The sequence below is a fragment of the Chiloscyllium punctatum genome, chromosome 45 (genome assembly GCF_047496795.1).
Source record: "Chiloscyllium punctatum isolate Juve2018m chromosome 45, sChiPun1.3, whole genome shotgun sequence".
NCBI lineage: Eukaryota > Metazoa > Chordata > Chondrichthyes > Orectolobiformes > Hemiscylliidae > Chiloscyllium > Chiloscyllium punctatum.
Window position 1 is genome coordinate 6,905,502 of NC_092783.1, and position 144,179 is coordinate 7,049,680.

At 40.0% G+C, this 144,179-nt stretch overlaps 3 protein-coding genes across 3 annotated transcripts in view; all 3 read left to right on the top strand.

The window, feature by feature from the left end:
* Window positions 1–1,599, top strand: part of LOC140467057 (immunoglobulin-like and fibronectin type III domain-containing protein 1) — an 80,821-nt gene extending 79,222 nt beyond the window's left edge. The window contains exon 24 of the mRNA XM_072563119.1: window positions 1–1,599. This exon is cut by the window's left edge and continues 2,192 nt beyond it. The gene's annotated coding sequence lies outside the window, so the exon portion shown is untranslated.
* A 7,391-nt stretch (window positions 1,600–8,990) lies between these two features.
* Window positions 8,991–24,420, top strand: LOC140467138 (uncharacterized). The gene is made up of 5 exons (XM_072563209.1): window positions 8,991–9,348; window positions 11,332–11,945; window positions 12,128–12,281; window positions 19,129–19,249; window positions 21,158–24,420. Exons 1-5 carry the CDS (start codon window positions 9,073–9,075, stop codon window positions 21,415–21,417), a joined length of 1,425 nt encoding a protein of 474 aa, XP_072419310.1. The 5' UTR covers window positions 8,991–9,072; the 3' UTR covers window positions 21,418–24,420.
* A 23,239-nt stretch (window positions 24,421–47,659) lies between these two features.
* LOC140467140 (plakophilin-1-like) lies at window positions 47,660–113,474 on the top strand. Its single transcript, XM_072563210.1, has 14 exons — window positions 47,660–47,971; window positions 48,741–48,844; window positions 69,946–70,394; window positions 78,200–78,329; window positions 82,450–82,657; window positions 84,243–84,408; window positions 87,298–87,415; window positions 90,316–90,486; window positions 91,111–91,287; window positions 101,629–101,782; window positions 102,740–102,926; window positions 105,156–105,240; window positions 107,417–107,541; window positions 110,195–113,474. The coding sequence occupies exons 1-13, from the start codon at window positions 47,788–47,790 to the stop codon at window positions 107,516–107,518; spliced, it is 2,235 nt and encodes a 744-aa protein (XP_072419311.1). The 5' UTR covers window positions 47,660–47,787; the 3' UTR covers window positions 107,519–107,541; window positions 110,195–113,474.
* Window positions 113,475–144,179: the final 30,705 nt, after the last annotated feature.

Sequence of the window (144,179 nt, forward strand, 5' to 3'; positions counted from 1 at the left end):
TCATAGACTCTCTACAGCCCATTTGGCCCATCGAGTCCACACCGACCATCTGAGGAGCATCCCACCCTATCCCCGTAGCCCTGCATTTCCCATGGTACATCTTTGGACAGTGGGAAGAAGCCAGAACACCCAGAAAAATCCACGCAGACACAGGGTCAATATGCAAATTCCATACAGATAGTCTTCTGAGGCTGGAACCGAACCCAGGTCCCTGACGCTGTGAGGCAGTGCGACTAACCACTGAGCTACCGTGCCTTTTCCAAATGTTGCAATTAGTGGTGTACCACTGTGGAAGGGCTCTTGGTCAGGCAAAGATATCTACAAGACAGTCAATAGAGAATGAACAAGCATAATTACTTGACATTAACCTGGAAAGTTGGATTATTTGTTTGATAAAGTAGATTTTCAATATTTGTTTTGTGAGTATCTTTACTTCATCCTTATGGCCAAGCAGATGGAGGGCTACTCATTGACAGACAGCAACTAAGTATTACGATTATTGTTGATCAAGGAATCAAGGTCATGTTCACTGAGTCCATAGTCAGAGGAGACAATCGCAGACTGTCTAGTAGGAATAGAAATGTGTTGACTGTCTCCTCCCTTCCTCCTCCTCATTGCTTTAGCCACTACATTGGCCATAGCTAGTTGTGATAGTGCTGAATTTAATGTACTGACAGTCTGTTGATTGAACAGCCTACCATGTTAATTGACCATTGCCAACAAAATGTTGCCCTTGAGTTCCAATGTCCCACCAGAGCATAGTTGCCTCCTGCTTTAGTTCGGGTGGCAAAACTTTCAGCTCCTCCAAAAACTTCAGCCCATTGTTCCCACTGAGGTTTGTGTAAGAGAAAGGCCCTGCAGTTGCTGGGGGATAAGGTTTGTTGCTGAGAGCCATTCTCTTCTCCTTCACTATGGATACTCCTCCTTGGCCTAAATACATGTTGAGTTGTGTGTATTTCAGAGAGTGCATTTGGTGGAGTGACAAAGTTTAAAATGTCACAGATTTGAAATCCATGTTCTACATTGACTGACTCCATGATCTGCTTGTCCTGTAATGCTCAAATGCCAATGAGCATTGGCATTCTAAATGGCAACTGACACTGCCCATTCTAGAATGAATTATCTTTATTGTCATGTACTCAGTTGAATACAGTGAAAGGTTTACAAGTCACAACTTACAGTGCAATCTTATATGTATATATATATGTAGTGCAAATGCCATTTTAGTACCAAAGCAACACATTTAAAATCAGGACCATAAATGCCAAGGAGAAGAATTGTGTGACCTGATTATTTCATTATTTGTTCTCTATATTCCTACTAAGCCATGTTTTATTTTAGTTAAGTTGGCAAAAGAAATTCTTTCACTGGTCATGGTTTACTAATCTTGTATTTTCTTGAAGCAGTGCCTCACCCATACCATCTTATTATGATCTTTCCAATCCAGAAATACATGTAAAGCTACTAGGAATAATGCTATTCAATATTTTACAACAATATAGTCAGCTTGATTTCATTCAGTTATAAAGCTAGTCAATTTGATCAAGAACTAGCCATAATTTGTTTTATCCTGCTATTATAATATAATGGTATTGTACAACTGAGAAAGCATGTAATTTAAATACATCATTAGAAATATTGTTTATCAATATAGAATACATTCAATGTTCATTATATTTACTCAATATCGTCTAATATAGACTATGAAAGTTTTTCTCTTAAAAGGATTTTGAGTTAATGTATAATTAATTACATTTTATAATTATAATTATATAAATGTATGGTAAAGAAAATAAAGCATCATAAAAAAATGTAAGGAGAATCATAGTTTAGAGCAATGTATTCAAATTTCAGTATAAGGTAGCCTCTGATAATGTCAATTTATTTGCTAGAACATCCATTATCACTGGCAATGACTCAAAAATCAGAAACAAAATTACTGGGGAGATTAGCAGACACAAAAAGTGCCAAAGAAATACAAGATGTTCTGGGAGCTTCTCATGTGGAACTGGCATGCCCTGTTTGTGTCAGAAATCTCTGGGTCTTACAAACCCCCTACCGTTCTTCATTAACTTTTCAGTTCCATGAACTCCAGTTTGGAAACATATACCCTTGAGTTTTGTATGTTAAAATCAGGGATTGATTTATGTTTCTTTTGAATCCTGACCACAGTGAAAACTTCAGATATTTATATTTTAAGCTTACGACTTTGCACTATTTCTCAAATTGAATTCATAGTGAAATGCTTCAACCTTTTTCTTACCTTTGAGAACTCTTGAGAAGGAGTCCAAACACTTGTGATGAAAATTCAGATGTGTTGCAATAAGTCTGAGTAGTCCTCCAATTTTACAGTAGAGTCTCATTATAATAAAAGGTATTACAAAATAAGCTGTTGAAATGAAACAGAATACTGACTGGGTAATTGTGAGATATATGTTAACCATCTCCATGAAGATAGCTACCTGAAGTAATTAACAATATATTACTACCAAAGAAGGAAGTTAGCCATTCAGTCAGCTTTCATTCCATCCCTATGCATATACCAGTGTGTCTACCAAGCATTGAGTACTACAGAATGAATAGATCTCTGTATCACAGTCATCCGATACACATTTAACAGATATATTTCAATAATTGGAGGGTAGGTCTCCTGTGGACAATGATAATATCTCTGGTCACTGAGTCAAGAGAAGCTGGGTTTAAGTTCCACCTGCTTCAGAGGTGTGTAATGACATTCCTGAACAGATTGATTAGACAAATATCAAAACCCGGAGGTACAATAATTTCAATTATTGTATGTGTTTATTGTAGGATTTGTGGTTGGGAATGGTAATAATGTTGAAGGAGTTGGCCTTAAGTCACATTGTAATGTTATTTTAATCTGAATACAGTGACTATAAGAACTGAATATTAGTGCTGTATAACATTGACTTAAATAAAAACAGCCAATGTATTAATTTGCTTAAAAAAATAAAGAAAATTAAAATTGAAATTAGCATCTGCATTATTTTTCGCCAACTTGTTAACACCTTTGCTTTTACATTTATCTGTGGTGTATTTTAAGGACATTATCCAATATATTCTAAACTTAAATGCCTTAAATGATAGTGTGCTGGATTTTGAGGAACTCAAAAGATAGCAAGCAAGCATGGTGAATTATGCAAGAGGGCATAGGCCAGAATCCTGACTGTGGGAAAACAGTAAATGATTCAATCAAAGTAAGAAGGAAATTGGAAACTCACCGTTAGTAGCAGGAAGTTTACTGATGTGCTTAATTTCCCACTTGCATATAACTTCAATACAACTTGATGCTAATCAAACCTTCCGCCCTGATTTATTGAAACTCATGTCTCGTTGTCTTCAGTCACCCAGTCAGTGGAAGCTGGTGACTTTTGTGTAGCTTCGTAGAGTCAGTGTGTGACTCCTTTGGATTTTCAGAAAACTGAGTTCAGTAGCAGTGGATTAATTGGGGAGATGTTTTCGCTTTACAAATATTTACTGATCTGACACTCCTAGGGACAGAGTTTCACACAGGGAATTCAGAACCCACAAATAATAAAGTGGCAGTGCACAACTGAGATTCAGAGAGGCTACTTCTTAAAAGGAAATCAAAGATCTGAGTTCCAAAGGAGAGGACACTTGAATTAAAAAGAATCCAAAGAGATTCTATGAGTACATAATGGGGAAAAAGTAACTAGGGAGAGAATGAGATTCCTTAAAGATCAACATGGTCGTCTGTGTGTGGAACCAAGGAGATGGGTGTGATACTAAATGGATACTTTGCATCAGTATTCACTATGGAGAAGTTCAAGGAAGGGAGAGAACTTGTGGAAATAAATAGTGAAAAGAGTTCATAATACAGAAGTGGAGGTACTGGAGGTCTTAAAATGCATAAAAGGTGAAACCTGATCAGGTTTTTCCAAGAACTTTTTGGGAAACTAGGGAAGGAATTTCTGGTCATCTTTTTGAGGTATTTGTATTATTAGCAGCCACAAGGGAGGTGACGGAAGACTGAACATTGGCTAATGGGTTGTGCTTATTTAAGAAAGGCTGTAATGAAAAACCAGTGCTGAGTAAGTTGTTGGAAAGGATTCTGAGGGATAGGATTTATGTGTATTTGGAAAGGCAAGGACTGATTAAAGATAGTCAACATGATTTGTGTGTGGGAAATCATGCCTCAGTGTATGGATTAAGTTTTTTGAAGAGGTCACAAAGAAGACTGATGAAGCCAGAGTGGTAGCTGGTATATGGACTTTAGCAAAGCGTTTGACAAGATTCTGCATTGTAGACTGGTTAGTAAGGTTAGATCAGATGGGATCCAGGGGAGTTAGCCAATTGGATACAAGATTGGCTTGAATTTTGCACACAGAGGGTGGTGGTAGAGGGTTGCTTTTCAAACTGAAAGCCTTTGATCAGCAGTGTGTCAAAAAGGATTAGTGCTGGGTTCATTGCTTTTTGTCTTGTCTATAAATGAATTGGATGTGAATATAAGAGGCATGTTTAGTAACTTTGCATATGACACCAAAATAGTGCTGTAGTGCACAGTGAAGGAGATTATCTCAGAGTACAATAAGACCTTGATCAGATGGGCCAATGGGTTGAGGAGTGACAAATGGCATTTAATTTAGATATATGTAGGATGTTGCATTTTGGTAAGGCAAACCAGGGCAGGACTTATACAGCTAATTTGGAGGAGTGTTGCTGAATGAAGAGACCTATTGGGGCAGGTGCATAGTTCCTTACAAGTGGAGTTGAAGGTAGTCAGGATGGTCAAGAAGGCATTTGGCATGCTTGCTTTCATTGGTCAGAACATTGAGCATAGAAGTTGGCATGTCATGTTGTGGCTGTACAGGATATTGGTGGGACTACTTTCAGATTATTATATACAATTCTAGTTGTATTTCTATAGGAAGGATTTTGTTAAACTTGAAATGATGCAGAAAATAGGCTCCTTCACTGTTTTCCCTGGAGCATTGGAGGCTGAGGGGTGACATTATAGGGCATGAAGGGCATGGATAAGATAAATAGACAAAGTCTTTTCCCTGGGTGGGGGAGTCCAGAACTAGAGGGCGTATGTTTAGGGCAAGAGGGGAAAGATATAAAAGAGACCTAAGAGGCAAAACTTTCACTCAGAGGGTGGTACGTGTATGGAATGAGCTGCCAGAGGAAGTGGTGGCGGCTAGTACAAATGCAACCCATCTGGATAGGTTTATGAATAGGAAGGGTTTGGAGGGATATGGGCTAGGTGCTGGCAGGTGGGACTAGATTGGGTTGGGATATCTGGTTGGTATGGATGAGTTGGACCAAAGGATCTGTTTCCATGCTGTACATCTCTATGACTCTATGTTGCCAAGTATGGAGGGTTTGAGCTATCAGGAGAGGCTGAATAGACTGGGGCTTTTTTCATTTGGATGCCATTGGGTGGCCTTATAGGGGTTTCTAAAATCATGAGGGGCAAAGGTAGGGTGAATAGCCAAGGTCTTTTTCCCAGGGTGGGAGCACTAAACGGCATAGGTTTAAGATGAGTGGAGAAACATTTCAAAAGAGCTGAGGGGTAACTTTTTCACAAAGAGGGTAGTGCGCAATGGAATGAGCTGCCAGAGGAAGTAGTAGAGATGGATATAATTATAACATTTAAAAGGCATCTGGGTGGGTACACGAATAGGAAGGATTTTGAGGAATATGGGACAAATACTGGCAAATGGGACGAGGTCAGCACAGATGAAATGGAACCAAAGGGTCTGTTTCCATGCTGTATGCCTCTAAATGGAATTGAGGTAAAATCAACTGAGGTAAATATAAGACAAACAGGCAGACAATTTTGAGCCCGCATTCATAAACATCAACTAGCCACTAAACACCATGACCAGCTATCCTTAGTATCTATATACACTGAGATCAAGGACCACAAATTTGATTTGAACAACACAACAATAATAGGATAAGCCAAACAGAGGACAGCTGGAGAATTCCTAGAAGGTTGGTACTCATCCATGGACTCCATCAAGAAACACATTGACCTACAGCTGATATAACAACCACTGCAACAAAGAACGAGAAGCAACGGGAATGAAACCAAATAAGTTCCAACCAGCATAGGACAGCAGCACTTCACAGGAGGCTCCACAACACTGATGGAATCACCTAGAAAGGAGACAAAACATCTGCAAACCAAATTCCCAGCTTGGCAAACATACCCACTGAGGTAAAATCACTTTTTTTCAAAGATATACTTTATTCATATAATTTTCAAGTCAAGAGTTATGAAAACACTGACTTAAACCCTACAGGACTTGCAAAAACTATTACAATTGTAACAGTCTTCATATTGAACAAATATATTCAATCTCAGATATGCAGTCCTCGGGGCAAATTACAAATTTCCATTTCAATTACAAATCATGTAATTGATAAAAAAAATGAAGTTCTTTATGCAACATGTTTCACTCTGAGGTACCTCATTTCATTTTCAATACTCTTGACCTACGACATATGTTCTTAAAAACACACAGCCTGAGGTGGATGGTAGTTTCCAAGTTTACTATGGCTGGCACTCTTTCTCAGTGTGCCTCTGCAATAGCTGTCCCAAGCTGGAGTTCATCCCTCAGCGTGTAGTCCTCAAATTTAGAACGTGCCAGTATCACAACCCTTGGTTGAGGACGACCTCTTGCACTTGAAAACCAGCAGACCATGGTAGACCAAAGAGTGTTGTTTTTTTTTTCCTCATTACAGTAAGGTTAGATTCCCTACAGCCCAACAAGTCCACAGCAACCCTCCGAAGAGTAACCTACTTCCCTCTGACTAACGCACCTAACCTATGGGCAATTTAGTATGGCCAATTCACCTGACCTGCACATCTTTGGACTGTGGGAGGAAACCCACACAGACAGTTGCCCAAGGCTGGAATCGAACCTGAGACCCTGGTGCTGTGAGGCAGCCGTATTAACTACTAAGCCGCTATGCTGCCCCACTGCCCCACCGCCCCAAATAGGGATAGTTCTCCAGGAATAGTTGTTGTTGTCTTGATGCGCATCCCTGGAACATACAGCAGAAAATCCTGTGTCTCACAGCTCACTGGTATGAAATTTAACAAATACCATTGCATTTCTATCCAGACCTTCTTTGCAAAGGCACATTTGAAAAGGAAATGGCAAACAATCTCTTCCCCACCAGGGCGGCTTTGAGAGCAGCATGCAGTGGAGGTGAGACTTCGGGTGTATAGGAAGGATTTGGCAGCAAGGACGTTTCGCACCACCAGTCAAGGTACATATTTGTGCTTGTTTTTTTGTACGAGACATTCTGCCAAATGACTTTGGTAGTTTGCTCAGGAAAGCAATTGACTCAGAAAAGAAATAGCAAAATTTGTGAATTATGCATTCTGGTACGACTTGTCAGAACAGTGCTCCAGCATAACCAGTATGTTCATTTCCATAATTCACTGTATTTTTACTTTTTCTTTCCTTCTGGAGGTCTACCATCTTCTTTTGCCCCCGAGGCCTAGAGGACATTATATGTACTTGATTGATGATGATAATGATAGATTTATTGTCATGTGTATCAAAGTACAGTGAAAAGCTTTGTTTACAAGCAGTACAAGCAAATCATAGTAAGCAATGATGTACAGATCAATAAGACTTAGACAGAGACTTACCAATTAATTGCACAGACGAATCTGCGCTAGGCGAGATTAGTGTTAGCTTGGTCAGCATTATTTGAGACTAGAGAGTCCGTTTATTGGTCTAATAATGACCAGGAAGAAGTTGTTCCTGAACCTGCTGGTGCATGTGTTCAAGCTTCTGTATCTTCTGCCTGGTGGAGGAGGTTATAGGAGTGCATTACCGGATGTGATGGATCTTTGATAATATTGACAGCCTTTCTGCAGCAGCGAGCCATTTAAATAGGGTCCATGGATGGAAGGTTAGCTTCCTTGATGGTCTGGGCTGTGCACACAACCTTCTGTAGTTTCTTGTGTTCCTAGACAGAGCAGTTGCCATTATACACCCAGGAAGAAAGCGAGGACTGCAGATGCTGGAAATCAAAGTCAAGCATGTGATGCTGGAAAGGGACAGCAGGTCAGGCAGCATCCAAGGAGCAGGAGTATCGCACGGTGGCTTAGGGGTTAGCACCACTGCCTAACAGTGCCAGGGACCCAAGTTCAATTCTGACCTTGGGTGACTGTGTGGAGTTTGCATGTTCTCCCTGTGTCTGTGTGAGTTTCCTCTCACAGTTCAGGTGCAAGTTAGGGGAATTGGCAATGCTAATTTGTCCATATTCTTAGTTGCATTAGTCTGAGGGGAATTGGTCTGGGTGGATTACTCTTCAGACAGTTGGTGTAGACTTGTTGGGCTGAAGGGCCTGATCCACACTGTAGAGAATCTAATCATCAACTTTTTGGGCATAAGCCCTTCATCAGGAATAAATGCATCCGGACAGTTTGCTCTCAATGGTGCATTTGTAGAAGTTGGTGATTGTCCTTATGGATATGCCAAATTTCCTTTGCAGTCAAAAATGCTTTCTCTACCTAAACAGCAATGTTAAGCAAGTAACAAATTAAACCAAGAAAGAGCTTGCATTTTTTACACTGTCTGCTAAGTCCTTTTGGACATCCAAAACTGCTTCACAGATATTTTGTACGTGACAAGCAAATATTGCTACCCCAGTTCTAAAAACGGGTCAGTGAACTCGAAACTTTAACTTCCCTTTCTCTCTAGCTAGGTTTGTGGAGTTTGTTCAACAATTTCTGCTTTTGTTTCAGATTTCCAGCATCCACAGTCTTTATTTAAAATAATTCATGGATCACCAGAAGATATTACATGCTAATATCTGCGAGATTGAGCACATCACACGTTTAAAACAATTGAAATGATGTGATTGGTGCAAGGACCGAGCTCCAAAATTCGGTGTCCTCGTGTTATTGGTTGGACTCGACAATCGGCAAAGGGTGTATGATCTCTGATTGGACTAGATCAGCCTATCACTGACTTGGACCCGCCCCCTCGGTGTCAATTGTGGGTCCAGGTTGGAAAAGTCGGAGAGAGAAATAAAAAAGTTTTGGCAGAAAGTTTGGGAACGATGAGAAGTCGGAAGGGGAAAGGCGGACAGCGTGGCGATGATCACTCCGGCAGGTCTGAGAGTAAGAATGTGGCGGAGTCTCCCTCGGCTCCAGCTGGCGTCTCCTTGCTGTGGAGCTTCTTTCTGCTGCTGCTGGCCGGCGGTGGCATTGCTGGCTGGTACATCCAACAGCAGCTCCAAACCATCGCCAGCCTCGATCAGACTATCCAAGCTCTGCAAAATAAATTGTCTCAGTTCGAGAAGATCCAGGCTCAAGTGAATGAGTTGAGCCAGAAGGTGTGTACTTATCATGGTCGGCTTTCACAGTGATTTGTTCATCTTAGCCTGATGAGTTATTCCTGGCGAATGGAGTTTGGGGAGGAAAGGGATAATGGAAACCATGTATTCGTCATAACTTGCAATTTTTTTAGTACGGTTTTTTGTTTACATTTCTGGGGCATAGTCCGGATTTTCAAATTTCCAATTCAAGTCTCGATGTTGAATAACTAAATAGTGACTCTCCTGCTCCTCGGATGCTGCCTGACCTGCTGTGCTTTTCCAGCACCACACTTTTGATTCTGATCTCCAGCGTCTGCAGTCCTCACTTTGCCTTAGTTGAATAACTACTTCAAATTGGGCTTCATTTCCACGGAACGGTTACTCTTACCTCCCACCCCCGCTTCCCTTTAGTGTATACATGCTAAAGGAGTCGGCGGTGAGAAGTTACCAGTTGGTGGAAATACACCCAATATGGGTGTATACCAACCTTTTTTCTAGTTACAATCAGTCCCAAAGAAAGGTTACTGGACTTGAAGTGTTAACTGTACTGTCTGTCCACAGATGCTGTCAAACCTGGTGAGTTTCTCCAGCAATTACTTTTTTTTTGCTTTCCAGCTTCTGCACTTCTTTTTATTAGAACCATAGAATCCCTACAGTGTGGAAACAAGCCCTCCGGCCTCACAAGTCCACACTGGTCCTCCAGAGAATAACCCACCCATACCCATTCCCCTACCCTACATTTACTGACCAATGCACCTCACATCCCTGAGCATTATGGGCAATTTAGCACGGTCAACCCACCTAACCTGTACATCTTTGGATTGTGGGAGGAAACCAGAGCATCTGGAGGAAACCCACACGGACACGGCAAGAATGTGCAAACTCCACACAGTTGCCTGAGGCCGGAATCGAACCTGGGTCTCTGGTGATGTGAGGCAGCAATGCTACTCACTGAGCCGCCGTGCTGCCCTGAATTGCTTCTAATTGACATTGCATTTATTCCTATCAGCAGTGTCTTTTTGGAAGTGTCCATGATGTGATATTTCATTGGGGCTGTAAAGCTAGATATAAGTTCCAATTCATTGCTTCGAGGTTGGGGCTCTGTAATTGCTGCATAAACCTAACCACAGTAAAATCCACTATCAGGACTGCAACAATGTCAGATTCAATTCATCGTATTCTTTTAAAAATAAGTTTTACTGTCACAACCCTGCATCCCGAACAGCAAAATCAACCACTAAAGTCTTTATCTCATAAACAATTAGGATAAATCAGTGTTAAACTTGTGCTAATTACTAAACATTGGTTTATTATTACTGACTGAGATTAAAGAGTAAAAGGAGAGAATGAGAAACAATAAGTAACGCATATTTAGTTGGCTTAATTATGGATGCATCTTATTTATTGATAGGTTACAATTAGCATGTTCAGAGATGTTGTGATGCACCACTAAAGTAGGTGAGTCTTGAACATAGTTGTCAGAAATGTTGTCACTGTGCAGCCCAAGTTGCACCATTGTTTTAGTTACGTTGTGCATTAAGAGTCATAGAGATGTACTGCATGGAAACGGACCTTTAAGGATTTAAAAGGCAGAGCATTGCACAGGAACATTATAAAACAAGTTGGACATCAAACCACTTGAGATATTAGGTCAAAAATTTGCTTCATGAGGTGAGTTTTTTTTAAAAATGATTGGGGCACAGAAATGTAGAGAGGGTATCCCAAAACCTGGGACTTATATAATTGAAGGCATACCCACCAATGGCGGAGCAATTTTAAAATCAAGAATGTGCTACGGAAAATAGAGATGAATTTAGGCCATAGGTTGAAAACTAGGATGGTCAACCGGGTTTCTCTTTCTGTCAAATGTGCAGAAAATCTTGAAGTATCCAATGTTTAATTGATCTGAAGTAGAAATACAGATAGGTGGAAAGTAGAAATGGTTAGTACATTTTTTAATATTTACCTGGTCTGAAAAAGATTTTTTATCTTTTATTTTAGTTGTTGACCGCGGAAGAATATGAACAAAAGTTGTTGAATCTCGAAGTTGCTCAGTCTGATTCAGAACATAAAATGGATAAGACAATAGCAGCTGTGGCACAGATTCAAGCCTCTGACCTGGAAAGTAAGTTGGCTTTTCTTCAAACAGAAATGAGTGAGCTCAGGAAGAACTTGCTAACGAAAACTGAATTGCAGAATGTGGAGAATACAGTTGAACATCTCCGAGAAACTGAATTTCCGAGGACTGAGCAGCAAATTGCAAGTGTGAAGTCTACAAATTCAAAATTGGAAGAAAGTGTAAACTCCCTCTCTGTGTCCTTGTCAAGTTTAATGGATCGAATTGCAAGCCTAGAACATGAGAGTCAGGACCTTCAAGCTTTTCAGCAAAGTGCTGAGGAGATGAATGCAGTCAAAGACTTTGTGGACCATAATCTTCCTTCCCTCTCCAATGGTGTGATTGCATTAACAAAACAATTAAATCAGACAACTCTGCTGACTGATACTATACAGTCACAGGTAGCACAGCATAGCAATGAACTACTGGGACTTAAAGAGACTGTTTCAGCCCAACAAGCAGAACGCCTTTCCAATAAAGAAGAGCTGCAAAATATCAGGTTTAATCACATTTATGTAATTGGGGTGGGAAGTTGTGTTTGGAAACACTGAAACCAAAACAAAATATTAAAAAGGAATGCAGCAACCGTTAAATTCCTATGGATTCATCCCACCCCTGAGTTGTTTGCATCTAGTGAATCCCATTTGAATAATATGACTTTCTCTATTGTATCTATTTCAGGGAACTGACTTTTCAGTTACAAGAGGAGAAGATCTCTGTGGAAGAACTCAGAAATGCAGTACAAAGTATTGTAGCTAATGACTTTAGCCAGCTACAAAACAGAAATGATAAAATGGATGAAATGATAGCCAATCTGCAGAATCACATTATAGAGGTAAAATGCTATAATATTTAATTACAAAAATCACCTTTTCATTGTTGGGCTTGTACAGGGCAGTTTTGGTCTTCAGTGGGAGGCTTTGGAGGGATTGCAACAAAGCCTGATTCCTGCGATGCCAAGACTGATGTTTGCAGATTGACTGGGTCAGTTAGGGTTATATTAACTGGAGTTGAGAAGAATGAGGATTTCCTGGAATGTGTAAAAGTCTAACAGGGCTAGACAGGGAAAATGCAGGAAGGATGCTCCTGATGACCATGGAGTCCAGAAGTAGGAGTTTACTGGCTGTAGGATAGACCTTTCGGGAGTGAGACAAGGAGATATTTCTTCACACAGCATGGTGAGCTGTTCTGTCACAGAAAGCAGTTGAGGCCAAAACATTGAATGTTTTCCAGAGGGTATTAAATATAGTTCTGAGGACTAAATGGACCAAAGGGTATTGGGTGAAAGCAGGAACAGGTTAGTGAGTTGGATGATGAACCATGATCCTATTGACTGAGTGACCTATCCCAGCTCCTCCTTTCTATGTTTGAACTGCAATAAAAATTGTTGAAAGCCAATTAAATCACTGAAAATGGGCCATTCTGGACTTTAATGATCTGATTCTTAAAGCTTTTCTATTTGTATATTGCCAAAACAAAAGCTAGAGAAACAGATCTGTACAGTTATTGAAGTGTTGTTAAAGTACAAAAGGAAGTATACCTTTAGAGCAAATAAAAAGCCTGGCTGGTTTCTAGGTTATAATAAGGTATTTAATGACAGGACACCATTCTTCCTATGTCCTTTTTCAAGCAAAATGCTAGATAAGAGTTTCTTGAAAAAAATAGGGCAAGTCATGTTTGGATAGCTCCCAGTTAACATTCTGCTCCCAGTAACCATTCTGCTTTGAAAGCTTTACAAATGATGGGCCCAGGGATTTGGATGGTTGCCTGTTTCATGGAAGTGGGCAAATACTTAGTCCAGTTAAAGCCCACTTGGACCATAAAATATCATTGGTATTTTACAAGTGTTATTGTGGGCTTCTGGTGGCAGATCAGGGGAAGGGACAGTGTACAGAGAGCTCCATGCACACTAAAGTTGAGATGTAGACATATTTGGCTGAAGCCTTGACCATGAATAGATCTGCAGAGGGTTTTTCCTTGAATGTGATGGTTGTAACGGTTCCTAGCTCTTGGATAGGATGGTACTGGGTATGAAATTGAGGCTGCCTCCTCTGTTGATGTACCCTTGAATTCATCTGCCTTCTTTAGCAGGACCACTTCTACCATGGAGCTTGCTAGTCTGCCTTTACTTTAGGCACTCTGGCCAGCCCTGCACTTGGGAGTCCATGGGGAACATAGAAAGCCAACTTAGAAACCAGAGGATTGCCTCAGACAGTATGCTGACAACATACATGGACTCATCCCCCATATGAGCCTGGCATAAGGTCCCAGTTGGAAAATCCAATCATTTTTAGTTTGCGTACAAGATGGATTTCTAATCATATGTTAGTGTTAACTCTGCAAATTATTCCAAAGTGATTACAGTTGTTTTAAGTAAAGAGACGGGTCTGTTGTGGTGCAATGGTATTGTTCCTACCTCTGAGCTAGAAGGCTGGTTTCATGACCTATCTGCTCCAGAGCTGTATCATAATATACCTGAGCAGATTGATTGATTCAAAAACATCGAAGTATTGAGTATATTTGAAACTGTGTGCATGTCTTCTATTTGTTGGAATTCATGAGTTGAAAGAAATTGAAGGAAGATGTTAGCCAAACTATGTAAAGCTTTATTTTGTATTTGATGATTAATCCAGAAGATCTCTTATCACATTGTATAATTTCCACCCTCCAATTCATGTGGTGATGAATTTTATGATAGAACTTGTGAAAATATAAGTTTTCCATCAAAACTCTTTTCTAAATCCCATTTTTTGAATGATTTAGAATCTGATTTCATCGGTCTGGTATCTACTCAAAACTTACAGAAACTGAACACATAAATGAGTAATTAGGAAATCCTTAAATTTAAAATTGTTACATAAATCCTAGAGATCTCCTAAGTTGAAAGCTTTTATGTTGCCGACCAAAAAGGGGGAGTTGTGAGAAATTAGAAATTTGATTAATCATGTTGATTGGAGAAGGTATTCTTCTGTTTTGCAGCTCACTGGAATGGAAATATGCTTCCTGAAATCTTTTACAAACTTGTAGCTAATATGCCTCGAGGGTAGTCTGTGCAAAAAAAAATTGTTGATACTAGAGGCTATTATGTTCACATCCTGCATGACAGAACCATTCATTCCAATTTATTCTACTTTTGCTTTTGTTCTAAATGTAATATGTACAGATTTCTATTGTAATACAGGGTTGTAGTAAAGCTTTAAGGAAAATTTGCTCAAAGCTTTGCATCTGACATTTCAACTTAAATGTATGAATGCACATTTAAGAAAAGTATTGAATAAAATTAAACAATTTTCTACACTGTGCAGAAGTTCAGTTGCTGATCCATGATGTTCAAAGACCTTTCACACCTTCAATTTGAGGAAATTGTCCTAAATCTCCTTAGAAATTATATAGTTAACAGACAAAATAATTCTGTAGATGTGCCTGAAGACTTGTATTCAATATTTCAATTTATTTAAGTTTACTTAAAAGATTATTATTGCTTAATTCTATGATACATCTTGCTCAGCTTAACAAGTTTTTTTTTGTTTTTAAATGGTCTTTCCATCTGTAATTCACTTCACTTCTCTGTTTGGCTAAATTGGTATTCTAAAGAAAACAGTGAGCAAATCTGATGCAAAACATAACGATGTTTTGCCATGCATTATTTCAGTGGCACAGATGAATTTCCACTTTTGAGGAAATCACTCCTTTCTTAGAAGGCAGTTTTTATTTTCAGAAAATATGGAGCACATTATGTAAGAGCAAATTGTTTAATGTAAGATAGGTGTACATTTATAGGTAAAAAGGTTACCTCCGATTACAACAGGATCTTGATCAGATGGGCCAATGGGCTGAGGAGTGGCAGATGGAGTTTAATTTGGATAAATGCAAGGTGCTGCATTTTGGGAAAGCAAATCTTAGCAGGATGTATACACTTAATGGTAAGGTCCTAGGGAGTGTTGCTGAACAAAGAGACCTTGGAGTGCAGGTTCATAGCTCCTTGCAAGTGGAGTCGCAGGTTGATAGGCTAGTGAAGAAGGCGTTTGGTATGCTTTCCTTTATTGGTCAGAGTATTGAGTACAAGAGTTGAGAGGTCATGTTGCAGCTGTACAGGACATTGATTAGGCCACTTCTGAAAAATTGAATGCAATTCCGGTCTCCTTCCTATCGGAAAGATGTTGTGAAACTTGAAAGGGTTCAGAAAAGATTTACAAGGATGTTGCCAGGGTTGGAGGATTTAAGCTATCAGGAGAGGTTGAATAGGCTAGGGCTGTTTTTTCCTGGCGTGTCAGAGGCTGAGGGGTGACCTTTATAGAGGTTTATAAAATCATGAGGGGCATGGATAGGGTAAATAGACATGGTCTTTTCACTGGGGTGGAGGACTCCAGAACTAGAGGGCATAGGTTTAGGGTGAGAGGGGAAAGATATAAAAGGCATCTAAGGGCTTATGCAGAGGATGGTGCGTGCATGGAATGGGCTGCCAGAGGAAGTGGTGGATGCTAGTACAATTGCAACATTTAAAAGGCATCAGATGGGTATATGAATAGGAAGGGTTTGGAGGGATATGGGCTGGGTGCTAGCAGATGGGAAAAGATTGGGTTGGGATATCATCTGGTTGGCATGGATGAGTTGGACCAAAGGGTGCTGTACATCTGACTCTGAATCAACTATTGGTTGAGCATACAGGAAACATAATTTGAGTTTTAGCCAGTTCAGGATAAGAAATATTGATATAAAATAATTTCTTAACTTTGTTAATGGGTAAGCTGCTATATAAGTTGTTTGCTGAAATGTTAACATGAGATATTTTAATGGGACTGTGCAGATTATTTTTCATCAAGATTGGGGTGCATTTTCACCCAAATGGAAATCTAATGGACAGTAAAATTAAAAGAAATGTACATCAAATCTGAATATTTGGTGGGGGGAGGGGGGAGTGATCTAATGGGTACATATGAGTGGAGTGTGGGGGATTGCTGTAGCACATTCTTATCTTGGATATCTTTCTGCTATGTTCCTGTAGCACCAAATTATGACAAAACAGGAACCCCGAAGAATCTGTGTTAATTCAAAATATTGTAGAATTAACACACGTTTACACATTACCATTCCAGCTGGTATTATCGCCTTTGAAGTTAGATCCCAGTTTGAAACCTGGTTTAATAAATTCTATTTTGATTTTACTAAACTGCTCTTTCACTGAAACACCAGCATGCAATGTTGTAGATTTTGCTTCAACAATAAAATAAATTCTTCGAAAAGATAAAATAGAATAAGCTCAGCTATTTACTCACAAAACCACTAGAAAGATTTTATCGTGCAGTAAAAATACGATTCTATCTATTTCAAAACCATCACTTCACAGTACTCAACAATGAGAGATTTTGCTTCCCTATCACAACTACAGGTTTAATTTAAAATATTCCTATCAAGTTATGGTCTTGAGAGTTTGGTAGCTTTTTTCCTAGATTAGTCACACAGTTGAGCTTAGACTTTCTCAACTTAAAATAACCCCTTCAGCATTCTAACCAAACATTTTTGGAATAGAATCCAAACTAAAAGCTTCAGATTGGGGTAACCTATTTCCGAACAATTTTAAACAAACTCCTTTCCCAAGGAGAAAACATTTCATACATTTCACTTTAGCAAGCACTTCAGCAAACTGACAAACACTGATCAAGATATGGGTGTTTCCCCTAACCAAAGGAAAAACTTGATCCTTTTCATCTAAAAAGCATTCCTCAATGTTTACTTTGTCTGCACATAAAACTCTCACAATTTAAGCAAACCACATTTTACCTGGGGGACTCCATCTCTTATACAGCTTTAGCATGGCTCCAGAAATACTGATCAGTTAATCATCAAACTCCCTCAGACACACAAATCAAAATCCATGTGCCACTGGTTCAAAATTCAAGCTCTAAAATAAGTCATAATAAAAAAAAATACACATTACATTAAACTCAACAAAATGAGGAATGGGCAGAGTTTAGCATTAAGTATGTGGAATGCCCTTGATCTCAAGATCCAAATATGGTTTATTTTTAAGATGTCTAAAACTTAACATGTTTAAAATTTTTTGATATTGTAGTTGTATGCTGAATGTTAAAATGCAGCCAGGAGCTGCAAACAAATTGTTTACTATCACAAGACCATAAATCTTATGGTCTTACATTTTAATAAATAAAAAGAACATCTGCTATTCGGTAAAATCTGGCACTCTGCTGTGCGCTTAAAATGAAATCAGTTTGTTAATATAACCTGGCATTTATGTGGGTTTGGTAGTTATTGGGATAATTTGATTGACTGCAGTGCACATTGTTAAACAAACAGTTTAATATGATGTTTATGATACTTTTATTATTAGAAAAACACAATTGACATCAGTTATGGTCTTACATTGCACAATTTGTGCTCAAACTGTCTGTTTGCATTTCGCTGAAACACCTCTTGTTTGCAGTCTTGTATAGATTATCATGTTCAAGGCATCTGCTTTTGTGTCCACATTTCAGTTATTTCCCTGCTGGATTGAAGCTCCTCCCACTGACTATACAAATGACTTTATCTAACCATGTCTGTGCAAGCATGTGTAGCAACTTCCACCCAGGACCAAACCATCCACCATTTGAGCTGTCATTTTTCTTCAGCTTGCACAAAAATATGCAAGTTATTCTGTGGCTGGCTTCACTTTGGCATCCAAGTTAGACAAGTCTGGGGGAAAAAGGTCACTATAGATGCTTGAATACTTAAAATATTGTTTGATTGTGTTTTGATGTGTCCTGCAGGTGACATTGAGAAAAATAAATGTTTAAGTAATTTAGCTTTATAGCGAGTTGAGAAGATTTGTAGCTCAGGTTGAGGTTCTGGATGTAGGTTTGCTCGCTGAGCTGACAGAGCTTCGTCCAGAGGCTCACTGAAGATGTTACCTAGTATGGTGATGAAACGTCTGCAAATGAACCTTCCAGCTCAGTGAGTAAACCTACATCCAGAATTTATCTTAACCTTTTATAACACTGCATTTCTACATCCTCAATGGGTGTAATTGGAAGACTTACAAATAAAAAGAAAAATGAAAGATATCTCACCACTGGCAGCAGAATATTTAAAGACTTGTCCTCCTAAACTATACTGACAGAAAATCATCAAATGTTCAAAAGTGAATGGTGAAATTTCAAGAGTAAATGGAAACATTGAACACATTTCACTGTGACATTGAATATTGTATGAGACTGTTGCCCTCATGTTACTGATAACTATCAAGTCAAAAACAATAGTGTAATGGTCTCAAGGTAACCCCAAGCTCTGCATATAGTCAACTCTAATGGCAGTGTTAAATTGTCATCTAAATGGACAAACATTCATTTGGATTTCCACCGTTCAAACAACCTTTGCAGTTAACATCCTATTTGCACTTGGACAAATAGTAAGGTATGACAAACTAAATATTTGTAATAGTGGAGAGATATTAATCTTAGTTTTCCTACTAATTATCATATGCACCCTGTTAAATTATACAGATCCACATACACAACATCATGGCCCATGTAATTGTGGAGTAGCAGATCCACTCTGACTGGGGAACTGGATTTCAGCAGAGTAAATTTAGTACAAGATGCACATGCTTATCGTAGCTGATGAGTTCGATATAAATAAAATAAATTTCACTATTGATAGCAAGTTTTTTTTTCCCTGAAATTCAGGTTGAAAATAATGGGATTAATCAAAGTAAACAGCTCGCAGATGCCTTGGATCAAGCAGTTCATACTGTGCAAAAAAACCTGGGGAAGATTGAAACAGCTCTTAAGAGTACTGTTGAACAGTGTAAGTATGGTCACATCAGAGAATTAAAAATCTTCATTGTCATAAAATAAATTCTGTGATGCCTTGGGTATTTTAAAAATAGCTTGTGAACGTTCTCATCTTTGATTGAAGCCACATTTAGGTTTGGTTCTACAGGCCTATTCTCTCTAAATTTGAATATTGATTAGCTATTCAGCATCTTAATCTTGACACTCTGCATCCTATCTACAATGTAGAAGGCAGAGTAATGTCTAACTGCCAAACTGGAAGGAACAGTTGCCCTCACTGGAGTAGGGTTGGGGCGAGAGGACATGGTGACAGACAGTGCAACAATCCAGTCACTTAATCTGCACTATCAGCAGCCTTTCCCCACAGCGCTGCACACACCTCCACACCTCCACCCCCCCCCCACACACACACCCCACCCCAAACCCCCATAGTGTCAGCTCTGATGAAGAGTCATCTAGAGTTTAGCTTCTCTCTCTCTCTCTCTCTCTCTCTCTCTCTCTCTCTCTCTCTCTCTCTCTCTCTCTCTCTCTCTCTCTCTCTCTCTCTCTCTCTCTCTCTCTCCGTGGATGCTGTCTGATCTGCTGTGTTTTCCATCTTCTTTCTTTGTTCTCATTCTATCAACATGCACCCAGATGGATGGATATTTTTGCTGAGTAATGAACCAATGAATAATTGAAATCCTGTGTATTTTTGATTTGTCTCCTGCCCCAGTTCTGTGTTTTACAGGATACTCTGACCCTCACTGACCCCCTCTTCCCCTCCGTAACCGACTGAAATGTTGTGCACCAACCCATAAAATGGTGTTAATTGGCTCAGACTGAAACTTGCACTTCCATTTGGAGATCAAGTCTCAGCTCAGACATTTGCCACCCAATTCAGTTGTACGGTATTCGCCGTATACCCATGGGGTATACATTCTAGGATCTACAGTGGATAGAAGCAGGCCATTCATTTAAATGGGAAACATATCTTCCTGCCAGCCTCCTGGTCCCTGGTTCTGGAATGTTCCCTACAATATGTTCGGGCTGTGGTAAACAGTGGGTAGCTGAAACTGTGGAAAATGATACTGCGGATATGGGAATCGCCCTATAGTTCTGTAGCCTCAGTGCCAGGATCAAGCAGTGCTCCTCCTAGAATTGAATTTGATTTGAAGAAGTCGTATTGAGGCCAGATTAGACAAGCCAAGAGTATGGGAAGCCTGAAGGCAGGTTGGCAGCATCTGTTGGGGGTGGCTCTTGTGGAGGTGGGGTGTGGGGGGGAGGCGATACTGTGTTTAAAGCTGCTATCTCTGGGCACATGGGATTCCCAAAGGAGTTTCACCAAAACCCAATCCCTTGCCTAACTCTAACCCACAGCAAACACTGCTGGGTGACCCACATATCATGGGTCTCCCTGTACCATGGGTAAAATAATGGAAGAAGGTCAGATACGGCACTTATTGTAGCCAATTAATTCCCTCCTCAATCATCCAAGAATGAGAGGACGACCCAACATCTCCACCATCCTTGTAGAATGGGAGATAGTTCAACGATGCACAGATCACTCATTGCATTTTGCAACATGCTGCTGGGTGGCATCAAATCCAGAGCTTTAACTTTGAAGTCAGTTGTTGTGATGTCTGTCTGCAATCTTTTCATTTCGGCCTTTGTTTTTATTTAGGCTTCAGGCAGTTATTGCAAATGTTTCTTAGTTACTGAGAAAGAGTGGATCACTTATTTAGAAAATACAATCTATGCTTTTATTTTCATATTATTAATATAAAATTGTATTTTGTACTTTAACTGCAATTTAAGTTTGTTTTAAAAAGTGACAAATTTCAATTAGTGAGTTTTAAAGCAAATGTATTGTACAGGGTTGATATTGGGTGGCTACAAGTTTTTTTTCCTAGCAATGATTCTTTTGTATTTTGTTTTGAAACAGGTCTTTCAGGTGAAGTAAGAACTTATTGTGAAACATCAGACAATTGTGCTTGGCCACACATTCGTGAAGTTAACTTCCCTCATCGCATATTGAAGGATCCTGTGATTGTGCTGAGCTTGGCTGAAATCAGCTCCGTTGATTCAATTGGTGTAACAGTAATGGCTGTTGATATTACAGACTCTGGCTTTAAGATCCAAATCAGTAACGTTGGTAATTATAAGCTCTCAACTGTGAGAGTAAACTGGATGGCATGTGCATAATGTAAGTGGCTCAAAATCTGCAAGTTGCCTTGAGAATTGAATCCAGTTGACTCACCAACTGTTCAATGAATAAGTGAAAAGGAAAACTTTCTGGAAACTAATAATCAATAGGAAGACACTGCTTTTCAGAGTTCATTCAACTAAATCAATGAATGGGTTTACAATTAATTATTACTAACTGTTTGATATTCTACCATTGCAAATGGACTGAGTGTAAATATATTTCCATCAGAATATTGGTCAGAGCTGCACTCAAGAAACAAACCTTCACTTTACAAAATGACAATTTTAAAATAAGAACACACAGCTATGTAGTATAGTGTTATTAGAATAATGATACCATACTTGGATTACTTAAGAAATTCTGATTTGGTGGAGCACTTTATTGGAATGTTCCATCGATAAAGACTGAGGCCACAGAATATAATCCCGAGGAGCTATTCTGTTCTGAGTAATCTCACGTGTATTGTTATTCTGCTCTTATTTATTTTGGAGCTGAAATTTATTGAAATGCTAATGCTAAATACGAAAAACCTAACCAAAGATTTTTAATGTTATACTGAAATTTCAGGCTGCAGTTTGGGGTCTCACCAATGAGTGAAACTATAAGGGTCACATCTTCAGGATGAATGTAAGAATATTAAGATACAGTACTAAGCTCTTGAGCCATTCAATTATATCCTGGCTTACCTATAAGTAAACTGCCTTTACTCAATAGTACTTGATTCCTTTGTTAAAAAAGACTTGATAATACTTTTGTCTTGAAAGTTTTAAGTGTTTCAGCAGCTGAAGCTTTTTACTTTATTTTTATTAAACTTTCAGATTTTTACTACGTTTTGTGTTTGGAAAGTGCTTCCTAATTTTGCTCCTAAACAGCCTTTTTCCAATTAAGATTGTGGCCTTTGTTTGTAATACTATTGCATAATGAAATGGGGTAGAATCCGAAAAGATCAAATCTATTTAAATACCTCAATCAGATTACTCCTCAAATTTATGCTCAGGGCAATATAAGTCAGGAAGACTTTTTTGTGGTGTAGTGGTAATGTCTGTCCTTCTAGGCCAGAAGGTCTGGGTTCAAGTCCCACTTGTCCCTAAAGTGTGTTATAACATGCCCAAACTGTTTAAAACAACTACCCTTCTTGAGGTGCAGTACACAACATTGAATGCAGCACTGCAAATGGACTCTGACCAAGGCAAAAACAAAGCTTAATTTACTTTTTGTATTCCAGCTGACTTAAGATAAAAGTCAGTACTTCATTTAACTGTTTGTTTGCTTTTTATACCTGTCTGTTACTTTTTAATAATTTGTGCACTCAGGCTGTTAAACCTTTTTTTGCTCATCTGAAATTTTGTTGCTGACCATGTAGAAAAAAATACTGTTTTGTTTTAATTTGCGTTCAGAGTGGATGATGCCACCCTCACCCATATCAACATAATTTCACTCATTTAACCAATCTCCCTTTACTTCTTTGTAACTTCACCCTCAGCCCTATTTCTGATTTTCCCAGCCCCGACCCTTTCCGGCACTCATCTGCAAACTTCAAACTGTATCCCTCCATTCCTTCACCCAAGATATAAATAAATGCAGTAAAATATTGAAGCCACAGAATATATCCATAAGAACATCACTCATCATATTATACGTAAACTCTAACTGTCATAATCTCACAGGTGACCAGTCTGTCAGCTGCTGACAAATCCTCTTTAAGGAAAGACTTGCTGAACGAAGTACAACTCAGGTACTTAACTGCCAGATCCACTGCACAGCAGCACCACTAGGAGGGCAATGGCTGCTGCTAATACAACCCTTTGAGGCTTCGTATTCTTGGATTCCAGTTCAGGTTGAGCGATTATGGGAGGTGGATTGAGGGAGATATCAGTGGGCCCTTCCCTTCCCAATGCTAGGTTGTGTGATTAGCCACGGAGTGCCTGTGATAGGATTCCACCCATCTCACCCCAGAAACTTGTCATGCTCCACATGTGGTGATCCCTGTCCAAAAGGTGAGTCAATACCAAGTGGTTGAATGATTTCATTCCATGGATATTAATTCCCATGTCATAGACTTGTGCCCAGAGACTTTATCAAGGAGGAGGTACAAAAATAGTTTGTTTGCCACCCACCATATCAAATCCTTCCTTGCAACGAAAATTACCTTTAGGGAGTGCATTAAACAATAACTCTTGATATCTGACCTATCAATTCCCATTACACGTCAGAAGCGATCTCTGGTTTCTGTGACTCTCTAATTTTAATTACATAGTCAGTTTCATTTAAATGCTGAACTGTTACAGTAAAACTTCAGTTGTACACATGCACCAGGAATAAGTGATGCTGGTTAATAAAGTCTTTTAACAGGGTCTTGCGTTAATCTGGACACAGGTCAAGGAACTGTTCTGTTTTGGAAGATAAAGTAGGCACACCTGGTACAACAGGGTATCACAGTAAAATTACCACAAGTAAGACCAGGCTGATGCCACAAATTACACCAGGACCTTGAGACTGATTTTAACAAAATATAACTTAGCTGCCTTTTTCACTGACAGGTCCTGCAAGGGTTGTTCCATTGTTCAGGCACAAGAATAAAAACTTATCTAATAATTTAATGATTTCAATATAAAGACGAAGCACAACCTCTGCTGACTTTTTTTTAAAGAATTTCTTTATCAGAACACATTGGCTTTAAAAAAATAAAACGTAACGTTGACAATTTTGGGTACAAGAGAATTTTGGTTGATACAGTACAGAAAATAAAACAGTTTACTGAATTTGTATATGTTTAAAACTAAATTGTGAGCAGTGTTTGTTTTGACTTAATTCATTGATATACATGATCAATAATTCAATATGGAAGTACTTTTTGATTAATACTATGGTAATCATGCTTGTTGTTGCAGCTGCCTGTTGATCAGCTCTGTGTGTTCATGACATACTTAATGTAGTTAATAAATACATTATCTGAATGACTTGGTTTCCTTCACAATCCAGTCATTATTTTCCACATGCATCTGGAATATGTATTTAATTATTTGTGGTCTGTATGTACATAATTTATCTACATGTTGCAGCATCCAGCTGGCATCTAACGTTAGGAATTTAAAATAACTCAGGCCAGTGGATAAAGTATATTCACAATGTTCCACATGACTGTACTAGCGTTTCTTCCTGTATTCAATTTTTATACTTATTTATTATTATGGGAAGTGTACAAATTAATCCCATCCAAGATGATAAATTTAAATAAACAGAAAATGTTGGAGATACTCCAGTTAGACGACATGAGCTCTTAATTTATGGAACAACCTTTTTTGAGGTGACCCTTTGAATATCTGATAATCCAAATACTCTTAAGTTCTCCTTTTATTCATAATACTTTACTATATTGTCAAAGAGCTCATAAATTAGTCAAAACACAAACACTCATGATATTTCTAGAACACATTGCATGTTATACTTTTTACCTTTAAATATGGGAGTATCTCAATTACTCCATAAAATGGGAATCGTCATATCAATTGCATGTACTACTTTTTTAAAAAATCTATTTAACTAGTGGAATTCTGGTATTTGCTCAACAGGTCGAGAGTTATTGTACAAACTTAAAAGAATCAGGAAAACTTTGTGGTTTGCCAAACAATTGTTCCAATATTAATGAGTTGTTTACACTCCGTTAGTTTTAAATTGAATGAGCACATCACCTTCCATAAGGGAAAGAGAATAATCCACTTCATCACAACTGAAATCCAAGAGGCAGCTGCATATAAGAGAAGAGATTTTCTGCTCCTTCTCTAAGAGCATCTTGTGTAAATACAACACCAGAGCTGAAAATGTGTTGCTGGAAAAGCACAGCAGGTCAGGCAGCTTTTCCAGCAACACATTTTCAGCTCTGATCTCCAGCATCTGCAGTGCTCACTTTCTCCTCAAATACAACACCACCAATCATTGTCCTCTGCCCATGAGTTTGCAACCAATTTGTTCAGTGATGCCTTGTGTAAGTGAGTCCTGACGAAAATGATAGGTTGTTTATGAGATTATTTGTTCTGAATTTCACCAGTGAAGTGTATGGTGCTCTTTATGAACAAAGTCAGTCACTTTTTATGTTTGCAATCAATTTTTATTTCTTCGACCACTTCGATTTGGTAGCCTTACTTCTGAGACTGGAGAATCAATTGAAGATCATTCTGTTATTTTTGGATCTAATATGAGGTGAGTACAGTCATGTATGCAGGTAAGAGAGAGTACTTTTAAAATGGAGAGACAGCTGAAGGTGAGATTAAAACTGGCCACAGCATATGAACTTTTATTGTGGAGGGACATCCTGATCACAGAGTGATCTGTGGCTGGAACCATCTGTAAGTTGGCCAGTTGTGGGTTGAGTTTAAAATTTGATACAGAAGCACTGCCCCACCCTACCCCTCCTCTTCCTCTATCATCAGCCACATGGATTCACTGTTGTACTGTAAACTTCTAATTGGCATTAATTGGCCTTTCAAATACCATGTAGGATACCTACTGCTTGTGGGTGGTTAGCAATTACTTCAAAAACCTTGGCCAGCAAAATAGCTTGGATATGATAGTGTAATGGTAACAGTTCATAAGTTCTGAAACCCAGGTTATTGGTCTGGAGGCATGGGTTTGAACTCACCATAAGAGATGGTGAAATTTGAGTACAACAAATGTCTAGAATTAAAAGCTGAACTCGTGGTGAATACTCCAATTTTAATACAAAAAACATTTCCAGTTCATTCTGTCCTTTTTTTTGAGGGAAATTTGTCACCCTTACCTGGTCTGCTTCTATGTGATTGTAGATCCACAACAATGTGATTGACTGACTCTAAGCAATTAAAGATGAGTATAAATGTAAAGACTATATTTTTAAACAACAATAGGAATATGCCAACAAACTAGCAGACTGCAATTCTTCAGCCCCTCTTGCTTTTGACAGGAATTTTTAAAATTACCTGAGGTCTGCTGGAGAGATTTGTGATACATAACCCAAAGGAATGCCATGGAGTTTGTAAAAGACAGGAAACTGATCTACGTGTTGAATATTATTTGCATTAAAGCTAGGTTTTAGAACACTGTTTAAGGTAGCCACTCAGGCAGCTTTCTAATTGACTCAACATTTTTCAATCTAAGTGACACTCAATTTTGCCCCATTATGCTTCTTCCTGAGCCTTTTGCTACAATCTGTGGTAACTGAACCAACTGCTTCTCATTAGAGGCCAGAATCAAAGTTGTACCCTTAATCTGTAAACATTCCCCAGTAAGGGTTGGCACCTCGTGCAAATTTTGTTAAAGTCTGAATGTGATCACTGAAACAGCCACATCACTATTGACCTCCATTAGAACCAGGTGACCATTTAACCAGGCATTTATTTTGGTTCTGATTTGGATGTTGCTAAGCAATTTAACTGCTGCAAACCAGCTGTAGGTTGACTTTCCAGGATCTTCATTCTCCCGGTTACTGGCCTATGAGTTCTCTAAGGTAAAAACAATGACTGCAGATGCTGGAAACCAGATTCTGGATTAGTGGTGCTGGAAGAGCACAGCAGTTCAGGCAGCATCCAAGTAGCTTCGAAATCGACGTTTCAGGCAAAAGCCCTTCATCAGGAATTCCTGATGAAGGGCTTTTGCCCGAAACGTCGATTTCGAAGCTACTTGGATGAGTTCTCTAACTCTACTTAGGCCCAGTGGATAGCTGTCTCCAATCCTTGGACTGGCAAGAATAACAAAGACATGCAGGCACAGATCCTGAAGAAAATTTTTACTGTTTGCTAAAGGCTTGGCTTTGTTTTGGGATTTTGCTGTGGGCTGACCTAGAGCTCCTCTGTTCAGGTTATGTCCTGAGTGTGGCTATGCCTTACCTTCACTCAAGTGGTATTCCCCAAGCTCAGTTGGACTGGCAAGGATATGCACTTTCATTGGAACACCTTGCAATTCATATACTGCACTTGCTGCATTTTCTAATGATAAATACAGTTGTCATGCCTATTTGAAGTACAGATGGGCTTTTGCTAGTAGGTGCTTTTGCATGGTTATATCACTAATCCCACATACCAATCTGTCAGCATATCAGTAAGGGTTACCCTTTGTCGCAAGCTGCTGTAACCTAACCAGAATTCCTGGTATGGATTCTCCTGGTTCTCAAATTGCCAAATGAAACTCAGAGCATCTCTGAATTAGGACAGGCTTGGGGTGCTGATAATCTTTAACTGAATGTACTAACTCTTGAAAGGTTTTAGTATCTGGTACTCAGTGAAAGTTACAGTCCTAATAATTGAAAAAGTAGTGGATCCACAAGCTGCCAGAAGAATGACTCATTACTTTTCATCTGCCCTAATGTCATTTGCCCAGAAAAAAATAGCACATTCTTTGCACATGCTGGGCTCAATCTTGGACAGTAGGATCGAAGGTGTCCAGCTTTTCAAGTAACAGCGTGATTCCATAAATGCTTACCCCAATTCGAAAACAGCTGTTGTAAGTGAATTTCTTCAGAACCGCGCTTTTCTCTCATCACTATGGAAATAACACCACAGAGGCCAAGTTATCCTTTATTTATGTGTGGATATTGGATCCAGCTGTCTCAGAACCAGAGCTCAGAGTGAACTTAATCTCTGATGATCTTATTTCTTTCTTTTTTTCTTCTTCTTTTGGAGACTCTTTGACACTCTATATAGCTGTTAGCGAGGGCTCAGTTTGGACCAGATTAACAGCCTCATTCAAGGAAGTCTTATTCAACGTGGTGGTCCATCTGGCTGATCTCATTATGACCATGATACTAGTTAGCACTGCAAAACAATGAATGACTTTGCTGATGGTAAATAATGCATAGTTAAAAAAGCTATTGAATTTGCAATCTTGAATTAAGAATCTAATGACAACCAAAAATTCATTGTTTATTGTTGCAAAAACCCCTCTGGGTCACCATGTGCTTTAGGGAAAGAAATAGTCATCCTTACCTGATCTGGCCTATATGTGAGTCCAGATTCACGGCAACATGGTTGACTCTTAACTGCCCTGTGGGCAATTAGGGTGGACAATAAATGCTGGCCTAGCCAGCAAAACCCTCGTCCCGCGAATTTTTAAAAAAATGCTTTAATTACAATCTGCATTAATTGAGAATCAATTAACAGGTTGATTACCGAAAACAAAAGTAGAAATTCCAGCGAAAGCCTCAGAATATTGGTTGATATGCTGCTGGAGCAGAAAAGCTCATCAAATGCACTGTTCCTGAATAAGTTGATTTTGATTTTATGTACCATTAACTTAAGAATTTGAGATTGGGAAAGCATGTGAGAAATGACCGAGAAGGAGATGAGTGCAGAATCCACAAATTAGACTGCTGGGAAAACTCAGCAGGTCTGACAGCATCCGTGGAGAAAGATATAGAGTCAGCATCTAATGTCTGTAATAACTCTTCTTCAAACCACTTCTGGCCTGAATTTTCTCCTCCCGTGCAGCTTTCTGTGGATTGGGGAGGCTGGTATGGTTGAGGGAATAGTGGATGGCAGTGGAATAGGAAGGTTGTGCTGGACATCTGGTCAGGGGAGTTGAAAGAGAGTGAGGCTGAGATTCAAATCTCAGCAGCATGGCAATTCTTGATGTAATGATGCACAGCCAAACTGCCCCGTTGTAAATGCATACATTGGGCAATATATGAGGCACTCACCCAAGAGCTTCTTTGAACTTCAAAATTCAAGATCTAATGACATAATTTAAATTGGCACGAGGTATGTTAACAAATAGTTCCTGTGAACGTGGCTTTTTTTTTAGACTCCCTACAGAATGGAAACAGGCTATTTGGCCCAACAAGTTCACACCAACCTTCCGGAGAGTAACCCTCCTAGACCCATTCCCCTACTCTATATTTACCCCAACTAATGCACCTAACATTATAGGAAATTTAGCATGACCAATTTACCTGGCCTGAACATCTTCGGATTGTGGGAAGAAACCAGAGCACCCAAAGGAAACCCACACAAACACGGGGAAAATGTGCAAACTCCACACAGACAGTCACCCAAGGTGGGAATTGAACCCAGGTCATTGGTGCTGTGAGGTAGCAGTGCTAACCACTGAACCACCGTGCCAGCTTTGAAAATATCAAGCCCAGAAGAGGACCAGCAAAGCACGATAAGGAATACGATTAACAGCCCCAATCAGGGAAGTCGTTTTCTATAATATCCACCTGGCTGACCTCGTTACAATCATTGCATTGTTTAGCACTGCAAAGTTGTGAATGACAGTGTAAATGGTAATTAAAGCATTTTTACATTGCAATTAAAGCATAATTAACATTCTCCATTAATTGAGAATTGATTAATTGGTTGTATTCCCAACAAAAAATTAGAAATTCCAGATAAAAGCAACAAGATATCTTTCTGGAGCAGAAAGTCTCATCAATTGCACTTTTACCAAATCCTTTGATTTGGATTTTAGGTGCAATTAATCCAAGATTTTGAGATTGGGAAATCAAGTGAGAAATGGCAGAGAAGGAGATGAGTGAAGATTCCACAAATCAGAGTGATGGAGAAACTCAGCAGGTCCAACAGCATCTGTGGAGAGATACAGAGTCAATATTCCATGTCTGTAATAACTTCTTCAAACCATTACTGGCCTGAATTTTCTTGTCCTGTGCCTCCTTCTGTGGGTTGGGGAGGCTGGTATATTTGGGGGAATGGTGGATTGGTGGTAGAGCAGGAAGATTGTGATGGAGATCTTGTGAGGGGAGTGGAAGAGAGTGAAAATGAGATTCAAATCTCAGCAGCATGGCATGCGTTGATTTAGTGCTGCACATCCAAACTGCACCTGTAAATGCATACATTAGACAATGTATCAGGCGTTCACCCAACAATTTCTTTGAACTTTAAAATTCAAGATCTAATGACATAATTTAAACTGGCACAAGGGATGTCAACAAATAGTTTCTGCGGGCGTGGTTTTGAAGACATCATGCCCAGAAGAAGACCAACACGCTATTATTTTCATTGAAAACAGGACAAGGAATATGAGACTGAGTTTTATCAGTGTGATCTGGTACAAGATACTACACTCTGAATTACACACCGTCATTTAAAATACAAAACGTAGCCGATGCTGGAAACCTACAAAAAGAACAGAAAACATTGGAAATCCCAAATCAAGTAGTATTTGGGTTAGTGTTTCATGTGAGTAACCTTTCTATCAGAATATTCATCTTTTTCAGCTCTTTAAAGAGTGTTTCATAGAATCCTTACAGTGTGGAAACAGGTCCTTCAGCCCAACAAGTCTACAGTGACCCTCCAATAGACTAACCCACCCAGATCCATTCACCTATAACTATTATCCTGTGTTTATCCCTGACTAATGCACCTAACCTACACACCCCTGAACACTACAGGCAATTTAGCATTGCCAATTCATCTAACCTGCACATCTTTGTGTTGGGGGAGAAAACCAACAGATGGGGGAAGGATGTGCAAACTCCACACAGGTAGTTGCCTGAGGCTAGAAATGAGCCCAGGTCCCTGGTGCTATGAGCCACAGTGCTAACCACTGAGCCACCATGTCATGCCAAACAATCTTCAAAGTTTAATCTAACGTGAAACTGATGTATGCTTGTATCTTATTAGGTTATCTAAAGAAAAAGGCTATTTAATGACATGATGATAGATAATTATGCTAATTATCTACATTATGACCTATGAAACATTACACCAATGAAGTGAATACATCCAATCTGTCACGCAAAATCGGAAATTAAATATTTAATTCAGAAAGCTGTGACTAATAGCAAGTGCATCTTGCAATTAAACAAATGATTCACAATAAAAGGATGTCAATGATTCAACTAAGTAGTATTTAGCTTACTCTGCTGATGTTACCGCTCTATCTAAAATATTAGTGGCAACAAAATCATTGCATTAATGTTGGACTGAGTTTATTTTTTTAGTAATTAGTTATAGCATGGTTAAACATTTGGTTACCAAGTGAAATTAATATTATGTTCTGTTTAACTGTGTTCAGTGGAAGACATTGGTATCATATGATCCTTTGTGAATCAAATGGAATGTCACATTGTATTTTGTCAAAATCAATAAACTTTAGAGAATTGATTTTATGGCCCAAACTAATAACCTTGGTGCTGGAAGGATCTTACAGTTTACAACGTATTGGATTACAAGTTTTGCACTGCATCCTTATTTTATGAATCTTTAAAATAAAACAGATGTGCTATAATGCTTTAAATTTATGAGGTAGCTTGTATAAATGACTGACAGCTTAAGGAAATAGTCATGTGATAGGATATCCTATCTGTAAGATATGATCAGTTAAATGACCATCACTTTTAAGAAACCAACCATAAACTAGGCATGTACTGTCTAGATAATCCGAGATGGATCATGTGCAGCTCAAGCATTTGTAAGCCAGCAGATTTTAGGATGTCACTGATCATGCATGTTTTGGTGGCATGCAAGCCATAACATCTAATGGTTTGGTGTGCAGAAGGAAGACTGGGGGAGAAAATGATTTTGTTAACTGAGCAGGAAATATGCACCGGTAAGCCAGAAGTCATGAGCTGAGTTATCCCAATAGAATCATAGAATCATGTAGCATAGAAACAGACCCTTTGGTCCAATTAGTCCACATCGACCATGTTTCTAAACCAGTCTCATCCCACTTGCCTGCATTTGGCCCAAATCAACACATTATGTGGTGTACACCTCTGTGGCAGGTAGGCTTCAAATTCAGACCTTATGTCCCAGAGATATAGATATTACTGAGCCACAAATGCCCTAGATGAAGCTATTTTTGATTAACATGTTCAGACTGTTAGGATACATATTTAGGGTAGGTGGGACTTTAAACTAGATGTCCTGGCTGAGAACAAGGGCATGCCACTGTACCACCAAAAACCGTCTGCAAGCAAGTATATATTTTCTAATCACCAACCATCCTGTTTAGTAACATTATTTTGTATTTATTGTCAGTCTACAATTGTAATTGATGTTAGGCTTACAATTGAAGATAAATTGAACATTCCAAATCTTAGAGGAAAATTTGGGTTTTGCATTAACAAATGTTATCTTGTCGGCTGAGAAAACTGAATAAATATCTCCGAGAAAAGATTGGAACCAAGGAAGAATGTAAGGCTTTTGAATTATAAGCAGTCAGGTTTCTTTGTTGGAATAGTAATGATCTGAGCTGTACTAAGCATAAGATAAAGATTTTTGGAAAACCCATTGAGGAGATTGGAATTGTCAAGAATCTAATTACTTTATCTCTCTGTTCAAAGATGTTATTACACACCTCCAGACTTTTGTTTAACCACCAACAAAATCACTTGTGTTACAAATTAAATAAACAATTAACAAGTTCTACCCACCAGTAGAAGAATGTGAATAATCTCAACACTTGCTCTCACTTTTATGAAGCCAATTAAGGTAGGCTCATTCCATTCACACACAAATTTAAAGTACTTTTCCTAGGCAAATATGCATGCAGAAGGATTCTTCGGATTCAGTAGTAGTGTCCTGACCTCTAAGCCTGACCTCTATACTGTTCCAGAAGTATATAATAACATCTTAGAAGAAGTTGATTCAAAAATATACAGATGATTGCAGAAGGAATCTGGTGGTGCATTGGACTCTATATCTCTATTGGGATAACTAGCTCATGACTTCTGGCTTACTGGATGCATGTTTTCTGCTCTGTTAATTGAAATCTTTTTTCTCCCCCAGAGTTCTTTCTGCACAGCAGGCCATTAAACATTACAACTTGCTTACCACTAACACATACATGATCAGTGACATCCTATACTCAGGTGGCTTACCCATGCATGAATTGCACATGATCAATCTCAAGTTGGCTTGGCAGTATGGCCCAGTTCATGGTTGGTTTCTTAACAGTGATAGTCACTTAATTGATTGTATCTTACTGATAGTATATCCTATTATCACATGACTCTTTCACTAAGCTGTAAGTTACTTAAAAGTACCACACTTTCTCTTATAGCATTTATCCTTTATCTTAGAGAATCATAAAATTAGCAAAATAAGTATGCATCACAAATGTACTTTATGTCTGCTTAGAGGATCTGTAACATCATCACCTAATGATAAGTACTATCCCGAATATCTAAATCACAAATATAAGTGTTCTGGAGTGTTCCAAAACCTATCATTATATGTTAGTTAAAAAGAACCATTCAATAACTGAAAGATCACTTTGAAAAGAGTACTGCTTCTTACGATCTTTAGAAAAAGGGGAATTCCATTAACAAGAATCAAGTTTTATCATTATTCTGAAACTGTATAGCCTGGATTGTCTTAAGAAATCATGCTTTAAAACTAATTATTGAGCTTTCTTCCAATGCAATGTATGTGCATATGCCTTTACATAGATTAACTGTTACTCTTTTGAACTAATTAAGTTACAAAACTAAACCATTCCATGATGCTAAACATAGAAACATAGCAATTAGGTCCAGGAGTAGGCTATTTGGCCCTTCAAACCTGCACAACTTTTCAGTTTGATCATGGCTGTTCATACAATTTCAGTATCCCATTCCCACTTTCTCTCCATACCCATGATCCCTTGAGCCTCAAGGGCCAGGCCCAATTCCCTTTTGAATATATCTAGTGAACTGGCCCCAACAACTTTCTGTAAGAGAGAATTCCACAGGTTCACAGCACTTTGATTGAAGAAGTTCTTCCTCATCTCAGTCCTTAATGGCTTATCCCTTATTCTTAATGTGGAGGTGCCAGTGTTGGACTGGGGTGGACAAAGTTAAAAATCACACAACACCAGGTTATCGTCCAACAGGTTTATTTGGAAATAGTAATTTTTGGAGCATTGCTCCTTTACCAAATAAACCTGTTGGATTATAACCCTTATTCTTAGACTGTGACGCCCAGCTCAAGACTCCCAAAATCAGGAACATTCTTCCCGCATCTAGATTGTCCAATCACATCAGGATTTTATATGTTTCAGTGAGATCCCCTCTCATTCTTCTAAATTCCAGTAAGTAAAAACCCAGTAGATCCAGTGTTTCCTCATACGTCAGTCCTGGCATCCCAGGAATTAGTCTGGTGAATCTTCACTGGACTCCCTCAATAGCAGGAACTAAATCAATAGGTTATAAACAGTGAGATTCCTCCAGCACTGAGTTGGTTAGTTTGGACTATAAAATCAATTTTCTAAAGTTTGTTGATTTTGGCACGACACAAAGTGACACTCCACTAATGCACAAACATGCATTCACAAAGGATCTCATGATATCAGTGTCTTTCATTGACCACAGTTAAACAGAATATAATATTAATCTCACTTGGTAACCAAATGTTTAATCATGCTATAACTAATTACTGAATAATAAACTCAATCCTACATTATTGCAATGATTAAGTTGCCATTCATATTTAAGATAGGGCGATAACATCAGCAAAGTAAACCTTGCAGTGTTTTAGCTGAATCATTGACATCCTTTTATGTGAATCATTTGTTTAATTGAAAGATGTGCTTGCTGTTAATCATAGCTTTTTGAATACAGTATTTAATTCGTGGGTTTGTATGACAAAGTGGGTGCATTCATTTCATTAGTATAGAATAATATTTAATAGATCATTGTGTGGATAACTATATGATAGAATTATCTAAGAATGTCATTAAGTAGCCTTCTTCTTTAGATAACCCGCTGGAATATGGTATAAGCATACAAGAGTTTCACATCAGATTAAAATTCAGAAGATTGTTTGGCATAACACTTTTTGAAGAACTGAAAAATGGTGAATATTGTATTCTGATTAAATAGGTTTTCACCTGAAACACTAACCCTGCTTCTTATTCCACAGATGCTACTTGATCTGGTATTCCTAACATTTTGTGTTCTTTTTGTAGGTTTCCAGCATTGATTGCATTTTGTATTGTTTTTAAAATGCAAGTATCTAATTCAGAGTGTAGTATCTTGTACTAGATCACACTGATAAAACTCAGTCTCATATTTCTTGTCCTGTTTTCAATATTACCTTCTTGATCTTCTTCTGGGCTTGATGTCTTTAAAACCATGTCCACGGGAACACTTTGTTGACATCCCTCATGCCAGTTTAAATTATGTCATTAGATCTTGAATGTTAAAGTTCAAAGAAGTTGTTGGATGAATGCCTGATACATTGTCTAATGTATGCATTTACAGGTGCAGTTTGGATGTGCAGCATTACATCAACGCATGCCATGCTGCTGATATTTGAATCTCATTCTCACTCTCTTCCACTCCCCTCACAAGATCTCCATCACAATCTTCCTGCTCTACCACCAATCCACCATTCCCCCAAACATACCAGCCTCCCCAACCCACAGAAGGAGGCGCAGGACAAGAAAATTCAGGTCAGTAATGGTTTGAAGAAGAGTTATTATAGACATGGGATATTGACTCTGTATCTCTCCACAGATGCTGTTGGACCTGCTGAGTTTCTCCATCACTCTGATTTGTGGAAAATTCACTCATCTCCTTCTCTGTCATTTCTCACTTGATTTCCAAATCTCAAAATCTTAATTAATGGCACGTAAAATCCAAATCAAAGGATTCAGGAAAAGTGCAATTGATGAGACTTTCTGCTTCTGAAATGTATTTTGTTGCTTTTATTTGGAATTTCCACTTTTTTGTTGGGAATACAACCAATTAATCAATTCTCAACTAATGTAGATTGTTAATTATGCTTTAATTGCAATGTAAAAATGCTTTAATTACCATCTACACTGTCATTCACAACTTTGCAGTGCTGAATAATGCAATGATTGTAATGAGGTCAGCCAGGTGGATATGATAGAATATGAGTTCCCTGATTTGGGCTGTTAATCTGGTCCAATCAAGGGGCCCAGCCTGACAAACATAAACAGGAGTGTCACATGCTCTGTTTACTCTGAGAGCTGGCTCTGAGCTAGTTGGATCAGTATCAACCACTATCCATGCAAATAAAGGTTGACTTAGGGATGGGGTACCAGACTCTGGAGTTATTTCAGTGGTGATGAGAGAAAAGCAAGCTCCTGAGGAAATTTGCTTTCAGCAGTCATTATTGAGCTGGGGTAAGCATTTCTGACATCATGTCATGATTTGGGAAGCTTGACTCACTTGATCTTGCTGTCTAAGACTGGGCTCAGTATGTGGAAAGAATGCATTACTTGTTCAAGGCAAAGGATATTAGGGTAGTCGAAAAGCAATGAGTAGTTTTGACAGCATGAGGACCCACAACATTTTCGGTTATTAGGAGTCTAGCTTTCCCTGAGGCACCAGGTATGAAAACATTTCAAGCATTGACAGATTTAGTTAAGGAATATTATGACCCCAAGCCTCCTCTAATTCTAAGATGATATCGGTTGTATTCTGCAATTTGAGAACCAAAGGAATCTGTGTCAGGATTTTTGACAAGATTGATTGACTGGCAGAGGCACGTGGTTTTGGTTTAACCCTTAATGAGATGCTGATGGATTCTTTTGTATGTATTTTGTACGTAACCGTGCAAAAGTGCCCACTAGCTGAAGCCCAACTGCACTTCAAACAGGCACTACAACTGGCTTTACCATTGTGGAAATTCAGCTAATAGAGCATATGAGGTGCAGGGTATTCTGATGGAAGTGGACACCCTCACCAGACTGACTGAGCTTGGGAAACACCAGTTGAGTGAAGGCTTTTGCATAACCTCATTCAGGACATATCCTGAACAGAGGGGCTCCACGTCAGTCCACAGAAAAACCCTAATAAAAAGCCAAGCTTTGACCAAACAGTTAAAATTTTCTTCAAGATCTGAGCCAGCACGCCATTGTAGTGGCAGCTGGTATGTGGACTCAAGATAGCTAAAACGACCCACCAGACCCAAATTGTGCAAGAGAACTCATATCCAATATCCAGGAGAGAGCACACTCTGGAAAGTCCCTGCTTTGCAACATTCAAATCAGAACCAATCAAAATAAAGTATCTTCTGAGAAGCAGCTGGGTCAGTTATCATGGATTGTAGTAAAAGGTTCTGGCCCAAGCTTCTTGGGGTGAAATTGGCTGAGAAAGATTCATCTGAGCTGGCTCAAAATGTTTGGTTAGAAATAACATGTTTGATTCAGAATACCTTTTGAGGATCTTGTGCTGTTGCCCCACTTGTGGGCCAGAATATCCACATTCAAATCCTACCTACCTTTAATGTGTGCTCTATCTGAGCAGTTTGATTAAAATGATTAGATACTTGCAGAATACTACCTGGAAAATGTAAATGCTATTTCACAACCAGAGTCAAAAGACTAGTTAAGCTTAGAAAATACAAATGGCAAAATTACCCATTAACTTAGAAATTTAATTAAGCACAAAAGGACATATGGATGCATGAGGCTCATATTCAATTTAACATGGTCACAGGAACCAAGCTAAATTGGTGCTCTCAACTCATAATAAAATATACAGCTATTGCACACGTTACTGCCAGGATAAGTGTTTGGAGCTAGATTTTACTGACACCAAATTCCTGCTAAAGTGAGATACACAATGTATGCTTTGGACATCTAACTCCGTCGCCTGCATGTTTTAGTACTATAGATTGGTGACCAACTTGGCTGATGGACCAGAGCAATCAAATAGTGTCCCAGTCCCAACCATCTTCAGCTGCTTCCTCAATGATAAGTTTGATAAGTTCTATGATAAGTTTGAAAGTGGGGATGGTCATTGACGATTGCACAGTTCCCAGCTCAGGCAGTAAAGCAGTCTGTATCTACATGCAGAAAGACCAAGACAGCTCTCAAACTTGACTTGATAAGTGGCAAGTAACATACATATTATGCTTTTGGCTGGCAATGAACACTTCCAACAAGAGAGAAAGTAACCATCGCCCATTGATATAAATAGTGTTACCATTGCCGAATTTCCCACCATCAGCATCCTTCTGGTTACCAAAGACTAGCAACTGAATTGGACTAGTCATATAAAGACAGTAGCAAGAATTGCAGGTAGGCAGTAAAGAATTCTGCAAGGAATAGCTCACTTCGTAACTATGGTATTTAGTCATAGAATCATACAGCATGGAAACAGACTATCTGGGTCCAACCCTTTCATACTGAACATAACCCCAAACAAAAATAGTCCTACCTGCCTCGTGCTGGCTCATATCCCTATAAACCTTTCCTATTCATGTACCTAATCCAAGTGTCATTTAAACATTGCAATTGTACCCACATCTACCTCTCAGGAAGTTCATTCCACATGTGAACCACCCTCTGTGTAAAACATTTGCCCCTTATGTCTTTTTAAAATCTCCCTCCATTCACCTTAAAAATTTGCCCCTAGTCGTGAAACTCCCCAGACTAGTGAAAAGACAATTACCATTAACTCTATTTTTATGCCTCATTATTTTATAGACTTTTATAAGGTCTCCTTTGAACCTCCTATGCTCCAATGAGAAAAGTCCCAGCCTGTCTAGCCTTACTTTATAACCCCAAATACGTGGCACAGGACAGGAGTGTGAAGAAATACTCTGTAATTATGTGGCTTAGTGCAACTCCAATAATATGCCAAAAGCGCATTACCACCGAAGACAAAGCAGCCCACTAGCTTGGTACCTGATTCATGCACCTTCAACATTTACTCTCTTTACCACCAATACACAATGGTAGCAGCTGTATGCCATCTACATACTGAACAGCAGTGGATCACTAAGCCTCCTTTGACAGTATGTTCCAAAGCCCCCACTTCTATTACTTAGATGGATAAGGGCAGCAGATACATAGGAACACCAACACCAAGTACCTGTCTAAGTCACATACCATCCTAATGTGGAACATTATCATAGTTCTTTCAGTATTGCTGAGTCAAAATAATAGAATTCCCTCCCTAACATCATAATTGGGTGTTACTACATCCCAAGGTGTACAGTAAATCAAGATGGCAGCTTACCACCATATTCTCCAGGGTAAATAATGAGGGGCAACAAATGCTGTTCCAGCCAGCAATATCCAATAAGAAAAGTGACCATGCAAATAAATTGAGAGAAATGTCACGTCTTAACAGAGAGGAGTACACTAGTAATCATGCTGCACTGTTCCACAAATGATTGTAAATACATGAGTGTATCAAAAACCCATTGAGAACACAAAGAGAACCAAAAATGATAAATCAAAACAGGAAGTCCTAGAAAAACTCAAAAGGGTCTTGTAGCATCCATGGAGTTAGAGACTGTGTTCATGTTTCAAGTCTGAAATCAGTCTTCTGTTGACCATTCTGTGTGGAATGCTCTGCCCCAGAGGGCAGTGGAGGCCCAGTCTCTGGATTCATTTAAGAAAGAATTGGGTAGAGCTCTTAAAGATAGTGGAGTCAAGGGTTATGGAGATAAGGCTGGAACAGGATACTGATTGGGAATGATCAGCCATGATCATATTGAATGGCGATGCAGGCTCGAAGGGCTGAATGGCTACTCCTGCATCTATTGTCTATTGTCTATTGTCTATTGTCTAATTTGCCTGATCGTTATTCAGAACAAAAACAATTCACACCAGCTTACTTCAGTAACAGTTTAACAAAAGGCTCTATTTCTGTAACACTCTATTTTCTAAATTATGCAACTTAGAATATACTTCTTCAAAACTCAAATTACACACCCACTGCTGGTAAAGTAAGCTGCATTCAGGCTCCTCGGCACATCTGCTCTAGGTGCCTACTTTCTTCCCCACTTCCTTCTTTACCCTTTTCATCTTCTTTTTCTTTTTAGAGTGATAGAGATGTACAGCATAGAAACAGACCCTGTGGTTTAACTCGTCCATGCTGACCAGTTATCCTGACCTAATCTCGTCCCGTTTTCCAGCACTTGGCCCATATCCCTCTAAAGCCTTCCTATTCATATACCCATCCAGATGCCTTTTCAATGCTATAATTGTACCAGCCACCATTACTTCCTTTGGCAGTTCATTCCATACACGCACCACCCTCTGTGTGAAAAAGTTGCCCCTTAAGTCGCTTTTAGACTTTTCCACTCTCACCTTTAACCTATACCCTCTAGTTCCAGACTGTCCAACTTTAGGGATAAGACCATGTCTATTTACCCTATCCATGCCCCTCATGACTTTATGAACCTCTATACATTCACCCCTCAGCCTCCGACATTCCAGGGAAAACAGCTGCAGCCTATTCAGCTTCTCCCTGCCGCTCAAATTGTCCAACCTTGGCAATATCCTTGTAAATCTTTTTTGAACCCTTTCAGGTTTCACAACATCCTTCTGATAGGAAGGAGATCAGAAATGCACACAATATTCCAAACCGTGGCCTAACCAATGTCCTGTAAAGCCACAACATGACTTTCCATCTCCTATATTCAATGCTCTCACCAATAAAGGAAAGCATATCAAACACCTTCTTCACTATCCTATCTACTTGCAGCTCTACTTTCAAGGAGCTGTGAACCTGCACTCCAAGGTCTCTTTGTTCAGCAACACTCCCCAAGACCTTACCATTGAGTGTATAAGTCCTGCTCTGATTTGCTTTTCCAAAATGCAGCACCTCACATTTATCTTAATTAAATTCCATCTGCCACTCCTCAGGCCACTTGGCCCATTTGATCAAGATCCTATTGTACTCTGATCCACTCTTTTTCACAGTCCACTACACCTTCAACTTTGTGTCAACTCCAATTCATTCATATAAATGACAAAAAGCAGTGGACCCAGCACCGACCCTTATGGCACTCCACTGGTCACAGGCCTCGAGTCTGTAAACCATCCCTCCACCACCCCACGGGAAGTCTTCTACTTTCAAGTCAGTTCTGTATCCAAATGGCGAGTTCTCCCTGTATTCCATGAGATCTAACCTTGCTAACCAGTCTCCCATGAGGAACCTTGTGGAATGTTTTACTGAAGTTCATATAGATCATGTCCACTGCTCTGCCCTAATCAATCCTCTTTATTACCTCTTCAAAAATCTCAATCAAGTTAGTGAAGCATGATTTGCCATGCACAAAGCCATGTTGACTATCCCTAATCAGTCCTTGCCTTTCCAAATACATGCAAATCCTGTCCCTCAGGATTCCCTCCAACAACATGCCCACCACCAATGTCAATCTCACCGGTTTATTGATCCTTGGTTTTTCCTTATCATCTTTCTTAAATAGTGGCACCACGTTAGCTGACCTCCAGTCTTCTGGCCCCTCACTGTGACTATCAATGACACAAATATCTCAGCAAGAGGCCCAGCAACCACTTCCCTCGCTTCTCACAGAGTTTGAGGGTACATCTTCATCTTCTTCCTGTCAGTGACAGAGAAGGTAACATCACGGAGGACAGTAGCCAGAGCGGGACTCTTGGAGAGGCAATGGCCTGGCCTGGCATTGAAGTCAGGGTCTCTTGGTTGGTGTAGGCCCAGAGCAGAGACTCCTGATTATCGGCGAGGTGGCAGCAGCAGCGGAGCCGGGGGTCCTGGTTGCAGGGCAAGTGTGGGTCCAGAATTGCACTTGGCATCATTAGCTGTTGTTGTTGAGGTGGGCCCAGTGGTGAAGAGATGGTGTTTGAAGAGAGGTGACTCCACCGTTGGTGGGTCTTACGCTAGCATCATTGGTCAGCCAGCTCATGGCTCATTGTGGAGGCCGTGGAACAAAGATGGACTTTCACCTTGACCTTTTTATTCTTAAAATATTCAAATGGCAGTGGTGGGGGCAACAGTTGAACCTTTTCACTGAATTTACTCTGTTGTTCATCGTAGAATTCAAGTCACAATAAATCATCATAAATCACTTAGACACAGAAAGGTAAACTGTTTAACACATACATTGTGGGTGGAAACAAAATTATAGACAGAATGAACAAAATCTGAAGAAAAAGTTACTTTTTTGTCACAATTTTTTTGATTTTTGAAATGGTGATACACTGCTTCCTGTAGAGTGATAGTCATTCCTTGATTCGATGGTTGGTCAGGTGCACTTTGATCTTTTCTTGTATCAGTCCTTTTGTTCAAAGCCTCTTGATTTTTTTTGTATTTTCTCACATGGAGAGTGAGGATCCGGATGTTTCTACCACTCTGCTGTTCTTGTCAATACTTTACAGCTTGATCAGAAGTCTGTTGTCAGGCAGATTATCTTTAATTTATAAGATTCTTGATGCCACTTAGTTTTGAAATCTCATTGTGGAGGCAGTGGAACAAAGATGAACTTTCACCTTGACCGTTTTGTTCTTTTTATTCATAAAATATTCAAGTGGCAGTTGATTGTGACAACAGTCAAACCTTTTCACTGTATTTACTCTTGTTGATTGCAGAGTTCAAGTGACAATAAATCATCACTTAGTTTTGAATTCTCCCTCTTATAGCTTCCAAAAACTAACACATTGCATTGTATAACTCAACAGCGTGCAATGCCTTTCCTGGTAGTCAGCTACGGTAGGTCATCTTTCCTTCTTTTTATTGGTACATATCTGAAATGTATATGATCTTTTATGAAAAAAATTCTAAGTAATAGGACTCAAATGATTAGTGCACAACCGACAGTAGGTGGTAGCCAAGGACATGAAAGAGACTGAAGTTAGGAATAGAGAGTGATATACTGTGGGTGTGGAGACTTCAGGTTAGAGATATTCAATGTTAAGGCAATGGCAAGATTACTAATTTCTGGATAGTGTAATTAATTGTCTCAGAGTTTTCTTTGAAAATAATATTACTTTCAACCACAACTCTCTTCTTAAGGCAATATCGTTTTCAAAGTCATGTTTCTGATGTTGAGGCTGCTGATCATTTTAACAAACCAAACATGTTGGGATTCTGCTTAAATATACAAAAATGTTGGGAATACCAGTCAGTCAATGTTTCTATAGAGAGTGGAAATGTTAATATTTCAGGCTAATGAGAGGTCGATGTCTTTTCTCTTAACAGATCTGCTGTATATTTCCAATGTTTTATATTCTTATTTCAGATTTATTATAATGATAGGGAAGTATTGTAGCAACTGTACAAGGAATTAGTGAGACAGTATCTGAAGTATTACATACAGTTTTGGTCTCTTACACGAGATGTAATTGCATTGGAGGCGATTCAGAGAATGTTCACGAGATTAATTCCAGAGATGAAAGGCTTGCTTTATAAACAGAAATTGAACTTCAGGCATATGCTCAATAGAGTTTTGGAAAATGAGAGGAAATCTGATTGTGGTGTATAAGATGCTAAAGGAGATTTACAAAGTAAACATAAGGTGAATTTTTCTCCGTGTGGGGCAATTGAGTATGAGAGGTCATAGATTTTTAAAAGACATTTAGGTAAGTACATGAATAAGAAATGTTTGGAGGAATATGAGCCAAGTGCATGCAGATGGGACTAGTTTGGTTTGGGAGAATGGTCAACATGGACTGGTTAGACTGAAGGGTCTGTTTCCATGCTATATGACTCCATGACTCTTCAGCTTTAAGCTAAGAGGTGGCAGATTTAAAAGATGAAGAGGTATTACTTCTCTGAAAGGATCATGAATTTGTGGAATTCACTATCGCAGAGTATGGTGGACCTGAGAACACTGTATAAGTTTAAAGGAGGACATAGACACATTTGTAAATAGTAAAGAGTTTAAGAGTTACAAGCAGAAAAGTGGAGGTAAGAGTGAGCTTAGCCATGATTCTATCAAATGATAGGATTTGAGGGGCTGAAATGCGTACTCCTGCTTGTAGTTCTACGTTCTTGCAGTCTTTAACTTTTTATTCTCGTTGAATAAGATATAAGCATGTAGCTCCTGTTAAAGGGATTACAACTTCGTGATTTTTGAGAAGATTTGTAGCTCAGGTTGATGACAAGTTTGTAAGTTAGCTCGCTGAGCTGGAAGGGATTACAACTGTTAAAATTCAAGAGGGTGTGCCTCATTCAAACTGCTGCTTGACAATAACACCTTCTAAAGATTACTGAATTAGTGGAAATTCAAACCAAAGTTGCATTCTCAGTCAGATGATTCCTGCTCCTGTGAAACAGCATAGTTGTATAATTGTAACCTGTTGCAAATGTAAGCTGACAAAACCTGATGCAATAAAGAAACAAATGGAATCCTCTAATTTCAAGTGGGGTCATCACCAGTTATCTTAAAGAACGTCTGGCTGAGATGAACCAATTTTATTAAATGAAGAGTTAAATAAAGGAAATAATATACAGTTTTCAGTGATCTTGGAGACTTGTAGTAACCTGGTCAGACATTCCTGATGAACAGATTATGCTCGAAACATCGACTCTCCTGCTCCTCGGATGCTGCCTGACCGGCTGTGCTTTTTCAGCACCACACTTTTTAACTCTGACCTCCAGCATCTGCAGTTGTCACTTTCTCCTAGGCCATATTTAAAGTGATAAAAATCTAAGAAATTGGAGCAGGAACACATAATTTGTCCATTTAAGCTGCCTCCACCATTTTCTAAAATCATAGCTGATTTTCAATTCCAACTCCAGCTTCCTGGACTTATCCCCATCTTCCTTGTTCCATGCTGTAAACATGCTGCTCTAATGAGCCTGACAACTAACTTGTTTATTATTATCTGTGGTATTAATTCATCCGTTTTGTTGTGAGCACTTTGTTCTTTTATAGGTCTTTAGCCTTAGCCTGCTCAATTGCCCTATTGTTCTTTGTAAAACTGTCTTTCTCTTCCTATTCCACTATTACTCTCATTATTTTTATCCAAATTGCAATTCAGTTCTATACCCTTGACATGGCTCTAACTGCTCTTGAATTTACATTCAGCTGAATCTGCCCTGTTCTCTCAAAACCCTTTGGCCTGTACTGCTCCCACTATGCTCTCATGCCCTCACAATGGCTGCTATGCCCTTGGGTCTTTGGCCCATATCTAATGGGTTCTCACGCCTCTATTGTCCCTTTAATGTCTCAGCGTCTGCTGCTCTTACTGTGTCCTTCTCTACGGCTCCTTTGAGATCTATGTAGGTAACAAAAACAATTGCATTTGATTAATTTTAAGCAGACAGCACAGATTTAAGATGATTGGCGTAAACAAACAGTGATGACATCAGGAAAAATATCTTTACACGATGAATGGTTAAGAGTTACAATGTGATTATAAAGGTGTTCTGCATACAGGTTGAACAGGAGTCCTCAAAAGTAACTTTCCTCATTGAAGGAATGTTGGAAAGAGTAGGCGAACGCATGTGACTATTTAGATCCTGAGACTATTTTGATTCATCTTTGAAAGTGACTGTGCAAATATGAGATGAGCGACCTCCTTCTGCAGTACAATTCTATGCTTTGTGACGGAAGTCATAATTGAAAATTGTTATGATTGATGCTTACATGCTGTTGTAAGCATATTTGAATCTTCAATGATTTTCAGCTCTTTAAATGACTTATTACATCAGCGGTCATGCTTTTTTTAAAAAATTGAACTATTTACCTCAGCTGCAATGCTTTTTTTCCCCCAAACCTCTAGTTTACAACCTGATATTGTGTGATGGTGTTAGACACCTAATAATGAGCCAGCTGTTTGTGGTATAAAGGTAAAAATATGAAAAAAAGTGAGCACTGATTTGCTCACACCTGTTTTGGGATATTGAATAAGACAAGATATGAGATTTTTTGTTTGATATGCTTTTAAATTATTTTTAAAAGACACTCCTCTTTCCCCCATATGTCATTTCTAAAAGCTATATTTCTCTTAAGTTGTTTAGTGACCCACTTAAGATCAAGTTTTGTTAAATCTTGACTTGCTGGATTTTGGAATGTGTTTATCATGCATGCTTCACATTATATGTTTCAGAATGCAGCTGGCTAAGTGTTGGCTGGGTAACTTCATACCTCAACAATTCCCGATACAGTGAGTCAACCGTCTGATCTTACAGCAAATACCAATACAAAACTGTTAACCAAGCAGAAAACTGGAAGGTGTGGAGTCTGGATTAGTAAAGGTGTAATGACTGGACTTTATTTTAAAATTGCTCACAATGTTTGGTAAAGTGGCAAAATATGAATTTTACCTTATAGTAAATGTGAATTTTCAGATTATCTGAAGTCTAGAAGAATGAAAGGTGGTCCCATTGAAGCTCCATGGGGTTAATGCAATATGTTTCACCTGGCTGGAAGGTGGGGAGGGGTGGTGGTAGAGTTCTAGAAGTGAAAGACAGAATCAGAATAAAGGAAAATTTAGCGTCGAGTTAAGGAGAAATATCTTCATTCAAAAATGGTAAATCTCTGAAATTCTCTACCCCAGAGAACTATGGAGGCTCAGTCAATGAGTATGTTCAAGAGAAAGATTTATAGATATTAATGATATTGAGGATATGGGAATGATGTAGGAAAATGGTGTTCAGGTAGAAAATCAGCTAAGATGGACGGCACAGTGGCTCAATGATTGGCATTGCTGCGTCACAGCACCAAGGACACAGATTTGACAACAGCCTTGGGTAATAGTTTTTTTTTTGCAGTTTGCATGTCTGTGTGGGTTTCTCCCCATGTCTGTGTGGGTTTCTTCCAGGTGCTCAGTTTCCTTCCACAGTCTAAAGATGTCCAGGTTATGTGGATTGGCCATACTAAATGGTCCTGTAGTGTCCAGGTAGGTGTAGCTAGGTGGATTAGCCCATGGTAAATGTGGAGTTCTAGGGCTGCGGTGGGCGAGTCTTGATGGGGTGCTCTTTGGAGGGTAGGTAAACTCAATGAGCTGAATGACCTCTTTCTGCACAATCGGGATTCTGTGGGTTAGTTGAATGGTGGAGAAGGCTTGAAGGCCTGAACAGCTTATTTCCTATTTCTTAATCTGCAATGTGCCTTTTCAGATTTTGACCCAAGGAAGTAATTACTACTTTTAAAGAATGTTTATGACGTTTTGATGACGTAAACTTTCATTTGGTAATCCTCTGTTTTAACAGAGCTGCACAAACTTGCATAAAATAAACCACAAATACTCCCTTTAAAATATTTGAACTGTACATGTTAGGCAAGCGCTTTGAACATACACTGCAATTCTCACCTTACGTTTTAAACTGAGGACAGCGAGTGGTTACAACATTGATCCATTCAGTGTAATTATAAATATCAACATACTCTAGTGAGCAGCTGCACTGGGCTGGCTTGTAGAAATATAGGCTGATTGTGGCAAAGAGGGGAAAAAGATGGATAGAAATTTATTAACCTGCTTGCTGCGTGACTCAATCTCATATACAACGACAGCATTTTCCCTTCACAAAAGTCGCTTCATGCAAACAAGCCCTTCAAATACTCTGGGCTTGATTGACAGTAGAACCAACCAAACAGAATGTGTCCACCCAGGCGTTGACTCTTCATGAGCAAAGTGCTGGGCGAGGCCAAGCAGCCGTGTTTGAAAGTCTAGGGAAGGCGGACAAAAAAGTGGAATCAAACAGCACACAGTTACAGAGTGATTACAACCACCAGCGGAGTCGCGAAAACAATAACATAAACATGGCTTATGTGAAGACAGTGACAGCCGGGGAATGTTTTAGCAATCAGTCTAATTCTACATTGGCTCTGCCACCCGCCGACAAGCTCAGCACATTGGCCCGAATGGACAGTGAGAAGAGAGTCGGCAGCCAGGTGCGCATGATGATGGAGAATAAGCGAAATCAGCAAAGGTCTGTTAAAAAAGGTATGGGACACCCAGCTTTCCTCCCCCTCACTTTGACAAAACATGTTTTGTGTAGAAGTTGAAGACATAGTTCAGAATTACTGCGTTATCACAATCTTGCATCTGAGAATTATGGAAGCGATTATCTTGAATATTTCGTTGTTCGGCTCATGGTGCTGAGTTGGTTTTAATACCATTGATTCAATGCATTTGCAACATATAGTCATACTCATTACCATATTAATATCTCACGTAAATGTACTTAGCAACAATGATATTACAGCGTTTTCACACGTAAATACGTCCTTTGTTCCAGATCAGAAAACATCTTATATCATTACAATTTGCCTTTGATATATGTTTCATTAATTAAATGTTGGCACACTGAGAATTATAGTACCTCTGTGGAGGTTTCTTTGAACTGAACATTTTTGGAGCCATGATTTTCTCAGTTCAACACACACAGTTGAGTGAAAATGTCACACCTTTTTGATTCTTATCATATTTTAATAAAATTGTGTTCAGTGGGTCTTATGCAGTATTATTGTTGTTTTCATATAATTGTTTAGGTCCTTACATTGAGTTAGCCAAAAGAAAGTGCAGTGCAATTATTAAATCAGCATGTGATACGTTAATTATGCTACAATTCTGATCCGGGGAAAGATGCTAGAATTGACGACAGACAAGTGGTTGGAGATGTTTTAACTGATCAAACCCTCAATGAAAAATGGCAGCTTGAATTTTTGTTAAATTGCCTTATAATGTTTTCTCTCTATTTCTGCCTGATTAGAATTGGCAAATGGTCAGTGGAACATGAACCAAAGAGAGATCTTTGATTTTGGAAATTCATTTCGAAGTATGACCATCAAGAATCAAGGAACGCAGAGGCGCAAGGTAATTCTAAAAACAAACCTCTTCAATTTGTGATAGGCAGCAAATCAACTTTCATAGTCTTTAAGGAGATGTAGAATATTCTATGGCTCAGTTATTAGCACTGCTACCTCACAGCACCAGGGACCAAGGTCCAATTTCAGCCTCGGGTGACTGTCTGTGTGGAATTTGTACATTTTCCCTATGTCTGCGTGGGTTTCATCCGGGTGCTCCGGTTTACTCCCATAGTCCAAAGATGCACACGTTAGTTGAATTGACCATGCTAAATTGCCCATAGTGTTCAGAGATGTGTAGGTTAGATGCATTAGTCAGGGTAAATATATTAGTTGGGGAATGGGTCTGGGTGGGTTATTCTTCAGATGGTCAGTGTAGGCTTGTTGGACCAAAGGGCCTGTTTCCACACTGTAGGGATTTTAATAAACTCACTTAGCAGGTTTTGCAATATAGTCTAATGCAACCCTTACATGTTTTTCAGATAAGGAGATAACACATCTAAAAGATCCTCTAATTTCCAACAATTTTGCTAAAAAAATGATAAAGAATGGAAATAAGATATAATTATTCTTGACAACAGATTTTCATTTACACTATGAGTTAAAATTCACTATGACAAAATTTGATCTGGAATCTAATTCCAATATCATCCAGATTAACAATGCAAATTATTAGTTAGAACAGTGTAAAATGCAGAACTATTGAGACAGACATGAAAATTTCTGGAAAACAATGTACGCATTTATGATTTAATGAGGTGTGGCATACTACCCTGTGCCAAAAAAAGTAATGATGGACCTACTTAAGCAACAGCAAGCCTTGCGATGGTGCTGGGAAAGTAATTCAAAACTTCCCAGTAACTTGTCAAACATTAGTGTTCGTTACAGACAAAGGTAGCAACCAGTTTGCACAAAGCAAGGTTTCTCAAACGACCATGAGATGAGTATTTGGCAAATTTGTCAGTAAGGTTAGTGGGAGCAATGCTGACCAGTAAACAGAGACATTTTCCCAGCCTGCTCCAATGTTACAGTGGAATACCTAATATTCAGCAGAGAAAAAAAACAATTGGAGAAATAGTTTACCAATTTTTATTTTAAAAAGATAGAAACTTTGACAAAACTTCAACAGTCCTGCAATGTGTTAATATTAGTTAATTATGCATAAGAGTTTAGGAAGGAGGGAGAGTTTAGGAAGAGTTTAGAAGGAAGGAGCTGAACCCCACAAACTCCTGACTCGAAAATGATAATATTACCAACTGAGTGGTGTCCAACATTTGATCCCAGAGTTTTCTTCTCCAAATGTTATAACTTTGGAGTACAACAGAAACCTCATTCACAAACTAATCTTGTCTAATCTCCCTTTCTTTCACTCATTGACATTGCCCAAAGTGGGGAGGTAATCATATAAATCCCTCCAACTCTTCCTCTTTTCATTTAGGATATCCCTTAATGGCCTTGACCAAGTTTTCAAATACTCTCTCTGTTACCTTTTCATTTTCACTACTCATCTAAGCACATAAGAAATTTAGCTTGATGATAAAATGATGTAATGTAAATATGTCATGCTCAGAAATCAGTGGAGTTATTGAAAAAAATCTCTTTCTGTACTATTTTTATTGAAAATATTTAATTTGATCTTTATCACAAAAAATAATTTTGAATGAATATATCTGTAATGCGACTAACCTGAGTTGATTGAATTGTGCAGCACTGCCAAGAACAGAAGATTAGCATTAATTATATAAAGTCAACAGCTAATCTAAAATGTCTGAAACAATCATGATGTTATTTTGTTTTTGGTTTTGATGTGGAAGGAATATTATTCGGGGCATAGAGATATTTCCCAGCAACAACTCCAACAGAGCAGTGGAATTTTTTTGTCTCCATTAGCCTAGGGAATAGACAAACTGAAGATTATTTTTTGCAACTTCACAGCTTTTCACAAAGCTGAAAACATTGAAAGTCCTGCAGTGGTGAACCGATGTGTCTAACTGTGTGTGAGATACAATGATTTCACAATGCAAATCAAAAGCTGAATAGAATCCTTTGACTAACCTTTTTAAAAGTCATCTTGACCTTGGAATTAAATGGACTACCAACCCAAACCAGGTGAAAAAAATGTTTACTATTTTCAAATATTTGATTTATACTAATTACAAATATATAGCAATCTGTTGCTGGCACTTCTGGTTCCATCACCTGAAGTCTGTTGCCTTAACTGGAGCTGTAAGCTATTTTTTCCCCATTGGAACAAAAAGGCACACATATTAATATTGCAATTTGACAAAAATGTTTACAATTAAGATTGCTACAATAAATTTTGTATTGCAACAAGAACACCACACATGTCATAACCCACAATTACCAAGATTTAGTAAGTTGTTATGCAACTTGACCAAACACTTCAGAATGGCCATTTTAAATGAAATATTACTTTGTTTTATTGTTTGAATGATACTAGTTGAATAATAAACATGTGCTACTTAGTTGTTGCAGAAAACTAGTTATCAGTGCTGTTTTAGAAAAACATGTTAAATCATAGGTGCCAAAATTTGGAAAATATATCTCGATATGAAGGAAAATTTTAAGGATTGTTTTTGAGGCTATTAAAACTGTAATTGAAAACTTATACTATGGTCTTTGTGATCCTTAATTTATTTTTTTCAGTTAATACCATGTTTTAAATCATAATCTTACTCATATCTTTAGGATTTTGAAGATGATTAGCTTTCTTTTTGTTCATTGATTTCAGTTATTGATGTTTAAAAAATTTTCATGATCAAGAATCACTGATTCGGTTAAAGTTTTAAGTGTTTAGATATCGATCTGATAATGAATGGGAACAAAAGAACAGCAGCTGCACATTTTTTTTTGTTTCAACACCAAGTACCTAATATTTCCCATGTTTGGAAATGGTGCAATTTAGATACTGTAACTTAAAAGTTACTGTACGAGTAAATAATTTGTTAGATGCAAATGAGTGACAAAATGTTTAATGCCTGGATTATGGCTATAAATTATAGAGCATGGAACATTACACCGCAGTACAGGGCCTTCGGCTGTCGATGGTTTCAGTGTGGTGCAACAATCTGAAGCCTATCTAACCAACAATACTCCATTTTCATCTATATGTCTATCCAATGACCAATGAAATGCCCTTAAAGTTGGCAAGTTTACGACTGCTGTTGGCAGTGCTGTTCCATGCCCCAACTACTCTGAATAAAGAAACTACCTCTGACATCTGTCCAATATTTATCACACCTCAATTTAAACCCCTCGTTTTAGCCTTCACCATCGAGGAAAAAGGCTCTCACTGTCCACCCTATCTAACTCCTGATTACCTTATATGTCTCAATCAAGTTGCTTCTCAACCTTTGTCTCTCTAACGAAAACAGCCTCGAGACCCTCAGCCTTTCCTCATAAGTCCTTCCTTCCATACCAGTCAACAGCCTAGTAAATCTCCTCTGAACTCTTTCCAAAACTTCCACATCCTTCCTATAATGTGGTGACCAGAATGGTACGCAATACTCCAAGTGCGGCCGCACCAAAGTTTTGTACAGCTGCAGCATGCCCACATGGTTCTGAAACTTAATCACTCTACTAATAAAAGGTAACACACTGCATGCCTTCTTAACAACCCTATCAACCTGGGTGGCAATTTTCAGGGACGTGGACATCGATATCTCTCTGTTCATCTACACTACCAAGAATCTTACTATTAACCCTGTACTCTGCATTCCTGTTACTCCTTCCAAAGTGAATCACCTTACACTTTTCCACATTAAACTCCATTTACCATCTCTCAGCCTAGCTTTGCAGCTTAGCTAGGTCCCTCTGTAACCTACAACATCCTTAAGCATTATCCACAACTCTACTAACCTTAGTATCATCTGAAAATTTACTAATACATCCTTTACAAAAATGACAAACAGCAGTGGCCTCAAAACAGATCCTTGCATTACACCACTAGTAACTGAACTCCAGGATGAACATTTCCCATCAAGCACCATCCTCTGTCTTCTTTCAGCTATCTAATTTCTGATCCAAACTGCTAAATTACTCCCAATCCCATGCTTCCATATTTTGTGTAATAGCCTACCATGGGGGACCTTATCAAATGCCTTACTGAATTCCACATACACCAGATCAACCACTTTACCCTCATCCACGTGTTTGGACACCTTCTCAAAGAACTCAATGAGGTTTGTGAGGCATGACCTACCCTTCACAAAACCATGTTAACTATCCCTAATCAACTTATTCCTTTCACTTTACGCACAACTGAATTAAGGCTCACTGGGATCCGAAAGCTAGTGCTTCAAAAATAAATCTGTTGGACTTTGACCTGGTATTGTATGATTTTTAACATTGTACACTCCAGTCCAACACCAGCACCTCCAAATCTTGATCTATAATTAACAGGATTGCCTCTAATCCCTTTCTTGAGCAAAGGAACAACATTTGCTATCTTCCACTCTTCCGACACTAGTCCTGTAGACAATGATGACATAAAGATAAAAGCCAAAGGCTCTGAAATATCCTCCCTGGCTTCCAAGAGAATCTTAGGATAACACACATCCAGCCCAGGGGACTTGTCTATTTTCACACTTTCCAGAATTGCTAACACCTCCTCCTTGTAAAGCTCAATCCCATCTAGTCTCATATCCTATATCTCAGTATTGTCCTCAAAAACATTGTATTTTTCCAGTGTGAATACTGATGAAAAATATTTATTTAATGCTTCTCCTGTCTCCATACACAACTTCCCACTACTATCCTTGATTGGCCCTAATCTTACTCTTGTCATTCTTTTATTCCCGGTATACCTTTAGAAAGCCTTTTACCTTATGATGTAAGGTAAAAGTCATTTGGGGTCAGAGTAATCTCTTGCACTCAATTTGTTTGCTTAGATTTCCTCTTCCACAAAGTTGCCTAGCATTTTACCTGATTTCTGGTTGCCAATGGAAATTGCAGGAAGGGGCCAGAGCTAATAACCTTTCAGAAGAGTTACTGAAGAATTTCTATGCAATCTCTCAACTCACCGCCTAAAGAATCTTTCAAAATCGCCACCAATGCTTCTGCTAAATAAAGAAATTGAAAGGCACTGATTATGTTATTCACCCTGGATCTGTAACTTTTCTCTGCTGTCAAATCAGCCTTTACTTCAAATTTGTACAACCTCAGAAGGATAACATTACAAAGCACTAACTTAATATTAGACAAATTACCACAACTAACACAATAGACCTGTACAAAGCAAAGCATTTGTTTAAAAAAATGTTTTCCATTGATAGGAATAAACCAGTACTTTGCAAAAAAAATTCACATTGTGACCCAACTTAAAGCTTGAAAGTGTCTTGCAAGCTGTCTAACTGAGTCCAGAATGGTGGTAAATAGATCTAAGAAAGCACTGAGGAAGAAAAAAATCTGTCAAGAGTAGATGGGGGTTGGGTGGGTGCAGGCAGAGCTTTTTAGCAGCAATTTTTGTCTTGGAGCTTGGAGCATAGTGTCTCAGCCTCAGTTTTTGGGAGCATCAGAGTAGACTGTTTTGAGAATTTGTTTGTAGAACAAAATACAATTCAAAATTTGGACTAAACTTATATCTGATAGTTTCAAAGAACATTCCTGCATGGATTTTTCCTGTAAATTATGACTTGTACAACTTTATGTACATTTGTAAGGTTAGTTAATCACAGAATTCACTGTTCAAAACATTGTTTGATTTCCATTTTGAAAGATGCTTCTAACCCACAATGGATTGATGATCAGTTTTTCTTTAAATTATGCATAAAGTAAAAATTAGCGATCCTAAAATATGATGATATTTAAAACTGTAAGTGTATTGTATCTAACAGGTTGTTTGGTATAATGCATGTTTTGTTAACATTAACTTGCTGTAAGGCAATTGCTGAATTGGGGACACTGTTTCTAAAGTGTGAACTTTTAAAGCGTGTGTTGGTTGTAATGCAATTAAATTGCCAACACTTTAAGCGGTATTTCTTAAGTGGGATTTTTCTATAATGCGGGGTTGCACGAGAACGCAACCATCGCGTTAGAGAAGAACTACCTACATTTGTAATTAAAAATAGTTGCAGTTGAAAAAGCTATGTATTCATTATGTTTGAATATTGTCCAGTGCAATTAAAGAGTTAGAGAGATGTGCAACATGGAAACAGACCCTCTGGTCCAACTCGTCCATGCCAACCAGATACCCCAACCCAATCTAGTTCCACCTGCCAACACCCGGCCCATATCCCCCCAAACCCGTCCAATTCATATGCCCATCCAGATACCTTTTAAACATTGCAATCATACTAGCCTCCACCACTTCCTCTGGCAGCTCATTCCACACATGTACTACCCTGAAAAAGTTACCCCTCAGGTCTCTTTTATATCTTTGTCCTCTCATCCTAAGCCTATGTCCTCTAGTTCTGGGCTCCCCCACTCCAGGGAAGAGACTTTGTTCCTATCCATGCCCCTCATGAATTGTAAACCTCTATAAAGTCACCCCTCAGCCTCCAGTACTGCAGGGAAAACAGCCCTAGCCTATTCAACCTCTCCCTATTGCTCAAATTCTCCAAACATGGCAACATCCTTGTAAATCTTTTCTGAACCCTTTCTGGTTTCGCAACATCCTTCCGATAGGAAGCAGACCAGAATTGCATGCACTATTCCAAAAGTGGCCTAACCAATGTCCTGTACAGCCGCAACATGACCTCCCAACCCCTGTACTCAACACTCTGACCAATAAAGGAAAGCTTACCAAATGCCTTCTTCACTATCCTGTCTACCTGTGACTCCACTTTCAACGAGCTATGAACCTCCACTCCAAGGTTTCTATGTTCAGCAACACTCCCTAGGACCTCACCGTTCAGTGTATAAATCCTGCTAAGATTTGCTTTCCCAAAATGCATTTATCTAAATTAAACTCCATCTTCCACTTCTCACCCCATTGGCCCATCTGATCAAGATTCTTTTGAATTCTGAGGTAACCTTCTTCACTGTCCACTACACCACCAATTTTGGTGTCATCTGCAAACTTACTTACTTACTAAACCTCTTATACTCACATCCAAATCATTTCTATAAATGACGAAAAGTAGTGGACCCAGCACCAATCCTTGTGGCACTCCACTGGTCACAGGCCTCCAGTCTGAAAAACAACCTTCCACTACCACCCCCTGTCTTCTACCTTTTGAGCCAGTTCTGTATCCAAATGGCTATGTATTCCATGAAATCTAACCTTGCTAACCAGTCTCCCATGGGGTTCCTTGTCGAACGCCTTACTGAAATCCATATAGATCACATCTACCATTCTGCCCTCATCTATTCTCTTTGTTACTTCTTCAAAAAACTCAATCAAATTTGTGAGACATGATTTTCCACACACAAAGCCATATTGACTATCCCTAATTAGTCCTTGCCTTTCCAAATACATGTACATCCTGTCCCTCAGGATTCCCTCCAACAACTTGCCCACCACCAACGTCAGGCTCACTGTTCTATAGTGCCCTGGCTTGTCCTTACCACCCTTCTTAAACAGTGGCACCACGTCAGCCAGCCTCCAGTTGTTCGGCACCTCTATCGCTTAACATTTTTATAAATGAACTATAACTTGATCTTAACAAAGTTATAAATCAAAGGTTATAATCCAACAGGTTTAATTGGAAACACACTAGCTTTCGGAGTGCCGCTCCTTCATCAGGTGGCCGTCATCAGGTGGTGAAGGAGTGTCGCTCCGAAAGCTGGTGTGCTTCCAATTAAACTTGTTGGACTATTACCTGGTGTTGTGTGACTTTTAACTTTGTATACCCCAGTCCAACACTGGCATCTCCAAATCTTGATCTTAGCAAGTTTTCTTGTTAAAGCCCTTAACTGTGTGTGTGTGTGTGGTTAACTCTGTGGGAAACATGGCAACCATTTTTCTCACCGTAAGTCCAAAGTAGAAATGAAATCTATGCATAGTTGTTTGACAGCAGTTTTGCAAGAATAGAACCTCTCTCTGCCCTTTGATTAGTACCTGGCAGAAAGTATCAGGTGTGTTATTTGACTCTGGTTGCATTAAGTGGAACCAGATCATTCTCATATTTAGCAACCCTCATATCTATGCATTTCCAGCAGAAGCTATTGAATGCAGATGAGACATAACACTTCTGGCCTTTTTTAAAAATGTCTTTTAATTGTCTTAATGAAAGAAGATATTTCCAGCTTTGGTGGTGGGGGGAAAAAAGAAACTTCACTGTGATATTTTTCCTGTTTGGGGCAGAATAAACCTCATCTAGTCCCCAGTGACTCTCAGCCATACGATACTTATGAATAGTATCATTTTGACCAAAATCAGTACTTAAGAGTTGTGTGTTTTAACAAGTTCCATTATTCCGCTATTAACAAGTTCCATTATTCATACTATTCAGCCAGAAATTTCCAGCCAATGTACCTACTGCTTGAATTACATAATTGGAAATATCTCCTTTTTAAATGTTACAGTAATGATGGAACATTGCATTTAGGAAAAAAAAAGTCTAGTTATGAATAATTAGTATGTCAATATCTTATTTCCCTGTTAAAATATTAACACACATTAGAAGGCTATTAGAATATTAGAAGGAACGGGAAGTAAAAGAACATGAATATGCTTGCCTGTTTTGATTGTGTTTTGATGAACTTTCAACTATTTTCTGTTACTTGTCTGGATTAAGCCTGTTATTGTACACATAATAGGACATGGGCTGCTTTCTGTAATATTGGCAATTAATGCCTCACATGTAGATGAAAGCAGTTTTGCTACTGATTGACATGTTTGATTTTGCAGATTTGATATTCTCAAACCTGTGAGACAAAAGGGTGTTCTTTTTAATTATGCCACACCTGTTCCCCACCCAGTTTTTGGGTGTAACACTAAAAATGTGACCGGGGCTTCTATTGTTAAGAAACTAGTTTTGCAACAAGATGTCTGAGTACAATTGCTTGTTTCTTGCCTTAAATTTTAAACCACTACTCTTGCCTGAAGATAAAAGGAGTTTGAAGCTTTTCAAACGACTTTTTCGTAGAATCATAATACGTGGTATTCAGTATAGAAGGAAGCAATTTAGCTCAATAAGTCTAACATTTTCAAAGAGCAGTGCAGTTTTTCCCACTTCCCCACTTTCCCCAGATTCCTGTGGAATTTTCTCCTCTGAATATATAATCAGCTCCTTTTTGAAAATTGTCACACTTCTAGAATTTGTTTTCTGGTTCTTTAATCAACCACTGAAAGTTTAAGTGGTTACTGAAAATTGTACGTGCAAGCATAATTAGGGTTTATGCTGATTTTTGGTAGAACACTTGAGGAAATTCCTGATGCTTACTCATAATATTCTAAAACAGTTTGGTCAAAGTCAAAAAAGTAATACTGTCACTTTTATTTGCCCCATATTGCACACTAAATCAGAGCAGGTGTAGGCTGTTCAACCTCTCAAGCCGGCTCTGCCAGTCAGTTAGATCATGTCTGATCATCCACCTCAACATCATACCTCTCCTCTCTTCCCATAAACCCTGTCGTATTTACTTTCCAGAAATCTATCAGGTTCCTAAATATATTCAGTGACATCATCTCCACAGTCTTCATCAGTAAAGAATTCCAGGTGTTCACTGTCTTTTGAGTGAAGAAATTTCACCATATCTCCATTGAAAATGGACCACCATTTATCCTGAGACCATGACTCCAACCAAGGGAAACATCATCCCTGCATCCAGTTTCTCCAGCTCTGGCAGAGTGGTGAACCTTTCAGTGAGATCCCCTATAATTTAGCTAAACTCTTGTAAATATAATACAATCGATTTAATCTTTCCTCACATGGCAAACCTGCCATCCCAGGTATCAGTCTGATGAGCCTTCACTGCACTCACTTTATAACAAGTATATATTTTCTTTGATAAGGAGACCAGATCCATACTGAATCCTCCAGGTGTTATTGCATCAAGGCCCCATACAGCTGCAGTCAGGCTTCCCTTGCTGCTGTATTTATTTGTTCTTGCAGTGAAGGTCAATAAATTACTTGTCTTCCCAGCTGCTTGCAGCAACTGATGCTTGTTTTCATTCACCAGTAAATAAGGACGTCCCAGGTTCCTTTTTACATCAGCCTTTCCCAGTGTATCACCATTAAAAGTAGAAAGAAAAGTAAGCCATTCAGTGAGATCGTGGCTGATCCAACAATCCTCAACTCCACTTTCCTGTCATTTCCCAATAACCCTTGCTTCTTGCACTGATTAAAAATCCTGGCCTTGAATGGAGCCAGTGATACAGCCTTTACGGCTCTTTAGTTTATTTTATTTTAGTTTATATTATTTTATTTCCACAAATTTACTACCCTCTGAGAGAAGAAATTCCTCCTTATATCTGTATGAATCATCAACCTGTTACTCTGAGATTGTGCCCCGGTCCTAAATTCTACCAAAAATGGAAACAAATTCTCTGTATCTACCCTGCAAAGTCCACATGACGCTGTGTTTCAGTGAGATCCCTGTCATTCTTTTGAACTCTTATCAGTATAAGTTGAATGTACCATTTAAGTATCACTCTGCCATTCTGTCTTTCCTCCTAAAGTGGACAACATACTGCACCTACCATTTATTTGCCCACTCATTCAACTTGTCTAAATCACTCTGAAACCTTTTGATATCCTTCGTACCATTCATATTCCCACTGTATTTTGTGTTGTCAGCAAACTGGAAGTATACCTTTGATTCTCTTCTCCAAATCATTGATATACACTGTGAATAGCTGGGGCCAAATTGCTGATCCAGTACCCCACTTGTTACCACCTTGCATTCTAAGAATGACCCATTTATTCCTACTTTGATTCCTGTCTGCTAACCAATTCTCAATCCATGTATATTACCACTAATCCCCTGTGATTTGATTTTGCACAATAACCTATTTTGTGGGACTTAATCCAAATACATGAACCAGTTCTTCCTCATCTATGCTACTAGTTATGTCCTTAAAAAAAACTGCAGTTGGTTTATCAAACATGATTTCCCTTTCATAAATCCATGCCAACTTTTTCTAATCCTGTTAGGATTTTTAAAGTCTCCTGTTACCACATCCTTTATAATAGGCTCCAACATTTTTCCTGTTACTGATATTAAGCCAACTGATCTGTAACTCCAAGTTTTGCCCTCCCTCTTTTTTAAAGTGTCTACTGATTTTTGAAAGATGACAGCAAATCCATCCAATATTGTGTGGCCATTTCCTTTAGTATTCTGGAATGTAGATTACCAGGCACTTGGAGTTGATCATCTTTCAGTCCCAGTAACTTCTCCAGAACTTTTTTTTTAACTAATGTTATTTGTCTTCGATTCTTCCTTCCCAAAAAATTCCTTGTTTGCTTAGAACTTCTAGGAAATGTTTGTATTTCTTCTGCGAAGACAGAACAAAACTGTTTGATTGTTTGTCATTTTTCTATTCTTGTTATTACTTCTATTTTAGTATCATTGACTATTTTTCCCATATAATTAAACTCTTAGTCCACCTTACTGGATTCTGAACTACTCTCAGTCCTCAAGTTTGCAACCTTTTTGAACAACATTATATGACTCCTCTTTGGATCTAATACTCTTGCTAATTTATTTTGTTAACTAGTTGGGTCTCTTTTTTTTTATCCTGTTGTGTCTTTTTGCCTGAAAAGAATGTATCACTGTTGCATGTATTCTTTTCTTAAATATTAGCCATTGCCTTTTCACTGACTTGTCTTTTATTGAAGGTTTCTAGTCTATTGCAGCTGACTCACCTCTGGTACGTAGTTTTCCTTAGTTTAGTTTGAGGATCCTGGTTTTTGATTGGACTACTTCACTTTCTGTACCAATGGTGAATTCTATCACGTTATGGTCCTTTTGTTTTCCTGAAGAGCCTCTTGCAACAAAAATAATTAATGAATGCTTTTTCATTGCACAAAACTGAATCTGTGAAAGTCCCTCAACATACTAGTCTATCTTGAACGCACTCCAGGAATTCATCTGTAACACTATTAATACAATGTAGCTGATTTGCAATCACCCGTCATTGCTGTAGCACTCTTGTTGAATACATCGCTGATCCTCTGTTTAATGCTACCTCACCACTATAGCTTGGAGATGTACAGACAAGTTCCAGTAATGTTTCCTTCCCATTGTTGCTTTGTGGCTCAACCCAGACTGATTCCACATCCAGATTTTCCTGTGCCAATATCCTTTCTCATTAGGGCAAAGATTTCATCTTTCACTAACAATGCCACCACCCCCCCCCCCACCACCCCAATTTCTCTTTTGTTTGTCCTTCCTGAAGATTGAATGCATCCTTGATGTTCACATTTCCCAGCTTTGATGATGCTGTCACCAATTCTCTGTAATCACAAACATATTGTGTCCTGTATAACTATTTGTACTGTTAGTTTGTCGACCCTGTTGCAAATGTTCATTTCTTCAGATGTAATATCTTTAGGCTTGTCTTTTTGGTGTTTCTTTTTACCCTTTTTGTTGTATTTCAGCATTATTTGTATTGAATTGTGGATTGAGCTTGATGGTAATGTTAATTGTAAGCTACATGGCTGTGCTGCTGCTCCAAGGTCAGTGCACGCAGATCAGTATACCAATGTCGTTCCAAGCATTGGCTTATGATTTTTGAAGTCACTGCTACATATGGCCCTTGGAAATCTATGCCGAAGAAAAATGCATTGAATATAAGATAGCTTGTAGGTCAAATGACCTTCTCTTACTCTGATGTGCCCTCTTATATAAGTGCTTTGGGATGACCCAAACCAAATTTAAGCTAATTTTGAAGAAACAAATTACTGTTTTTATTTTTCTTCTGATTCAGAACTATAGTTATATTCTTCTATTAACAAAAGTCTGGATGTTTTTTAAAATAAAACTGGTTTGCTACTTCAGTGGACTAGTTGAAATTAAATATCCAGTTAGGGCAGTAGGCAATGGATTAAGGAGGCAAAAACAGTGACTGCAGATGCTGGAAACCAGTTTCTGGATTAGTGGTGCTGGAAAAGCACAGCAGTTCAGGCAGTATCCAAGGAGCAGTAAAATCGACATTTTGGGCAAAATCCCTTCATCAGGAATATAGGCAGAGTGCCTGAAGGTTGGAGAGATAAATGAGAGGGGGGTGGGGAGAAAGTAGCATAGAGTGCAATAGGTGAGTGGGGGAGGGGATGAAGGTGATTGGTCAGGGTGGAGTGGATCGGTGGAAAAGAAGATAGGCAGGTAGGACAAGTCATGGGGACAGTGCTGAGCTGGAAGTTTGGGACTGGGGTGAGGTGGGGGAAGGGGAAATGAGGAAACTGTTGAAGCCCTGGGGTTGAAGTGTTCCGAGGCGGAAGATGAGGCGTTCTTCCTCCAGGCGTCTGGTGGTGAGGGAGCGGCGGTGAAGGAAGCCCAGGACCTCTATGTCCTCGGCAGAGTGGGAGGGGGAGTTGAAATGTTGGGCCACGGGGCGGCGTGGTTGATTGGTGCAGGTGTCCCGGAGATGTTCCCTAAAGCGCTCTGCTAGGTGGCGTCCAGTCTCCCCAATGTAGAGGAGATCACATCGGGAGCAATGGATACAATAAATGATATTGGTGGATGTGCAGGTAAAACTTTGGATGTGGAAGGCTCCTTTAGGGCCTTGGATGGAGGTGAGAGAGGAGGTGTGGGCACAGGTTTTGTAATCCCTGCAGTGGCAGGGGAAGGTGCCAGGGCGGGAGGGTGGGTTGTAGGGGGGCGCGGACCTGACTAGGTAGTCACGGAGGAAATGGTCTTTGCGGAAGGTGGAAAGGGATGGGGAAGGAAATATATTCCTGGTGGTAGGGTCTGTTTGGAGGTGGCAGAAATGTCGGTGGATGCACCAAATCATCCGCCGACATTTCCGCCACCTCCACACGGACCAGGGATATATTTCCCTCCCCACTCCTTTCCGTTTATATCATTTGTTGTATCCGTTGCTCCCGATGCGATCCCCTCTACACTGGGGAGACTGGACGCCTCCTAGCAGAGTGCTTTAGGGAACATCTCCGGGACACCTGCACCAATTAACCACACCACCCCGTGGCCCAACATTTCAACTCCCCCTCCCACTCTGCCGAGGACATGGAGGTCCTGGGCCACCTTCACCGCCGCTCCCTCACCACCAGACGCCTGGAGGAAGAACACCTCATCTTCCGCCTCGGAACACTTCAACCCCAGAGCTTCAACAGTTTCCTCATTTCCCCTTCCCCCACCTCACCCCAGTCCCAAACTTCCAGCTCAGCACTGTCCCCATGACTTGTCCTACCTGCCTAAACTTTTCCACCTATCCACTCCACCCTGACCAATCACCTTCATCCCCTCCCCCACTCACCTATTGTACTCTATGCTACTTTCCCCCCACCCCCACCCTCCTCTCATTTATCTCTCCACCCTTCAGGCACTCTGCCTGTATTCCTGATGAAGGGCTTTTGCCCAAAACGTCGATTTTACTGCTGTTCAGTTGTTGCCTGAACTGCTGTGCTTTTCCAGCACCACTAATCCAGAGAATGGATTAAGGAAGCAAGCATAATTACAACCAAAATGTTCATTCTTTGATCACTGAAGGATGATGCTTTTGAAAGTGCAATAGTAGGAATTTTAGCCACAGTCAAATAGTGTACTAATACACTCAGTTTCTAATCTAAGTGGTCATAATTTTCCAAAGTGCAAAACCGTGGGTAGGCAACAAAAGTAGGAGAATTGACATGGCCTTTTGTTTTTACCAAGTTCATTATTATTGATAGTGGGTGGCAACTTGTTCTTTTTTCTGCTTTTTTTTTGCCAAATTTTGTGTTGTATCACTGCCTATTTGGACGTTCTGTAAATCTTGATCAAATCTTAGACCAGTTGCCAGAATAGTTGAAACTAGGTGATTGACATTAATACGTGCTGTTTTCTGCATGGCGTTCATAACATTTTACAGAAATTATGCTGCCCATTTTTGGTGTTCTGTAGAATAGGAATGCACACTTAATTATTATCCAGGCAGTCATGATGTGAGGTTGATACCCACTGAGTGGCAAGTTGTCTCACGAATGGCACACGGTGAGAAATGGACCAGAATCGGATGTGTGGGAGGATAAGGTTGGTAATGAAGCAAGGTTGGCAAAATACAATGAGAAAAAGTACAAGGCCTCATGATAGGATCTCTCCAAACGCAATTTGGAATTAGCCAAAAAAAAATAGATTCAGTCCATCACTTCAGTTGGCCAAAGCTGGATTGAAGGTGTCCTTGATAATTTTAGTTGCAGACTGATTGGTCTTTATAAGGTGAGATAATTGAAAGTACTGATTTCACTACAAGGTGTGGGTTGTTGCTGCAATCTTAATAGTACCGGTGGTGGAAGGTATAGGCAGAGAAGCTTCATTTAAGGGGCAATGCATCATCAACCCATGGTTAATATTTAGCCTGCAATATTGCTGCAACTATAGATAATAAGCTTATTAACAGCAAGTACCTTGTTCACAATGAAACAGACATTCGAGGGAGATTCAGTGAGAGACAATGATTACTGATCCACTGACAGTCCACAGAGTCAGAACTGGAAAATGTTATTTGGATGGGGTATTTGGGTCACTTCTTGTATGAAGCAGCATGCAATAAGTGTTGGATGATGTTGGGAAGAGCAAAGAGGAAAACTGTATATTTATTCAACATGAAGTCAAACCTTGTCCAGGAGCCAGGAAAGTAGAAAAATTGAAGAGTACTGAAGAATTAGGATGGGATTTGATAGGGCCCTGTACCTGAGGGGGAAAAGTGAAGGAATGGAGGATGACAGAATTATTTAGGAAAGGTCTTTTAACTTTTTTTTTAGAAAGGGCAGTCAAGAAGTGGAAATAAAAGTGATCGATTTGGGCGGCCAAAAAACAGCAGTTTTAAATCTTGAAAACTTCTTTTATGATAGAACTTAATATATAAGCTGTAGATATTTTGATTGCTTTATTATAGGAAGTGTGAATATATTCCAGTACCCCACCCTTTGGATGAGCAATTGAATTAAAAAGGGAAGATCTTCCTTTCAACACCTGTGCTTAAAGGATCACATGAATGATGCACACTAGAGCCAGAAATATTCTCACACCCAAAATAGAACCTGCCCAAAATTTCATCTATTAATTAAGTATGTAATTAACATTTGACGGACTCTATGGGTGTGTCATTATTAGGTAGATATATGCTTCTTTTCTCTATCTTAGTGATCTTTTACATACAAGAAACCTTGGAATGCAGGTTCAAAGCTCCTTGAAAGTGGTGTCCTAGGCAGATAGGATAGTGAAGGAGGTGTTTGGCATGCTTTCCTTTATTGGTCAGAGTAATACAGGAGTTGGGAAGTCATGTTGAGGCTCTACAGGACATTAGTTAGGCCACTGTTGGAACATTGAATGCACTTCTAGTCTCCCTCCTATCGGAAAGATGTTGTGAAACTTGAAAAGGTTCTGAAAAGATTTACAAGGATGTTGCCAGGGTTGGAGGATTTGAGCGATAGGGAGAGGTTGAATAGACTGGGGCTGTTTTCCCTGGAGCATTGGAGGCTGAGGGGTGACCTTATAAGAGGTTTACAAAATCATGAGGGCATGGATTGGATGAATAGACAAAGTCTCTTCTCTGGAGTGGGGGAATAGGTTTAGAGTGAGAGGGGAAAGATATAAAAGAGAGATTAAGGGGCAATTTTTAATGGAGAGGGTGGTACGTGTATGGAATGAGCTACCAGAGGAAGTGGTGGAGGCTAGTACAATTATAACATTTAAAAGGCATCTGGATGGGCATATGAATAGGAAGGGTTTGGAGGGATATGAGCCAGGTGCTGGCAGGTGGGACTAGATTGGTTTGGGATATCTGGTTGACATGGACAAGTTAGACCAAAGGGTCTATTTCCATGCTGCACATCTCTATAACTCTGTAAGCGCTATAGGGTGGCACGGTGCTTAGTGGTTAGCACTGCAGCCTCACAATCCCAGGGACCTGGGTTTGATTCCAGTCTTGGGCGTCTGTCTGTGTGGGTTGCTTCTGGGTGCTCTGGTTTCCTCCCATAGTCCAAAGATCCCCATGGGAGACTGGTTAGCAAGGTTAGATCTCATGGAATACAGGGAGAATTAGTCTTTTGAATACAGAACTGGCTCAAAGGTAGAAGAGAGAGGGTGGTGGAGGAGGGTTGTTTTTCAGACTGGAGGCCTGTGACCAGTGGAGTGCCACAAGGATCGGTGCTGGGTCCTCTACTTTTTGTCATTTATATAAATGATTTGGATGTGACCATAAGAGGTATAGTTAGTAAGTTTACAGATGACTCCAAAATTGGAGGTGTAGTGGACAGCGAAGAAGGTTACCTCTGAATTCAAAAGAATCTTGATCAAATGGGCCAATGGGCTGAGAAGTGGCAAATGGAGTTTAATTCAGAAAAATGCGGGGTGCTGCATTTTGGGAAAGCAAATCTTAGCAGGACTTATACACTTAATGGTAAGGTCCTAGGGAGTGTTGCTGGACAAAGAGACCTTGGAGTGCAGGTTCATAGCTCCTTGAAAGTGGTGTCACATGTAGATAGGATAGTGAAGAAGGCGTTTGGTATGCTTTCCTTTATTGGTCAGAGTATTGAGTACAGGAGTTGGGAAATCATGTTGCAGCTGTACAGGACATTGATTAGACCACTGTTGGAATATTGCATGCAATTCTGGTTTCCTTCCTATCGGAAAGGTATTGTGTAACTTGAAAGGATTCAGAAAAGATTTGCAAGGATGTTACCAGGGTTGGAGGATTTGAGCTATATAGAGAGAGGCTGAACAGACTGGGGCTGTTTTCCCTGGAGTATCGGAGGCTGAGGGATGACCTTCTAGATGTTTACAAAATAATGAGGGGCATGGATAGCATAAATAGGCAAAGTCTTTTCCTTGGGGTGGGGGCGTCCAGAACTAGAGGGCATAAATTTAGGGTGAGAGGGGAAAGATATACAAGAGACCTAAGGGGCAACTTTTTCATGCAGAAGGTGGTACGTGTATGGAATGAGCTGCCAGGGGAAGTGGTGGAGGTTGGTATAATTGCAACATTTAAAGGCATTTGGATGTGTATATGAATAGGAAGGATTTAAAAGAATATGGGCTGGGTGCTGGTGGGTGGAACTAGATTGGGTTGGGATATCTGCTTGGTGTGGACGGGTTGGACTGAAAGGTCTGTTTCCGTGCTGTACATCTTACGACTCTGTGTCTAGAATAGGTGAATTGGCCATGCTAAATTGCCCTAGTGTTCAGGATTGTGTAGGTTAGGTGCATTAGTCAGGGGTAAGTATAAGGTAGGGGAATGGGTCTGGGTGGGTTACTCTTCATAGGGTCGGTGTGGACTTGTCGGGCTGAAGGGCCTGTTTCCGCATTGTAGGGATTCTATGATTGAGAAAACAAGTTCAATCTTGACATTTTGAATGTTTCTATTTCTAATTTAAATTTCTCTTTGGCTAATGGAGAACATTAGATGTATATAGATTTTTCTAATTGAACTTGAAGTAACATTCCAGTAGTGGTGCTGTTGGAGGCACAGTGGATCAAATCACTTCCCTCTGAGTTATAAAACTTTTGTGATGATTTATCTTCACTAAATTTCAAATTCTATTACTCTAGTTGATTTTTAACAAATTCCTTTTCCTCTAACTTTAAAGAGCATTCAACTCCTCATCCTATATGTATGACAGCTAGAAATTGCTGTAATATGGTATGTGTAACCATAAATCAATCTTTATCTGTGACACAAAGGAGTGAATTTTAATTATAATTGCTTTTCTGCTCTTAAGCCTGTGTCAGCAAGTTATTATTTAATTTAACCTCCCATTCCTTACTGAGGTGGGCTGAAGGGTGTCACCCAAACTCTGGTTTTTGGATGTTGAAATAATTTTTGAAATCAACACCACAGCGAAACCCTTAATTTTAAATAAAAGGCAGAGTTTATTAACAAATCATTAAAAACACAGGGGAACTGCTTGTTTACTTCATTCACTCGCACATAATCACTTGGGAAATTTGAAGACAATGGGATGGAAAATTGATACCTCAATGTATAAAAACCTTTGAATTATTAAAACTTAGTTAAAGTGAGTAGCAATTTCTCAGAGATGACTGTCCAACAATAGTGTTCTCTGTGAGCTGAGCCCAGCAGTTTTGCTTTTGACAGACAAAGTGTAGGCTTCTTTCTAGCCAGCAACTTGGAGACAGAATAGAGGATCCAACGTAGGCCATTGACTCAGCCTGGAGACTTTTTAAAAAAAAATCAGTCAGTAACTGACTTACAATTCCTGAATTGAACATTTTAAATCGTTCAACAAGCTCTGATTCTGGATATTTCTGGCCTCTCCCAGTGGGCTGATTGGAAGGCTGTTAAGCTAAGAGTTCATATTCATTGAATTGTGATTATTCACACAGCGCAGAATCCATATCAAAATATTACACTCTCCACTCCCTTCTGCAAAACTTTAATCAAGGTAGTTTTGCGCACCCCTGATTTTAAAAAAAAGATTGATTAATTGTACCTCAGCCAGAATGTTTTCGTCTGTTCAATGTACCACACTTCAGAAGGTATGTCGAAGGCTTTAAAAGATGCAAGCTACACAACTTGTGTGACCATGAAATATTTCCAGTATATGAAGGTACTAAAGGAATAGTGTCACATTCTCCTCAAGAGCAGAGTGGGGATGTAAGAATTAGTTGCTCAACATTGGAAAGGGTTTTGAGAGAAATTTAGAAGAAACTATTCAGAGTAGTAGAGGGGTTGGCATGGATTTGAAGTAATTACTAAATGAACACTTTATACTCAGCATGTTATACCAATCTGCAATGTACTTCCTTAAGGGCTGGTGGAAGCAACTTCAATAATACCTTCAAAGGGAATTTGGATAAGTTCTTCGAGGCAACAGTTGCCGTGCACTGTGTTATGGACCAGGCTAGACCCCTCAAAACATTTCAAGGAGGTAACACAGACCCTAATTTTGTCAGGTTTTTTCAGCAGGTGTAACCCCAGGAGGGATTCAGTTGGCTAAAGCGACATAGCTTAAAACAAGCAGAATTTATTTACAAGAAACACAAACAAAAGAGAACAAATACTGAATAACTTAGCCTATCCGAAAACCCAACAGTTCATCCCAACTTAAATGATGCTGTTCCAAATACCTACGACAATCCCCCTAATCATCCCTTGACACAAAAGGTAAAATAAAACACAGGGTTTGACAGGATAGGTGTCAGAGAGAAAGGAGGATCAGCCAGGACCTGCCTCTTTGAGTCCAGTAGCTTTTACAACTGCCTAGCCAGACCAAACCAGACAGAGAAAAGCCAAGCTACGAGAATTGGCCATTCTCCTTTCATTGTACAAGTGTTTTTTTTAAACAAAACCTGAGAGCCTTTTGCCTGAGGACTTTGAGTATCTGTTAGCTATCATCAAACTGGCCCTAAACCATCGAAACACAGACATTTCAGAACCTATGTCTTTTACGACCTATCTGGAAAAAAAACAAGAACAACATAACCTTGTTAAGGAGCAGCATTGTCACAACTGGAACTGGATAGATATGGCATAGGAATGCTAGGTTTTATGGTCTTCTTTGTTTTAAGGTACTTTAATACTAAGTCAAACAAAACAACAGTGTGAATCAGAAACAAGCTGAGTAATTTTATAATTTGATTTTTGTTCATTTGTAAAATCCTTTTAAAGAAGGGGCACAAAGTGGACTGAAACTCTCATGTAGACTAACTGTGAGTCTCTGCTGCAAAATTGGTAATTGTTGCGATTTTAGGCCTACAAAATGGATGTAACAACTTGAAATTTAGATCTATAGGTAGATAGATCGATAGCTATCTCTTTTTAATTTCTAATCAATCTGTCCAGAGACATCATTACACAACTGTAGAGCAGATGGGACTTAAAACTAGGTCTACTGGTCCAGAGATAGGAACACTACCTCTGTACCACAAGAGCCCCATGGATCTTATCTAAGTTTTGTACTCAATGCTATTTTGTTTTCCTTGCAATTCCAGATTTCTGCTTTAACTCTACAGTAAATAATTTGTTTTTTTCTTAAACTGCTTATTAAAAACTAAAAATGTTGAATTCACGTATTCTCTTTCTTTAAGGGTTCACAGTATGATGGCACCATGAAAGAATTTTCCAGCACAGAAACTTATGCAACAGGAGTCCCAAGAGAATATCAGCAAAAGAGTCATTTTAGCTCCTTTAGTGTGAAGGGGAAACGAACAATCAGCATGCCATCACACTACCGAAAACATTCTGGTCCACAAAGTCCAATGGGTGACAACGAAGTTTTCTACAGACAAATGGCAAGCAGTCGAAGTGAACCAGATCTCCTAAATATGCAAAATACACAGACTATAAGAAGGCTGAGAAGTAAGTACAGGCCTCCAGATCGGACCAAGAGCCTTTATGCAAGGCGAAGTATTATCCAAAGTTCTTCAATGCTCCCAGACACTAAAAGTCAGGAAAAAGAAAGGTTAAATTTACAGGCTTCAAGGATTCAAAGTACTAAAAGAGGAAGTACTATTTATAGAACAGCAAATGGAATACGGTAAGCCTATGCTGATGTAATTAGATATTGTGACTGATTTTCTTCATTGATAATAATGCTGCCAGAAGTGTGGATGAGCATAATTTCTACCCCACCTGATGAACATGAACCTAGCTCCAAGAGATACTATATGGTCTGCTTAATTAGAAACATTTTTGATAGCTATCCAGTGGTGGTTTTACTTGCATGTGGACACAAACTATGCTGGGTGTGAATTTGTTTGGCAGTGAAAAGGGCCTGCCTGCTCCCCTTCATCAAAGTTAACATATGGCCTTTCTTGAACCTCCAAATTTACCCAACATTTTGCTTCACGATCACTGATTGGATTTGAAAGTTATCCTCCATCCAAACAAATCTACCTGGTAAGCTGAACACCATTATTATACTGCTGTTCCTTCCATGCAGCATTGCTATATCAGCAATAACAGAAAGTCCACACCGTGGGCGGCACGGTGGCACAGTGGTTAGCACTGCTGCCTCACAGCGCCTGAGACCCGGGTTCAATTCCCGCCTCAGGCGACTGACTGTGTGGAGTTTGCACGTTCTCCCCGTGTCTGCGTGGGTTTCCTCCGGGTGCTCCGGTTTCCTCCCACAGTCCAAAGATGTGCAGGTCAGGTGAATTGGCCATGCTAAATTGCCCATAGTGTTAGGTAAGGGGTAAATGTAGATGTAGGGGTATGGGTGGGTTACGCTTCGGCAGGGCGGTGTGGACTTGTTGGGCCGAAGGGCCTGTTTCCACACTGTAAGTAATCTAATCTAATCATTCCCCCTCAATCAAGAGTTACTGATTAAGTCAGGAACAGAACTAGAGGTTTTTTTTATGTTGAACTTTATTTCTTTCACTCATACAACTGATTGCTTATGGTGCTGGGTGTTAAAGGTGACACTGTTCCTTGTCATATCCATCGTTATAATAATGATGGAAGAAAATGACAGCATTAATTTTAATGGTGATTCATTTCTTGTTCTCCCACCATTGAAGTTAATATAGAATATCAGCTGATGGTGAGATTTGACATTTTATAAGATAAAATATTGCACAACTCAAAATGCAACACGATTATATATTCGGTAAAATGCATGAGTCATAATGCATGAGTCAAATCTCTCTGTGGAACACTTTTTATTTTAGTAAATGCTGCAAAAGAATATAAAGAATATAAATGCCACAGGTTTTATCGTACAGAATATTGTGATTTTGCATAGTTAGAACCAAGATCAAGCGTAATGTAGCATTCTTGGCTTACTGAAACTTACTGGCTGTTTCAATTGACATATTGACTTACTGCCTGAACTGTCTTCAGTATAGACATAGCACATGTAAAGGCTGGATTTCATAGACCATTGAAGAGAGTGAAGTCAGAAAATATTAGAATGGAAGAGGAGTGTGGGATTGAAGGAGGGCAGAGTATGGGGTGTGGGGCAGGGATGGTGGGGAAGGTTGTAGACTGTGTTGGAGGAAAGGTAGGTGGTGCAACTGAAAAATACCTGGAATAGAGTTATTTGCTATAACACTATAATAAATTTGTACAAATGAAGTAAATGACCAGATCAAGGCAACCAGCAAAAAGGAATTGAGAGGCAAACCTAGACATCTGTGTCACTGATGATGTTGGATGTGTCACACAAGCTGGTTCAGATCAGCTGCTGAAGCACTATAAAGAACATGACAATGAATACCGTGATCCTGAGGACTTCATTGTGGTACTAATTTCACTTCCAATTCAGAGCACCCAAGGGAAATACTTGCTTTGCTGAGACTTTTTGCAGTATTTTTGTATGTGTGACATCCTTTTGTCCATTAGCTGGTGTCAAAAGAGTAGAGAGTGAAAGTATGAGTGGAGATTGAAGTCACTGCAGTCAGTCAGTTGCTGGCTCCTGAGCCAGGTGACTTGCTGAAGAAAAAGGGTGTTTTGAATCAACATCGCCACCTTTTTGCACCGGCACTGGAGTCATCTTGGAGGACCCAAGACAGGTAGCATCTGTCATGTTGTGAGTTTGGTGGCACCTTAAATGTAAAGACTGGGGAAGAATGTAACATGGTACTTTTGACCTGATGTGGAAGAACAAACCTTTCTGTCCATCCCGCCACATGCCCCTGTCACCCTTGCCCAACTATAGGACCTCTAAATTGGTTAGTACATTTAGAATATGTACTTTGACAGCTTATGCTGTTCTCAAGACTGCAAGAATATACAGAGAGTTGCGAACACAGCCCAGTCCATCACGCCTTCCATCCGTTGACCCCATCTGTGTTTCCTGCTGACTCGGGAAAGCAACCAAGAAAATCAAAGACCCCTCCCTCCCTGGTTATACAGTTTTCCACCCTCTTCCGTCAGGCATAAGATATAAGTGTTTGAATACACATATGAGCAGATTCAAGAACAGTTTCTTCCCCATTGTTTTGAATGGACCTCAAATGTTAATATTGATCTCTTCTCTCTGAGCACCTATCCTGTGGCTGTAACACTGTATTTTGCATTTTTTTGGTACCTGATGCATTTTGTAAGGAATGATGGTGCAATGACTTAGTAGTTAGCACTACTACCTCGCAGTCCTTGGGACCTGGGTTCAATTCCAGCCTCTGGCAACTGTCTCTGTGGAATTTGCACATTCTCCCTGTGTCTGTGTGGGTACACCAGCTTCCTCCCACATTCCAAAGATGTGCAGATCAGGTGAACTGGCCATGCTAAACTGCCTGTGGTGATCAGGAATGTGTAGGTTAGCTGCATTAGTCAGGGTAAATGTAGGGGAATTGGTCTGGGTGGATTACTCTTTGGAGGGTTTGTGTGGACTTGGGCCAAATGGCCTGTTTCCACACTGTAGGGATTCTATCATCTGCCTGTACTGCAAGCAAAACAACACTTTTCACTATGTCACCATACATGTAACAATAATAAATCCATCAATGATTTTGACTAAAACAATGGAAAGTGACTTTTGCAACATTTAGATCACTGATGCTAAGGGTGTCAAGTTATATAATGGATATCAGGAGGCCTTCCTTGCATCAATTGTTGAACATTCAAATCGAGGATATTAAATAAGTGACATACCTGGTTGTAGCTTTGTGATACTTTCCTTCTATGATTTCATTAACCAGCTCCTCTGATTCCTGCTCGTGACTCTGGAGATGCAGGACCAGGCTGTGCAACTGCATTGTTGACGTCACCTGTTGAAAATTTCTTCCAGGCCTCAAACTGGATGATATAATGGACATATTGAGCTCCAGAAGCTCTTTGCTAACACGTTGCATGCCAATCCCTTTATTTATCTAATTTCTGAGCATCAGAACAGCACTGGGGTACTACTGGGACAACGCAAAGACGCATGACAAATGAGGAAATAATTCAAATATATATGTGAAGTGCAGATCACTTACAACCTGAAAGTTTCTGACTGTTTTTGTACGTGAGAAGCCATTTGAAAGCCACCTTGCAATAACGTTATTTCTTAAATCATTTCTAAGAACTCTTAGAGTGAAATGTGGTCAGCAATACTGTGTGTAGACTCTTGAGTGTATAGTGCTTCTAGTCAGGTCGAAATCAATTCAGTTTGCCTCTCTCACTTGCTCTTCTGGCTAGAGCATAAGGACAAATGTACAAATGCCCAGTATAAACCACAGGATAAGGACTTATAACAGAGATGTGACAAGAAAAAGTTTGTATTAGAAACTGTTGAAAGACAGCTTTATTGACATTTACTTACTAATGCAACTGCGTTTTCAGAATGTTTCCATGATGCCTCAAACAAAGTGTGTCCTCATTTGGCAAGTTACCTGGGTAGTTTGCCATCTTTTTGCACACGCATAACTTAAACTGACCGTGATTTTAGTGTAAATAGCGGCATTTATGTGAGGCATCTTTGAACCTTGTTCTGTCAATTATGTCCAAGCGTATTTGGGTTTTGGTAGAGGTAATGTGGGGCGATGGGAGGGCAGCCTCTTCAGCAAGCAAGCACTCTGCCATTTTCTCAGAAACATTTGAGAAGAGCTTTACCCCTAGTATGTCCTACTTGATTTCAAATTATGGCTTGTTTCTTACTAAAATGACACCACTTTGCAGTAGACAAGACAAGAGATATCAGAATGGTGGGTCTTTTTCCTGCTATGAGATAATTAGGCAGATTTACTTTTGCTGCTTTACATAGTAATACTCCAACTATTTTCCCTTCTTAGATTTCAGTTCAGCATGGTGCTATTACATGTTTTGATGGCTGATTATAAATTATCTATCATTCCCAATGTTCACTTTATCTGCACAAATACAGGAAAACTTTACAGGCTATATCTGTCAGCATTGAAATGAAACCTATTCTTAGTTCAGCAGATAAGTATTATCTGGGTTAGGGAGGAACCTGAAAATAACATATTGTGGAATCAGTTCCAGTCATAAATTCTTTGGGATGGGCATTTTTTTTGGAATCACATTACTTTTAAGTCTCTGTTTTCCTTTTATAAATTGCTAAGTGAATTGAGCTTAGAAGACCTTGTGAGATTAACTCCAGATACTGTAAATGAGGACATTTGATCATCCAGTGTTTTCCAACTCTGACCCCACTGATAAAACAGTCTAGGTTTACATTGGTTATTGATTAATCAGTCAAAATGCACTAACTATTTCTACTATCACAACTAGAATGTTACACCCTGCTGGGTATTTCAGGCAGAAGCAGATGTTCAGTGATAAGATAATGTTAATAATTAATAAATAATGCATTCTGTCTTACAAACATTTAGATGCAGCTATGTCCACTTGCATCGACTGACGAGAGGGTTGGGAGCTAGCATATAACCGTGCAGGGCATTTAACGTGATCTTGGGATAGCCTGAGAGCAAAAAATGCTGAATATTTTGGGAACTGTTTCAGATCAATGAACTATTCAACGGGCACAACCTTCCAATCATCAAATGACATCGGCATTGGTGACTCAGTTGGGAAATAGGGTTGAAATAATTGTAATGCGGTCAGCCAGATGGACCTTTATAGGATATGAGTTCCCTGATTGGGGCTGTTAACCTGGTTCAATCATGGAGCCCTGGCTGACAGATATAAACAGGAGTGTCAGACATCCTGTTCTCTCTGAAAGCCATGTCTCAAAGAGTAAAGGACATGGCCTTCAGTCAGCAGTATTATCACATCAAGGAGTAATCCACGATCAATTTTGGGGCTTCAACACACTCGGCTGCTGGTGATGGTCAAGGTCAGGTGGTCTATATCATTACAGCCCAGTGAGTGGGCTATTGTCAGTCCCAATGGGGACAACTCAGTTGAAGCTGAGGGGATTCGATAACCTCCCCCTCCCCAGTCCTAATGAAGGGTTAAACCTGAAACGTTGACTGTTTTGATCCTCAGATGCTGCCTGACCTGCTGTGCTTTTTCCAGCACCGCACTTTATCGGCTCTGACTTCTCCAGCATCTGCAGTCCTCACTATTTCCAAATTGAGGGGAGTGTCACAAACTTGCAATATGGAAATTGGGAAAGTCTGTTCCAGAGACTAGAAGAAGCATATTGGATTGCAGAGAGAGCGATAAGTATGAAAGGGGGAATCTCAAATTTAAGTGAGGACATGTGTAACTCTGGGGAAGGGATTATTGGTCACCACCACCTGGCCTTGACAGGGCAATAGTACAACATGATGGTTGGCATGATGCAGTTGTAGAACCAGGACTTGTTGGGCAATGTTGGGAGATGCTTCTTGAATGCTGTGTTTTGCACAATTGGAACAGCCAGAGGCAGGATATGATGGATGTTGAAAAGCTAGGTGAGCAGCATAATAGAGTGCTAAAGTGTTAAGCAGAACAAGCCAGGTAGGTCTTAACTGATGTACAGTTCCAAATAGAGATGTGCTGGGTGAAATAATCAGTTATTGACTGTAAAAGTGTTTCTGCTCAGAAGACAGACAGTCTCTTTCTGTCCTCCAGCAAATTCTGCTTTGATTGTTTTAACTTTGTTTTCACTGTTGCCTAATAAATGTAAATGTTTCAACCATTTGAAGGCTTCTGTACATGGGAACGTTGAACAATGAGAGGATATTATACTATATTGGGATTTAGAGAAAAAAATAGTAGTCACTTAGACATGGTTCTAAGATGGAATAATGTTAGCATGGTGGCTCCTGGTTAGCACTGCTGCCTTGCAGTGCCATAGACCCAGGTTTGATTTCAGCCTTGGACGACAGTCAGTTTGGAGTTTGCACGTTCTCCCTGTGTCTGCGTGGATTTCCTCGGTGCTTTGGTTTCCTCCCACAGTCCAAAGATGTGCAGGTTAGGTGAATTGGCCATGCTAAATTGCACACAATGTTCAGGGATGTGTAGTTAGGTGCATTAGTTAACAGTAAATATAGAGTAGAGTGGGTTGCTCTCTGGAGGGTTGGTGTAGACTTGTTGGGCTGAAGGGCCTGTTTCCACATTGTTGAGATTCTAATTCTAATTAGAAAAAACACTCCTGTAACCTGTCCATCTTGGTTCTTGGATGCCAACCATTTGTGAATGTGCACTTATATTTCTAATAAATGGTCAGCCTTGCCATCTGTGTGCATTGAGAAGTGTGTCTATTTGGTTTCTCTCTTGCTGAGTGTGCAGGGAAGGGAATTCCTGGCTGGCATTCACTTGACAGTGTCAAGTGTACAGCTGGACTGTACAAATGGTGATGGAAATCCTGGGAGTTCCTGGAGTGGCGTGTACTTTCACCTTTGGCAAAAAGGAAGTTCGGACAACTCAAGCATCAGAGGCATGGGACAAAGGTAATGAGGTGTATTTCAGTGAGGAACATGAGCAATCTTGCTCAGGTTCAAGGACTGAAACCCTTCATGAAATTCACCAGAATTGACACAAGGGTGATTTCTGATAAAATTCCGCTAATTAACTCTGTTTACCTCTCCACAGCTGTTTCCAGACCTGCTGAGTATTACCAACATTTTTTGCATTTATTTCAAATTTCTGGCATCTGCAGTACTATGCTTTTGCAGCTTCGATCTGTTTGATTACAGCTAGCTCTCCTCGGTAGCAATTAAATTCTAAATTCTGAAGTAACTGACGAGTAACTTTAATTTGTGAAATACGAATATCACTGCCTATGCTTACAAGTGTGTCATATGCCATAATTTAAATTGCCCTAAAGGAATGTTCTAAAATATTCAATAATTATGTCTACAAAAAAAAAGCTGAATCTGAAAAGAAGCGTAGTTTTACAGCATTTTATAGTGAATCTGTTTTTTGTGAAATTTCACTTTATTCTGAGCATCATGGGCATTGTTACAAACTGCTAGTGAGTACAAATATGTCTGCTGTAAGTGGCATGGACTGCACTGTGGTGATACAGAATATAGGAGAAAGTGAGGACTGCAGATGCTGGATTATCAGCGTTGAGAACGTGGTGCTGGGAAAATACAGCAGGTCAGGCAGCATCCGAGGAGCAAGTGATTCAACATTCCAGGCAAAAGCTAGCCTGGAGTGACAAAGGGGGACAAAATGCAAAAAAAAACCCAACAGGTTCAGATTCTATTTGTTATTAATTTTCTTGGCTTTAAATTTATTTTTACTTTTTTTGTTTATTCTGCAGTATTCATGGGATCTGTAAATACACATTGTGATTGTAAATGATGTAAAATTCACTGCACTTGGACATTTGTTTTTTTTTGTTGGACTTAATATTTTGAACCATCACACAAACACCATATGTTGGGGCCTGTATTTTCTTTTATGTGTTACTTGGCTGTCAATAAAAAAGTGCATTGTTCATCAGTTCAAAGTCATATATGCCAATCTTTTCATTGTCATGTTAATGTTTTTGCCCTTTTGCAGAGACTTTGACAGCAGCATGAATCTAAAAAAAGCCGTGATGCTTTTATCTGATCAGGATCCCAGCGTTTTGGCCTACGCTGCTTCTTACATTCAGCATGAGTGCTTTAAGGAGGACATGGCTAAAACAGCGGTAATGTAAAACATCACAAATATATCTTCTGAAACAGAAAACATCAAACAAAATAGCATATCTAAACTGAAAAATAAAGGGAGTTCCCCAACAATGTTTTTGATCCAGAGACTTTTAAAAATTCATTGATAAAGTTTGCACATAATTATATATTTGTAATCCTCTCTTAAAATGTGTACATATATCAGTTATCTCTGAGGGATATATTTGCAATCCAAGCAATTCTAGAATATCTTAGTTGATAAGTAATACGGTTATACCAGGTTCGTACACTTTAAGTGGGGTGATATGAATCTTCTTTCAGTATATGATTGCATGCTTTGGGAAATAGTGTAATGTACCATTTCCTTCATCATTTGTAGTTTACAGAATATACTCATTGCAGAATTTTCCTGCAGGACTTTGAGCAAACTTGAACTATATCCTTTCTGATCCCAAGATCTCCTTAAGTATTTTGCAGTGCATTTTAAACAGGCTATTCAGCCCACCAGTTCGATACTTTCTGAGCACTATACAAGCCTCTTTTAATCTATTTTTATGAACAGATGCTGTTGAAGTGTTTATTGCTGTATTGAGAGAAATATGGCAGTAAGGTGGCTCACAGCAAAGTCCTGTGTACACCATTGAGGTGGTGGCTTGGTGGTAATATCACTGGACAAGTTAACCAGTAATCGAGAAGAATGCCCTGGGAACATGGGTCCAAATCCCAACATGGTAGATGGGGTAATTTACATCCAATTTATAACATCTAAAAAGCTAGATTCAGTAATGCTGATTATTGTAAACTATGATTATTGTAAAAACCCATCTGGTTCACTAATGTCTTTTGGGGAATTTGCCTGGACAAGCCTCCATGTTACTCCAGCTCCTTAGCAAAATGTTTAAATATGCTTCAATCTTAACCAGCCTCTGCAGTGACCTTGCTAGGTCAATCAGTTCAAGGGGATTTGCTGGCCTTGTCATTGATGCCCACATCCCATGAAAGAATTTTAAAAATAAGATGTACGACTAGGTAGTCTTTACCAGTGGTATTGATTAAGGAATTAATGCTAAAATGGAGATGTAAAGATTTCCCTCTGCTTTTCTTTCATTTGTATTGTAGAGTCTCACCTGGCTACTTGAAGTTGGTCTTAATAAGAACATAAAAAGTAGGAACAGGAGTAAGCTGTTTGGCTTCATAAGCCTGCTTTGGCTTAGAAGAGGATCATGGCTGATTGGACACTTCTCATGTCCACTTTCCTACTCTTTCCCATAAGCTTTGACTCCCCTACTGATCAAGTATCTATCCATCTCAGCCTTAAATGTACACAAGGACTCTGCCCCCACAGCTCTCAGTGACAAAGATTTCCAAAGACACTCAACCCTGGAAGAGAAGAAATTCCCCCTCATCTTAGTCTTTATTCTGAGATTATGCCCTCTGGTCCTAGACTTTCCCATGAGGGCAAACATCCTCTGGTCTGGTCCCTTAAGAATCCTGTATGTTCCAATGAGATCACCTCTCATTATTCTAAACTCCAGTGAGTAGAGTCCCAGTCTGTTTTGCCTTTGCTCACAAGACAATCCCTTCATATAGGGGATCATCCGAGTGAACGTTCTCTGTCCCTGCTGCAATAAAATAATACCTTTCCTTAAATAAGGGGACCAAAACTGCTTACAGTACTGCAGTTGTGGTGTAACCAACACCTTGTACAGCTGGAGTAAGGCTTCCCTACTCTTATATGAAACTTGAAATAAGGGCCAATGTTTCCTTATCTTTCTGGATTACATGCTGCACCTGTGTGCCAGCTTTCTGTGTTTCATGTGCAAATACCTACAAGGTCCCTTTTCCCTCTGGCTTCCTGCAGTTTTTCTCGATGTAGTCTACAATGAAAGGCTTTAAACTCTGATAGTGGAGCATTCTTTTCCCCATGTCACTTAAGTGTCGGTCTTGATTGTGTTTCCATCTATCTGGCATTGAGCTTGAATCCACAACTTTCCAGCGGAGAGCTGAGTGCTGTCATTAACTGAGTGAAGGCTACCTTGTTTTGGTGTCACTCCTCTTTCTTGCAATAAATAGCTCTCCCATTTGTTTGGGATTCACCTGTTCATTCCAGCTCAAATATGTCTTCTCTCTGATTCCAGAATATTACATTTTGCTCATAATAAGTCACTCTTTCAGTCTTGGCCTTTTCCTTTGGAACCCTTTTCTAAATGTATTTGTTACCTCCGTCTTTAGCATTAAAGTTTTACTAGAAACCCAGATTAAAAACAGAAAATGTTAGAAATACTCAGCAGGTTTGACAGTATCTGGGATGGAAAAAGACTAAAGAAATGTTTCAGGTCAGTGAGCTTTAATCAGAGCTCAATGAACCTACCCCGAAGGTTTTTCACTATTTTTACATCAGGGGCCAGTTTGCAAAACAGAATAAAGTCTCACAAACTTGATTGAGTTTTTTGAAGAAGTAACAAAGACGATTGATGAGGGCAGAGCAGTAGATGTGATCTATATGAACTTCAGTAAGGCGTTCGACAAGGTTCCCCATGGGAGACTGATTAGCAAGGTTAGATCTCCTGGAGTACAGGGAGAACTAGCCATTTGGATACAGACCTGGCTCAAAGTTAGAAGACAGAGGGTGGTGGTGGAGGGTTGTTTTTCAGACTGGAGGCCTGTGACCAGTGGAGTGCCACAAGGATCGGTGATGGGCCCTCTACTTTTTGTCATTTACATAAATGATTTGCATAAGAGGTACAGTTAGTAAGTTTACAGATGACACCAAAATTGGAGGTGTAATGAACAGCGAAGAAGGTTACCACAGAATTCAAAAGAATTTTGATCAGATGGGCCAAAGGGCTGAGAAGTGGCAAATGGAGTTTAATTTAGATAAATGTGAGGTGCTGCATTTTGGGAAAACAAATCTTAGTAGGACTTATACACTTAATGGTAAGGTCCTAGGGAGTGTTGCTGAACAAAGAGACCTTGGAGTGCAGGTTCATAGCTCCTCGAAAGTGGAGTCGCAGGTAGATAGGATAGTGAAGAAGGCGTTTGGTATGCTTTCCTTTATTGGTCAGAGTATTGAGTACAGGAGTTGGGAGGTCATGTTGCAGCTGTACAGGACATTGGTTAGGCCACTGTTGGAATATTGCGTGCAATTCTGGTCTCCTTCCTATCGGAAAGATGTGTAATTTGAAAGGGTTCAGAAAAGATTTACAAGGATGTTGCCAGGGTTGGAGGATTTGAGCTATAGAGAGAGGCTGAACAGGCTGGGGCTGTTTTCCCTGGAGTATCGGAGGCTGAGGGGTGACCTTATAGGGGTTTACAAAATTATGAGGGGCATGGATAGGATAAATAGGCAAAGTTTTTTCTCTGGGGTTGGGCAGTCCAGAACTAGAGGGCATAGGTTTAGGATGAGAGGGGAAAGATATAAAAGAGACCTCAGGGGCAACTTTTTCACGCGAAGGGTGGTACATGTATGGAATGAGCTGCCAGAGGAAGTGGTGGAGGCTGGTACAATTGCAACATTGAAGAGGCATTTGGATGGGTATATGAATAGGAAGGGTTTGGAGGGATATGGGCTGGGTGCTGGCAGGTGGGACTAGATTGGGTTGGGATATCTGGTCGGCATGGATGGGTTGGACCAAAGGGTCTGTTTCCATGCTGTACATCTCTATGTCTATAGCCTGGGTTCAATTTCTATACTGGCTAAGGTTAGCATGAAGGTCCCACCTTCTCAATATTTTCCCTCACCTGACATGTCATGACCCTCGGGTTAAACCACCACTAGTCATCTCTCCAATGAGGTTCAGTAGGACAATGGTGACTTTATCTTTTTGGACTTCACCACAACATTTTTGGAAAAAAGTCTTAAAATGATATTGCTAACTGAGAGGCTTGACCTCAACACAATATTCTAAGCACGTGGGACTGATTGCTTCCTTGTTTGGTAGCTTATTCAGTGATTAAAACTAAAACAAATTGCCAGAGAAACTCAGCAGCAACTGTGAGGAGAAAACAGTTAGCACTTGGAGTTTAATGAGTCTTTACTGTTTAATTGTGAGACCCTTAAACTTTATAATTGTCATCGTGTGTAATTTGTAACATAATATGACATAGCCAGCTAGATTAAATAAATATTGTTTCTAGATTTCTGAAATGAAAGCAATTCCTCAACTGATCAACCTCTTGGGAATCAAAAATAACAACGTTCAGCAATCTGTCTGTGGAGCTCTTCGAAATGCAGTTTACAAGAATGTCAACAACAAGCTTGAAGTAAAGAAAAATGGTGGGATCAAACCAATCCTTCAGATCCTGAGAGAAACAAATGATCTGGAAACACAGAAGCAAATAACTGGTACAAATTGTTTAATTGGAAGACTTCTTGGAATAGTTCTGACCTCACATCACTTTGCAACCTTTGCCATTTAAACATTTCATTTCTTTCTTTATCCATCCTTCCTGTCACACATTTCAGTTCTTTGTCATTTATCACGATCCTGAGCCCTATGTTAACTTTCACACTGAGATAACTTCCCTTGGCTACTCAGTCTGTAATTTCCCACTCTCAATGATTTTAGCAAACAAGTACATGCTTGTAACAACATCTTTCTCAAATTCCTGTGTCCTTTCATTACTCAACCTCTTCCTTCCCAAACACACTCAACCAAACTGCAGTAACCACTCCCAGTACTGCACTCCCTTGTGACCTTTCCCACCATTTTCGCACTGTCTGCCTCATGCATTGTTCAGTCCAAGTCTTCATTACCTTAAGTTTAACTGTTCTAACATTTGAGCTGTCATAGAACACAATTGGACTTAGTCAATCTGGCATCACCACTTATACCCTCACCTGCTCAATAATGTTCCAGGCTGTTACTAGCCTAAAGTATGAAAGTGCTCACAATATTTTAAATGTAATGGATGAACTATGGGAGACTGTGCAAAGGTCTCTTGTTAACAATTATGTACGTTCACTGCTGGAGGGAATGGCTATTGAGCCTATTAAAAGGAGATCAGATCAATTTAACTAGTGTGCCTTGGCAAACTTTGGGGTTTGTTTGTACAGGTCAGTAGTGCATACTCCCATGCAATCCTTACTTAAGATTTGTAAACTGTGGAACAGCTTTGAGGAATCAGGAGTTGAGCACGTCAGAGATATGCATATTTCATTGCTCTGATGCCAGGGGTGTTCACTAGAATTGTCACTCATCTCCAAGCTAGATATGTTTTTAGAATACATTTCTTGAAAATATTGTGAAGGATGCTTTGTTAAGTGGACAAATATCACTCAGACTATATTTAAGGTGTAGCTCCTCCTACATTCTAAAACCAGAATGAAGAGAAAGATACAAAAGAGATCACGAAGGAATACCATTGTAATAGCACTGGGTTACGTTTTCTGAATTTTCTGAAGTTTCACTGTCCCATTTTCAAGTTGCATTAAGAAACTGAAAATGGGGAAAATGGGGCAGTATGACCTCAAACAACTGGCACCAAGACTCCTATCTGGAAGATCGATTAACCTGCATACTCTCTGTGAGATGATGTGCCATTAAGAGCCCAATTTTTATTTTTTACACAGATACTTATACACTTAGCCTATACAGCTATTTTAGTTGAATTTTGCTTGGAAATTTCTCTGACCATTTTTGAATGATTAAGAAAATAAATGTAAAACTGCAAGAGTTTGCCACTGTGAATCATTGTATAGGATGCTGTTAATTGATTTTCTCTGTAGGATTAAAATTTGAGAGTGTACAGGCTATTGGTGGTCTTTTGCTACGATCTCTATTTCATCAAAGTGACCTGAAATAAGTTAAGATTTAGGAATTGGGCATGAGAGGTAATATGAGGATTTGACAAAAAATGTTACTTTCTGAACCATTGGCTCAGGTTGTACATGTCATCTTCAGTTTGCTGACTATTTTTCATGTTATTAGGACTCTTGTGGAATCTTTCATCATGTGATGAGCTCAAGGATGTCTTGATTAAGGAGGCCCTGCCAGCCCTGACTGAGTCTGTAATTATTCCACATTCTTCTGAGGAATATGGAAATCCGAGAATCAATGATCCTGAGGTTTTCTACAATGCTACAGGATGTCTAAGGTATAATAGTCATGACTCCATTGGTGGGGACATAAGATTCAATTCTTGATGACAGTAACTTTATTTTTTAAAGAAATTTGCCTCCTTCCCCAAAGTTAGGTATTTCAAAGCTCTGGAATATTAAAAGTTGAAGGTAATTGCATGTCTTCACAACTTCAATTCCTTTCTGAAACTAGCCAACATGTGGAAGTATGGGGTTGGGAGGTGAGAGAGAGTGGTGAAGGCTAGGGGGTTAACGTCAATGTAGTATTGTTTTGGAGCTTGTTCTAAAGTGGAAAAATGATGATTTAAATGATGCTTTAAGTTTTATACACCTCTATAATTCTATATTGTGCATTAAGAAGGGAAGGTTATTTCATTTTTGAGTTTTTTAAGTAGATCTTGGCCCTCTAAAGGTCTGCTTATGTAAACTGAAACAAAGTTTTTAAATCCTTGTGGTGAATATTTCAGTGCATTAGTAACAGGAGTGGAAAAGTGAAAAAAAAATTGTTCTCTTGTGACAGGAGTCGAATGTCACAAAGTTAGACCTACCCAGAAGAGCAGGCAATATGTGCAGGTGCTGTCAGTTTTAGAAACCCAAAAATGTCAAAACATAAAACATGTTGACCTCCCAACTCCTGTACTCAATACTCTGACCAATAATGGGAAGTATACCAAATGCCTTCTTCACTATCCTCTCCACCTGCGACTGTACTTCCAAGGAGCTATCAACCTACAATCCAAGATCTCTTTGTTCAGCAACACTCCCTAGGATCTTACCATTATGTGCATAAGTCCTGCTAAGATTTGCTTTTCCAAAATACTTCACCTCACATTTATCTAAATTAAACTTCATCTGCCATTCCTAAGCCCTCTGGCCCATCTGATCAAGTTCCTGTTGTAATCGGAGGTAACCTTCTTTGCTGTCTACCAACTTTCCAATTTTGGTGTCATCTGCAAACTTACTAACTATCCCTCTTATGCTCACATCCAAATCATTTATATAAATGATGAAAAGTTTTGTAAACTTGGGCTGACTAGATATGATCTGTACCTTGTTCGTTGTCAAAGCGATATACTGTTTGATATGATCTGTCAGTTTTTTTTGGGATGTGCAGCTTGTATACTTAGCATTACTAATGTGACATGATTTCATACATTACCCATTTGTGTGAGATGCTGAATGTATTTTGTGTTTAAAAGCACCATCCTGTCAGTGACAAACGCCACTAGTGTTGTGATTCAATTCAATAAAATAGGTGTCAGTAATTTTCTGGTGCAGTTTCTTGGGACAATGCCCAACCAATCAGAGTCAGTCTTTCGAGTTTAAAATTTTTATTTTTTAATCAGCCTGTTCAGAGATGCTATCATTCACCTTTGGAGCATGTTATCAGTGTTGATTTAGTGATCCATTGAATCGCCAATGCACATTTTATAATGTTAAACCCTCTGTCTATTAACAGTTTGGTATTCAATTGCTTAGTAACTCATAACATCAGTGAATGACTCTTCGTTGTTCATACGTAAATTGAACTGTGGTTTGTTAATGATTAAATAATGCTTAGTGCACAACTTGTAGTGTGCTACCTTTCTTGATATGGTTAGATTTAATTCACTAACTCAGTTGGTTGCTGTTGGTTTAGAAATTAAATTGATTTTGTTATCAGCTGCATTGTTCAGTCAGCCAAGCTGAGCATCATTCATTCCTGAACCTAAAACGGGAAGTAAAGCCTCAGGTAGTTCTTAGTAAGGATTAAAACAGGAAAGTAAGCATTTGTGTGTTCATTGACATATTTGTGCCAATGAGTTCCAAAGACCCTCGATCCTGTGAGAGAAGGAATTCCTCCTTTATCTCAGCCTTAAATTGGCACCGTTTTATCCTATGCCCTGTCTTCCGAGACTCTCACTTCAGGGGAAATATCCACTCAGCATTTACCCTGTCAAGCTCCTTAAAAATCCTACCTGCTTCACCGAGAATCACCTCTCATTTTCCCAAAACTCAAAGACTGTCTTTTGCCCTCTCTCATAAGACAGTCCCTCCCCACAGGGAGCCCCCCCAAATGGACCTTGTCTGAACTGCCAATAACGGGGAGATATCTCACTTTAAATAGGGGGACCAGAACTGTTACAGGATTCCAGATATGGTCTCACCACCACCATGTACAGTTACAGTAAAAGTTGCAGTGTTGTGTATAGTTCTGGTTGCCCTGCTATAGGAGGGGTGTAATTAGATTAGAGAGTGTGCAGAGATTTATTGGGGTGTTACTGTTACTGGAGGCTTTGAGTTATGGGTGGAAGTTGGGATCTTTTTCACTGGAGCGTGGAAGGTTGAGGGGTGACATTATAGAGGTTTATAAAGTTGAGGGGCATAGAAAAGGTGAATAGCAAAGGATTTTTCCCCAGGGTAGGGGAGTTCAAAACTAGAAGGCATATTTTTCAGCTGAGAGGAGAAAGATTTGAAAGAGACCTGAGGGGCAACTTTTTCACACAGTGTGATTTATTTGTGGAATGAACTGCTAGAAGTAATAGTAGATCCAGCTACAGTTACAACATTTGGACAGGTACATGGATAGGAAATGTTTAGAGGGATATGGGCCAAATGCAGGCAGATGGGTCTAGTTTAGTTTGGGAAACTTAATCGGAATAGATGAGTGGGACCAAAGGATCTGTTTCCATACTGTAAGACTCTATTACTCTATTTCTTCGAGACACTAAAATGCTGGATTCTTCAAGTCTTCAGCTGATTCATGTTTCTTTCTCCTGCATTCTTTTATTTTTGAAACATCATATCATTGTAATTATTACTTTAAGCTTTATTTAATCTTTCTTGTCTGTATCTCTCTCTTTTTGGTGTTCTGCACCAGGGACTTAATTTAAATCATATGACATCATGTAAATCTTGTTCTGTAGGAACCTGAGCTCTGCTGGCCAAGAGGGTCGGCAGTTGATGCGCAACTGCAATGGATTAATTGATTCTCTCATGACTTATACTCAAACGTGTATCAATGCAAACCAAGTTGATGCAAAGGTAAAATCATAATCATGAACCATGTTAATTATGATAAATTTGCACATTTATATTTAATCACTAAATGTTGAAAACGTAGCAGAACCTGATAACTACTTACCATCTAGCTGTCTTCCTCCAGCTAGAAAAGTTGGGGTGAAATCGTCAAATTCTGATTTTGTTTTCTGGGTTTCTGTGGTTATCCCATTTTACAGGGAGCAAGGTGAAGAAACGTGGCATGTGGCTTTCTTGTAATGAAGAACCTACTTGTTTGCCAACTCTCTACATAATTAATGTGTAAAGCAGGCTTAAGGCTAGAAATCAGACAAAGGAAAACTAAGGTTAATTTGTTACCTCTTCTGTAATTGTACCAAAATTGATCATTAACTTTGTGCATGTAAAAGCCAGCATTTTTGATGTGAGTAACACTAACAAAGAGACTTTTGTTTATTTCAATACCACAAAGATACATTTTATTTGGGAGAGAGAGAATGTGGAATAGCAGTAAAGTCACTAGGCTAGAACTCCACAGTCCAGATAAATGTTCTTTGGACATGGGTTTAAATTTCATTGTGACAGATAGTGACTTTTGAACTCAGTTGAAAAAAATTGGTGTTAAATTTCAGGTGGAATGTTGTGACTGTTGTGAGTTATGATGACATTTGTAGTAGAAACAGCCAAGAACTCTAGTGAGATTGATCTCTCTGTCAGGAGCACTTTACTACATCGTTTTAAAGAATTCCGACTGTGGAGGAAAAGCCCACTTGGCCCATTGACTGTGAACCTACCCTCCAAAGAGTATCCCACCCAGTGGTTTTCACCAGGTCTCAGTCAAGTGAAGGAGTATAGCCTTCACTCAGAGCATCCTGGCATAGTAAGTCAGCATTCAGAGAAGTCAGAATCAGGTTGTTCTCCCATCATGACTCTCTTCTTTCCTATTGAGGGCTATTTCCCTCATGAAATGTGAGAGAGGCAGGCATTAAGGGTGGTGAAAGTGGATCACACAGAAGTTACTTTTCGTGCTGCTGGGGAGTTGTCTTGAGCGAGTGAGTGGGCAGCACAGAGGCATGCAGGCTAAATGGTATTAGGGTTCGGGCAAGTGATAGCAAGTGAGGGAAAACTTTGCAAGCATTTGAGAGAGTGGAAAAGCATGAGCTTTGGTGGGAGATGACAGCACACCAGTCGTCTTGGTTCTTTCTGTCATAACATTGACTGCTTTCCTCATAAATACAGGAATCAGAGGAGGCAGTGCTAACTAAATGATTGGGCTGAAGACTGTTAATGGATGCTTACTGGCATTTTTTGTCGCTTCTAGGAAAATGGAGGGTTGACGGGGCAGTTCAACTGGCTGGAGATGGCAAACTTGGGATCCAGCTTTGCAAACAAGGGCTCCCTATAAATTATTTGTTTTATTTCATTCAGCAAAGGCACAGCCTCTTCACTATTTTCTGTCCCTCCATGTAACAATAGTCCCATATATTATTTAAAATGCACTAGAATATCATTTCCAGCAGTAATCCTATCGGTAACAATTGGTTCTAATTCCTTTCTGTTCCAAGTTAGACTGCTGACTCTCTTAGCAAAGTAATTTAAAGAAATTGTGTTAAACCAATGCTTCCACATCAGTTGACACAAAGTTTCACCTGCACATCCACCAATATCATTTATTGTATCCGTTGCTCCCGATGTGGTCTCCTCTACATTGGGGAGACTGGGTGCCTCCTAGCAGAGCGCTTTAGGGAACATCTCCGAGACACCCGCACCAATCAACCACACCACCCCGTGGCCCAACATTTCAACTCCCCCTCCCACTCTGCCGAGGACATGGAGGTCCTGGGCCTCCTTCACCGCCGCTCCCTCACCACCAGACGCCTGGAGGAAGAACACCTCATCTTCCGCCTCGGAACACTTCAACCCCAGGGCATCAATGTGGACTTCAACAGCTTCCTCATTTCCCCTTCCCCCACCTCATCCTAGTTCGAAACTTCCAGCTCAGCACTGTCTCCTTGACTTGTCCGGACTTGTCCGACCTGCCTATCTTCTTTTCCACCTATCTATTCCACCCTCCCCTCCCTGACCTATCACCTTCATCCCCTCCCCCACTCACCCATTGTACTCTATGCTACTCTCTCCCCACCCCCACCCTCCTCTAACTTATCTCTCCACCCTTCAGGCTCACTGCCTTTATTCCTGATGAAGGGCTTTTGCCTGAAACGTCGATTTCGCTGCTGGTTGGATGCTGCCTGAACTGCTGTGCTCTTCCAGCACCACTAATCCAGTATTTGGTTTCCAGCGTCTGGTTTCCACTGTCTAGAAATGTTGAGTCCGTTCCTTCATTCACTAAGATCATGGTAGATCTGTACCTCAACTGCAATTGATCCATATCCTTTTATACCTTCAATGAATACAAATCAATTAATTTCAAGCCTTGACAGTGGCAATGGTCATAACATTCATGGGAGTACTCTTAGAGACGAATAAGTTTGTTTACATTCTAAATGGCCTAGCCCTGGTTTTAAGATTGTATCCCTTGTTTTGAATTCCCCACCAACAGAAGTAACCTCTTTATCTTATTGTATTGAATAGTTCTGTCATTTTTAAAAGCCTCAAATAGATAACTGTACAAGCTTCTGACTTCAACAGGACAGAGGATTTATTTTGACAATGTCTCAAAGGCTCACTTTATGTAACTAAATTAAGGGTTTGGGTCTTGATGTGATTATCTCTGATGCCATACAAGCTGGTGAACACAATGTTATACTTTATATTCCAATATAATTTGTTAAAATCTGAGTGAAGCTTTTGTTACTTTATGTTGACAATGTTGTACTGTATGATCTTATAAGTCTTTGTTATAATAAACATTAATTGCATAAACCTTTTGTTTATTAATTCTATAATACATTTTAAATTTCTGACAGTCTGTTGAAAACTGTGTCTGCATCCTACATAACCTCACATACCACTTGGATACTGAAGTACCAGCTGTGTTCAGCCACATTAATGCAAAAGGAAATGTGCAAGGCCAAAACAGAACAACAAAGAAGTCCTCAGTGGGATGTTTCAGCCCTGGAAGTGATCAGTTTGATGAGGTAACTGGCATCAATTCCAAGAGTTACTGCTAGTATTGCTTTTACAATTTTCCAATAAATTCTGATCTGTTTTAATGCCTCAAATCTTACGTCTAGCTTCCCATGTTTTGAATTTCACCAATCCTTTGCACTACAATAAAGTGCACTCGCAGCAGAATTAATAGATAGAATACATTTCATTCGTCTTTTTAACAAGTTACCTCTGAACATTAAGAATGTAAGAACAGAGCTAAATTGTTCAGGCCCTCAATAGTGTTCTGATGTTCAATTAGATTAAGCCATGTTCATATCTTGATTCCAGCTGTCCGCTTTAATTCTGGAATTCTTAATATCCTTGCTTATAAGAATCTACCAATTTCTATTTTGAATCTTTTAATCAACCTAGCCTCAGCACCTTTTATGGGGTGGAGAGTTCCAGAGTCGGCAGCTAATTGTAATTTATGGATTTGCTTTCCAGTTTTATACCGCATCTGATTTTCTGCTTTAATAGAACTGAGAATCAGATGACCAGTCCACAAGCAGCAATATGCTGTCACTGCAAACAAAAATGATAAGCCATCCTTTAAATGTTTATATTGACCTTTCTGTAATTTTGGGTTTTTTTTCGTTTCTTTCCTTCAACAGCCTGATTTAGATAATATGCCTTTCCCGAAAGAAGATGACAACCCTAAAGGTGTTAACAACCTGTCACATTCAAAAGCAATCAAAATGTACACATCCCTTTTGGGTAAATCCAAGTCTGATGCCACATTGGAAGCTTGTGCTGGAGCTCTGCAGAACCTTACCGCCAGCAACAAAATGGTACAAAACGTTTTGATAGCAGGATGAAGAGGGAATTGTTAAAATGAACTAACAAGACAGTATTCTGTGACACACACAAAAAATGAGAAGTCAGGGTATTAATTTGGCCGGCTTAACTCTGATTTCAGAACTTCATGTTGATCTGATCAATGAAGTTGGAAATGGTAGTTATGACAATGAATTTATAGAGTTCATTAGAGAGTGTCTTAGAGCCAGCTGGGGAACAGGCTTTCGTGGTTCTGGTTATGGGTAATGAGGCAGTTCTAATAAATTATTTCCAAAGTAAAAGATCTCCTAGCAAGTAGTAATCATAACGCCATAGAGTCATGCGAGTCGGAAACGGACCCTTCACCCCAACTTTTGGATTAGAGTGGTGCTAGAAAAGCACAGCAGTTCAGGCAGCATCCGAGGAGCAGGAAAATCAGCGTTTCTGGCAAAAGCCCTTCATCAGGAATAGAGGCAGGGTACCTGCAGAGTGGAGAGATAAATGAGAGGGGGGTGGGGGTGGGAAGAAAATAGCAAAGAGTACACTAGGTGAATGGGGGTGGGGATGGAGGTGATAGGTCAGAGAGGAGGGTGGAGTGGATAGGTGGAAAGGAAGATGGACAGGTAGTACAGGTCATGGGGACGGTGTTGAGCTGGAAGTTTGGAGGTGGAGGAAGGGGAAATAAGGAAACTGGTGAAGTCCACATTGATGCCCTGGGGTTGAAGTGTTCCGAGGTGGAAGATGAGGTGTTCTTCCTCCAGGCATCGGGTGGTGAGGGAGCAGCGGTGAAGGAGGCCCAGGACCTGAATGTCCTCGGCAGAGTGGGAGGAGGAGTTGAAATGTTGGGCCACAGGGTGGTGTGGTTGATTGGTGCGGGTGTCCCTGAGATATTCCCTAAAGCGCTGTGCTAGGAGGCGTCCAGTCCCCCCAATGTAGAGGACACTGCATCAGGAGCAACAGATACAATAAATGATATTGGTGGATGTGCAGTTAAAACTTTGATGGATGTAGGAGGCTCCTTTGGGACCTTGAATGGAGGTGAGGGAGGAGGTGTGGACGCAAGTTTTGCAATTCCTGCGGTGGCAAGGGAGGGTGCCAGGAAGGGAGGGTGGATTGTTGGGTGGGGGGGGGGGGGGGGGGGGGGTGGGGGGGGGGGGCGTGGACCTGACCAGATAGTCATGGAGGGAACGGTCTCTGCGGAAGGCAGAAATGGGTGGGGAGGGAAATACATCCCTGGTGGTGAGGTCTGTTTGGAGGTGGCGGAAATGTCATCGGATGATGTGGTTTATGCGAAGGTTGGTAGGGTGGAAGGTGAGCACCGGGGGGGTTCTGTCCTTGTTACGGTTGGAGAGGTGGGGTCTGAGGGCGGAGGTGCGGGATGTGGATGAGATGCATTGAAGGGCATCTTTAACCACGTGGGAAGGGAAATTGTGGTCTCTAAAGAAGGAAACCATCTGGTGTGTTCGGTGGTGGAACTGGTCCTCCTGGGAGCAGATATGGTGGAGTTGGAGGAATTGGGAATATGGGATGGCATTTTTGCAGGAGATAGGGTGGGAAGAGGTGTAATCCAGGTAGCTATGGGAGTCGGTGGGTTTGTAAACATGTCAGTGCCAAGTTGATTGTCATTAATGGAGATGGAGAGGTCCAGGAAGGGGAGGGAGGTGTCAGAGATGGTCCAGGTGAATTTAAGGTCGGGGTGGAATGTGTTGGTGAAGTTGATGAATTGCTCAATCTCCTCGCGGGAGCACAAGGTGGTGCCAATGCAGTCATCAATGTAGCAGAGGAAGAGGTGGGTAGTGGTGCCGGTGTAACTGTGGAAAATGGACTGTTCTACGTAGCCAACAAAGAGACAGGCATAGCTGGGGCCCACATGGGTGCCTATGGCTACCCCTTTGGTCTGGAGGAAGTGGGAGGATTCGAAGGAGAAATTGTTAAGGGTGAGGACCAGTTAAGCCAAACTAATGAGAGAGTCGGTGGAAGGGTACTGTTGGGGATGTCGGGAGAGGAAGGAACTGAGGGCTTGGAGGCCCTAGTCATGGTGGATGGAGGTGTAGAGGGATTGGATATCCATGGTGAAGATGAGGTGTTGGGGGTCGGGCACATCCAACATTATCATTTATTGTATCCGTTGCTCCCGATGCAGTCTCCTCTACACTGGGGAGACTGGACGCCTCCTAGCAGAGTGCTTTAGGGAACCTCTCTGGGACACCCGCACTAGTCAACCCCATCGTCCTGTGGCCCAACATTTTAACTCCCCTTCCCACTCGGCTGAGGACATGCAGGTCCTGGGCCGCCTCCACCGCTGCTCCCTCACCACCCGATGCCTGGAGGAAGAATGCCTCATCTTCTGCCTTGGAACACTTCAACCCCATGGCATCAATATGGATTTTACCAGTTTCCCCATTTCCCCTCCCCCAGCTCACCCCAGCTCCAACCTTCTAGCTCAGCACCATCCCCATGACCTGTACTACCTGCCTATCTTCCTTTCCACCTATCCACCCCACCCTCTTCACTAACCTATCACCTCCATCCCCACCCCCATTCACCTATTGTACTCTTTGCTACCTTCCCCCACCCTCGTCTCTGACCTATCACCTCTATCCCCATCCCCACCCCCATTCACCTACTGTACTCTATGCTACTTTCTCCCCACCCCCACCCTCCTCTCATTTATCTCTCCACTCTGCAGGCACACTGCCTCTATTCCTGATGAAGGGCTTTTGCCCGAAATGTCAATTTTCCTGCTCCTCGGAAGCTGCCTGACCTGCTGTCCTTTTCCAGCACCACTCTAATCTAGACTCTGGTTTCCAGCATCTGCATTCCTTGTTTTTACCTTTACCTCAACTTGTCCATGTTGACCAAGTTTCCCAAACTAAACTAGTCCCACCTGCTTGCATTTGGCCATATCCCTCTAAACGTTTCCTATTCATACACTATCCAAATATCTTAGAAATGTTGTAATTATACCTGCATCTGGCAGTTCAGGGGCAGTATGGTGGCTCAAAGGTTAGCACTGCTGTCTCTCAGTGCCTTGGACCCGGGTTCGATTTCAGCCTTGGGTGACTGTCTGTGTGGAGTTTACACATTCGCCCTGTGTCTGCGTGGGTTTTGTCCCGTTGCTCTGGTTTCCTCCCACAATCCAAAGATGTGCATGTCAGCTGAATTGGCCATGCTAAATTGCCCATAGTGTTTGGTGCACTTGTCAGGGGTAAATGTTGGGTAAGGGAATGGGTCTGGGTGGGTTACACTTCGGAGGGTTGGTGTGGACTTGTTGGACCAAATGACCTGTTTCCATACTGTGGAAAATCTAATCTAATCTAAAATTCATTCCACATATGAACCACGCTCTGTATGAAAAAGTTGCCCATTAGGTCCCTTATAACTGTCTCCTCTCTCTCCTTGAAAATGTGTCCCCTAGTTTTGAACTCTCCCACCTCCGAGAGAAGACCTTTGCTATTCACTTGATTAATGCACCTCATGATTTTATAAATGTCTACGAGGTCACCCTTCAACGTCCTACACTCCAGTGAAAAAGATTCCAGCCTATCCTTAGAACTCAAACCCTCCAGTCCCTGCAACATTCTGACAGATCTATTTTGAACCATTTCCAATTTAATCATCTCCTTCCAGCAGCAGGGTGACCAGAGTGCACACAGTTCTCCAGAAAAGGACTCCCCAACATCCCTTACATCACATGACATTCCAACTCTTATACTCAAGGGGCTGAGCAATGAAGGCAAGCATGTTAAACACCTTAACTATTTGTCTACCTGTAATGCCACTTTCAAAGAACTATATTCTTGAACCCCTAGTTCTCTCTATTCGACAACACTACCCAAGGCCCTACTATTAACAGTGTAAGTTCGCTTTACCAAAATGCAATATCTCGTATTTATCCAAATTAAACTCCATCTGCCACTCTTCAGCCCAGTGGCCCAATTGAGCAATGATCTCTTTGTAACCTTAGATAACCTTTTTCACTGTCGACTATACCATCAATTTTGGTGTCATCTGCAAACTTACTAACCATCCCTCCTACATTTCTATCCAAAGCAGTTATATAAATGACAAACAACAGTGGACTGTACACTGACCCCTGCAGAACACTGCTGGTCAAAGGCCTTCAGTCGAAAACAACGCTCCACCGCCAACTCATGTCTCCGACTATCAAGCCAGTTTTGTATCCAATTGGCAAACTCACTCTGAATCCCATGTGATCTGACTTTACTAATTACTGTTCCATATAGAACCTTGTCAAAGGCTTTGTTGAAGTCCATGTAAACAACATCTACCGTTCTGCCTTCAATTATTTTTGTTACAGCCTGAAAAACCTCAATCAAATTTGTGACACAAGATTTCCCACGCACAAAGCCATGCTAACCATCCCTAATCAGTCCTGCCTTTCCAAATGCATGTAAATCCTTCCTCCCGAATCCTCTCCCACAACGTAACCACCAATGACATCACGCTCATTGGTCTACAGGCTTCTCCTTTCAGCCTTTTTTACATAAAGGGTCAACATTAGCCACCCTCTGGTCCTCTGGCACCTCACCTGTGGCTGTAGGTAATACAAGTGTCTGCTAGTGGCCCTGCAATTTCATCCCTAACTTGATTACCTTTATGTTTTACTTCAAAGCCTCCAGCACCTCTTTTATAATATGAACTGTTTTCAAGACATTAATATTTATTTCCCCGAGTTCCCTAACATCCAGTTAAAACTGACCTGAAATATTTATTTAGCATCTCTCCCATCTGTGGTTTCACATATAGATGACCGCATTGATCTTTAAGGGGCCCTATTCTTTCTCTAGTTTTTTTTTATTTCAAAAATATACTTTATTCATAAATGATTTGATGGTCTGTACATTGGATCATGCCATACATATGTCCATATTTACAAACACAGATTCGACTTTATTCTTGTCCTTTACAATCCTGTGCATTTTTTCAATCTTGTATATATACATATATTTGGCTGGGGCATCAGCAGAGCCCAAAAAAACGTCTGTATGGGCCCCCTGTTCTTCTTTCGGCAGGCCGATCTTACACGGTGGTCTTTCCCCACCGCGCCTTGGCGGCAGCTGCCCCAAGCTTCAGCGCGTCCCTCAACACGTAGTCTTGGACCTTGGAATGTGCCAGTCTGCAACACTCGGTCGGGGTCAACTCCTTCAGCTGGAAGATCAACAGGTTTCGGACCGCCCAGAGAGCGTCCTTCACCGAGTTGATGATCCTCCAGGCGCAGTTAATGTTCGTCTCGGTGTGAGTCCCGGGGAACAGGCCGTAGAGCACGGAGTCCCGCGTCATGGCGCTGCTCGGGACGAACCTCGACAAGCACCACTGCATTCCTCTCCAGACTTCCTCTGCATAGGCACATTCCAGAAGGAGGTGTGTGACAGTCTCGTCCCCCCCGCAGCCACTTCGAGGGCAGCGTGCGGTGCGGCAGAGAGTCCGGGCGTGCATAAAGGATCTCACGGGCAGAGCCCTTCTCACCACCAGCCAAGCCACGTCTTGGTGCTTGTTGGAAAGTTCTGGCGATGAGGCATTCTGCCAAATGGCTTTGACAGTCTGCTCAGGGAACCACTCGACAGGATCCGCCCTCTCCTTTTCCCGAAGGGTCTCAAGGACGCTACGTGCTGACCACTTCCTGATGGACTTGTGGTCAAAGGTGTTTTTCCTCATAAATTTCTCCACGAAGGACAGGTGATACGGAACGGTCCAACTACTCGGAGCGTTCCGCGGCAGCGAGGCCAGGCCCATCCTTCGCAACACCGGGGACAGGTAGAACCTCAGTACGTAGTGACACTTGGTGTTTGCATACCGGGGATCCACGCACAGCTTGATGCAGCCACACACAAAGGTGGCCATCAGGGTGAGGGTGGCATTGGGCGTGTTTTTTCCCCCATTGCACCGGTCTTTGTACATAGAGTCTCTTCGGACCCGGTCCATCTTTGATCTCCAAATGAATTGGAAGATGGCCCGGGTGACTGCGGCGGCACAGGTCCTGGGGATAGGCCAGACCTGTGCCACATACAGCAATACTGAGAGGACCTCACACCTGATGACCAGGTTTTTTCCCGCGATGGAGAGCGACCGTTGCCCCCATCTGCCTAGTTTCTGTCTCATCTTCCTGATCCGCTCCTCCCAGGTCTTGGCGCACGCCCCAGCCCCCCCGAACCAAATACCCAGCACCTTCAGGTGGTCAGTCCTGACGGTGAAGGGGATAGAGGATTGATCGGCCCAGTTCCCGAAGAGCATGGCCTCGCTCTTGCCTCGGTTTACCTTGGCCCCCGAGGCCCGTTCGAACTGGTCGCAGATGCACACGAGTCTGTGCACGGACAGCGGATCCGAGCAGAAAACAGCGACGTCATCCATGTACAGGGAGGCCTTAACCTGCAGGCCCCCGCTGCCAGGAATAGTCACCCCCCTCAGGCTCGCATCCTTCCTGATGGATTCGGCAAATGGCTCTATGCAACACACAAACAAGGCGGGTGAGAGGGGGCATCCCTGCCTGACTCCAGATCTTACAGGGAAGCTATCTGATTCCCACCCATTGATTGAGACTGCACTGACAATGTTGGTGTAGAGCAGTCTGATCCAATTTCCGATTCCCTCCCCAAAGCCCATTTTGGAGAGGACATCCCTCATATATGTATGCGATATCCTGTCAAAGGCTTTCTCCTGGTCCAGGCTGATGAGGCAGGTGTCCACCCCCCTGTCCTGCACGTAGGCGATCGTATCCCTGAGGAGTGCGAGACTCTCAGAGATCTTCCTGCCCGGTACAGCACAGGTTTGGTCCGGGTGGATCACCGATCCCAGAGCAGACCTGACCCTTTCTCTAGTTGCTCTTTTGCTCTTCATGTACTTGTAGAATCTCTTTGGATTATACTTAAGCTCATCTGCTGAGGCAAACCCATCTCCCCTTTTTGTCGTCCTGATTTCCCTCATGAGAATGGCTCTACACCCCTTATACTCCTGATCACAGTTGTCTATACCATATGTCTCCTTTTTATTCCTGACCAAAACCTCAATATTTTTATTTAGCGATTGTTCCCAATTCTTACCAGCCTTACTCTTCACTCGAACAGGAACATACTGTCTCAGAACTCTGTTATCTCAGTTTTGATAGCCTCCCATTTGCCAGTCATTCACTTACCTGTGAACAGTCAACTCTATTCAGTTTTTGAAAGTTACTGTATCGTATCCTCAAAATTTGCCTTACTTCAATTAAAATTTTAATTTCTGCATAAGGCCTATTCTTTTCCATAACAATTTTAAAACTAATAGAATTATGATCACTGGTCCCAAAGTGCTCCCCACTAATACTTCTATCACTTGCCCTGCCTTATTCCCCCAAGAGAAGGTCAAGTTTTGCTCCTTCTCAAGTAGGTACATTTACATATTTTTGATAAAGGAAAATTTGTTGAACTTATTTAACAAATTGCTCACCAACATTCATCCAGTTTGCCTCCTGGCCACTAAACCTTGGTCCAAGTTCTTTGCACCTTGATAGTAATCCACTGATACCCTTCCTTCCAAGCCTCTTCCCTCCAGAAATTTTAATGTTTCCAAAAAACAATCACTTGACAATATTATAGTTCCACATTCCCTCAGCCATCATAGTCCTAGGACAGTTCTCCATACCACCAATACACGTAACTCACTGTAAAACTTTTACAATGCCTTACCTCATCCTCTCCTCATAGACCTCACCAGACTTTGATGCCCAACAATTCTCTTCTCTTTCATCCCAGCAGTTATGTCATAAGTATTTGTCACTAATCTCTGAAATCCTGGTTAAATCATTTGACCTCATCTTTAAAATGCCAATTTTCCATTTCAGTAGCAACTTTATCAAAGCAAAATATTCCAAGACCCTTTACAGTATTGGACAAAATTTAACCCAGAGCCATTAGGACAGATAGCCAAAACTTTGTTAAAGAAGATGACTGCATGATGTGTCTCTGAAGGATGAAGGGGGTTTGTAGATGAAATTCAAGAATTTAGAATCTTAGCTTCTCAGGGCATCCTCATCCACTGCACGAGAATCACAGCTAGAAAACAGGCCAGAATTGGAAGGGTCCTGAGCTGTTGGGGCTATGCAGCTAGAGGTGTTTACAGACACAATGAAGTGGTCAGTCTGTTTGAGGGTTTTAGATTACTTAGTGTGGAAACAGGCCCAACAAGTCCACACTGACGCACAACCCACCCAGACCCATTCCCCTACATTTATCCCTTCACCTAATATTATGGGCAATTTAGCATGGCCAATTCACCTAACCTGCACATTTTTGGACTGTGGGAGGAAACCCACGCAGACACGGGGCGAATGTGCAAACTCCACACGGACAGTTGCCTGAGGCGGGAATTGAACCCGGGTTTCTGGCGCTGTGAGGCAGCAGTGCTAACCACTGTGCCACCATGCTAACAAGAATGGAGTAAGACTATTTCTTCCAGAAAAGGAATACAGTACAAGGAGACCCAATCTTGAATTGGAGCTAAGTTATTTAGGGTGATGTCAGGAAGCATTTCTGGAAACAAAGTAGTATTAGACGAATTAATAGGGCTAAACATAGATAAAGCCCTTGGCCTGATGGATGGAATTGTAGGATCATAAAAGGTAGAGCTACATAGATAGTGGATACATTGGTTGAAATTTGCCAAATATCTTTGGATTGTGGAGAAGTACCAGAGTATTTGGAAAACTGGCAATATGATACCCCCATTCAAAAAGGGAGCAAAGCAAAAGTAGGTAACTATAGGCCAATTAGTTTAACATCTATTGTTGGGAATCAATTATTAAGGTAGTAATAGCTATGCATTTGGAAAATCATTAATCTAATCAAGCAGAGTCAGCCTGGCTTCATGAAAGGGAAATCACATTTGACTAATTTATTCTAATTTTTTTTGAGAAAGTCTCAACCAGAGTGATAGAGGGAAACAGGTAGATGTGATGTATTTGAACTTCCAAAAGGCATTCAGTAAGCTACCTCTCAAAAGGCTATGTCATAAAGTATGTTGGAGGGAGTATATTGACATAGATTAAGAATTGGCTGATGAACAAGACACAGCAAGTGGGGATAAGGGTTTTTTCAGCTTATTGGTTTCTACAGGAGTCAGTGCTGGGACTGAATCTGTTTACAATAGATATTAATGAGTTGGAGGAATGACACAAATGTTGCGTGTATGACAACTCAAAATTAGTAGAAAGGCAAGTTGCAAGAGGGATACAGATAACTTACAGAGTGATATTTGTATGCTAAGTGAGTGGCCAAGAAGTTGGTAAATGGAATAAAGTGTGGGAAAATGTGAAAGTAATCATTTTGGAAAGGAGAACGAAAGAACGGTGTTATTTAAATGGCGAAAAACTGCAGAAAGCTGTAGCACAAAAGGATTTGGGGGGATCTTGTATGTGAAACATAGAAAGTAGCACACAGGTGCAGCAGGTAATCAGCAAGTCCAACAGAATGTTGGCCCTATTTCAAGGGGATTGGAGTATAAGAGTAGGGAAGTCTCACTGCAACTGCACAAGGTGCTGGTGAGATCACATCTGAAGTACTGCAACAAGCTTTGATCCCCTTATTTTAAAAAGAAGTAGTATTATTTCACTGGAGGCAGTTCAGTCAAGGTTCACTCGGAGGGATTGTTCTATAAGCAAAGGCTAAACAGTTTGGAACTTGACTCATTAAAGATTAGGAGAATGAGAGTCTGATCACATTGAAACACATACGTTCCTTAGGGGCTTGACAGAGTAAAAGCTGAGAGAATGTTTCCCCTGATGGGAGAGTCTGTGACCCAAGGGCATAGTCCCAGGTGAAAGGGTGTTTTTTTAATACTGAGGTGAGGATGAATTTCTTCTCTCAAAGTTGAGAATCTCAGAGCTCCTTGCTACAAGGAGTTGTAGGGGTAGAGTTCTTGTGTCTATTTAAGGCTGGGATAGAGAGATGGATTCTTGATCTTTTAGGAAACGAAGGGTTATGTAGAAAACGCAGGAAAGTGAATGTGAGGAACATCAGATCAGTCATGATTCTATTGAATGTTAAGGCAAGCATGAGGGGTTGAATGGCCTCCTGTTCCTACATCTTATGGACTTATCTGATCTGGGTACCCTTTCTATGGAAACTGAAGTAATCCCGTGCAAAATGAGGCTTTGTCAATTAGTCAAATTATTACACACAAAAATGAAAATTGTACTTTCTGTATGATATGATGCAGATTTCCTATTTTAATATCAATTTTTAAAGCTTACTATTAATGTTCATCTAAATTATCAGCAAAGCAGCATGTGTTGAGTGGAAATATTCACATTATTTGTATAGTTTTGGAAATATTTAATTGCTTTTGGTTTTCTTTTCAAGTCATCATACCTGATGAGTTCAAACATAGTGAACAAGGAAAGGGCACTCCCTCGGATCGCAAACCTTCTCCAGTCGAGCAACCCAGACATACAGAAAACTGCAGTTTCATTGTTGAACAACATGTCAAGGCACAATAGTCTTCAACCAGATTTGGGTGAGGCATCTGTTTTTAGTCCTCTCACAAAGCATGTGCCAACCAAGACTGACATTGCTCGGCATTGTTCAGCCAGAGCTGATACCAGCCAATCTTACCTATTTCCATAAGTGACTTTATGAAAAATCTCTTTACATGAGATGGTTACTCTACATTGTAATACCAGAATTGGTTAACAAGGTGGTAGCAAAAGCATGACCATTTTCAAAAGAGGGAATCTAACCATCGCTCCTTGACATTTAGTGACATTACCACCACCTAAACCCCTGCTGTCAATAAAATGAAAGTTTGGAACAACCTCCCACAAAGACTGTGGATGCGTATTCATTGAAACTTTCAAGGTAGTAGTAGATAGAGTTTTCTAATGTAAGGTTTTGCAGAATCTGGGTGAACAGTGCGTAAGTAAGATTGAGGTATACATCAAACCTTGAAATTGTTAAATTTTGGAACAGAGATGAGGGGCTGAGAATGATCCAGTGTTCTGTAGAAGAGTCTTTTTAATTCCATCAGTTTTTCTCTGGGGCTTCCACTAAAGCTTTCTACAAAGGTTACAGCAGAAGAGTGGAGAACTTTGCAAAATGTCTAAACCAGTTACCATTTCTAGTTCATAAACCTTGAGTGACACCATGGGGATATTAGCAAATGATCACTTGACCCAGCTACTGTACAGTTAAAATGTGATCTAACAGGTCAACTGTCTGTCAGAATAATTATAAAAAGGAATGCTTCACAAGCATAGCATTTAGATTCTAATTGTTTGCACACCATGGTTTAATACTGTTCTTGAGCAATATGCTCGTTATGTCCATGTGAAATGTACTCAACTATAAAACACAGGGTGGTATTGGATACAGGAATAAAATAGGGAGAACATGACAGAGTTGGTCGAGCCAAAGTTGAGATTTTAATAGTGTATAAAGATGTGAGTAATTAACCAATTTTCAAACTTTCTCTCAGCATCTCAGACATTGCCAGAGCTAGCACGACTTCTTCCTGGAGGAGGTAATAGCTCCAAGACTTCGGATGACACCATTGCTTCCGCCTGTAATATTATGCGAAATCTGGTGCCCAATAATACTGCCATAGCAAAAACAGTACTACAGGGTTCGATGTTGAATAATCTTATGAGCCTCAGTAAATCCAGGTATATTATCATAAGTACTTTACCTATTATAGCAACTAAACTGCTTTTTAAGTCCTCCTTTGAACTATTGTGATTTGAATATGGCAGTATGTCAATTATAGGGTTAATGCTTTGATGCTTCTCAGTCTCTTTACTTTTTGGTTGTGTTTTTCACAACATAATTTTGTGAACCCTGAAACCGACGTTAATTGAAAACTTTATTTTGCCAACAAAATTGATTTTAAGTTTGTTTTGAATAATGGATTAATATTGCTGTGATGAATGAGGCCATTGTTCCTTATAATACTGTGTTGGTGTTTATTTTCCTCCCTATTTGATCCATCATCTTTCTTGTTTTGCTATTTTCTTTTCATCTCTGTTTCAAAAGAAAGATGCAAAAGACTGTATTAATAAGCAAGAAAGGCTGTTCCAGTTTGGAGCTGATTGGGTATCATGACCCAGTGTCTTACCTGTTGTGAGTTGATGTTACAACACAACTCCTAACACTAAATGCAATTTTCCATCCCTTGAACCAAATAACTTATAACTGCACAACTTAAGGCAATGGCAAATCATATTTCTTCCGATTTAAATAATGAAACTTGTATTCATTCAGAAATATGAAGGAGTGGTTACTTCCAGAGTTGAATTCTGCAGGAAAGATTGTCACGTGGACTTGCTGCGTGGCAGATTCCCCAACCCAGCTCTGTGGCTGCAAACATGCAATGTTCATTTTCACAGCCACTCAGTGGAGGGTCTCCCTTCCTCAGTGGCAGTCCAGCAGTTGTGGCCAGTTTTATTATTACCTTTTCCAAGAAAGCTTCAGAGAGCACTTGTATCTTGATGCCCTCTGTATTTGCTCTATCCTGTCTGCATTAGCAACTCCCAGCTGGGCTTTTGAGCCTGCTATTATGCCTTTGTTGGAGGGCCTTCTATTGGCCCTCTAACACCAGTAGTTTTCCCATTATTCTTGATGTGATGATAACATAGGATGAATAGCTGTGAATCAATTCCATGTCAGAACTCTGACCACAAAATGCAAATTCAGACAAAATGCTTTGTGCTAAATATATGCATTTTCTTTCTGCTTTGTTTTCACTGAGGGACTGTGTCTCTTAGTGTTTTTGTTCTGGAATCAGTGAGCATTTCATACACCATTGTTGAACCCTAAAATGATATCTAATCAAAAATTCAGTTGCAAGGAATTTATTAAACAATTTTCCACATTGGCTATCTTACCTTGGACCTAAAGGCTGTGATTAGTTAATTCCTGCTTCTCTGGGTTTTTGAACCACTTCCAAGGTTATGGTAGTCAAGCAGGGGATCCTCTTTCCTAAGAAAATTACATGCACCTTTCAGTCTAGCCAGTCTCCACATGATGCCCCAATTTTGCCAAGGTTAAATTCCACTAAAATTTCAGTGCAACCCTGTTTATACAGATACACAATCCTTTATCCGAAACCTTTGGGACCAGCTGGTTTTCGGAATTCAAATATTTTCAGGATTTGGAATAAGTGACAGTTTAATGGTGAAATTTTAAAAATCTCACCAAACAGCAGACTCACATCTGAGTACTATGAGCGCTGAGAGAGAATTGATGCCTGCCAGTGCTAGGCCACACCCCCACGTCACTCAAATGTGACGTGGGTCGAGTGGGTGTGGAGTTGGGTTAGCTGTTTACACGTCAAGCAACCTTGTTATGGACAAAAAAAAACTTCATAACACAAACTTCAGATCTTGGAGCTTTTTGGATTTCAGGATTTTGGATAAAGGATTGTGTACCTGTAATGGCTCCTATCAATCAGTGCAATTGGGCAGTGTAGTCACTTTGTCTTGTGAAGAAACAAGTTCATTCTCCGGCAGCACGACAGAGTGATTACCAAGATTTGAATCATTCTTCAATTGATGGATTTAATACTCTTGATCGTATTTTTAAATTGGCTTCAAATAACTATTTCATCAATGTTTTGAGACATAAGATTGTGACCAGCACTCAATTAAAGCTTGCCGCTGTCATTGAGATGTGGCCAGTTTTGTGGGGGGAATACTTTACATGAATAAACTTTTAAACCAGACAATGTAAAATCCTGAGCTTTAGTGATCATTTATTTACTTCTTTCTGGAATAAACTGGTATCTGATCAAACATCACGAGAAACTCCACACCAATATATCAGTGTGATGTGTTGATCAGAATTACTTATATCTAAATTGCATTGTATTTGTAAGCTTTATTGCTTCATTTTTATAGTGCCTACCCTTCAGCTGGTAAAGCTGCCTGTCTCTTCCTCTATGAAATGTGGGCACAGAAAGACTTGCAGAACTTCTTCAAAAGGGTATGTACAAAGTGTTTGGATATTGCTTGAAATATATTGAATGGATTTTTTTTTGTCCATGAAGATTTAATATGTGAAAAATTGTTTTATGTATCCATCAGCATGCAAATGCATGGTGGATTTGATAGGTGTTCCAGTCTTGAAACCAAAAAGTGGTGGATTTTCCTTATTGTTGCTTTTTCTGCAGATGTGAGTTTAACTGACAAGGTATTCATTATGTATGCATGATGCAGAGGGACCTGGATGTCCTTGTGCATGAATTGCAGAAGGTTGGCCTGCAGGTACAACAGATAATTAGGAAGACAATGGAATTTTGTCCTTCATTGCTAAAGGGATTGAGTTTAAAGCAGGAAGGTTATGTTGCAGCTGTACAAAGTGCTGGTGAGGCCACAGCTGGAGTACTGCATGCAGTTTTAGTTTCCTTACTTGAGAAAGGATGTACTGGCACTAGAGGGGGTGCAGAGGAGGTTCACAAGGTTGATTCCAGAGTTGTGGCAGTTGGCTTTTGAGGAGGGACTGAGTAGACTGGGATTATATTTGTTGGAACTTAGAAAAATGAGGGGGGTATCTTTTAGAAACATAAAAAATTATGAAGAGATTAGCTAAGATCGATGTAGAGAGGGTGTTTCCACTGGCAGGTGAAGCTAGGACAAGAGGGCATGGATTAGGGAAAGCTGATTTAGGACTGAATTGAGAAGGAACTTCTTCACCCAGAGGGTTTTTAATCTGTGGAATTCCCTGCCCGGTGAAGGAGTTAGTGCTACTTCAGTAAATGTTTTTAAAGCTATGATAGGTTTTTTTTAACAAGGAAGGAATTAAGGGACATGGTGAGAGCCGGGATAAATAGAGCTGAGTCCACAAAAAGATCGGCCATGACCTTATTGAATGGCAGGTCAGGTGCGTAGGGCCAGATGGCCTACTCCTGCTCCTCGATCCTAATTTCTGATATTCTATTACAATTCATATCTGAGAATATAACAGTGGCCTGGCCTCTTGAATCAGTCCAGTCAAAGTGCAGAGGTTCCTACAATGCTGTTTGATAGTTCAAGGATTTTGACTCAATGAAGCTGAAGCTATATATGCCCAAATCAAGATGCTATGCTGACCTGGAGGGAACATTTTACATAATGCTGTTTCTAAGCACATGTTTGCCCTTCTTTTAATTGGTGGATGTTGAGAGTTCTGACGATGTGTTAAGACTGAGAGTGCTGAATTTTTGTTAGGTAAGGATAATGAGAAATATTAGAATAAAGGGAGATTAATAGAGTTAAGCTTTTGAACAGCTGTGGTGGTGGGACAGACATGAGTCTGAATAGCAAGTATCTGTTCCCCTGTTTCACTGCTGTCAAAGTAACCTGGATAAGTTTTCAAAAGTGCATTCTGCTGATAGTATATGCTATAACTATTGTGTGCCAGTGATGAAGGCAAGTGTCACTCTCAGATAGTGGGCTGATCAGAGGGACTGTTCTGATCTGAGTGTTTCCTGAGCACTGTTATAATTCCACGCATGCAAGCAAGTCGTGAATTTTACACCCCTGACTTGTGTAGGTAATGGAGTTGTTTTGGAGAGCCAGAGTTAAGCTGTTTTCTGCTTGAATTTGAAAACTAATAATGTGGAGGCTTAATTAATGAAGGATGTTTTGAAAGAATAACAATAAATGACCTCCCATGAGACTGCATTTTCACATAAAAGAAATAAGACATTGGGTACCACATTAACAACTTAAGCATCAGATCAAAAATTTTAAAATGCTGTGTGTAGTGATTGTAATGAGGTCAGCAATGTGGACCTCATAGAATATGAGTTCCCTGATTGGGGCTGTTAATCTAGTCCAATCAGGGAGTCTGGCTTACAGATATAAACAGGAGTGTCTGACACTCTGAGAGCTGGCTTTGAGGGAGCTGAACCACTCTCAAGGCCTTTCCACATACTAATAAAGGATGATTTGTTGATGGGATACCCGACTCTGTGGAGTCATTTCACTGTACCCCTGTATTGTGAACTGAGCCATGTATGGTCTAAATGCTGTGCTAATGGATGAATGGTTTTGTTTTGTAACAGCATTTAAATTTTTCTTTATCTAACACATCAAAATGTTTTGTTACAACGTATTTATTTCTCCCCACTGTTAAACAAAATGCACTGAAATGACTGTACACTTTTGCGTTTTAACAGGAAGGTTTTAGCAAGAAGGACTTTGTAAATCACCTGACATCAGCCGCTGTCAAATTAGCTCAACAGAATGCGGGGAGGATCCCAAGCAAAAAATTCCTTTAACTGAAATGTTTAGTACTGTCAAGGTAACTGAAGAAATAATTCTTTAAGTATTGTGATGTTAAATTAGAGTGTGATTTGATACAGATGTAGGTTTAAAATGCCAAATTTTGATGAAGCACATTTTCTGAAGTCTTTTTTTGTCAGAGCCTGACTGCCTTGATCTGTTATTGAGGTAAAGTTGTGACTTTCATTCTTAATTGGCCTGAAATCCATTGAATTCATATTATTCACAAGTTTAAGAAGAAGCTCCTGTCGACTATCTGCATGTAGCAGGGAGTTGCAGTGACTTCCCACATTAGATCACTGTTAAAATAGCATTCAAAAAGACCAGTGTTACAGCTTATCCTGGAAACATATTTAATAGCACCTTCTCAGTTAGTGGCACAAAACAGTTTTCTATGGAGCATCCTATTTCCTGAGTCTTGGATCCTCAGGTGACCCTCCAGTATCTGCAGTCCTCATTTTCTCACAGTTGAGAATTGAGCCTAGGTCTCCTCTTTCAGAGGTTGAATCATGACTGCTAGAAGACCTTCCCTTGTTCTTCTAAACTTCAGTGAAAACAGGAACAGCCCTATTGAATTATTCCTTCCAGCCAACCTTCTCATTCTAGATATCACTCAAAAATGTCCTGTGAACCACCTCCAACACACTTGGATCCTTCCTTAAATAAGGAGACTGTAGCTGCTCTCAGTGTTTGAAATATAGCTTCAGTAATGCTGTGTGTAACTGAAGTACAGGATCCTCACTTCTTTGTTCAATTCCTTTCATAATAAAGGATAACATATTAGCTTTCCTATTTACTTGCTGTTGCTGCCTACTAACTTGTTGTGGTTCTTATACAAAATCACTTTAGACCTAAGAATTCTGCAGTCATTGCCGTGACTGTTGCAAATGATCACTGTTTCAAATATGGTGTTAGCTATTTAACATGACGAGGTAATGGTAGGGACCTGGGGAGTGTTGCCGAACAAAGAAACCCTGGAGTGCAGGTTCATAGTTTCTTGAAAGTCGAGTCGCAGGTTAACAGGATAGTGAATATTGAATACAGGAATTGGGAGGTTATGTTGCAGCTATACAGGAGACTGGTGAGGCCACTTTCAGAGTACTATGTACAATTCTGGTCACCCTTCTTTTGGAAGGATACTGGTAAACTTGAAAAGATTTACAAGGATGTTGCTGGGACTGGAGGGATTGAGCTATAGGGTGAGGCTGAATATGCTCGAGCTTTTTTCCCCTGGAGTGTCGAATGTTGAGTGGTGACCTTGTAGCGGTTTATAAAATCATGAGGAGCGTGAACAGGGTGAATAGGCAAGGTCTTTTTTATCGCAGGGTAGTGGAGTCCAAAACTAGAGGACATAGGTTTAAGGTGAGAGGGAAAAGATATAAAAAGGACCTGAGGGGCAACATTTTCACAAAGAGGGTGGTGCATGGTTGGAAAAAATTTCCGGAGGAAGTTCTGCAGGCTGGTACAACTACAACATTTAAATGGCACCCTGATGGGTCTATGAATAGTAAAAGTTTGGAGGGATATGGGTCAAATGCTGGCAAATGGGACTAGATTAATCCAGTCAACACTGACAGGTTGGACTGAAGGGTTTGTCTCCATGCTGCGTGACTCTGATTCTAGATGCTCTTTGAAAGTCTTCCTGAAAACGATCATGAAAACAGAGTGCTTGAATATTTTTAAGGCAGAGGTCAATAAATTTTTAGTTAACAAGAGGTGAAAGAGTTATCACAAGTAGATGTGATTGTGGATATGAGGTTGCAATCAGATTAGACATACTCTTATTATAAGACTAAGTAAGCTCATTGGTAAAATGAGGAAGAGGTAGCTGTGTCTTTGTATAGTTATAAAAGTCAATTGTGTATAAAAGATGTTAAAGTACAAAGATCTTCCTTAATGAACTATTTAATGAGTAAATAAGCATTCAGTATACAACCAAGAAAGTGCTACACTTTCAACTCATTTGTTTAGAAAAAGCATGTGTCTTCTCAAAGAGTTCCTCTTGGTGTTCCTCTCCAAGAATATTCTGAAATCGATAATCAAAGTCCAAGTTTATAATATTTAGAACAGGCTTTGAACAGGTTATTGTCAATAATCTCATCTCACCATCATGTGTTTTATTACCTAAAGGATAATAAGTACCAAACCTAATTTTCCAATCCCTGGTAAGAGAATCCTGTACAATAGAAAATACAACAAATTCCTCCTTTTTTTTTGTATTGCTCCATGAAATGCCTGGCCAGATTAGCTCTCAAAAGTTAGCAACCTAATTAAATTATGATGTTTACATATGAAGTCTTTTTTATAAAATGGAAACCTTATTCTAAAGTAGAAATGCACTAAATTATTTTGCTCACACGTTTTGTAAATTAATGATGGCCTTTTACATATTCCTTGGGGAATATATTTTGGATATTATGGAATATTTTTAAGATATGTTTCCTCTCAATTTGATTTATTTGAGTTTCTTGAAATACATCTACCTTTCATAACTCCATTAACATTTAAAATTGGAATGACTGTAACGATGCTGCAATCTACCAAGAACCTTCCTGAATATATCAATTTGCAACACATTTTCATGTGAATTATATCTGCAAGTATTCCTAAGTTACATGTTGTTAAGATCAGATCTGATCACTGTAAATTTAAAAATTCACTTTATTTTCCAGGTGGATTCTCTTTTGGTGACTAAAGATCATTTCAATGGAACTCCTATGATGCTGAATTTATGGAGAAAATGTGCATGTTAAGCCACAAGTGAATCTTGTGCTTTGGGAGTGGGGAGGGGTAAAGTAAAATGGTCGCAATTTTTGTCTTTGCTTTAACTCGCAAAATTGAATATCGCAAGCTTACAGTTCACAATGTACATTCATACATCAGTGTGACAAAATTTTCATCAGGCAACAAGCCTTGCCACAAAATTTCAAGACTGCAGTTTTGTGCACGCTCAACACACACAAACATACATAAATGAATTTTTGTCTCTCTCAACATCCATACATATACACAAACCTACATATACATACATACATACATACATACATTCAACTAAGTAATTAACTGCTGGGCTGGGATTGGGTCCTCCACAGCCTTTGTCCAGTGGAGGTCCCCAAATAGACTCCACCCCATGTTGCCCATTGCTAAGTACCTGCTGTCTGTTTTTAGGGACTGCATGTAGTGCCAGCACTTTACCATTTCTGTGGCAGGCTGATCTGAGTTGGGACTTCCAGTTGGAGGAGTCGTTTATTTCAAGCCAGTTAACAGTCTAACGTGCTGTAAAATGGCTGTGTGGTGAGCTGACCAAATGAAAGAAGGCTTGCCCTGATTTTTTTTGTTTAAGCCGTAAAATTCTGGCAAATGTGCTGATTAGTCGGGTTTAAATTAATGGTAACAGCAAAGTGGTTGATAGATTGTTGCACCATGACTTTGGGTACACTGGCTACCTGTTAGAAAGTTCTATGTAAAATAGCATCAGATAATTTTGTTACTTTATTTCAGTAGGAATAACTTAACTTAGCTGTTTAGCAGATGACACTTCAGATCTCCAATCCTTTCAATAAATGCATAAGCATTTTTGTATTCTTCTGATGCCACCATCTTGTTATTCCAATATTTGCCTCTGCAAACATTAATTAAGAATGTTAGAATAACAAATACACATTGAGAAGACAAATACATTACAGCCTTGATTTGTTATGAACAGATCTAATTGCAATAGAAAGACAAAGTAAAAATGTTCACTGTTTCATTGAATCTTTTTGATTTGTGATTTACACTCTAAGCATATATGTCATGTGTGTTCTGCTGCTTACACATGTTCCTTGTTTATGAATGTACATTATCACACTCTCTTTGATCTCTTCCGAAGAAAGTAATAGTTAAATTCTGCTTAAAATGCCATTGTTAAATAGGAATTTATAACTATTTGACCTGTTATTTGCCTCATATGTCCATAACCTTTTTGGTTCATTGGGATTGCTGTGTAAACGCATCTCACAAAACAAGTTCAGTAATAAATCAAACTTAACAAATATTAAAAACAATTTCACAGTAAATTAATCTTCTAATACCTGAGTTTAAACAGGATCAAACGTAAACAACCATACAATGGGTTCTATTGGCATCTTTACCTTCTGATTTGATCTCTGAAGCAGTCAGCAATGTTGGATTTCTTTCTGATAGTTTCCAAATTTACTGGCAGTGTACGACCACAGCAAAACAAAACATTGATATTGTCTATTACCCTTTCAAAATCATTCATTCTGATTTTATTCAGAGTATTAAAAAAACTAACGATACTTCTGATTAAATACCCCTACGTCATTTTCAACGTTGCATGAAAGTAGTTTGTTAATCTAGCTTAAATATTGCATATCTAATCTTTCAAGCTATTACTACTTAAATTCATTAGTGAATGTGCATTCCAAATTTATCACCACCCCTTTAAATGAATACACTTCCAATATGACTTACCCAGATTGTGTCAACAGGCACAGACTCTGATGAGGAGTCATATGGACTCAAACGATCAGCTTGTTGTCTCTCCATGGATGTTGCCTGCCCCACTGTGATCTCCTGCATTTACTATTTTTAGTACAGATTTTATACAAGATGTTTTAGGACCAGAGAAAAGTATTTTACATTAGCTTATTTGATAGATTTCTCTTCTGACAAAACATATGTAAAATAATTAGCATAATCAGACATTCTGCTTGGTTTTAATATTAAAGACATATTTTCTTGAATATTAAAGAGTGTTGCAATGCACACAATCCTGCTGTACATGATATATTTTCTTTTACCAATCATATGGTTTGAGATATTTACAAAGTTTGTATATGAACTGCATTGAATTTTTTTATGGTTATGGACGCTTGGGGATTCTCTCTTTGTTGTTCCTGCATTTGCATCTTGCTGAATGTCAGTTTTTTTTTAAATAGGGGAAACTAAAATCAGACTTTGGAGTTGCAATTTAGCAGTCAGTTCAAAGCCTGCTAGCTTGTACCATGTAGAATATTTACAAACTAAAATTAAGCGTGAGTGTTATTGCCATTGATGCTAATTTGTATTGGACCTGATACTTGAACTTCTTTATCAAGACAAAACTATGTGGAGACATACCAGTAGTTTGTCAAACTCAGTGCAATTAGTTAATTGAAAGCATTTGTCTCAGAACCAGTGAAGCGTGATTTATTATCCACTATTAGCATGTAGAATATGTGTTCCCATCAGAGGATGATTTGGAAAGATATGTTGCAAAGCTTGTCATTTATTGAAATTTTGACCAGGATGCTCTGTCAATTGGTATCAAATAGTTTCCTTGTTCAACTAGGGGCAGTAGGCTGGATGTGGAAACCAGTCAATGTGAGACTTCTGAGGAGCACCTGGCTACACCTGGCAGCTCAACGTGTTGCTACGTCTCCTTCCCATCGTGTGGAAGCTGCAGGACAACTGGTAATTAAGAAAATAGAAGCAGAGAGAAAGGGTGGAAGTGGTGGAAGCCAGTTCACTGAATTTACAAGGGTGCAACAACATCATCTTGCACTTATTTAGCATCGTTAATATAGAAAGATTTCCAAAATGTTTTGTATAGATATAATCAAATTTTTTTAAAAAACACAATGGATGTTGAGCTAAAGAAAACATATTAGGAAGTGTGAAAGAGTCGGATTTTGACAAGAGTTTTTAAAAAAGCCAAAGCAGGTGGCACCACAGGGATTTGAGGGAAAACGTCCAGGGGTGGTGCTTAGGGTCTAACATGCAGGCCTTCAGTACGTCTAACATAAGGCAGTCTGTGCTGATATCGTCAAAATGCGATATATTAAGTCTTTTGTTTTATCTAAGATTGTATAACGACAACATTTAAAAATTCTGTACAGTTAAATACCTTATTTCAGATGTTGCAGGAAATACATTAAGTTCTTTCTGAATAAAGAAAAATTAAATGAAGGTATGTCACAAATTTGTTGACTTTATTCATTTGAAGTTTTTTTTTAATGTGTATCTGTGTATAGTGTGAGAGATATGACGAGACAGTCTGGTGAAGCAGTATTATAGGATCTGTTCAAACTGATGTGGTTACGTTCCATCTGGATTCCATCTTCACTTCAATCTAGCACTAAGAAAGAATTGTGAAATAAAAAAGTTCATGTGAATGTCATCATTATCTAGCTAACATGCTGATGGTAATAGCCATGGCCTGTTTTGAGTGCCAGATTTCATAATGTACAGCCAGTGAGTTGTAAATTCTATATTGGACTGTCCCCCATAAGTTCAACAGGCACAGCATCTGCAAACAGCATGCACCAAAGTGTCGCTAATCCCACAATGGTGTTTGAATAATGTCCATGTGGGATAGAATGGTTCTAGTACAGAAAGTGACCATTCTGAAGGAACAATCAGTGCGACTCTTCACCATTTGCCAGTTGTCTTGCATATTTTTTTGAATACAAAGTCATTGTATCAAATCTCCCTTTAGCCTCACTCTTTTCGAAGGAGAACAGTCCAAAACACTCCAAAATACGAATGGAGTTCCTCCTCTGTAGAACGATCCTTGTAAAATTATTTGGCATCTTCTTTACTGCCTTCCTAAAGCGTCATGCTCCTAACAGGATGCAGCACTCCAGTTGAAGCTGGTAGTGTATTTTTGACCCTCAAATATCAAAGAAACTAAACTGGTCTAGTATGAGGTCACTATTCATTTTTCATTTGCTAACCAAGTCCTGATGGATTATATATGAACTTTGATCTACTGTTCAACTAATATTGACGCCAGTGTGATTTGGCAGCAAGAAAGGCAATTTCTACGTCATACTTATTTAAAATATGCAATGTTTGAATAATCAATCAATATTTGTTTAAATATTTAGTTCAGATTACATGAGCAGCTCGTGATAAGTGAGCCTTTACTTAATTTTCTGATTTAAAACAAAACAAAGTACATTGGATCAGTGGCAATATTCAAAATATATAGCGAGTGTGGGTAAATGTGTCCTGAAACTCCCCCCAAAAATGCCTGTGAGTATTCGGTTATGAGGCTAATTAGTAAAGTCACTCCCACAAAGAGAATGGAAGGTAATAGTATGGAATTTGCCAATCACATGCTGGTTCTGTCCTGTACTTGCTGATAGATACAATGTAAAGCTATCGCCAGCAAATTCAGGAGTGAACCAGCTTAGTAATTGAAGGAGCAAATTGACTGGCAATGTTCAGCCAGGTGGAGTGCAGAAATCAAGGCTGCTGGACAGGGAAGGAAGGACGGTGAGCAAGAGTAGAGAGATGGAAGGCTCTGTAGCTGTGCAGGCAAGTGAGACTGAAATGGGTAGAGAACGTGGTAGAGTGGAGGTGCGTGGCTGAAGACCTGCAAAGGGGAAATGTGTTTATTAGCTGGAGAATCTGCAAAGGATGGAGAAATTCCCAAAGTGGTCTGCAATGGGGTGAAATCATATTTAAACTATTGAACAAAGAAATGTTCACCTAGCTGAGAACAGAAAAACCAAGGTAATGAATTCCATGCAAATTAATGTGGAAACTCTAGAATAAAACTGCAGGCTGTCTGGTGCTACTAGAATGGAGGAAATTGTAATAGATGCAATTGTAATGAACACTGTCAATTTCTGACTATTTCTTAAAGATTTGTATTTATATTTAGTCATATCTCAAGGCATCAGATATACTATGACTTACTTGAGACTGAGCTAGAGACAAACATTCCATGATTTAGCTGTGAAGTCATAATCCAGGAAAAGCATAATTAGAGTGTTAATTTTTGTGTATAGAAGTATATCAGTTTTTTAATAAAGCATTTGTTGCTAAGTTATGCTATCAATTTAACAGCAGTGGTATATAGGAACTGAATGCTTAATGTTGTGCCTGGAAATTTAATGAAGCACTGATGATTGTTGAGATATTGATGAATTCTTCTAATTCTGTTTCTCTAAGAGTTAAAAATCCAACACAAAACTCAAGCCAAGACTTTTTTATATAAGTAATGACATAGGTGTTGTTAGCAAGACCAGACCTAATAAGCCTTAAGAGAAGAATTAGGCCATTTGACCCATCAAGTTTGTTGCTTAATTTGATCATGACTGATATGTTTCTCGACGTCATTCTCCTGCCTTCTTCCTGTAACCATTGATCCCTTTACCAATCAAGAATGCATCTCGCATTCCCAATGGAACCTGATATTCCTAATTTCCCTGGAGAAGATGATGCTGAAATTATTTCTTTGGATCACTGAACTCTTGTCAAGGTACTTCACCATGCTGTTCAGTGGAGTATTTTGGGATTTTAACCCAGGGAAAGGGATGTTGAAGGAGCAGTGGTAAATTTCAAAGGTATGCTAGTTTGGTGAAGAATCAGATGGTGGCATTCTCTGTTGTTTTTGTCCCTCTAGTTGGTAGAGTTCATGGACTTGAGATTTGTTGGTGAAGCTCTGGTGAGTTGCTACAGTGTATCATACATTCTACAAACACTGAATCCTGTTGATAGAAGGCATGAACATCCAAATTTGTGGTTGGAATGCCATTCATGTGGGTTGTTTTGTCCTGTATGTTACAATCGTTCAGGCAAGCAAAGAATCAGGAGGTGGGTAACTTGCCACAGAAAACCCTACTTTTGACCATGTGCTTGTAACTATTGAAATTATATGGTTTGTCAAAATATGTTTCTGGCAAATTGTGCTTACATAGCTAATGATACCTTCTTTCTACAGTTGCCTGGTACAGTGCTCATAGCTTGGAATTTAGTAAGCAACTTGGTAGCAGAAATAAGTGAAATTGGACAGAGGTGCCTCCCAATAGATGTCTGGTTGTTATAATATTTTTAGTTGCACTCTTTCTCCTCCCTTCCCTGGAACTCCCCAAATACTGAAGTAATTCATGTCCAAGTGCAACAAGACTTCGACAGTATCTGGGTTTGACTTGACAAGTGGCAAGAAACATTCATGCCTTACAATTACCAGGCAATGAGCATCTCCAACAAGAGATAATCCAGCCATTCTCCCTATATATTGAATGGCATGATAATCACTGAAACCCTTACTATCAACATCATGGAAGTTACTATCGAGAAACTGAACTGGACTAGCCCTATAAATACCGTGGCTACAAAACAGGTCAGTGATTAGGACTCCTGCAGTAAGCAACTCATGATTTCTCAAAAACTATCCACTATCTGCAAGGCACAAGTCAGGAACATAATGGAATGCACTCTTCTTGCCTGGATGAATGCAGCTCCAAGAACACTGAAGAAGCTTCACACCATCTAGGGCAAAGCAGCTCATTTGATCAGCACCACACCCATAAACATCCATTCCCTCCATCTCTGATACTCCGTATCAGGAGTGTATACCATCTACAAGGTGCACTGCAAAAATTCGCCAAGGCTTCCTAGACAGCACCTTCCAAACCCACGACCACTAGAAGGGCTATGGCAGCAGAATAATGGGAACACTACCACCTGCAGGTTCTCCTCTAAGCGACACACCGTCCTGATTTGGAAATATATCACTGTTCCTTCAGTGTTGCTACATCATATTCTTGGCGCTCCTTCTGAAATTGCATTGTGGGCTTACCCTACACCAAATGGATTGCAGCTGTTCAAGCAGACATTACCACCTTCTTGAGAACAATAAAGGCTGGGCAATAAATGCTGACCCAGTCAGCAACACTTACATCCTCTGAATGAATTTAAAGATAACTCTGCTGTCTAACCCTTCAATGCATTACTCCATTTAAAAGATAGTACACAAGACAAAATGGTTAATTTCCCTGGATGGGGGCTAATGGTCATTCAGTTGTGGAAAATGTACCCATGGCTCTATCAAAGGGAGAGGGGGCATAGTAGTGAGTGTACCATCGCCTTTTCTGCACTCCATCTGTTTCCTAGAAGATGTATACTGACTGAAGGATGCTACATTTTTTAAAAAATCATTTCTTTAATGAAGCTAACACATGTTTTTTGTTGTATTACTATTGAATTTGAGTTCCAAGCAGTAGAAGACTCCTTCCACATAGCTGAATGGCAGTAAGATCTTGTCCTCTGTCTATAATAGGCCCTGTATCATGAAAGCAGCTAAGGGTTATGCAGGATAAAGATAATGATGACCTGAACAGATGTATTTTAAGTAGCTTCCGATAGCAAATTTGTCTGAGTTCAGAATTCGAGAACATTGGAAATACTAATTGGAGAAGTTAATAGAACCCCTGCGACCTCATGTCCCGTATGGGGTGTATAATTGAAATGAAATGTGAGATTTGCTTACTCCTTTCCTATCCTGATTTAGTGTAATGTCATTTTAAATTTTAGAGACTAAGAATTATCATTCCACTGGGAATGTCTTTAAATTTGCAAATTATCACTGGGGCAATGGAGGCTCAGTCTGTCATTTTAGGCTTGATCCACTCCGTCAAGGACATGCAAATCCTGGATCTCCTCCATCGCCATACCCTAACCACCCGAAGCTTGGAGGCAGAACGCCTGATCTTCCACCTTGGGACCTTCCAACCACACAGATCAATGTGGATTTCACCAGTTTCCTCATTTTCCCTCCCACCAGCTTATCCCAGATCCAACCTCCCAGTTCCCAGATGTCCTACCTGTCCATCTTCCCACCTATCCGCTCCACCCTCCTCTCTGACCTATCACCATTACCCCCATCTCCATCTACCTATTGCACTCTCAACTACCTTGCCCCCAGCTCCAACCCCCTCCCATCTGTCCACTCCCTTGGCTCACAAGCCTCATTCCTGATGAACAGCTTTTGCCCAAGACGTCGCTTCTCCTGCTCTTCGGATGCTCCCTGACCTGCTGTGCTTTTCCAGCACCACACTCTCAACTCTGATCCTGAGTGCAGCAACAATTGTCACTTTCCCTATTAAGCCAAGAAATGGCACCTTTAACATAGTAAAATGACCCAAGGAAAATAATCAGAAAAGTGGTGTTTTTTTTAAGTAAGTGAGTTTATGGAGGAAAGAGAGATGTGAAAGTGCAAAAATTTTAGGGAGGATGTTCCAGAACTTATGACCTAAATACTTGAAGATTGAGCCAAAGGCATTATTCATACTAAAAGTATTGGCACGCCTACTGTTTTAGTGCTGCACTACTGAGCTTATCACTAACTGCACCCAGTCCCAAGAGAGAGCCAGCGAAGAATGTTCTAAAAATATATTTTTTGTTTCTTTGTCGACCCAGAGTAGAAGAGTTCCGATTGCCTCCAAAATGAATTGTTAATACACACCCCATACCTCCTCCACACAATCAGATTCCTCCCAAAATCCCTTAATATCCCACCCAAAGCTACTTGCTGAATGTCATAGAGTCACAGAGTCCTACAGCACAGAGACAGGCCCTTTGGCTCAAACTGGTTCATACTGATCAAAATGTCGACCTACGCTAACCCCATTTCCCTGCATTTGGCCTATATCCTTCTAAACCTTTCTAACTTTAATGTACTTCTGCTTGGAGTCAATATTTCATGTGGCAACTTCCTGCTATTTGAAAGCTTGATCCTGTTGGCCAACTAGACAGTGACTGTAGATTGGATGGATGGGGTAGAATCACTATCTTGCATGCCCAGAAGTTAAATCTCTTCAGCTCTCAGCATGCAAGCTTGTCACTCACCCTGGTCCCTCTAAAGCACTAATCCTACCTAAAGTTAAATTCACGTCCTCCATATTTGAGACAAGGTATCTACAACCTTTGGTGCCAGTTGTTTTAAGAGCAGAGAGAGGACTAACAAACCCACAAAACATTTAAGAAGCAATTACACATTCTGCAGAATTTAATTTAATTAGTTCACACCATACTGGACCTATTCTCCACACATTATCACAAAGTGGCTTTCTCGAGGGATATCATAATGTTCTGCTCTTTGGAATCTGATCAGAAGCCAGCAACCAAAGGAACAGCCTAACTGCAATGAAAGATCAGGCATAAAATGTTTTAGTCTTAATCTTCCTTTGCCCTGACAACATTGAAATGACAGGGTGAGAAGTGTAACAACATTAAGGAGAACAAAAATCTTAATAATTATGGCTAATTCATCCTCCAGAAACATCTTGTAATGACACTGTCTCTTTTACAAAGTTATTTTGTCCTTGAGGATTTTGTCCTTGTAGTCATAGAGGTGCTGAGGGGTCTAGGAAGAGTCTAGTTTAACAATGGCAGGGGAGTGGCCAGTTCTTCCAGTTAAGGTTATTTCGAGTTTGGTTTAGATGTGCACCCAACCTCATCTTACTACTTGGCATGAAATAAGTACTTTAATGAAAAGCCATCAGGGTTTTTTTCTCAAGCTTCCATTCATATTATATTTCATTCCTTTACTACTTGTAGAAGTTTGCTTGTTGAGGACTGCCTTCATTGATGCTCGTTTTGAAGTCAGTAAATGAGCAGTAATGTTAAACCATGATACTGCAACCACACCCTTTGCTGTGGGTAGTTTTCAGTTTCCAATGAATGCAATGGCCCATTTTAAAATTTGTTTTGTCAGTCCATATAAATCCTGTTCTGAACAAAATTTTATGCAATTTGCTTTACATTTATAACAAGTTAGGCAGAAACTAGCTTTCAATCTCATATTTTAACCTTATTTTCTGTTGGGATTTAACTTTCATTTTTTGATTAATTAAATGTTCTGTCTTTATTTCTGGTTAGTTTTGCTGGTGACTGGTTCTTACGTGGGGCCTTATTTCAAGTACTTGGTCTTTGCATAATTAATCGCTTAGACAATTGAGTGCATTTTCTGTCATATTATGTTTTCTGTTTAGTAACTCAGATGTGAGGAACTGGATACATTATATTCTGAAAAGTCATATGTTATTCATATGTCAAAATAAACAAAGTATTTTTGAAATCTAAAGTCAAGTTCCATTGTAACTTATCTACAGTAATTATTTTGGTATTTTCCAACTTCTCTTGTCTTGGAATTGTGGAAAAATTCCGGTTTTCATGAGAATTTGAGCGATGCAGTCATGTGACCTTGATATTACCACCCACGTTCCGAAAACAATGTGAAAGCATGGTTTCAACCTACTTTTAGGTCAAATTGATCGCAAAAACACAGGAAAAAAAGAATGAACAGCACATAAATTGTTGACTACTGAAATTCTTCCACCTTCCTTTAGAAGAATTAATGTATCTTGGTGGTCAAGGTTACTAAAGTATTCCTAATTTATGCATCATTATTTTGCAACCCTAATTCATTACTTTCCTTTATAGAGAATCAGTACCTGCTGTTTCATGCATTATTAAGATTGCTCTGCTTTGTTTCTTAAACAATAATATACTTCACCTTGCCAATTTAAAAGGTGGAACACAGATCATAGCTATTGAGAAATCTATCACCTGATTCTCCTGCCATTATCTTTGGAACAGGATGCACACTGATATTTGACCATTATGGAGAAACTTGTTACTCTGATTCCAAGTTAAAGTTTATGTTGGTGTTGCAGAGAGGGTATGTGAGTGCCTACTGAATCTTGCTTATGGCCATATGTATGCTGGCTGCCCATGTTTCTGTCTCAGGTGATCTTCTAGAAATAGCTGATGGCTCTTGTGGCAAAGTGATAGTACTCTACCTCTGAGCTAGGAGTCGAGGTTACGACTCTCACCTGGTACAGACATGTTTAAGAACATCTTTGAATAGATTGACATAAAGACATATCAGAATGAATACTAAAAGATCTCTTGGGTTTCTCAGCACACGTGCTTTCTCTGAAATGGAGTAGAAATGAGACCGATTGTAATAATGTAAAACAAATTTTAATGTTTGCTGTATGTTAATATACAACAGTAGTAGCTCACACCAAGATATGAAATGTTGATTCATGGCTTTACACAATTTTATAGACTGTTGCAAAACAAAAGATGATCCAAACTTGTTCGTCTCAATGAGTCTCAATATCCTTGAATTGAGGGTCAGATGAAGTTCAATGGAAATTTGAATAAGGTTTCCTCAATTGCTGCAAGCAATAAAAACAGCGTTGAAGGTGGCAGAATAAATTACAAGCAGTCCCCAGGTTTCAAATGTTGATTTGCACACAAGCTGAAACACTGCAGGACAACAGAAAGCATCCATCTGTAAGTACAGGAAATATTTGTATGTTGAGTCTTTGAAATTAGGCTGTGTTTGCTGACACTGATGCATGCGTGCTGAGCACCACTTTAAATCGTGTGTGTGCAGATTTTGGGGGACATGGCAGGAGGAGGGTAAGAGATTGGCAGAAGGTTAGAGTCATAGAGTTATACAGCATGGAAACAAACCCTTCAGTCCAACTCCTCTATATTGACCAAGTTCCCCAAACTAAACCAGTTCCATTTGCCTGCATTTGGCCCATATCCCTCTAAACCTTTCTTATTCATGTACCTATCTACAAGTCTCTTTAAATGTTGACTTGTACCTCCATCCACCAATTCCTCTGACAGCTCATTCCACATACAAACCACCCTCTGTGTGAATAAGTTGTCCCTCAGGTCCCTTTTATACCTTTTTCTTCTCGCTTAAAAATATGCCCTTTAGTTTTGAACTCCCTTACCCTAGGGAAAAAGACTTTTGCTTTTCACCTTATCTATTCCTCTCATGATTTTATAAAGCTCTATGTTGAGAGATCAGGACAGGGAGTGGGATTAAGAAATCAAGACCAATGTTGGGGTAAGGTTGGTGGGGATGGGGGTTGGAGATCATGAAGGCACAGGAATCTAGCCATTTTGAGGAAGGGTGAGAATTGGCATCCAGGAGAAAACTGGAGAGGAAGGGAATGAAGAGACAGCCCGGGGACTTTGGAAGGAGATTTGCAAGGGGTGGTTGGGGAGGGCCTCCCAACTTCTGCACTCTCCTTGTCTCCCCCCAACTCCCCCACCCACTCCCATGCTCTCCATCTCTTCCCTTCTCAGTCCCCTGGGATTTCTCTCTCCCAAGTTCACCATTGAAGCTTGGTTCAAAAACCACACATGCTTCCCAGTGTATGGCAGAAATGCATTTGTTCATATTGTCAAACATAAAGTCTACATTTTGACATTAGTGTTTGGAACAGTACATTCTGGAATGAACATTTCCGCATAATTGTTCACAGTTGTCAGTATCAGCAAATGCTGCCTTAAAATCCCCTTGTATGGGATTGCATTCATAAGTATGAGCATTTGTAAGTCGGATGTTCATAAATCAGGGATTTCCTGTGCACCCACTTTATGGGTATGAATGGGGATGTAACAATGATGAATTTAGAAGTGATAAAATCTCTTCCCTATTTGATTCTACATTCATCTGACCGCAAAACTCCTCCTAAAACAGGCACTCAGCCCTAGAAATGCATTTGAATGGTGATTTGCCTATTTAAGGGACCCCCATGGAGAAATTAACCACAGGTTGTTCTGCTGTAACGTGCAATTTGTTAATGTGAATTCGTTGTAGCATGATTGATGAACTGGGGACACTAAAGTCCGAACTTTTAAAATGTGTGTTGACTGTAATACGATTACATCACCAAAGGTTTAAGTGTTGTTTCTAAATTGCGATTTTTCTTATAATGAGGGGTTGCAAGAGTGCAACTATCGCATTACAGAAGAACTACCAGTACTGACAAAAGCAGGCATCAAGACAAGTCCACTCAGACTTTTTGGGGATTTGTTGCAGACTAAGCAGCACCCACCAATAAACAGGTCAGATTTTTAAAGTGTTATTGGATATGTAGGATTTGTCCACAGAGCTACTGTTGGCCATTGATGGACTGTAATAACCTCATCTGGTGTTAAATCTCACCTTAATGTCCTGCTGTCGAATTTCTCTTCCCTGCCTTGGGCTTACCTGAGTGCTTCTCCCAACAGGAGACTCCAAATTCCAACCAGACACACCTATGAATCTATATACTGGGCAGTATGGTGGTTCAGTGGTCAGCACTGCTGCCTCACAGCATTATGGTTACGGTCCCAGGTTCGATTCCAGCATCGGGTGACTGTCTGTGTGGAGTTTGCACATTCTCCCCGTGTCTGCGTGGGTTTCCTCCGGCTGCTCCGGTTTCCTCCCACAGTCCAAATATGTGCAGATCAGGTGAATTGGCCATGTTAATTGCCCATAGAGTTAGGTGCATTAGTCAGAGGGAAATGGATGTGGGTGGGTTACTCTTTGAAGGGTCGGTGTGGACTTGTTGGGCCAAAGGGTCTATTTCAACACTGTAGGGAATCTAATCATAAATCTTAGAATATTTAAACTTGCATCATACATATTGATGTCAAGTTATGGAATTTCATTAGAGGTATATTCAGAACCATATAAATACTTGCCCTTTCACAGTGTTGGTAGAACTATTATTTCAGTAAACTTTATCAAATTTCCAAAACAAGGCAATAAAGAAAAATCAGAGTTTAATGGTTAACAATATTTTAATAAAGCTAGGTGTTAAAATGAATGTATTGACAGTTGTGGACTGAATATGTACAGAGTTCTAATGATGGTGATGAAATTAGTTCAAATTAACTCTGTGAAAGGGGCTCATAAAGAATTGGCAGCCTCCTTTACACTGACCTCATTTACTTAAGCTTCTAATTTGACATTTATGGCTTAGCTATCAGCCAATCTCAGGCTACTGGTTGATACCAATTCCACTCACTGTGCTGCTGATTCATGAGTGTGAGGCAGACAAGAACTATCTTCATTTTATGTTTTCACTCTCATCATTGGAATGACTGGAATGATAAAATTTACACAACACCCAACAAAGTATGATTTTTGAACCATGGGTTTTAATTTAATAGGATTAATTATTATGTACAATTTTGTTTGACAGTGACTTAATGGAGCTGTAGGCAACTTGAGTTGGTTTTCCAGATGTGTTGATATGGAACAGTTGACCCAGTTTAGTCTGTTACATATAACAATTTAATCCATCCTCAGACAAATGTTGGTAAAATGTTATTTTCTCTTCTTTAAAAATGAAGACAAAACAATATATTAGCTAAAATTCCAAATAAACCCAAATGCATTTGTATGAAACAGAGGGTAGATGTGTATGAATCATCAATGCTGCTTGCTGTTAAATTCAAGACTGAACATTTGGCATGTGGTTGATAATGACATGATGAGGAATCAGATCTATCAAACTTGTGGTTGCTGTGTCCAAATTGCATTATGATACACTACTTTCTGAGAGAAAAGAACCACTTTCACTATTTAACACAATTTGTGTTCACACAAAGTTCTCGTGAGGGAGTTTACAGAAGCAATTATCAAACAAAAGTTCATATTGAGTTACATAGGAGAGTTTAAATAGAGCATAGAGGAGCCCTGACTTATGAACATCCAATTTATGAATGCTCATACTTATGCATCTGATTCGAATTTTAATTTATGTAATTTTGAAGATCTGCGATACAAACATTTCCTGTACTTATGAACAGCTATTTTATAATGTCCTTCATTATGTTTGGAATTGTGTACAAAAAAGGCAGGGACTGTCTTTGATGCATATAAAGATAAGCCTATGAAGTAAGCTGTGATATCACTGTAACTTCAGGAGTTGTCAGTGCTCCACCAAGCAAATGTCCCTTCTATAATTTGAGGCATGCTGCGATATACAACATAACAAGTACAATATAATAATTGTTAGAGTTTACCTAGTGCTTTTAATTATAAAAATATACTTTACTCACATAAAGCCAGAGGATTTCAAAGGATTGTAGGGTTGGAGGAGGATAGAGGGATACAGAAAGGCAAAACTATGGAAGAAATTAAAAACAAAAAGAGAAATTAATGTTTAGGCATTACCAGACCAGGAACCAGTATAATCAGCAAGCACAGTGTGACAATGGATCCTGATATGAATTAGGATGCAGGCAGCATAGATATTTGGATGAGTTTCAGTTTATGTATGATAAAGGTCAGGAAGCTAGCCAGGAGAGCATTGGTATAGCAAAGTTTGGAAAAAAACAGAGATAGTGATGAGGGCTTTCAGAAAATGAACTAAGGAATAGATGACATTGGTAATGATAAAAAGTGGAACCAAGCTGTCTTTGTATTCAGGAGCTCATTTACATGAATACAATATCAATGCTGCAAATGGTCTTGTTTAACATCAAGAAGTTGTCAGTGACAGAGTTGGAGCTGGTGGCTAAGATCAAAGTTTGTGATGGAAGTGAAGGTAATAGCTTTAGTCTTTTCAATGTTTAGTCTTGAATATCTCTGCTCAAATATTTCTTGTCAGCAGTTTGACTATTTAGAGACATAGAAGGATCAAGAGAGAGAGAACCGAGTATCACTAGCATATTCAAATTGGCAGGCTGTGACTTGTGGTGTCCCACATTGACTTGTGTTAGGGCCTCAATTATTCACATTATTTGTTATTGACGTGAATAATTGCATAGAATGTTGTATATCCAAATTTGGTGACGACACATTAGCATGATGATACTGTGTTTCTAAACCAGTGTTTTAACTGAGGAGTGACATTATGGAGGTTTGCAAAATCATGAGGGGCAATTATAGGATGAATAGCCAAGGTCTCTTTATCAGGTCAAGGGAGTCCTATAACAGGGCATAGGTTTAAAGTGAGAGGGGAAAAAATTAAAAGGGACCTAAGGGGTAACTTTTACATGCAGAAGGTGGTCTGTGTATGGAATGAGCTGCCAGAGGAAGTGGTAGAGTCTGGTATAATCTCACTTAGATAATTTTTTATTAAGCAAATTTATTAAGGAATGTGGGCCAAAGGCAGATATTATGGTGTTAGGCCACAGATCAGCCATGATCTCATTGAATGGTGGAACAGACTGAAGAGGCTAAGTGGCCTACTCCGTTTCCTTATGTTCCTACATGTAGAGTCTGGAATGCTTTCAAACAAAATCACTGATGCTGTAGCTGTGATTGTATTCATCTACTTGCAGCACAAGTGACAAAATCAAAAATAAATTACACATCATCTGCTCTACAAGCATCTGTAACTTGGCAGTGGGCGTTGTGTCATTGATCACCAGCTAGACAACAATGCTCTCAACAAAATGATCACCCATGACAGACAGATATTTTGGTGCGTTATGTATGTTCAGACATTCATCAAAACAATAAGCCATTAATGGTGATCATTTTTATAAACTCACCCACCACCCCAGCTCATCGATTTCTGTTTACTTCCTTTACTATTGCAGTTATTGGTATTATCTGCCTCTAAGCATTCACTTTTACCCTGGTTGGCTGCACAGTGAGTGTTGATTATTTCATGCTCCCTGGCTGTATGGTATGAGTGATCTGCCTGAAGGCTGGTCCTTGGGTCTTTGATTGGCTGTCGATTCCTCATCCTAACTTGCTTCCCTTGGCAGTTTTTGACAGTAGTCATTTGTTATTGCCATCCACTCTCAGGGCTGGGGTGATGAGTCAGGCTTCATTCAGCCAGAATGGAAATCAGATCTGAGTCAAAGTCTAGTAATCTGGCCAAATGAGTCTACTGGTCCCCATTTTAAAAAAAAGAACTGTTGATGCTGGAAATCAGAAACATGAACGGAAATTGCTGGAAAAATTCAGCATGTCTGTCAGCATCAGTGGAAACAAAGCAGAGTTAACATTTTGGGTTCAGTGACCCTTCTGCACCAGACCTTGTGCTAATATCACAAGTAACCCATTGCCAACTACTAATGGTTCCCATTAGCTGTTATTTATTCTCAAAGGTTGACCTTTACCCATTTTTGTTGTCTGCTTAACCATTGTTTTCTCTCTCTCTGGACTCCCTCTCCACCAATTGTTTCCCCATCCTTCCCCACTCCCATTCCAGCTTCAGCATATATATCAACCTTTTCCTTGCTGCAGTCAGTTCTGAAGAAGGGTCACTGGACCCAAAATGTTAACCCTGCTTTGTGCTCACAGATGCTGAGGTTTTCCAGCAATTTCTGTTCCCATTTAAGGGATATCATCTTCAGAAAAACAAAGTACCCATTTTCTCTGCTTACTTACAAATCACACACATGTGAAGGATTAATATGATAATGCCATTAAATAAAAATGATAAGTTGTTCTTTTCCTGTGCTTCAGGCAAAATAAATGTTTACTGACTAATATTTTTTGTTTGAAAGGTTGAGTTTAATCTGCTATTATTGAGTCAGAAATGAGACAGATACCAGACAAAAAGAAAAATGATCTCAACCCTATGATGACCAGCTCCCTGATTCAAAGTACAAAACTGCAGAGTGGTGAGAAAGTTTGAGAAATAACCCTTGGGGCTAGATGTTACATTTCCTGGAGGAGTCAAGAGTGAATTCAGAAGTGCACATATGTCCATGCACTTCAATGTTAAAAAATGATTAAGTGCCAGCCACCTTACTAAGGCTTAGTCAATGAGACCTAAGATATGACACCCTATGGCAATGAGGTCAGGCCATGAAGCACAGGGGCTTTGAAGCAGTGACAGATGAGAGGTGTCAGGTGTCATGTGTGAACTACATGGGTGATGAAGTTATTCACCTTACTGAAAAATGGACTTCTCACCATCTTGATGGATGATGTCTTGCAGCTTGGAAAATAATACGGACATCTCTGACTGCTGTTAATCGTGTGCCCTTCTTCCACTTGAGTATCACCAAGTCCCTATCATGCATGGTTAGCATGATGTACCTGGTTCTCCTGAGACTCCTTCTCCTGATCTCTTTGTTGGAAGACCCTTTTCCAGAACTTACAGTTGCCATCGAGGAAGCAACCTCCAGATTCCTTGTTGAAAGCTTCCCCTTGTCAGGGTCCAGGATCCCTGACTTCTCACTTCATTCTATATGTCCCTTTTAAACTGGGGTACCTTACAAAGATATCCAAAGTTCCATAGGTTCACACTGTCAATTTATGCAACAGATTTTGATGCTATATTTACCCTCTTGGAATAAATGCAGTTTGGGCATGTTCTACCAATTATGGGCTATGTGCAATGGAGCGGGAAATCAAAAATTTCATTCAATTTCTCAGTTAATGACTTGAATTGTCTCTAATTGTTCATTTATTGAATGCAGATGGGCTTCCAATTTCAAGCCCCATTAAGCTTTGTAATATCAGAGATTGGCTGCATGACATCAGGTTGCCAACATAATGATGCAGTATTTTATGGACCTCTGCCTGAATCACTTCCATTAAATTAGTCCCTAGATTCACTATGTGTTTACTAATTATTCTCGATATTGGCAGTGGGTCTTGAATATATCTTAACAGCCCCATACATCTTTTATAGGTCTTTTCCTCTCTTTAGTTGTCCTTTTGAGTGAGGTGATTTTATTCAGGCCTTCTTCCAGAACCTCTAAGTGTTAATTGAGTTTGTGTGTTGATGTGTTTCTTAGTGCAGCTTGGCTCTATATTTTTATTGGGATAGGGCATCTTCCTGTTAAGGTGTTCATAGGACAATTTCTCATTATGTCCACTCTAAGACAAAGGGAAGATCTAAGATTTTGTCACTTAGCCATTTCACAAAAGGATTTCTTCCCTTGCCTTATGGTAATGTCACTGGCCTCGTAATGTAGACTAATGACATATGGGTATCGGTTCAAATGCCACCATGGCCACTAACAAAATTCAAGTGAGCAAAAATTGGGAATTGAAAAATATTCTCAGTAACGGTGGCTATTAAACTATTGTCAGTTATTGCAAAATACCATATTGTTCACCAATATCCTTTAGGGAAGAAAATCTGTCATCTGTAGCTAGTCTGACCTACATGTGACCCCGATCTACAGTAAGTTGACTGACTTTTAACTGTCCTCTGAAATGACATGGCAAGCCACTTAAGGCAAGTTCAAGGGTAAGTGATACTTACGTTGCAAGAAAGAATATTGTAAAAGAAGGTACCTCCTTGAGAAATCATAAATAATTATGACAGATGCAGGATTGATTTTTTTTTCAATTTCTGGTAATGAAACCATGCCTTTTCCATAAAATTCGAATGAATGTTATATATTCCTGAAGAAGGGAAATTCATATAGTCAGCTATCAGGTTTCATCTTTCAAAGTTCTGTGGGGAACCAATAAATACCTGACCTCATAGATAGGTTTGGAACTTCCCCTCGTTAGGAAAGCACCAGGGAAAGGCCACATCTGTCACTCAACCATGTTATCGGACTATTCAAAATAGCAACATTTAATTCCATGAAAAAAGGAAAGCTAGGAAAATCCCAAGATTCAGCAGAAAATGGTAATAAAATTGAATAATGTTAAACCCAATTAATGCAGTGGGAGGAAAGGAATTTGAATATTGGCATACTTAATGTGGCTTGCTGCAAAGATAGGTAAACTCTATGCAGGGTCGATCTCCAAATATTGATGACAATGAGATGTACTTGATGACTGCTATTGAACTACTGAGGATGAGATTGAATGAGACTGTGGAATTCAACAGTAAACAGAACAAACCAAAACAGATCACATCTAAAAAACTCTAATAGTCTGTTAACAGTGTGGGCTAAACAATACAATATATATCCCAATAAGGTATGATTAAACTGTGCATTGTTTGGTAAGACCTACACAATGAGTCCCTGCCAAATTCTTGCCAAGAAACAAGGGAGACACCGAAAATCTGGAGGACGTTTAGGGAATAACCACAAGACTAATTCTAATAACACGCCTCTGAATTATGTGATAATGTTGAAGAAACTTGGGCTTTTCAGCTTAAAAAGGAGACCTCTCAATGGTCATCATTTTCTTTTACCCAAGTTCTCTGTGTGAAGGTACGACCTTGGGGATTATTCACTGAAACATGGCCAAGTGCAAAAACGGTGAGGAGGCAGGCCCCAAGTGGACCTCAGTTGAAACAACAAGTAGACCCTGTGGTGTTGACATTAATCAGGTCCACATGCAAGTGACCTATGTTAACTGTGGACTCCATCCTGACTACACCACCACCTGTCTATTCTCCTTATCCTTCGTCATCTTGCAAGTCATCTTAGGAGCGTACTTAGGATACATAGTTGGCATTGAAATGGTTAATAAAAGTACAGCTGCAACACTAACAGGGTGTAGAATAAGGACAGCACAAGTTCAAACTAGCAAAACATAAACTTAGAACAGTTACCAAGGAGTTCATCTTCACACTGAAAGCAATCGATCCATGGATTTTCAGGCAGTGCAACCTCCTGAAATGGTTAGTAAATAATGAATGTTGCAATGAGGGAAATTTGTGTAAATCTGAATGCATTAATTAAAGCGGATTGAATTACCTTTAACCTCCAAAATAATCTCATGTTCAGTTGAAGCTGGCAAGGACCTGACCATTTCCAATTAAGTAAATTATATATTGTAGAACAAGTGTTCACAAGTGTAAATAAAGCACTCCTTTGATTAGTTGCATTGTATGAGCTGTGAGAAATGATAATACCTTCCCACCATACTGGTCAAACAACAATTGACTGTATGCAGATTGTTTTGACCATGGAAAGATATCATGGGATGCCAGACAGCAATCAGCTAACAAAAGTTCTGACTACTACAGGCTATTTGTTAATTGTGACTGGAAAAGAGCCAAAATACAAACACAACAACTACAGGAACATTACAGGACTTGTAATCTCATTGAAAACTGTTAAACCATGAAATTCAGCTAGATTTGTAAGTGTCAGTCATCATGTTGATCAGGAAGTGAGTGAATAGCATGAGCATAAAACCCAAATAAACTTTTTCAGCCTGATTGATTAATTCAATCCCTACCTTTATACTTTTATTCCCCTTAGTTCCTCCTCTTCATCATTCTTGTCATAACTTACATTGACAACACTCTACCTGTTGATCAACTCCCAGTTTCAATCTCATCCAGCTAAAGGTGGGAAAGATTGAAGTCATCATTTTCATTTCCTTCTGTAAACTTTGTGCCTTTGCCATCCGAGGTTATTTTTCCAGCTGAACTGGCCTCATTTCAATATTGGATTTCTTGTCAACCTAATCTAAGATTCTACTCCAATATTCTATCCAACATAAGGACCTCCTGTTTCCAGGTTCATAACATCAGACATATCCATCCCTACCTCAGTGCATCTGTCACCATAATCTTTTGGCACCATTTGGCACCAGCTGACTCAACTCATCAGTTGCTCTCCTGGTTGACATCTACATCTCTACTGTGTACAAAGTCCCACTCAAAATATCACTTATTTCTTCACCAACCAATACTGTTGCTCCCTAAAGTTTCTGCTTTAATATTCTTTTTAGTTTTGGTTGCTACCGTGTTGTGGGATTTGCCTTGAGCAGATATTCATACCTGAATAGGCAACGCTTATGTTAGTTCCAGAAACTGAAGAATTGGATACGGGTAATGTGGTATTGAGAGATTCAATCGATGTTTATTACAGCTTCTGATATATGTATGTATTATAGTCGCAGGCACTGCCATGTCTGAGCTAATATTAAGCTATTTAGTTAGAAACAGTAACATGCTCTTATCAACGTGTCATGCTTTAGGGGGACCTGAGTAAGGTGGAGACTGAACCTTTTATGTCATCAGGTCATTTGCCAAGATACGATGATGATATTGTGAGCATGTCTCTTAAAAGTACATTGCATACTAGCTGTGAGACAGAAACCAACACCCTGTTTTCCAAAGATTAAAATAACAATCTCAAACAGGTGTACATGGTTGTACATCGGCATGTGTTGTTGATTCATTAATTGTATAAACAAGTAAAAACAAATTGCAAAATTAACAATTCAAACATCAGTAATAACAACCTGAAAGTTTGATAACTCATCCTGATCTGGTGGTCACATACCCAGCTGAAGATATATTTGTCATGATCGTTGTTCTTAGTTGATAACTTGGTTGTCTTGTTGTTAATTGCTGTCACATAATATCACTGCACAATTAGTATCATTAGAATTTTGTACATAAATGGTTGTACCAGTAGCTTAATTTAACTTCTGTTCCTTCAGCTATGTCACACTATGATTAGTAATGATTTGATACAAGTTGGGTTGGTTGCATATTCTAGAAACCTTTGCTGGTATCCGGATGTTCACACTTGTATTTCTGACTCTCACTCTGTGCCCACTGCACAATTGTAGTAGTTTCTAACTGTCCCCTGGCCATGTATCTCTTTCATTCTCCTCTGTCTTTGAAGAAGAATGTTCCGTGTTTCAGACAGTTGGACAATGCTGGCTGGGTGAGGTTATTTGTACTCAACCTCCAAGCCTACGTTGTGCTGGGGATATTAATTCATCTGTATTTCATGATGCAGCAATGCAATGCTAAAATCTTGTTGATGTGCAGGAAGTTGAGAGTTCATATCATACATTCTGCTCGATTGTCACCAAACAACGCTTTCTGAAACAGTGTGGTATTGTCCCCTCATCACTTGCTGTATGTTTTAAAATGGTTTGCTAGTGAATTGCAGTCCATTGTCAGACACTGTTTGTTCTAGTATACTGAACAAATTGAACACAGTAGTTACCCTGATTGCACATCATTGTGTTGTGAAGTTATTAAGCAATGGGAAATTTGGCGAAGTAATGTGTCATGAGTATGTAGTTTTCCCCATGCACTGTGAATAGGTCTGTTGTTATTTTTTAGCCACAATCTGGATGGATCATCATATGGCTGTAAAAGATTCCTCTGCTACTCTATGTTTGGCATGCCTCACGTGCATTCATGTGTCAACATTTAAAAATTTACTCACAGGGTGTGGGTGTTGCTGGCTAGACCAGAATTTATTGCTCAGAGGGCAGTTATTAGTCAACCACGTTGGTGTGGGCCTGCAGTCACACCAGGTAAGGTCAGCAGGTTTCCTTCCTTTATGGACATTAGTGAACTAGATAGATTGTTTTACCCCTCTATAATTGACAACAGTTTCATTTCCTCCATTCCCATTCCCTCTAACTCCATGCTTTCTTCTAACACCATTTCTTGTCAAGTATTTACAATCCCTTCTGATTTTCTGCTGTCTGATGCTGAACATTTTGTACTCAGCAAAGGTCTCAATTTTATCCCTCTGTGCCCTTGACTCAAATGAATTTCAGACACAGCATGACATTGAACTCTTTCTTTTCATGACCTCTGTGCCCATTTCTTTGGACAAGAGTCCTCTCCCCATCCCACAGACCCCTTCACCCAGCTCCAACACTCTCCTTCCACCTGGACACCACCCTTTGGCCTTTTACCTGCACTCCGCCTATTCATTAAGAACAGTTTATGTGGCAGAGGTCACCTTAATGTCTCTGCTCCCCTGATCCATTTAAACCTATCTTCCTCAGAACTGACTGCATTCCTTGCTCTCAATTCAATCCTGAATTTATCAAACCTGTCACCAAGGGTGATGCTGTTGTCTGACATACTGATTCGACATTACATAGGCTGAGTGCCAGCTCTCTGGCACCTCTTCCTATCTGTCCTTTGGCAATGACCCCACTATTGAATATCAGGCAGTTATGACAATGACTGTTACCAGTTTCATCTCATCTGGGAATCTCTTCTGTGCAGCCTCTGACCTAACAGTCCTCTCTACCCCACATAAGCTGCTTCGAACTGCTTCCCAAAATTCACAAATGGGAATAAAAACAGAAATGTCTGGTAAAGCTCAGCTGGTCTGACAGCATCTGCGGAGAGAAATCAGAGTTAACGTTTTGGGTACAGTAACCCTTCCTCAGAACTAGGTAGCTAGGAAAATGTTGCTATATGTGCAGAAAGTAGGGTGGGGGGAGGGATAAGGGGTAAATGATAGATGGGGATAGAGCCCAAAAAGAGAGATGAATGGTTGGACAGACAAAAGTGTGGATAACAATTGGGCTAGAAGGGTGAATAGCTGTTAATGGGGACTTTAGTGACTAACAACAGGTTGTTATGTGATAAGAAGACTAAGTATGAGAGTAGGAGCGAGAACATGGGATAGCTCAATCCTTAAAGTTGTTGAACTCAATATTGAGTCTGGAAGATTGCAAGATCCCCAAGTGGAAAATGTTCTTCCAGCTTGCACTGAGCTTCACATGAGCACTGCAGCAAGCCTGAGACAGAAGTGTTAGCCAAGGAATAGGGTGGTGTTTTGAAGTGGTAGGCAACTGGAAGCTCAGAGTCTTTTGTTTTGTGGGCAGAACATAAATGTTCTGTGAAGCGGTCACCCTGTCTACGCTTTGTTTCTCCAGTGTAGATGAGACCACGTTGTGAGCAATGAATGCTGTAGATTCGATTATATGAAGTGCAAGTGCTTCGGCTGGAAGTTGTGTTAGGGGCCTTGGATACTGAGGAGGGAGGAAGTAAACGGGCATGGGTCACACCTTCTGCAGTTACAAAGGTAGGTGTCGTGGGGCTGTGTGGGTGTGTTGGGAGTGAAGGAAGAGTGGACAAGAAGAGACTGGTCTCTATAGAAGACAGACAAGGGAAGGGAGGGGGATATGTGTCTGGTAGTGGTATCCCACTGGAGGTGGCAGAAATGGCGGTTAATGCTCCTCTGGATGTGACTGCTGGTGGGATGGTAGGTAAGGACAGTAGGGACCCTATTGCTGTTATAGGAGGGAAGAGAGAAGGTGAGGGCAGAAGTGCAGGAGATGAGTCAGACCCAGCTGAGCACCTGTCAATAGTAGTGTTGGGAAATCCTCGGTTAGGGAAGAAGGTGGACATTTCAGAGACTCCCTTGTCGAAGTTGGCATCATCAGAACAGATGTGAGGCAGACAGAGGAACTGGGAAAATGGGATAGACTCTTTACAGGATGCAGGGAGTAAGGATGTGTAGTCAAGGTAACAGTGGGAGTCGTTGGGATTTTCATGGATATTGGTGGCCAGCCTGTCCCCAGAAATGGAAACACAGATGCAGAGGGGAGGGGAGGGGGGCAGGAGTCAGAGGTGGACCAGGTGAAAGTGAGGGCAGGTAGAAATTGGAAGAGAAATGGATAAATTGTTCCGATTCCGGATGAGAGAGGAAAGCAGCATCAATATATATCAGAGAAAGAGTTGTGGGTGGGACATAGGACTGGAACAAGGATTGTTTCATGTTCCCCACAAAGAGACAGGCTTAACTGGTACCCATGGCCACCCCACTGAAGAAAATGTGCATCCATTCCCACCAGGACTGTCTCAGGGCTGACTGCTTCTTACTGGAAAAAAGGCCTGAACAAGTTTGCCCAAGCAGAGGAGGGTGGTGATAGTTGAGGACTGTTCAGGCCTTTTTTCCAGTAAGAAGCAGACAGCCCTGAGACAGTCCTGGTGGGAATGGATGCACAAAGGGAATGGAGCAGTTGGAGCCCACCAACTGGAAATTATGAAACTGGCGTAAAGAATCAGAGGAATCCTGGCTGCAAGTGGGTAGGGACTGGACCAGTGAGAAAAAATAAATAAATAAAGGTAGGAAGAGATGAGTTCAATGGAGCTGGAGCAGGCTGAGACAATTGTTTGTGGATTTTGGGAAGGAGGTGGAAGGGAGGTATGTAGAGTTGGGGTCAATCAGCTTGGAGGCAGAGTAGGGGGTGAGATCACCAGATGAAATGAGATTATTGACCATTGTGAGCACAAGGGCCTGATGTTCTATTGTGGGGTGATCGTCCAGGGGGAGATAGGAGGAGGTATCTGAGAGCTGGTGCTCACCCTCTGCACTGAAGAGGTTGGCCTGCTAGACAACAACAGCAACACCCTTGTCAGCGGAATGCCTCAGCTGACCCATTGTTTGTTCCTGTTTTTGCCCCAAGGAACTTTGCTTTTCCACTTTGATGCAATTTTTTGACCTTCCCCTTTTCCAGTTTCTCCCACTTAGATCTGTAATTCTTTTGATGCTTTACACTGATTTCAAAATCCTTGTACATCAGAACTCAATCTCCAGACTCAAATTGATAGCTCTGTTTTGTCCCCACAAATGCTGCCAAACCTATTGATTTTCTCCAGCAATTTGGATTTTTGTAACAGTTCAATTAGACTCAAGTTCCACAAGCTGTCATGGTGGGATTCAAAATCAGGCTCCCAAAACATTACCTGGGTCTCTGCATTAATAGGAGAAAGTGAGGACTGTAGAAGCTGGAATCAGAGTCAAAACATGTGACGCTGGAAAAGTGCAGCATCCGAGGAGCAGGAGAGTCGATGTTTCAGGTATAAGAACTTCATCAAGAATGTGGGGCGGGAGAGGGGGAAGGGGACTGAGAGATAAATAAAGGCGGGGTGAGGCTGGAAGGAAGGTAATTTGGAAGGCGATAGGTAGATGCAGGTGGAGGGGTGATGGTGATAAGTTGGAGCAGACAATGGGGTAAATAGGCAGGAATAAGATGGACAGGTAGAACAGTTCAAGAGGGCGGATGCCAAGTTAGAGGGTTGGATTTGGGATGAGGTTGGGTGGGGGAGGTAGGGGGATGAGGAAACTGGTGAAATCGACATTGCTGCCATGTGGTTGGAGGGTCTCAAGGCGGAAGATGAGGCGCTCTTCCTCCAGGCGTCGGGTGGCTGGGATTTGGCAGTGGAGGAGGCTCAGTATTTGCATGCCCTTGGCGGGGGGTGGGAGGGGCAGTTGAAGTGGTCTGCCATTTCTTCCTCCTACAGTCAGACCCCACTGCAAGAAGTAAATTTCCCTCCCCACCCCAATTAGCATTCCGCAGAGACAATTCCCTCAACAACTCTCTCGTTAGGTCCACTCCCCTCACCAACCCACCCTCCACTCCTGGCACCGTCTCTTGCCATTGCAAGAGATACAAAACATGTGTCTACACCTCTCCCATCACCTCCATCCAAAGCCCCAAAGAATCCTTCCACGTCCGGCAGAGATTTTCCTGCTCATCCAAATACCACATCTACTGTGTCAGTTGCTCTCAATGTGGTCTCTTCTACATTGGGGAGGCAGGACACCAAGTCATGGAATGTTTCTTCCAACATCTCTGGGACACACGCGCCAAACAACCCCACCGCCCTGTGGCAGACCACTTTGACTCCCCCTCCCACTCTGCCAAGGACATTCAAGTCCTGGGTCTCCTCCACCGCCAAATCCTAGCCACTCATTGACTGGAGGAAGAACACCTAATCTTCCGCCTTGGGACCCTTCAACCAGATCAATATCGACTCACTAGTTTCCAAATCTCCCCTCTCCCAACCTCATCCCAGGTCCAACCCTTCAACTTGGCATCTGCCCTCTTGAACTGTCCTACCTGTCCATCTTTGTTCCTGCCTAACAACTCCACCCTTCTCTCCAACCTTTCACAATCACCTCCCCACCTGTATTTACCTATTGCCTTCCCAGCCACCTGACCTCAGCCCCACTCACACTCCTATCTGTCTCAGTGCCCTTTCTTTACCAATGCCCCCCGCACCACATTCCTGATGAAATGCTTATGCCACAAATGTTGACCCTCCTGCTCCTTGGATATTGCCTGACTTGCTGTGCTTTTCCAGCACCTCTTTTTTCATGTTTGGATGAATAGTCTTGCAATAATATCACCAGATCATCACCTTCCCCTAATGTAGTGATCTATTTCTGGCAGGAGAAAGGTTCAGGTGTTTAGAAGACCTGTCAGTTCGTTACACATACTCTGCTGCTTGATTATCTTTTTCATTGATGATGTCTAATATACAGCGTTTGTGTCCATTTAGCACATCACGAGGAGGACTGCATCCTTCCAGACAGGCACTGTACTGTTGCCTCTGCCACAATCCTCACTTGTGAAGTTTGACAATGAAACCTTTCCTATTGTTTACAAAGTGCCAACAAAGTATAATTTAGAGGTGCTGGTATTGGACTAGGGTGTACAAAAATCACACAACACCAGGTTGTAGTCCAACAGGTTTATTTGGAAGCACTAGCTTTCGGAGCACTGCTCCTTTATCACACACACATGTACACACAGACACACATACACTTATACACCTTTACACTCACACACATTCACATACATACACACAGTCTCACTCATACACTTACACACTTAATGGTAAGGTCCGAGGGAATGTTGCTGAACAAAGAAACCATGGAGTGCAGGTTCACAGCTCGTTGAAAGTAGAGTCGCAGGTAGAAAGGATAGTGAGGAAGGTGTTTTGGTATGCTTTCCTTTATTGGTCAGAGTATTGAGTACAAGAGTAGAGAGGTCATGTTGCAGCTGTACAGGACATTGATTAGGCCACTGTTGGAATGTTATGTACAATTCTGGTCTCTTTCCTATCGGAAAGATGTTGTGAAACGTGAAAGAGTTCAGAAGAGTTTTACAAGGATGTTGACAGGGTTGGAGGATTTGAGCTATAAGGAGAGGTTGAATAGGCTGGGCTTGTTTTCCCTGGAGCTTTGGAGGCTAAGGGATGACCTTATAGAGGTTTAAAAAATAATGAGGGGCATGGATAGGATAAATAGACAAGGTCTTTTCCCTGGGGTGGAGGACTCCAGAACTAGAGGGCATAGGTTTAGGGTGAGAGGGGAAAGATATAAAAAAGGTCTAAGGGGCAAGGTTTTCATGCAAAGGGTGGTACGTGTATGGAATGAGCTGCCAGAGGAAGTGGTGGAGGCTAATGCAATTGTAACATTTAAAAGGCATTTGGATGGGTATATGAATAGGAAAGGTTTGGAGGGATATGGGCTGGGTGCTGCAGGTGGGACTAGATTGGGTTGGGATATCTGGTCGGCATGGACAAGTTGGACCGAAGGGTCTATCTCCATGCTGTACATCTCTATGACTCTATGACATACACTTCCACACTCTCACGTGCACCCTCTCATAGACTTATACTCCTTTACTCTCACACTCACACACATGTACATACATACACACACTCTCCCAGACACTCATACCACCCTCCCCGACATGCACACACACACGTAAATTTGTGGGGTGGATTTGTACTTGGAGAATTATATTTTAATTTGCTCAAAAAATGCATGAATCCATGTAAGATTCTGTATAACCCTTTCTTAGAAATAGAACCAGTCTGAACATTGGGGCACAGACAGCCTCACACAGGGCACCTCACACCTTCAATGCATTATCTGAGACAACATGGCACCTATTGTTAATGTTACTTTAAAAAGAAGTTCTGGAATTTACATATGAAAGAACTGACACCAGCATGCCCATTCTAAAAGATGAGAGATTTAACGAACAGTCCAGGTCTTTTTCAATATATAATTTCAGTTGCATCACACTGTAAACTTTTGCTATAAATTCTATGTCTTACGATCTTATATTCCACAACCAGCTGATGAAGGAGCAGCATTCTGAAAGCTAGTGCTTCCAAATAAACTATCAAAGCATGAACATACCTGATGCAAGGCAAGGATTAGTCCTTTGGCTTTGTGCCCTCAGAATTAACTCATCACTTAAAAATGATACTGTAGAAGTGCTATCCAGGTGAATTTATTTTAATGAGGTAAGGATGGTGCAGGGAACACAATGGTGCAAAATGTACTGTATCACTTTTCACTTTGTTATGACACGGGGTAAAACCTCCTGCTTAATTTATACCAGCAATACAGAAAAGATTTTTCCCATGCAGTAATCTGTGAAAATTCCAGAGGCCAAGAACTATTTAAAGTAAAAAGCAACTACTTTATATCTTAAAGTATAACAGAGAATAATTAACTAACAACTATTTACAACTCCTTCCTCTAACCTATCTTTTATTGTCCCCTCTACAGTACTGGTCTGATAAAAATCCCAATTAAGATTTACAAAACAAAACTTCTTAGCATAAAACCAGGTAGCTTTTGGTTCTTCTCTGTATTCCTGTCTTCTTTTCTTCTTCTTGGTCATTCTGCTTCACAGGTTACCGACCGATAAAGATACCTTTAAGAGAGCTATTTTTCTGGCAGTCTTTACATGCTGGCTGCTTGGCTGTTCTCCTCCCAACTGTTCGATTTCCCCCTGTCTTATATCCCTAAAGCATTGGATTCTGTCATTGGCTTTTAAGATCGTCAAGGTACTAAATTCAAACTTTATTGGAATTTGGTATTTTTGGGGGTATAATTTAAGCTGATTGGCCTAATTTGAATCTGTTTTGTTGTTTTGGGTGGCACGGTGGCTCAGTAGTTAGCACTGCTGCCTCACAGCGCAAAGGACCTGGGTTCAATTCCAGCCTTGGGTGACTATCTGTGTGGGTTTTGCACAATCTCCCCGTGCCTTCATGGATTTCCTCTGGGTGCTCCAGTTTCCTCTCACAATCCAAAGATGTGCAGGTTAGGTGAATTGGCCATGCTAAATTGCCCATATTGTTAGATGCATTAGTCAGGGGTAAATATAGGGAATTGGTTTGGGTGGATTACTCTTCAGAGGGTCGGTGTGGACTTGTTAGGCTGAAGGGCCTGTTTCCACACTGTAGGGAATCTAAACTAATCTTTCCAGGCAACCCAGTCAATCTAGCTTTCAACCAAATGTTACATTGTTAACTTATTGAGAACACTTGGGGCTGTAACATAGTTCTGCAAGCTTCTAACTCTCTTAAAGATATAGTACACCTACATCTTCAGAACACCTCTCCCCTTAAGAAAAAAACGAACCATCATAATAAAAAGATGGCTTCATTTTTTTCTTTATTCTTTAAACACATTACCCTAACATACAGATAACTTTAATATACGTTCACATTAACTTCTTCCCACATACCTATATATATAAAACTTTAAATAAATACAAATATAATCTAAACTTTATCAGTAAAATCTGTGATAATGCATTTTGATTACATTCTTACAACCCACAACAGGTATGATTTTTAAATTAAAAGTCGTTAACATAAGTTTCTAACTAAATAGTCTTAGAACGCTTTAAAGTTAAAGATAGAAGAATGGAACCGGATTGTGATCCGTGTACACAACCGGCTCTGACACATTGTTTGTGACATACGAATTAAAATGTTGTTAGGCCAGTACCAAACTCAATTGTTCTTTGTCGATTGTGGAGCATTTCCTCTGGTGGATGTTGATCTTCTTCGGAAAGTAACCAATCAGCAGTTCAATCCTATTCTCATCTTCCTGGAAGAGTACAGCTCCAACTCCAATGTCACTAGCATCGGTGATGACTTTAAAAGGTTGGTGTAGCTAAAACTGGTTTGGTGGTTAATATGACTTTCAAATGGTCAAATGCCTCCTGGCATTGTTCTGTCCACCGAAACTTTGTTCTTCTTCAGCAAATTGGTTAACGGTGCCACTACACTGCTGACGTTTGGAACAAACTTCTGATAGAATCTGCTGAGTCCTCAGAATCGAAGCACCTCTCTATTCGAAGTTGGTCATGGAAATTCCTCGATGGCCTTTGTCTTTGCATTCCATGGGGTCAACCTACCATGACCGATGTTATGTCCCAAGAACGTCACCTCTGCTTTTGCAAATTCTGTTTTATTTAAGTTTATCACCAGATTTGCTTCTCATTGTCATTCAAAGAGCTTTGCCAACTGTACCATGTGATCTTTCCAGAGCTTACTAAAAATCATTACATAGTCCAAATAAGCTGCACAGTTTGGTAACCCAGCGACAACTGTGTTCATGAGTCTTTGGAATATGGCAGGTGCATTCTTCATTCCAAAGGGCATCATTTTAAACTGATATAGCCCATTTGGGGTTACAAATGTAGAAATTTATTTTGCCTTCTCTAATAAAGGTATTTGCCAGTAACCACGCATTTAGTCCAAATTGGTGATGTAACTGGCTTGTCCAACTTTCTCAATACAGTCCTCCAATCTAGGAATTGGCAATGAGTCCGATTTTGTAATAATGTTGACCTTCCCATAATCCATGCAGAATCATTGAGTCCCGTTCGGTTTGGGAACTAAGACGATTGGCGAACTCCATTTGCTCTGGCTTGGTTTGATGATGTCCTCGTTGAGCATGGCTTCCACCTCTACCTGGACCAGTCTGGCTTTGAAAGGATTAAGCCAACAGGGGTGTGGTTTTATTGGAGCAGATTTCCCTGTATCTACTTCATGTTTAATAGCATTTGTCCTCCCCAACCTATTCTTACATATGTCCTTATACTGAAGTAACAAATCTTTCAACTGTGTTCTATGCTCCTGAGACAGATAGTTTACTAACCTATCCCACTCCTCAAGGACTTCTTCATTTTAAAATCTATTTTGAGGCACATCAAACTCCACTTAAGCTGGATTTGACTCCTCACTCTGCGGACAGTAACTAATACCTGTTTCTCCAGTTTTTTCTTTCTCATATAATACGGTTTCAACATGTTCACATGACATAACTGCTTGTCTTTTTCTAGCATCTTTACTAGATAGTTCACCTGACTCAATCTTTTCTCAATTTGATAGGGACCACTAAACCTGGCTTTGAAGGGATCTCCTATCACTGGTAACAGTCCTAACATGTCATCTGCTTGGGAAAATGTTCAGGTCTTAGAGCTTTTATCTGCCACCTGCTTCTTTCTACATTATGCCCTATTTAGGTGCTGTTTAGCTAACTCACCTCCTCAGTTTAATCTCTCCCTCACCTCCGATACATAATCTAAATGTGAGATCTCCAACTTTGGTCCTGTAAAGTTTTCTTTAATTAATGTCAAAGGGCCTCTCACTTCATGCCCGAATATTAACTCAAAGGGAGTGAACTGAGTAAATTTATTTGGGACATCTCTAATGGCAAACAATGCAAATGGGATACCTTTATCCTAATCATTCGGGTAGTTTTGACAATATGTTCTTAACATGGTCTTCAAGGTCTGATGCCACCTTTCTAAAGCTCCCTGGGATTCAGGATGACACACACTGGATTTAAATGCTGTATACCTAAGCTATCCATAACCTCCTTAAATGGTCTAACAGTGAAACTTGACCCTTGGTTTGACTGAATTTCTCTGGGTAGCCCATACCATGTGAAGAAAACTACTAACATCTCTACCACCATTTTTCCCTTCATATTCCGTAATGGAATTGCCTTCGGAAATCTGGTAGACACATCCATTATGGTTAGCAAGTACTGGTTCCCACTTTTAGTTCTTGGGAAAGCTAACCCGCGTGGAAGGTTCTGCAAATGTAGGAATTGGTAACAAAGGTGCTGGTTTTATTACCGCCTGTGGCTTATCTACCAATTGGCATCTATGACATGTACGGCAAAAGTTAATCACATTCTTGTGCATTCCAGGCCAATAAAAATGTTTTTGTACCTTACTCTGAGTCTTTCATACCTCTAGGCAATCTCCTACTGGTCGTTCATGTGTTATCGGTAACACCTCCTATCTGAATGCTACCGACAACATAATCTGGTGCACTTTGGCCCATTTCTCCTCTGCACTAACCTGCCGTAGTCTCCATTTCCATCTGAGGATTCTGTCTTTCAGATAATAATCCTCCAGAATATTTTGTCTCCTTTTCGGAGTACGCATCCACATGTATATCTTTTATCGTCCTAACTTGCTGTTGCAAGTCTCTTAGCCTTTCAGGAGTAAACACTTCTGTCTGACCCTCTGCCTGTTCAGGTTTTTCCTGCACCATTATGTCAAACAGGATATTCACTAACTGAACCTCGACTCCTTCATCTTTCTCTTTACTTTTTGCTTCATGCTGTGACTTATGATAGTGGGATCTGGTTACCACACAGTCTGGGAAAGTACCAGGATATTTCTGTTTTAACCCCTCAGTTTTTTGAAATTTCTTGGCTTCTCCACAACAAGGGATAGTCACTCCCACCTTAGATCCTGCCAAATCATTCCTAAGAACAAACAGAATTTCTGGAACTAGCACTCTGTCAATTACTCCCACTGTAAATTCCCCAATCATGAGTTGGCACTCCAACCTGATCTTACATAAGGGAACACTAATTTTCTGTCCATCTATCCCA

Excerpts from the sequence above, each read along its gene's own strand:
- LOC140467138 (XM_072563209.1), top strand. The coding sequence starts at position 9,073 with ATGAGAAGTCGGAAGGGGAAAGGCGGACAGCGTGGCGATGATCACTCC. Across the intron at positions 9,349-11,331 it reads TGAATGAGTTGAGCCAGAAG|TTGTTGACCGCGGAAGAATA; the intron begins GTGTGTACTTAT and ends CTTTTATTTTAG. Across the intron at positions 11,946-12,127 it reads GAAGAGCTGCAAAATATCAG|GGAACTGACTTTTCAGTTAC; the intron begins GTTTAATCACAT and ends TATCTATTTCAG.
- LOC140467140 (XM_072563210.1), top strand. The coding sequence starts at position 47,788 with ATGGCTTATGTGAAGACAGTGACAGCCGGGGAATGTTTTAGCAATCAG. Across the intron at positions 82,658-84,242 it reads AACACAGAAGCAAATAACTG|GACTCTTGTGGAATCTTTCA; the intron begins GTACAAATTGTT and ends TCATGTTATTAG. Across the intron at positions 84,409-87,297 it reads AATGCTACAGGATGTCTAAG|GAACCTGAGCTCTGCTGGCC; the intron begins GTATAATAGTCA and ends CTTGTTCTGTAG.